Source organism: Chamaea fasciata, unplaced genomic scaffold, assembly GCF_029207755.1.
Source record: "Chamaea fasciata isolate MVZ Bird 193981 ecotype frontalis unplaced genomic scaffold, bChaFas1.0.hap1 SCAF_3, whole genome shotgun sequence".
NCBI lineage: Eukaryota > Metazoa > Chordata > Aves > Passeriformes > Sylviidae > Chamaea > Chamaea fasciata.
In genome coordinates, this window is record NW_027094088.1 from 35,814,258 (window position 1) to 35,958,436 (window position 144,179).

Sequence of the window (144,179 nt, forward strand, 5' to 3'; positions counted from 1 at the left end):
ACTCAAACTTTGCCACAGGAGTCTCTTGAATACAGTGCTTTCATTAATTAAATTTGACAAAGCTCCCTGATACTCATGCAGAGGCTGCCTTCTCAGGCAAGGTTGCCATTCAAGGTTGGACATGAGTATTGAAACTACTGACTATCAAATAGGCACCATGGACCAATATAATTTGTATTTAGTTCTCTGCACTACTATTACTCCATCATGTTGGTGTCCAGCCTTCTCTGCAGCATACCCAAATCACTCGGGATACTAAGCTTGTTTCCCGTGTTTGCAGCCTGCTTGAAGCCTTCCTCTCTAACTTGGATCAATCTGAAAATAATGACTTAATTTAAATAATCTATCATTTCTCTTGATTGGAATAACTTTAAAGAAAATGTTATGCTGCCTAAGTCAGTGGGATCATTTAGAAAATATTGAGTTTATCAAGATTTTTCAAAACAGGCTGCCAGGCAAAAATGTTTAATATAAGATTAGCATGACTGGAATGACCACTTTTTCCATGGGCAGTATATAAACAGTGATGCTGCAACCAGTCCTTAGTCACACATACTGAACTATTTGTACCTCCCTTCTCCCTTTCCCTCCTGGCCTATGCACTCTTTTGGGAGCGACTTCCCACTTAACCTCCACAGCAGTAAGTGCCATGCAGGCAGAGCTCTGCCCACTTTGGAAACTGCAGCAGATTGTTACTGCCACCCTATTTTGCCCATGTATTGTTTCAGACTTGGCACCCATTTCTGTGATCCCGATACAGCTGAAGATGACAGTAACTGACTGGTTTGTCCTCCTAACCTGATGTCAGATTTCCTATCTGGGAACTTAGGATTTCCTGAAGACAGAAGATATGACTCTTGCTCCAGCAGCCACAGCTTTGCAACCTGATCAAATGCAAATGCTGAGTATTAGATAGATATCCTGAACTAATCTCAATCATTCTTTCATCTACTTTTTATCTTCAGTAGGACTTCCTCTTGTATATACAAGTCAAATGTAGACCTGCTGCTTCTTTACTTCTTCATACCTGCCTCCTCACACTTCTCTTTCAATAACATAACCCAGGATTACTTTAATGAAGGAAAAGGAAAATATTTTACTATGCTTGTCACATGCTCTTTCACAGCCTGTATGCCGGTGGGCTTTCTTGCCCAGGGGGAAGGGAAAGGTCAAGGCACAGAAATACCCAAGTCTTCTTCAGCTTTTGCTCCAGGATACAGTTTATTATCCAAACATCAACTTCATACAGTAACACAAAGCAAAGCTATTCCCTCATCCAAAGCCAGCTGCAGGGGCTCCCAGGCTTCCCATGCCAGAAAAAGGGCACACGTCTTCATCTAAACCCCTGATGAATCGAGTGACAAGCAGGCAGCCTGTAACCCTTTCCTGACTGTTTAACCCTGTCACAACAGAGTTTGCTGTTGTGAATGCTTTTTTCCAGGGCTAGAGCAGACAATTTCACATTCTTTCAAGTTTCTAAGTGCAAAAAACTCCAAGATTGGTTTGGATTTTTTTTTTTTGGGGGGGGGGGGAGCGTTGTGGGGGTGGATTTGATTTTGGGGGTTTTTTTGTGCATCAGTGCTTACAGCAACATTAGGTAATTTTGCTATACTTATTAATAAACAGGTTGTGGACAGCAGTATATGTTGGGGGTTTTTTTTTAATTTGGTTGGGTTTTGTTTGGGTTTTTTAAATGAAACCCTTTCTTCCTCAGAAGCAGCCTGTAGAGACATTTACATTTTTATAAATATACTGACCACAGAAAGACCAACCATGCATATGAAAGTTCACAGCTTTTTCAAAGTTGTTAGATGTCAAGACAAATGGAGAACAGTTAAACTGCAGATATGCAAAACTTATGTATTTTGGATTCTTAGAACACAAAACCAGTGTAAATGGTAAACTAATAAGGAAAAAAAGTGTTTTTAAAATAACACAAATTCCTCAAAAGGGCAGCTAAGAAGGGTTGCAAGCAAGAAAATAGCAGAGGAGTAGAGGGGAAATCAAATGGATTTCTTTTGAAAGGTGATTTGGACAAATGGTTTTTGCAAGTGGACCGTGGTTGCCTGATGACTGTGGGTTCGTGAAGGGAGAAGGCAGAGTTGCATTGTTTGTCTTAAAAACATGAGTAACAATCAGTCTGTCAATCGTTGTCCTACAAACGTAAAGATCATTTTCCTGGATGCTGGTTGTACAAGGTCTATCTTAAGCTAGGGAACAGTAGAACAGATATAGGGCAGATTCACACAGAATGATCACTCCCATTTTTAGGGGGAACCTGGAGCAAAAAAGATTAAACGTGCTTATGTCCAGAAATGCAAATGTACACAGAGGTCTTGTAAAAATGGGTTCATCTTGTTTTCTGTTATTTTTACAATCATTTTATGATGCCTCATTTGTAGGAGTAGCACTTGACTTTCTGCACCTTTTCCCACTGTTTCTGAGAGAAGTGTGAGTAGAAGGTCTGTCCCTTAAATCCCATAAAGCTTAATTTAACTCATATTGCTTTCAACTCCCTGGAGATAAGAGGTGGAGCTGAGAATGAGTGGGATCCTTTCCCTTTCCTGAACCTCTAAACAAAATGTGTAATTAATTCCTCTGGTGCAGCCTTTAACACTAGGTTAAAACACATACCAGCAATAAAACCACTGAAGTTTAAGACCTCAAAGTTAATTTGCCTGGCAGATAAAGATACTTCCTTTCTGCTTGAAGACTTAGCTAATTTGATGTGAAATCATGGAAAAGAAATTTTTAGCAAACATCACTAGGCTTCCCCTGTGGAGTGAGCAAGTCCGTGTGGGCTGAGCACAGGACCCCACATCTCCTTGCTGTAACTATGTGTCTTCTGCTGTAACTATGTGACCCATGAGGGATGGATATTTTTTATATCTTGCTGAGGGAGTTTAGGTCAAATCCAACCTCTCCAAACTGTGTGGGGGCTGAGTCCCACTCAACAAAATGTGGATCGCCTCTCTATCCAGGGCCCCACACCTCAGTCGAGGTGTACATCCCCATACACTCTGCCCTGACTCTGCTGCCACTATTTATTTCATTTGTAGCTTCCTCCCCCACTTCCAATCGTCTGCCTGCCATGCAAGAGTATGTACAAACAGCAGGTGTAAATAGCCTACCTGCCTTTTTCGCCCAATCTTCATAAAGCATTCATGATCAGTTGCAGGTGCGGCTGTGAACAAACTACAGCCTGGATAATGTGACCATACATTCCTTGCCTGAAGAAAGGGCAAGACTTGGTCTCCACACGAAATTGCAATAGAGGCCTTTATGTAAATGGTGTGTTAATTAGGAACCAAATCAGGTTCTGTCACTTTAAAACTTCCCTCCACCCTCCATCACCTCCATCCATCAGTTGCCTGCAGCATGTGTATTGAGGAATCGCGTGCAAACCTCACCATAACCCAAGGCTTAACATAAACTCTGCTCTCTCAGGTCATTGGCAAATAACAGGTATATCCGGTTGTGCCTTTGTACTTGCCTGCACGCAAATTAAAAGCGCATGTAAAGTTACAATAATCAAAGTCACTCAGGGGGAAGGGGAGGAGAGCAGGGGGATAATAACCGGGGGATCAGGTTATTTATCTTCACAGGGAAGCCACTGAGAGAAGGCTCCTTGCATGCCATTTACACCTCAAAAGAAAGATAGGGGCAAATCTGGCTCTTGGCCAAAGACATACCTTACAGTGCCCTAAGCTGTGCCTAATCCTGTCTTTTCCTTGCAGCTGGTAAAGACCCTGTTACCTCCACTGCTGCTACTTCTTCCCCATAGTGCTGGACAGCATTTTAAACTTCCTCATTGGCTCCAAGACTGAGTGTTTTTGTGGGAGACGGCAACAGCTAGGCACTTTAGGCTCTCTTCACTGGAAGAATTTTCTTCTCATGGTCTCAGCTACCGCTGCCGTCACTACCTCCAGTGCATTGCTGCTTCTGCAGCTGCTTCAACTCTTATTCTCTGACAGAGCCAGACACTCTTCCTGCAGGGTGACCTCACATCTCCCCAGTCACCCCAGGGCAGGCACAGGCTCCCACGCTGCTCTCCCTCCAAGAGGAAGCCACCAAGCTTTTGTGCAGCCACCCTGAGCCTGGGTGTGGGTTGCTTGGGAAAGGGAAGAATTTATGGCAATTTTTTTCTGTCTTTCTCCTTTGGCGTGCCATGAGATTAACAGACACTAGCAAATGCCTCTTCCCGGAGTGCTGTGACAAGATGAAACCTGCCCTGACTGGCACCTGCAGTCTGTTTCCCTCATGGTCTTTGATCTGCCATTGCTGAAGGTTAGAAGACCTGAATGGCTCAGAAACAGACACTTCCTGGGGTTTGCTTCCAAATGCTAGGAGCATGTATGTGTCAAAACCGCTTTTTCTCCCTGAAAAATTTACTGAGGGACAGGGGAAATCTTTATTATTGATGTTGTTGTTGTTGTTATTGTTATTATTATTACTTGTCTTACAGAAGAAGTCAACAATCTTGATCAAGATTGCAGCTCTTACATAGAATACTTTAAAATTCTCCTTAACACAATTTCCCATAACGGACCACAGACACCACAAAGGGAGTTTCCCTTATTCCATTGGTTCGAATATACATTCTCCAAATCTTTGTTCAAATTAAAAAAATGTGCAAACAAATAACTCCCATTTCCCCTACCCCGGGGAAGAGCATAAATAATTCTATAGGCTAGGGTATTACCTGCATACATCCCAGTCCCAGGTATTTGAGACATTTAATTTACCGCTGAAATGCGGTCACCGCTGCAGGCAAATGCACCAAACCCTTGGACAGCAGAGCAGGGGAAGCCAAGAATGCCCTGCTGCAGAGGGGTGTGCAAATGTTTCCTCAGCTGAACTTCATCTGCCAAATCTCAGAAGGTTCTGGTTCAGATTTGTGCATTTTCACCTGACAGGATACTTCAGTGAAGCCAATGTAACATAACCACTGTTTCTGGTGGATGATCTACCCCTCTGCAGCTGTTTCACAAATACTATGCAGCATTTTATTGACCTGCAGTAGTGGAAGGGAGAAGGAGGGGGTGAGCATGTTTCCTGACTCATTTGAGCAGGGCTATCTAAGAGGTGACATTTACAAGCAACTCCTTGACTGACATGAAATTTATTAGGTTCGTAATATGAATCTCCTTTGGGAAATCCCAGCTGAAGGCCTGTCTCTTCATGATTAAAAGCTAGGGAAAGTCCTCATGGTGGACAAATTATTGCGTTCCTCTTTGGCTCAGCTGCCATCTCACCAATCAATTTGTGCCCAGTGCCACCTCCTCCTTCAGAGCACCTGAAAACCTGAAAGCAGCAGTACTAAGGATAACCATGTTTTTAAATGCTGAAAACTTCCCATTATAAAATGCCAATCATGTAGACAAGAAATGACTCCAGGTCCTAATAGTACAAGAAAGTTCAACATATCCATGTGAATGTGTAGGTAAGCAGAGCAGGCTTTTCAAAAGCTAGAGTAGAAGCCCAAAAGAGAATTTTGAAATTCTACTTGGATTGCTCAACAGAGAGGACTAGATTCAAATTGTGTCATCTTTTTTATTATTTTGACCACTCGTTCTTCTGTCAAGCACCAAAAACGGCACATACCAAACAAAAACTGAAGAACCCAAATGACCAATATTTGGATCATGGGAAATGATGATATTTGTGCTGTGGGAAATTATTGGTTGGGAAGTGGTGAGATGGACATTTATAGGCTGGAATAATCAATGGCTAGGACACTTGGAGGACAATATAGGAAAAGCCATATTCTCATCAAAGAACTGCAAGTTTCTTCTTTCCATCTGCAAGTGCTTCACTTGCAATTCACTTCACAATTCTCCCTCTGTGCTGAAGGGCCAGCCTCCTGCAAAGTGTCTACTTGCACAGAGTTCCCTTAGCTGGAAACTCTGGGTTCTCCTTTACTTTTTATTTCACCTCACTTTAATAATCTGGTCTGAAATTTTCTATCTCCCCCCAACCATATTTTACATTGTAATCTTTAGAAATGTTCTGTCCAAAACCAGTTGAATGTATTCATGACAACAAGGAGAATAAGTGTTCATGTCAAAATACAAAGGGGCATTTTCTTCGAAAATTTTGTCTAATGCTCTAATGCAGGGACTTGACAATTGTCTGGGTAATGTCTTTTCCCCGAGATTTGTACCTTGTGCTCTTCCCTTGACAAATCACAAGAATTTGAACAAATGTCCAAATTCTGAATAACTGTATTTTGCATATCCATAGTAAAGGCTTTGTAGAACTTCACAGACAAATCTTTGAAACCTTCACTCCTACAGAATATGCTTCTGCCTGTGAGGGAATTAGACTTTGCTTTTAGCTGTAACCCAGGCCTGTTTGGAGCTAGCATCTGTCAATACTCTGAGCATACAAGTGCACTGGCATTTTCTAAAATGAAAATACTAAAATCTTAGAGTTAATAAAGAAATTGCACTACAAAATTTGTATCACTGGTACTAATACAACACCCAATAAAGTCTGGAAAACAAAGGAGAAATATATTACTGCTTGTTAACAGGATAACTATTGGTCCTAAACAATGCTATAATTTTAAAGCTTTGAAGTGACCTAGCACATCATAAAGGTTATAAGATTTAGATACTTCAGTATAAAGATGGGCATTGGCAACACAGCTCTTGGTTCTGCAAACCTCAGAACAAGTGTGAGGATGCAGAGCCGCCAGATGTCCCTAGGAGCCTCCCCTTGCTGAAGCAGGAGAGTGAGCAGGCACAGCAGTTTGCCCACACATCACATATGAGGACAGATGCAATAAGGCACACCTTGAATAGTGTCTAATCTTTCCTAAATGTTGTTTAATCCATCTACTTCAGACTACTTCTTTCAGAGCACTTTAAAAGAATTTGTACAGTGTCAGTAAAAAGACACACAGAAAATACCACAGATGAGGGCCCAAGAGTGTGTGAATTAGTTTTTGCTCTTTTGCCTCATAGCAGAAGGCAGTTTAAAAAGGCTTCTCAAAAGGTAACAACAAAGGTATCATCTCTGTGTTTTCCTCTCAAGAAAGACTAAGCTGCATGGTTTCATGCAATACTGTCAAGAAAAAGCAGCAAACTTTGGAAAGAAATGCTGTAGGAATCAGGCAAAATTAGAAGTTTCAGAATCAAGTTTTATGCTTGAATTAAGTATAACACCATGTCCTCGTTTCTGTAATCATACCTGTGTGTTGCCTGTGTGGAAGCAGACCACAATGTATGCCTTTAATCTGTAAGTAACATGAAAAATGCAAACAGATGGAGAGGCTACAATTCAGTCTACCACTGAGCCCCAGCAAGTACTGGGAGGTTCCTTGCCTTCCCACAGCAGCTGCGGGAATTTGGCTCAGAATTAGACGCCAAATTTTGGGGTTTCAGTAGTAAGGCAGAATTGAAGACGTGAGCTGGGAAGTCAGTGGGAATGCAGGGAAGAGTGAAAGTCCAAAGAAAGCTTCAAGTTAATGAGGGTTAAGAATGTGATATGCGACCACAAATACATATGCTTTAAAAAAGCGTACCACAAATGCTTTATTTTAGGCCACAGTGAGTGGCCTAAATAAATAATCCTGAATCATGGAGCTGCAGCTGGCTCCTATATGCCTGGCACTCTGGGTAGCACTGAGGATGTGGCTCCTTCTATTTTGCTTACATGTCATGTTTGGCACGACCAGAAAGCTGCTAAACTGAGCCAAACCAGGAGCCTCCATCAGAAATGATCTCACTTCCATCCACACTTGCGGAGCTGCTGTCTCAGGCTGGCTGGAACACTGAGCATTCAGCACAGTGGAGATAAGCCCGAGGAAGCAGAGACATCTCTGGGTGCAGAGTAGCAAGCACAGGTGCTGACCACAGCCATGAGGTGCTACAGTTGCTGGACTGAGCACAGATTTCTGCTCTGGATCTGAAACTGCTTGAAGCATAATGGTAACCCTGCATCACGTGGGATCACCACATAAATGTAGCCTGAGTGAGCTGTTCCAAACACACAGGTTTACATGTTTACAGGTTCTTATTCTGATTGTAGTCCGGTGGCTGAAGTGGTGATTTTCCTGACTTACTGCAGTATTGAGACTAGAGTTGAGCTCTAGGGGTACATAAGTACATATGTACAATTTTAAGCAGCCTAAAACAATAGGATATTGCACTTGGTTACGTTTCCAAGTGATTTGTGTTTTACAGTTATGCTACTTGTTTATTCATCTTATTGTGCAACACTCAGACAATCAGAAACAACATTGCCAAGGATTGTTTAACAAAGAATGGCTTGGATCACTCTACAAACAGTAAACAATTTGTACAAGCTCTATGCTGAAGCAATCCCAGGATAAAACATTGCTCAACTAATCCACCTTGAGATTTTGTAAAATTAAGAGAGAGGAGGGAAAGATCCATAGTCCCAGGTACGGGAAAGAGAGAAATCTAGCGTGGGAGGGCTCTCCATGGAAAGATGCAAAAGGAAGAGGTAAGAAAAGAAAACAGAGCAAGGCCAATTCCATGAGAAATTCCAGCTGATGCTCATGAGGATTTATGAGCAGCTTGCCAGTATTCAAAAGTAAAGGCAAGGGCTGCCATGGTTAAAAGTAAAATTCAGAATTGAGTCTTCAGCACCTGCTTTCGGTAAGTAATTCTTAACACTGGTAAAAATCTCTTACGGGCTAAGGAGTTTTCTTGGAAGAGAGAAGACTGTGGCAGACATAAAAATTCTCTCTCAAAGGGCAAATGGAAACTCTCTAGGTTGTGCAATTCCTCCTCCTTTATCAAATTCTTACCTCCACAATGAGAATGCTTGTCCACATACATAAGCAACTTTCTTCGAAGTCACAGAGGTACTGATAACCCCCACAAGCCCTGCATCTGGCATTCCTATCAAATCAATCAAGATTTTTAAGAGATTAGGCCTGAATTCCTCTCCCTTAATCCCAAACCAACTCACTTGTAGCCCTTCGACTCCTTTTCTTTTCCATATATTATATCAAGTGGGATTTTCTAGACCTCAGAAATAATTCATTTTATGTGGCATACATCTTCAGTGATTCAGTCTTCAGTGCCTAACAAAACTAACCAACTCAGGTATCTGGGGCTGGTTGCAGTAGGACCTGCATCTCAATTAAGTCCACAGAGCTGGGCAAAAAAGAACATGCATTCTCTAAGAGCAATTCTGAACTCCTATGCTTCTACAAAAGCATATTCTTCTCGCAAAAGAGGTGGGAAGAATAAATATAGAGGTGGGTAGGAGGGCAATTTGCAGAATATAACAGAGATCAAGGGATTAACCAATGTCACACAGAATCAGGGCCTAAAAAATTCAGTGGATGTTCAATGTATACAGTCAAAAGAATACTCAGGCTGTAATAAATGCAATAGGGAGTCAAAGCTATATATAGTACAGGGGGACTAGCTGGTACTATCACCACAGAAGAAAGTATCTAAAATAAATTTTCTTTTTTTCCTAACGGTGGCAGAACTCCTGAAGACCAAAGGGAAGTGAAAAAAAGAAATAATTAAAGTTTCCTTACAGCATTAAAAAAAAAAAAAAAAAAAAAAAAAAAAAAAAAAAAGTACCAGGATTTATAACTCCTAGGCTCCTGCCTTAAATTTTGAGTTTGCAAGTCATGATAGTGAAAATGTATTCTTTAATTCCCACAAGCAGCCAGGAGCAATCCAATTTCAATGCAAGTACTTTAGTTGCTGAACCGAAGAAAGGGTTTAGGGACTTACTAACAAGAGCTGGAATGCCTGGAGTTTAGGAAACTTTTTACCACAGTCACCAAGAAAAGGGCAAATTTACCTGCTGGCAACAAGAAATGCCCAGCACTATAACATAAAGCTCAGGTAACTGATCCAAGCTGGTCCTTACCACCCAGATCCAGCGCCTGGAACAGGTCTTCTGTTCAGTGGCAAAAGATTAGTGCCACCCAGATTTTTTCTGGAACTTTGCCAGAAGACATCCATGTCTCTTCTTTAACATGACACAGTTGGAGGAGGGAGTGGTGACAACTTTTCCATAGCTGAGTGGTTATAGCATGTGAAATTTGGGTTCAGTCTTCTGATAGTGATGGAGACACCAGAACACCCTTACCTTAGTCCCATAGGGATGGAGCTCTCTTTGCTCTTTTTTGAAGCTGCGGTATGTGTGCAGGATCCTTCCAGTTCACTCTAGAAGTGGGGCTGGGAAAGGGAAGCTCATTTTTTCTGGCACTGCTCAGAAAAAGTGGTTTTGACACCTCTGTTACTTGGCAGTGACAGGAAGACGCTCCAAGCCAACAGATGATCCAAGGCTGATGCTAGTCTGAGCAAGAGGGAGCATCACCGTCTGGAAGAGCCTGGGACAGTGACAGCAGGCAGGATTACACTTTTTAGCAAAGACAGAAGCAGTAGCAGCCTGGCCAGGACCGGGATCACACCCTGAGCTGGGCTGATTCCCAGCATCTAATTTTGTCTAATCCCTAAATTCTACCAAAACATCGTATTTTCTTCTCATGACGTGACTGTAAAGAATCTGAAATAAACGTTGCACTTTCACATTTTTCTTGTTACTGCAAAAATGACAAGAACAAAGCAAAGGCATTCTGTTTTCTTTGGGGAACGATTTCCTCCCTATCTGGGGGTTTTGCAGTCCCTGCTCCCGCGGGGTGCCGGAAAGCCCGGGGGGGCTTGGGGCGCCGTACCCATACGCCTCTCGCCAGCGCTCCCAGTGCGGGCGGAGGCGCCAGATTTAAGAGGAAAAAGGCGCCGTAAGCGGGAGAGAAGCGAGCGCAGGGCGGAGGCGAGGCCGGAGGGCACCGGAGCCGGCCGGGGTGCGAGCTGCCCGGCGCTTCCCAGCCTCATTCTCCCCGAAGCTGGTGTCAGGTATTGAGAGGAGGGGTAGGGGCCCGGGGAGGAGATGGCTGGAGGCTTTCCAGCCCCGGCTCACGCAATGCTAACTCCGCACGCAACGGGGAGGCGACAGGCGGAGGAGGGGAAGCTCTTCGGCTTCCTCAGCCCCTAAGATGCAGGCGAGACTTCGCCTCCCGACAGCGAGAGCTGCGAGCCCGCCCGCCACCCCGCTCCCCTCCCGGCACCTCCTCCGCTAAAACTTTTGGCCCCGGCCATAAAAGCATCCGCAGCTCAGCCGCTCCGCTTGGCGAGGCCCCAAGGGCAGCTGGCAAATAACCGCGACCCCTCAAGCCAGGGGACGGACCAGGCAGCGGCGATTTGCCAGCGGGGCCGCCCGCGTCCCTCCCGCACCGCGCCGCGCACCGCGGATGCCGGCGGGTTTAAAGCCGGGAGTGGCAATGCCAGGCGCTCAGAAGTGGCGGCTCCGGGTCCGGCTGAACCTGGGAGCAGCGGGCTGTCCCCTCCGCGCCCGCTGAGCCTTTCGCCTTCGCTCCCTGCAGCGGCCGTCCCGTCCCCGCGGCCCTGCGGGCGGGTGGGAGGGAGAGAGGGAAGGGGCGCAGCAGCCGGCTCGCTCCCGCTCCGCGGGGCTGCTCGGGGCAGGTGCTGCCTTGGGGCGAGCTCCGAAGGGTTAAAGAGCTGGAAAAGTGATAACTGCGCTGGGATCGGGCGCAACTGGCATTTGCCTGCACATGACCTGCCAAGCTCCGGGTGACAGGTACCGGGGCTCCTAATGAGTTTCCCAAAGGCTTGGATCTGAACGCCGCCGTCGCCGCTCTCCTCGGAGCCGCAGCCGTCCATTAGAGCTGCCGCCGGCGGCACAGCTCCTCTCCATCCTCCTCAAGGTCTCGGATGGAAGCAGCGCGCAACAGGTCAGTTCTGCTGCAGGAGCCCGCCGCTTATGTCCCCCCTTCATCCCCTCGCTGTTCCTGAAAGGCTGGAGCAAATGGTAGGAGCGGGCGGCCCCCGGGCACGGGGATGGGAAGCGGGACCACTCAGCGCTGCCAGGTACAGTGCTCAGGCATCCCCCGCAGCCCATCCCCGGGCGGCACCGCCAGCCTGCGGTGCCCGACCGGCCCGAAGGGGTGGGAAGCAGGGAGAGGGCTCCGTGGCCGCGTGCGGAGGTTCCTCCGGAGCAGCGGGAAATTCCGACGGTGGGGCGGGTAACCCGTTTCTCGCAGGGGATTTTTCGCCGGGGGCAGGGATGTGCAGCGCCGGAATTAACCTGTCTCCGGCGCACGGCAGTCGCCTGCATCTGCGGAGGCTCGTCAGGAGACAGCATCCTCCTGCTTCTCTCTGTGCCTCTCTCAGCCGTGACCTGTTGGATCTCTCGTTGAGAACTTTCCCTACCGGCGGAGGGGGAGCAGCAGGCCCCCGACAAATACGGCTTCGATCTCTTATTAGGAGCTTGCCACTTGATTATCGATTATCCCTTGTTTTTCGCACAGGATTCATGGGGCTTTAGGCACACGAGGAGCGCACAGCAAGGGCTTGCCCGGACTCGGTGCGCTGGGACGGCTGCCGGCGCTCCCCTCCGCCGCGCCAGCGCGCCCCGTCCGGGCTTCCCCTCGCCCGCGGGACCCGAAGGTGCCCCCAGCCCGCGGGGCCGCTGCCCGCTGACCTTTCCCTTTCCCTTACAGCATGGCCCTCGAGAGGCTCGGGGAAGCGCTGCACGGCATCCCCCCGTTGCAAAGCTCCCTCCTGCTCCTCCTCTGCCTGCTCGTCGCCATCCACCTGGGCAAGCTCCTCCTGCAGCATCAGCAGCGCCGGCGGCAGGGCCAGAGCAGGGCGCCGCCGGGCCCTTTCCCCTGGCCCCTGATCGGCAACGCGGCGCAGCTGGGCAGCGCCCCGCACCTCTCCTTCGCCCGGCTGGCCAGCACCTACGGCGCCGTGTTCCAGCTGCGCCTGGGGCGCTGGCCCGTGGTGGTGCTGAACGGGGAGCGCGCCATCCGCCAGGCCCTCGTCCGCCAGGGGGCCGCCTTCGCCGGCCGCCCGCCCTTCCCGTCCTTCCAGCTGGTGTCGGGCGGGCTCAGCCTGGCCTTCGGCGGCTACTCGGAGCTCTGGAAGCTGCACCGGCGGGCGGCGCACGCCACGGTGCGCGCCTTCTCCACGGGCAGCCCCGCCACCCGCCGCCTGCTGGAGCGGCACCTGGTGGGCGAGGCGCGGGCGCTGGTGGCGCTGCTGGTGCGCGGCAGCGCCGGCGGCGCCTTCCTCGACCCCTCGCGCGTCCTGGTGGTGGCCGTGGCCAACGTGATGAGCGCCCTGTGCTTCGGCCGCCGCTACAGCCACGGCGACGGCGAGTTCCTGCGCATCGTGGGGCGCAACGAGCAGTTCGGGCGGGCGGTGGGCGCCGGCAGCCTGGTAGATGCTCTGCCCTGGCTCCAGCGCTTCCCCAGCCCCGTCCGCGCCGCCTACCGCGCCTTCCGCGACCTCAACCGCGACTTCTACGGCTTCGTCCGCGGCAAGTTCCTGCAGCACCAGCGCAGCCTGCGCCCCGGGGCCGCCCCCCGAGACATGATGGACGCCTTCATCCGCCTGCAGCGGGAGCAGCCGCGGCTGCAGCTCGAGCACGTGCCCGCCACCGTCACCGACATCTTCGGCGCCAGCCAGGACACCCTCTCTACAGCCCTGCAGTGGCTCCTCATCTTCCTCATCAGGTATGTGCCGGCGGAGGCGGTTGCGCACCGGGGCGCGCCCCCGGCCCGGGGTAGGGGGGACGTGCGAGCCCGCTCGGGGTGCGAGCGCCGGGAGCCCCGGGGGAGCCCCGCTTAAACTGCGCCCCACGGGCAAAGGCGCTGCTGGGAGCGCTCCCGCGGCGGGAGCGGCCGGCCCGAGCCGGCGCATGGAGCTCCGGGTCCGGGCACAGCCGGGGCGCGGCCCCGACAGGGACCCGCCGTCGGGTCGCGGGTCTGCGAGACCGGGCAGCGCCAGCCCGTGCAGCGCCGGGTGCCTCGGCGGCCTCCGATTAACTAACACGGAAGCTCTGGGAAACCTGCCAGAAAGAGATAAGAAAGTATAGAAGAAAAGAAATCCCACCCTTCTCAGGCGGTCGGGTTGTGGTGCGTAAGGAGAGGCTGGCAGAAAGACAGCCGAGTAAAACCTGAAAGTAACAGGTCAAGATCAAGATCATAGGAACAGGATAACAACTGCTTAAGCACGATAAAGAGTTCGTGCACCGGTTTACAAACCCGCTATTATGCTGAGCTGCCGTTGTGTGTGCCTTCCTTGCCATTGCGTGACTGGGCAAGGCAGACCCCTTGGGCGGCCGGCCGGAGCTCTGCCCTGGCACCGGCCCGTCTGCCGGGGAAACTCGGACACGGGAGGTGGTTCAAGAGAAGGTGCCATTACACTGACTCCCTTGCCTGTCCTGGCTTTTTCTTTCATCGCCCGTGTAATTTGTAGGCTTGTGCAAACATTATCTACTCAGTTGCTTTTTGAAAAACAAGCAAATATTTAACACTCCGTCTGAGGGTGTGATGCCCATGGTTCACGTAACTTTTGGGTTTCTCCCCAGTTCTCCTGTTTGCCCAGCATTTGACATGTTAGTCTGCTGCAGGAGGAAGAGCAAGGATGCAGAAACCAAACTTGAATACTTAAAACAAATGAAGGCTCCTGGGCAGAATGTGTGCTTTTAGACAAGTAAAAGATGTATTAACATTTTGATCTTGTTTGGTTACTGTGTAGCCTTCCAAACTGGCCAGACTTCAAGACAGTCATGTTTAAATACATTATAGAGAAAACATAATTGGGTATTAATTAGAAAATGTCTTCTCAAACTAAAAGTGGGATGTTCATAAAGCCGTTCTGACAATTTAATAATTGGGATTTTTTTCTAGTTTAGAAACCTGCAGGCTCTCAAAGGTATGAAATAAGTCTAGTGATAACAAACTCCATGCTAACTTTTAAAAGTCACATACAAAGCTGGAAAATCAAATTCTTGTTCCCATGGAAAATCCAATACTTAGAAGAGACAAGCAATTCTAGTTTTAGCATTTACTTTCAAAATTGGATAAGAATATTCAGTTTCAGCACACTTCAGGGTATTGTTATTTTTTTTTATGTTGAGAATCAGTTACGTGGGATATTAAAGTAAAAGCTGAGAAAATCTAAAATTACACCAGTGCATGGGAAGTTTGGTTTTTTTCTCAGTTTTCAACTGAGGTCTACACATTCCTGCAGTACATTTAAACTCTGCTCAAACTGCATCATTTAGGATAGCGGTGAGATTCTGTGAAAAATGTTTACAGCAAGGATTATTTGTAAGAAAAATCCTTTGCAAGTGTTATGTACATACACACACATCTTGCTTTAAATGACAGGTATCCGAAAGTGCAGGCTAAAATGCAAGAAGAAGTGGATAGGATTGTTGGAAGAGACCGTCTGCCATGTGTTGAAGATCAGCCTCACCTGCCCTACATCATGGCTTTCCTCTATGAATCCATGCGCTTCAGCAGCTTTGTGCCTGTGACTATCCCACATGCCACCACAACCAACACCTTCATCATGGGCTACCTCATTCCCAAGGACACTGTCATCTTTGTCAACCAGTGGTCAGTGAATCATGACCCAGCAAAATGGTCCAACCCGGAGGATTTTGATCCAACGAGATTCCTGGATGAGAATGGCTTCATCAATAAAGACCTCACTAGCAGCGTGATGATTTTCTCCCTGGGGAAGCGTCGCTGTATTGGAGAGGAATTATCCAAGGTGCAGCTCTTTCTCTTTACCTCCATACTGGTGCACCAGTGCAATTTTACTGCTAATCCAAACGAGGACCCAAAAATGGACTTTACCTATGGGCTGACCATTAAACCTAAGCCATTCACCTTGAATGTTACACTGAGAGATACGATGGATTTGCTCGATCAGGCTGTCCAAAGACTGCAAGCAGAGAAAGCAGCCAGTGAAAGTCAGCTGGCAGCAAATGCCTAAGCAATAAACCTTGCATCTACAGATAACCCCCCTCTCTCTTTTTAGACTTACATAACTCATAGCTTGTTCTGCTGATAGTTTTGGTACATAGCCAATATCACATGTTATAAAAGCAGGAAGAAAAGTTGCACAAGGTATAGTTCAGTCGTCTTTTTAATTCTAGAAGGAGAGCCAGGGGAACAATATATTAAATGATAAAACATATGCAATTTGAAAGTAAGCCTTTTCTTTTCTAGCTTGTTCACAAAAGTTGTCATTGTAAAGTGCTTTTTATCTACTGACTGGTTGGAGCATCTCCAGGAACTGTCTCCGTAATCCTTTCCATGTCTCCATGAGCTGTGCCTTAACTCTAAGTTTGCCTTCAGTGACTCCACCTTTGGAAGTGAAGTCTCTTATTGAAAAACAAACAAAAGCAGTTGCTCAGAACACTGCAGCCTGCTTCTGAATTTACTCTGCTGGAAGTAAATGCCATAGGCTCATGGCAGCTCTGGCGTTGTGGCTGCTGGGATGTATGTTAATGCCTCAATAAGAAGTGTTCACATGATTTTTGGTAAAATGGCAATGTAACGTCTTGCCTTCAGCATTCCAAAATGTTTACATAAATGTTTAAAAAAATAAAAGTATTGCTTGTAAGCATGTTTGAAACTAAAATGCATGTTTTATATGAAAATCAACAGAATGTCCTAATATAGTAACTTTCTACAAAGTTTTGAAAGATCAGAATTTCTATGTCACTAGATGCCAAGGGTGATACAAATCATATGCCAATCTGTTCATTAGCATGTTCATGAAGAAAGTATTTGAATTAGATTTATAAAGGTCTAGCTGAACTTTATGTTTCTTTAGCAAGGAGTTAATATTGTTGTCCCTAAGCACATAGGTAAGTCCAGTAAAATCCACATTGGCCAAGGTAGCTAGAAGTGAGATTGGGGGAGTTTATATTAAAACATTAATGCCACAAGCCCCTAGTGAAGCATACAGCAAATAATACCCCTACTCACTAGTCATTCTGTTAGGTTGAGTTAAATTTTATGTCTGCAAATCAACTGTGCACTTTTAGTACAATTTGTTTGGAACAAAGTCTCAGAAGGAAAAGTAACATTACACGTCCTAATCACGTACCCATTAACTGAACAAGAAGTACTTTTATAATGTTTGTGAGGCAAAGTTCATAAAGCTTTTTTTAAAAAACACTTACTATTTTAAAGTAAAACACACATGAAACTTTATGGTATTGAACCTCCAGCTAATGTTTGTTTCACAAAGCTGCACATTTCTCTAGAAAGCAAACAGCTCTACATAAATGTCTGATTTGAAAAGTGTTGGGCACTTCTCTGGAGCTGCAGGTCACCTTCAATTACTTATGAAATCCATCAGACAGGAGAATACCTCACATGACTTGCTGTGCTCAGCTGAGTACCAGATAAAGTATTAGCAGAGCCAGAAAAGCAAGGTTACAGTGCTACACAGTGAAGTAGCTCTGCTGAGACCTAAGCAAGTAAGGATTTGCACTGTGACTTCCCATAGATGGCCAGTGTTAGTCACGCTGGCAGCTCTGGGCAGAGCTGGGTTAACAACACAAACCTGATCTTCAGTACAAGCTTTGCTGCTGATTTAAAAACCTGAATGAAGCCTACAAGCCCTGCTCTATAACCCCACACAGTAATAATGTACCTGTTTAAAGTCTCTGACTTCATGTGGCATCTGTCATCTCTTTTTAGAGCTAAAAAAGCTTTCTGCTATATAGATATGGATTAACCTCAGGTGTTTTTCTGAATTATGTACAAGTTTGTGATATCCCAGAACTTAGCCTATACCTGTGAAAAGCTTTATAAGACACTCAGCATTTTCATATGGAGATCTACATTAGATCAAATGCTAGCAAAACAATTTTTCTTGTACCATTTTTAAGTACTGTTATTAAAGGAAATAAAGTATGTAACTTACAGTTGAATATCTATTCTAATGCAAGGATCATCAATTCATATTTTAATAAAAAATGGCTTTTGCAATTTTGTACTCTTCCAAAAGCTTTAACTCTGCATTGGCTACTAATGCAAAATCCATCCACACTGCACACTCATCAGTCAGGGGGTTACACACTATATAGCTGTTGGTCACATAATGCCTCATGTAATCTGTGAAGTTACTCAAATTTAGTAGCATCTATTTAGAATGTAAGCAGTCATTTAGCAAACTAAATGCTATCGTCATTTTGAGATGTATCGTGTTACCAAAATACTAAATAAAATTATTCTTACACTACCATTGCCTAGTTTCTATACAGCTTTCTAACATCAAGATAAAGAAAATTATTAGTTCTGATTTGGAAAGTATTATTATTTTAGATATTTGTTTGTATACTTTGCAGCTTCTTCCCATTCCTGGATTTAAGGTTTTTCTTCCATGCTGCACTTACAGCTCCTCAGGTCTCTCTGCCTTTCATACCTTGCCGTCCGTGTTCAACTTCCTAATGCTCCTTGCTAAGAGCATTCCCTGCTGCTCGCCTCAGCGTTGATCGGAATTCTCCCATGTCTTTTGCTTTTTTCTAATACCTGTTAATCTTTCCTCAGCCAGCACAATCTCCTCTGCTATGTTCTTCCCTCTGGCATTTCATTTTATTTCCACCTCTCCTATTTTCAAGCCCATAGATTTGTTTTCCTTTCTCTTTTTCTCTCCTATATATAGTGCTGGCATCTGTATACTCCTGACACTGGGGATCAATTTGTGCTCTTTTGGCCTGGGTATATAGTCAGGAGTGCCAGGAATGGAAATGTCAGGGCCAAACAGGCCTTGACGTGCCCTTGCAGAGCAACCTCTCACAAAATGAAGGCAATCCTGTGGTGAAGGGTGGCTGTTCCTGGAAATGTAAAACATTTCTTCATGATGAAGCATCACCCCCACCCCTTGGTCTTCTTTTTCCTCAGTCTGCTACACAAGCCTGCTTACTTCAGAGCTGTCTTAGAAATGGCCGCATTTTCCCTAACCCCAAGGGAGTGGAACAAGATCTGGGTGGGACAGGAGGCTGGGCAGACTGATGAGCCCAGTTTCCATCTGATTTGAGATATTTTATATATTCAGCTGGAGTTTCCCCCTATGGGGGCAGGATCTAAGTTCAGGCTGAGTTGGTGAAATCAGGAGCACAGGTTGAAGACAACTTACAAAGTCCTCCTGTGAAGAGCTAAGGGCCTGTGGAGTAGGTGTAGTGTCCAGAGATAGCCCATGCAGTGTGTCCCTCACCAACCTGTGACTGGGTCACCACTAGACAAAGACTTGTTGCTCTTTCTTCATGAAGAAAAGCAGGAGGAATCAGCTGTATTCAAGACAAGAGTTTTCCTTTAAAAGTCTTCTTGCTCAGGTTGTAGTGGTTTCAGTGGTTTGGGAAAGCCAAATGTCATCCCATGCTTGCTTTTTCTGTGTGTGGCACCCATACACTCAGCCCATCTCCCAGAATTTTACTAACATCCTTTATTCAGGTTGAGATAAGGTAATAAAAATCCAAAACAAACACCATAAGAAGCAAAAAAGCCCACAAACCCCCAAACCAGGAAGCCTGGACCTAAGCATGCATTTCTTGGAGAGGCAGTAGCTGTCAGACCACCCCACTGCATAGCAGTGAAGGGGACCAAGTAGGCTGGACTAGCAGAGTTGATACAGGATATGTTTATACCAGTCAAGTGTACCGTTACAGTCCTTATGAAACCAAAGGAAACTTCCTGGCTTCAGCAGGAGTTGGTTCAGAGCTGCTGAAATCCATACCAATAATGTAACAATAAGGAAAAGGACTGACCAACAGCATTGCTGGAAAGGTGTGGGGGCGCTGTCCAGGATCCGTGAAACAGCTGTTGGTACCAGCACAGTCATGGCACAATGCAATTAATAACAATGCCAGTTAGTTTTGCATCAGAACCAGTGGGTTTTTCTGAGTTTCAGGGACTGATGCATAGGTATGTCCGTAGGAAATTGTTTCAGAATATCCAACCAGAGGAATCAGAGACTAGGCAATTGGGAACTCACATTTTACCTGAGAAAAGCTGAGGAATTAGCCTTGGAAAGTAAACAGTTAACATTTGCTGCATCTTTAATTCAAACAATAATGTCAAACATTACTCGGATCTTTCATTTGCCCACATAAAAAATTCAGCTTGGGATAACACTGAAGGTGAATCTGGCTTTCTTCATGAATGAAGAGAATGACTGGATTCTGAATGGTGCTGTTATTTTGGCATACAGTACAACACAGACACAGTGATTTGAGTTTCACAACTTCTTTGCTGTTTACCACCCTGTATTTTTACAGCTGACTTTTTTTCATGTTTCAGTCACTTGTACCAGGCCAACTCACTTAACTGTCAGGTGAAAACAAGCTCAGTGTTAAGCGCAGTCTGGAACATTTAAGACAGCTGTAGCTGATGCTTTGACAGCCTTCCCTTTGGGCTTTTGGCCAACTTTTCATTCAGCTCCACAAACCAAACAATTTGTTGCTCCGTTAGTGTTGCCCTTTCCTTCAATACTTAGTGCAGATCTTGCTCCAGCCTGAAAGCAGAGCTGGGGTTATCCAAATCAGAAAAGAGCCTCTCAAGTCCCTGTGCTCTGGGTCTTTGCTGGATGTCTGGGGACAAGAATCCATCAGTATAGTTAACTCAGCAGATATAGAATGCTCAGGCATTTCAAGTGCACGTGGGCAGAGGCAGGGAAGGGAGTGGATTCACAGGGGACTCATTACAGTGCAGAAATCAGCTGCTGAGCTATATAGGAGTCATTTGCTGGAGTGGCTGGGAGCTGGCAGAGGAGAATATGTGTCTGGACTGCAGCAACATTTCAGCTGGGATGGAAGTGCGCACAGGGTCTCTGGCTTCCAGGAAAAGAGAGGTGGTGATTTTACATTGCTCGTAAATACACATACAGACACAATGTGCTAGGATTAGGGTGATAAGAATCCATATGGTATTAAAGATATTCACATCAGCAGCAGGGAACATCAAACTGAGAGCATGAGGACCAAACCTTACCAGGCTGAAGACAGGATGAGTGATTGTTTTTCTGAAAGCTTTGGAAACAAAGGATGTCCAAAAAGTAAGTCCTGACTGCCTGTTAACTCAAATAATAGATCTGGGAGGCAGCAAACATGGAAGAGGAACTAAACAAGGGATTAGCTGCAGGATTTGAGAACAAAACAAGTCTACAACAGAAGGTCAGGGATAGTTGGTCATTCTCCTCACCTTGACATCCTCAGTACCTGAGAACAACAGCAGGAGGAGACAGCCCAGCTGCAACAGTCTGAACACCTTTTGGGTGAATCTTCCTCTTGACATTCAGACAGAGCAGTAGAAGAAGCTGGCACTACACCAGAGAGAAACATTTCTGCTCTAGAGGGTCTGTTCAGAGCAGTTCAGTGTCATTTATTTGAGCAAGCTGAGCAGGAAGAGTTTGGTATCAGTTAGTTATTCTCACGCTATAATTTTGTCTCCAGCTGTATCTAGGCTTGCTCAATATCCCCCAGGAAAGAATGGCATACATATTGTGGCACGCTCCAGAACTGGGCTTAATCTCTGGTAGTATTGGTATGTTCTCAGTGGTGGCTCAGACTAGGCTTTATTTCCACAATCTGCCTTCCCCCCGCTTGACCCCTGGTAAGAGCATAACTTATCATGCAGAAACAGGCTTCTAAACCTCTCACGATAACAAATGGGATTTCACATAATCACATTTTGTCTGCTAAAAATAACAGATCATTCTCCACTTCTTTAGACTGAAATAGTTCTGCTCATCATAACAGAAGTGGACATGTGGAGTGAGACACCTTGCTCCCAGTGCAAAAGCAAGATTGACCAAGCAAGACAAGGTTTGACTTCACAAAGCAAGTATGGTTTGCAACTGTCGGCAGAAGAGCATGCAACAATACCCCATGCTTCTTTTGTGCTTTGTATTCTGTGAAGTATTTCCAAGCTGCAGTTCAAAAACTTAATTCAACTGTATATCCTACTTTTAATTACACTTTTTCACTCTACAGAGGAAAAGCATAAGTCGTGAGGCTATTAATCTTCTGTGGTTCAGGAAATTTAGATAATTTAAGTTTTAAAAAGTGCCATCAGAAAGTAAACTTAAACTTCACAATAATTACTCTAATGAAAAAACGAGACTCTTAAATGAACCTTTATCTCATTGGAACCAAGCTCATTTTCCTTCCCTTCATTTATGTGCACTGTTGCTGGGACACAGCACTGTGCTTCAACTTGTTCCAAGGCATAACTCTGTTCCTCTCTCCGTTTCTGGCAGAAGAGAGGCAGAGCTGTACCTACACTCCAGAACAACATGCCCTGCAGGGAGGCTTTCTGAGCAACCCTTCCAGGTGGCACAGAAACAACAGAGGTGTTTTCCACCAGTTTTCTCAGGATAAGACTTCTTTCTCTCATGTTCCTATCATTCTGCCCAGCCTGCATCTTTCCAGTACGTGAGGAGCACCAGTGCCACAGCAGATCAGCCAGCCAGGCTTTGGTCAGAAACAACACAAATAGTCTTTAAAAAAAAAAATCAAACAAGGAAGAGCTCCCATAAAGGAGGGAAAGAAAAAACAATCCAGAATAAATAAATATTTAAATTGAGAAGATTTTCCACAGAATGACAAGGCAGATCCTCCAGTGGCATCATACCAGAATGGAAACTTTGTACAAAAGAACCCTCACTCCTGATGGTATTAATACCAAGATAGTTAGCACCTGTGTGTGCAGACTTACAGCACACTGACAACCTTGTTCTCTGCATTTGAAGGTTGAGGTACTAATTTCCTTGAAGTCATCAGCAGAAACAGAATACAAAACATTTGCCTCATAATGTATTCACTATACAATGCTGCTCAAATATCTTCACGCCTTCCTTTAAGCCAGCAAGATGTTTTTCCTTTCCTATCTTCACAAGGGATCTCACCCTAATCCAATACTTTCCTGCTTGAGTAAATAGCTCTAGCCTGTTCCCAGAGTTAAGTGTATGCAGTAGTTTTTATTGGGTATGAAGTCATAAAACTGCTCAGCAGAACAGAAAGGGAAGTTCCTGGAATAAATAGATGCTCCATCAATTGTCTGAATGACTGAAACAGTGACAGCAGAAGAGATGCACGAGGGTTGGATACTGGGGTTAACTTTTGCTCTCAAGAGGACAGATCGCTTTTGCTAGGATTTATGAAGAGTCAGTTAATGAAGTGACTGGACTGGTTTAGCTTTTTTATTGCCTCCAGACTGTGTTACCATCAGCATATAACATTTTCCCTAGCAAAGATCCAGTTAGCACAGCTTCCTGCATCCTCACAGCCAAGGTCTTTATGTAATTAGGAACAACTTCCTCCCTGAGGATTTGTCATCCCTCTCTTTTCTTCTGAAACTTCCCTGAAATACACACATCTCTGGGTGGCAAAAGTCAATTATCTCACTTAACCCAAGCCAAAGATACTAATTTTTATTTTTCTGATAAAGTCACTCTGCCTTCTGGGGAAATCCAGCAAAGCTTGATCATGTGCTTATAGAAGCAGTTGTTCCTCAGGGTCAATAGCAAAGAAGATTCTCTGTGTTCAGGGGAAAAATTATAGGGAAAATTTGGACAGTTGAGAGGCGAGAAGGAGAACACATCAGAGGAGGAGAAGTAACAGGCCAAAGAGAATAGAAAGAAATATTTTATCCTATGGAGGAGGATGAAAGTAAGGAAAGAGAACGAGAGCAGCTGCTAATGGTAATTTGTCCCATCCCCATGTACAACAGCTCCCCAGGGTACCCCAGGGACCACAGCTTGTGACTGATGTGAGTGTGGCACACACAGGCCCCTGCAAAGGGCAATTTAGCCCATCTGCCCTTTGATCTCCACTGGCAAGAGAGCACAGCCAGCCTGCTCATACCAAACACACTCAACTAATTGATGTGCCATGTCCTGCCCTTGCTACTCCCACACCAAATGCCAGAGAACTGTATTTTGTTCTGCCCTGCTCAGAAACAGAAATATTAAGCTACAGAACATCATTGATGGTGCAGTCAGGTTAGGAAAAGACCAATACTCTTATGCTGGTGGGAGGTATTTCCTTAGGGATTGAGGAAATAAACCACACTGTTTTAGCTAGCCCATGTGGCACAGTCTAACCCAACCTCCTGATGTCACAGAATCACAGACTGGTGGAGATGAGAAGGAACCTCTGGAAGTCATCTGACCTGACACCCTGACGAAACAGGGCCTCCTGGAGCTGGTCTAGCTGTTGTACCTTCAAGCTAATAACAACTCTCTACAGTGCTTTATTTTTACAGTAAACACAGAGCAAATATGTTTACCACTGGTTCACTTTTGTTTCTTCTTAAAAGTTGAACCCATATGGGCATCACCCTGGGAAATGCATTGCTGTGCCTAGGAAGTGTTCTTCCACAGCATCCTTCCCCACTTTTGCAGGAAGAGAAAATCCTTTCCTTCACTTTCTTTATGAGGCATCCCCATAGGCAGGGAGAGAGAAAGGCCATATAAGGCAGCACGAGTGCCCATGTCCTGCTGTTTTGAGCTGGATTTTATGTGCATTTGCTCCCTGCTTCAGCACATAATGGAGAGGATCTCTCTGTCCAGAATGAACTGTCAGAGACTCCTCCTGCTGAACTGAGGCAGTAAGTCATTCACGTCTTCCCCAGATGTTTCTGTTTTCTGAACTAACAGGAACCACATGTACTCCTGGCTCTCCCTGAAGCTCTGGGCCAGCACAGAGGAGGGGGAATTCCCCACTTGACTTCAGGAACCAGGCGCCTGCAGCAGCAGCCTTGGACCAGGGTGCTTCCCAAGTGAAGGCTCTAACAAAGGACCACTCCCAAACCACTGGGAAGAGGTGTGAACAACTGTTGAAAATGCCCCTCACTTTCAAAAGATTTGAATCCTTTTAAACGTCTAAATGGCACTTCAGTGTCTTTGATACTGGTAGCATCAATTAAGCACTCCAGGCAGCAAACTTACATATGGCAGTAGCTGAAGCAGCCATGCAATTGAAGACATGGATAATAAACAGTGCCCTGTTTGCTCAGTGAGTTCTAGTGTAGAAGTTTGTGTTTACTGCAATGGTCATCCTGTAATCAAAGAATCTAAGTTTTCCCTTTAGTTTTTAAAAAACAAATACCTTGTACAATACTCTATCTGTTCTCATGTTTCCAAATATCAATACAACTCTAGTCAATGCACAGCATGTCTTCAGTCAAACTTTATGGTCAGGCTTTCAGAGAGAAAAACCTACAGATCAACACATTTGCAAACACCTAAGTCCCTAATTTGCCCATTACCTTTTACTGGCTTTTTTTTTTTTTTTTTTTAAATTTACTGCACACTGAAAGTTAAATTTTAAACAGAGGAAACAAATTACAATTTATGCCAATGCAAATCTGGGCAGGGGAATTCAGGCCACTGAATACACTTCAAGAACAACTAGAAATTAGAACTCTACCTTTTCCTTTCCAGTGTTCGGTTTGTGGGTTGGAATTTTTTCCTTTGCTCTCTCATTCTTGCACAGATATTGGTCAAAATCCAATGCAGAAGATATGCTTTCCCAGGCTCCAAACACATTCTATTCAGTGATCAAAAACAGGTATCAAAACTCTACTTCAAATTTTTAGAGTCTTTCTTTTATCCAACACACAGAAACATCTGTTTACAGATGTTCACCAAACCCAGCATGATAAAACTGCCACAGAAGTGGTCTCCAAAGTTATTAGGAGGTACATCATGTTTTCAGCTTAAATGCATGTGGTTTATTACCTTTTAGTTGTGACTGCTAAATAGCAGCACTATTTGAAAAGACAGGCTTCAGTGACATATGACTCTAGGGTAAATGAATTTCAGTAGCAGCACAAGCTTCCACAGTAAGGCTGGAAAGTAGCCCAGTGTTTTTCTAGAATATTTCTTTTCCTTTGTCTAGCTTTGGCCAGACTATGTCTTTTTTAAAATATTGTTCCTTTTGAGATACTGGCCCTCAACCTGTGCTCAGTAACAGGCTTGGACTCCTGCAGAGGTTCTATGAATTCCTCCATTGAAACTTTAACTCCTAAGTCAGTTTGGGTCTCTCCTTCACAAAGGCACTCAGACATGAGTAAAGAACAAATGAGAGAGAATCACCACATCCCTATGCTGGTTTAAAAGAAAAAAGAAAAAAACAGACCGCCGTTATTGTAATTCTGCACTTGCAGTTTTCAACGTTTGACATACAAGCCCAGGATTCTTTTATACACCCTACCAAAGAACTTAACTGCCAGTAGCCTGCAAGGCATGACAAAGCCACATATTTTGTCCAGGAATACACTAAAACATGGGGTTAAAGTTCATCATTAGCTAAAGCTCCACTCAAAGTCCAGTGATCTTCATGAATATCAGGAAATGTCAAAGAATGTCAGTTTACTTTCTTCTTTCTCCCAGATGAGCAAACCAGTTTCCTAGAGAAAAAAAAAGCTTGATTTCTGCCTTCATGCCCCCAAGAATTATTATTATTTTTAATGAAACACATTGAGGGTCCACATTGCTGTCAGCTGTCTGCAACTTGGTTTATTTTTAGCTGGTAATATAGTTAATAAAAACCAGGTACAAACCTCATCCTGCTTTAGAAGCACATCTTAGAAATTGGACAGCTCTGCTGAAGTCATTAGAAAACAAGATTTTAAGATACATCTAAAAATCCATAAACCAAACTGTTCTTAATATGTCATAAAAGAACTGTTTATCTATGTGCATGCATTGAAACATCTGATGTTGCACTTTTCCATTTATAGGGAAAAGCAACCCTGTCAGAGAGACCACACACCATGTCACATTTAGTACCTGTAAGGAAAATTTCAGCATGATTTTAATTATTTCCAAGCTTGGTAAATCCCCTTCTGCCTCCTTGCTGGAAGGGTTTACATCAATTAAAATGCAGTATCCTCTAAACTGTTTAAATGCCTAGAAAACTTCAATTTGCATCCTGGTTAGCAAGTTCTTCTAATAATCCAGCTCTAGCCTTGGCCACGACAACATCAAATACAGTTTCACAGGTAACATAGTGCCTAGAATGCTACCCAGATGTTCCTGCATTGCTCTCAATACCTGTGATGAATTGTTGCTGCTATCTACAGAGGGATCTTGCACTGACAGAAAAACTGAGAGAGAGCAGATGTGCCCCTGGGCTGCAGGGACACCAGACTCAGCCCCTGCAGCATTTGTATCTAAAGGGTAAACTACTAGAGAAGCTGGGACATGAACCTGCTGTCCTACATCGGTGCCTGGGAATCTGTTGAGAAATTTGCGTATGCAAAAGCAAACACACCCATTGATCTTAGGACACCACCTTCAGGAGGCAAGAGTACCTGGGATCCTGCCCACCCAAAGCCCAGGAGAGAGCTCCAACAAGGAAAGGTACAGACACTACACAGGAGGGAGCAACACCTTTGCTAGAAATGATGTGGCCACATGAGCCAGGAAGAGAGGCCTCACACTTCATCTTTGCCTCCAAGTCTGGTGCACCTGGACACGGAATGATGTATCACACCCTTGATAATCAAGGAGCAAGGCTTAGCCGAAACATCTCCCTCATGTTGGGCTACCCACAGCATTAGGGCCTACAGGCTTTTTTTCACAGAGTAGAAATACAGGCAGGTGCAAAGCAATAACCCTGTAGCCCTGTTGGGGCTTTCAGCTTCAAGAAGCTCAGCACTAGAAGTTTCCACACACAGTTCCCCTTGCAGAGGGAAAACCTGAGTTATGAGCAGCAGAAGATATTCTGCTGTTAAAAGCAAAGCTGGGGTTGGAGTTCACTGCTCTGCCCCTCATATCTTGGTGTGCAAGGCACAGGGGACAGCAAAAGGCAATTACAGGAATATATAAGAAATGGAGCCTCTCGGTCCCTTTCAAAAGAGACCTCAGCATCTCCTAGCAAAGGGCAATTTTCCCCTGCAGACAGATGTGTCCCTGCTCTTCAGTCTGGCCAGCAAGATGAAACCTGAGAGCCTAGTCCATGGTCAATTAAAGAGCCAGTATGTGTTTTAGCTCTTACTAATAACAACATTCCAAGGAGCAGCAGAGTTTGTACATATAGGCTGGCTAGGAGAAAAACCTTAAATATCCTTGTCCTGGTTTGTGTCCCAGTTCACCCCTGGGATGCCCAGCTCTCCTGACAGAACTTGTTCTGGTCACAAAAGCTTTGTTCTAATTTCTCAATGGAAAAACAATAGGAATAATGAGATGACCAGCCTTTTTTATACATTTTTCCCTTTGCACAAATCAAAGCCCAGATTTATGTTTTGTCTCATACTTCACTCCTATTTGGAAAAAGACACACATGTCCTATTAAGCAGCCTGATGCAGTAGTAGGACTGGTGTGAACAGATCACACAGAGATTTTGATATTCCAGAGTTGGGTCATCTGAAGTTTCCTTGGTTCCAGATGTTGCAAGTAAGCCCAAGCTTTCTGGGAGTAGAGGAAGAGTGTTTGTTACCAAGGAAATTCAGCTGGTCCTTACAGTAACAGAAGATGGATTACATTAGCAGGACAAAACTTCTGGTTCTGCCTAACCACAATAAACAGCAGATGCTTCCAATATATTTCCCCTTCACCTCAGGGTGGAGTTCTCAAGCTTTTAAGACAATAGGCCCTATAAGTCCTTTAGACACCTAACTCCCATATAAAAGGAGGACAACAGCCTGCCCATAATCTTTCTGTGAAAGCTTTCAGGCAAGGAGATACAAGTGCCACAGTTGAGTTTCATATTGTTGGAGGAGGAAAACAAAAATTTTACATAGCCCTTGCAATAATTATTCATTGAATAAGGAGTTATCCCAGAAAAATGTTATACTGCCAAACATCTTCCACACAGATGCACATTAGAATTGTTTCTCCCACGCATTTCAGGAATTAGTAAATAATGCTGGGACCAATTCCCAAACACAGGGTGACTTTAGACCACCTTGTTCAGGACCAACCCAGAGTCACCAACAGTTGAACATAATCCCTTGAATTCTACTCCACCGGTAACATCTGACAAAATGCAGGTGTAATACAAACTCAGGGCAGCACTTACACACCAAGGCAAGGGCAGTCCTGGGGTTTAGGGGCAGAAAAGTCTCTTCATTCCCAAAGGGCAGATACATCAGTTTCCCCAGTAAGGGGCTTCACTGCCAGGTTTAGAGCACGGACTGAGAACACATTACAGGATGCAGACACACATGCTGTGTCAAGCCTTTGGACAGGGAAGGCTGCAGGCCCTGAGGGAACACCACCATGCTGCCACTCTGTGAGATGCCTGAATTCTTTCTGTTCCTTGCATGGCCTGGGATCCCAAGCAGGCTCATGAATTTCAGTCCACAACCTAGAAACAGAAGAGTGAATTGTAACACCAGCACATCAGTGCAGCCAAGCCCCTCACAAAGCCTCTCTCTGGGGCTTCCTGTAACACAACACTTATGTGTGCATTTCATGGCAAGGCCAGCCCTTCCCTAGGGAAAGGGACGGGTGTTAAGGAGGAGATCCTAGGGAAGTGCTCTGCTAATCACACTTTCAGCACCAGGAAAGTGCTCATGTCCCCGGGCAATCTTGTCAACAAAACTGCATCTGAATGCCAAAAATTAAGGAAATGAAAAATGAGTAAAGAGCAAATTAAAATTAAAATCCCAATTTAAAATCCCATAGCATTTAATTGTGGAATCAACAAAACTCTGCGTTCCTGGAACAAGCACTGTGCCCCAGGCAACTAAGCAACTGCTGCCCGGCACTGAGAAAGGCTGAGTCTCCTCAGCGTCCCCCTGGCCCAGCCAAATGACAGCTGGGAACACAAGGGACTCAAAGCAAAAGTTCTGGGACATGTCAGGGTTTCTCCTGCCTTTCCTTTGGCATGTTTGCAGCACTGCCTTGAATGTGACTAACGAGAACAACTGAAACAATGGGTGTGGCTTCTGCAGAGCAGCACATTCGCAGAGAGGAAAGCACAGGGCTGGTGTCTCAGTGGCTGCCCAGCATCACTGTTTCCCTCACGTGTGCCCTTGCAGGCTGATCTGCTTCTTAGGCTACAACTACTGGCTGCCCTGTGATCTCTGTTCAGTGGAACTGCAGTCATGGCGCATTTATATAGTTCTTCAAAAATTTTATTGATGGACACACCTCCTTGCTAATCAATTTCAAGAAAATGTTAAAGCTACTTTCATGATGAAAAAAGGGGTTAATTAATAAGAAAAACATAAGTCAAAGTTAACACATTCATTCTGGTAATTATATGATTTTTCTTAAGTTCTTATGTACAATATGATAACATGATAACATAGTGCTGAAAACTGTTTTCTTTCCTACACCAGACAACCTGTTGGCTCCTCCCATCCCTTAAGTTGACAACAGTTTAGAAACTGCAGCTTTTGTGATGTGGAAAATCTAACAGCAAACTCCATCTGTGCTGAAAGACCATGAGTCTCTCGAAGGCTGCAGTATCAAGAATTACTCAGCCCATCTGATTATGAGATACATCCTTCTGAAATCTGTCAATAACAACTGGAAAAATCTATTATGTCATTGGAAAAAAAGGAAAATGTGGACTTGAGCAATTGGATTGCTTTGTACCCAAGTTTCCACATCACCTGTATTTTATTTTAATTATATTGAGCAACTGATTGCAATTTCCCACATATCTGGTGCAAAAAAAACCCCAACAACCCAACAACAAAAAAAAGCCAAAGCAACCTCCCCCCCCAAAAAACCCCACCCAAACAAACAAAACACCAATAACCAAACCCCCACCTTTGGTAGCTTTTATAAGTTTCTGAAAAAAGAGATGCTCCAGTCAAGTTGCAAAAACTGATCCTAGAGATGAGAAGGGACCCTATCTGATAAAAGAGGTAAGTAATTAAAAATATGACCAAGTAACTCAGTAAACACAGCATTACCCCTCCTCAGTTAAACATAATGTTTGCACTAAGCATTAAATATTTTGGAGGCTGTACACAGGAATGAAGATACCAGGGCAGAAATAAAATGCTGGACTAAGAATCCAAATTCCTCTGTTTTTGACTGCCAAGTGTCAGAAAAATCAGAATAAAAATCAAAGCCAGCTCCAGAGATGAGGAGTCACATAAAATCAACATCATAAAACAGAATTTATCAAAACCCATGGAAACTGAAGTCCTGGAGATGTACACAGCTCGGCTGCAGAGTTAATTTTTATGGATGCCTTCCCTTTTGGCCACAGGGCCCCAACTGCCTCAGGTCAAAACTACAGACAAGCCTGTGGTTCCTGCTGAAAGTTCTGCCCATATGCTTGGCAGAAAAAGCACTTCACAGCCCCTGCAATGCTGCCTCTAAAGCTCACTGGTTTAAGGTTACATTTTGACTTCTCCTTACTTGGAATATGACTGAAAATACCACTCATTTTGGCAAGAAAACTGGGAGAGATTCAGTGTAATAGGGGTGAGCAGAGCAGTTATTAGCATTTCAGCAGGAGCCGCTCAGGGATGCGCTTCAGTTTCCACATACTTAAGAGCTAAGACAGCTTCAGCCTTGCCTGAAATTTCTCTCCCCTCCCCACTCCCACAGGATTTACTTCACTTTTTGGTGAACAAGTACTGAGTTCAGAAAAGCAAAGAAAGTCAAACATACCACAGATGGGTATTAAACACTCTTCCCTGAGCATTTCTCTGCAAACCATAATCCTTACTTAGAAAAAAAAAAAACAAAGCACCACCCTCAAAAGACAAAACCCCACCTCAACACATAAAGCTCTCCCCTGATCCTCATCCTCTCCTTCAGCCACAGACTGCCTGGAAGCAGATATGATGTTTTGGGAACCATCATCCAGACAATAGAGAAAGGCTTGAGGGACTATGTGCTGATTCCTACTGACTCAGTAACCCCTTCATGGAGTTCACAAGCTCACAGATGGAGAAGGCAAGGCAAAGGAAGCTAATATATTCATTTACAGCACCTTTTACCTTTTTCTTAACCATCTGCCTGCCCCAAATTGAACACATAAGACACTTCCATTAGGAACTGACAGCTCTGTGTAAAGATGAGCCTGCAGGGTTATCATCGAGCATTTCTTCTCCAGCACACAAAGTATACTGTGCTCTACAGACATTTTTCCTGTCTTTCCTTTCAGAGGGAGGTCCAACTATGTGCTGTGGCAATTCCCTTTCATGTTCTAACTCTGCATTTAGAAATTACGATATAAAAGGATATGCAAGAAGCGTCCTTCTCAAGTTTTCACTTCACACATAGATAGAAATTTCAAAAAGTTCACAGAGTAATCAAGTTGCTTATTGAAACTACAAAACACAGCAAGTTATATCTACTATAACTCCTCTATTAAACTTACAGATACATCTATCCACACAAATATTTTTGTATGTATTTACACCCAGACACAAAAGCTGTGGTCTCCATACAATTTCTGCTCATACAATTACAATTTGCATTCAAAACCAGACAGGATCCATAGCAACCCTGCCAGAGTAAACCCAGCGCAACACAGAAATCAGAAGGTTGCAACGCAGGTGAACCCAGTCAGCCCGTTTGCCCTCAGTCGGTACCGCTGGGGACACACTAAACATTTGCTTCTGTTCTGCTGGCGGTTTGACATAAGAAAAGCTCCTTCATTTAAGTTCCTTCTCTACCTCAGATTAAATAACCTCCCAACCATTTAGGAAAGACACGGCACCCCTTTGGTTTCACTTAAGGCTGCCCGCTACTTCAGCGGCTCTCAGCTAGTGGAACCAGCGTGACCTGCCCCTCCCGCCGCCGGCAGCAGCTGCCGACCGCCTCACGCCCACCACGGGCTGCCCGCAGGGCCGTCGGCGGGATTTCACCGAGTCCTGTAACCGGTTATGGAAGGAACGGGATAAACTGCTGGCAATTAAAATACATCCTAGCCCACAAACCCGAGCTACAGCAATGTTTTCACACTGGTGCTGTGGCTTTATTTGAGTGCGCGTTTACCGGTAACAAGCTCCTACCACAGGAAAACTGCAGCTCACAGGCAATGCATTTGAACTGTCTCTTCTGCCTTGTATTTTCCATATAAATTTAAGTTGATGAACACGAAAAAACACGTCTTTTGAAGCAAGGAGAGTAGAAAATGACCATTTTCGCTCCACTGTCACTGGCCACATGCAGCAGTGCCCCACAGCAAAAGGCAACGACAGAGCCCTGGAGCAACCCCTCAGGTCTCATGGCAGGCCTGAGGGGAGACAAAGCCCCACACAGAAGAAAGCCTTGCACGTAGGAAGTTAAGGCTCAAGACTTAACGTGCCTTCCCACAGGAGTTACCAAATCCTTTGGTTAGCTCACCTAGGGAAAGCTTCCAAATTTTCTCTTTTCATTTAATGCCGGCCGGTGCCACAAGCAGACTGGCAGGCTTGTGAAACACCCGCCATTACAGTACCAACCACACATAGCCCACACACGCTCCTGACACAGACACAGCAGGGTGAAGCTGGATACCCCACGGAGCACGTACTCACCCCTCCTTCACCTGCAGCCCCCACAGGTGCAGCAGCCACCCTGCAGCAGCACAGCTCCGGGGCCACCAGTGCACATCCCCGAAGGCACTCAGCCACTGACCACACGCACCAAATGTGGCGATTCCCCGCTGCCAGGACCCACCTGAACCTCATCAGGGGCCGCTGTCCTCCTTGCTCAGCCGGGGGCGTCGGCTCTCCTGCCTGGCTGCCTGCTGCTCACCAGCTGGGCCACTTGCTCACACACTTCAGTGCCAGAGGTACAGCTGCGTGCCCACAGACAGAGCTGCACAGGCTTTCCACATCCTCCAAACCAGCCTGGAATAAATGCTTCCCAAGGCTTCATCTTCCCTGACAGCATTTGGGGGGCGGCTTGAAAGAGTAAAAGAGGCCTAAAAAGTGAAGGCTATTTTACCACTTATTGCTCTGTGCGTTCTCCGTGTGTTTTTCTTACATGTTTTATTTCAAACCATCCTCAATCCTCGTGGGTGAAAGAAGCTCTGACAGCCCCATTTTTTCAGATTGGCAAATAAGTTGTGGGAAGAAGAAAAAATTCTGTGGCGTGCAATAGGCTGGAGAAGTCACAAAACTCCCCCTCTAGAGAAAATAAACTAATGACCTTTAGAGAAATCATGTATGGTGGACAACTAATTAAAAGTATTGCTCAAATGACTATACAGGTCCAGGTCCAGTAGTTCAGGGTTTTTTTCCCCCCCGATCTGTTGTTCTGAATTTCCCCCATGACAGCTGAAAATACCTGCCTTCTCATTTCCTGAATCAACCTGTTTGGACACGTAGGACTGGCTGTAAAAGGCCATGAAAGCAGAGCACCGCTGGAACAAGCTGGATCGAGTACTAGGATGTACAGACGCAAATGTCACACAAGGTCATGCAGGTACTTTAAAAAATCTCATCCTGGCACAAAGCCTGGGATTCACTGATGTCCACAGGCTGTGTTGCCATGTTCTCAATAGCACCAGAACGTCACAGGACAAGTCATGTGAAACTGCTCTTCAGTGAGAAAAACACTCCTAAAACAAAGATGTCAAATGACTGTGGGATCACACACTCAATTATGGTCTTTTGTGTCAGTGTGCACTGGTAATTCTTGCGCAGGGATTCATGGTGAAGGCACCAGGAACACTCTTGTGCTTGAAACTGCCAATATCCATACACTGGTGGTATCAAAATCAACACACAATCTAGCAGTGCTTTTAGATGAACCCCTCACTGCATTTAAAAGCGTTGCATTAGAGGTATTCTGCTGTTCTAATTTGAAAAACATGTATTTTATTACTGTTTTAAGATTTCATATATGATTTTATAGAGCACTATGTAAGCTGGCCTAACATTCTCCAAAACAGTAATCCTTAACCCAGAGTCAGGAGCTTTACGAACGAATTTTCATTTCTTCATAAATTATTTCTTCCAAGATTAGGAAAACACAAATCACTGAATCCACTTTGCTGATTTGCCACATTTTTCTGAAGGACAAACAAGAACATTTCTCTCTGGAGACTGAAATTTCAACATCCATGTTAGTTACCTTTATCCATGAATCAGAAACCTGAACTTAGTTTGGAAAAAGCACATCCATTTTCATGCCCATATCCTTAACACATGTTTAGGTTACAATATTCCCTGTAAATATTGTGTGGCTCTATTTTTAGCTTATACACGTAGGCAATTCAAACCAGGTCATAATTAATCTTAACAAACAAAACACATGAAGAGTGGACAGACAGTGTTTGCGTGTGTGTAACTTGGGTATGTAGCTAAGTAGCTTAACCCCACAGTCACATCATGGGTCAGCAGCACTACCAAGCACAGAGCTCAGATTGTTCATATTCAAGCTCACACTGGATCCCACAGATACTTCTAGAGTAACTGGTTGTTTATTTAAATGAGTAAAGTATTTCCTAAAAAAAAAAAAAAAAAATTATTAATGTTTCACATTCTTAGTTCCAGTGCTTCATTTCCCAGCATCACACATGCATGGGTTACACAAACATAGACAGGGCCAGAAAAGCTAACTTCTTTTTGTATTGTCAAGACAGTTTGATTTGTTTCTTCTCCAAGGAACTTGGAAGCCAGTAAGAAGGAGAAGTGCTGGAAAAAAAAGAATCTAACCTTATGTGCAGAAGGAAAAATGAGCAAATAATAATGTTGGCCCTTCAGAGTCACTTCTTTTTGAGTTTGCACTGGATGAATGCTACAATACAATTTTGTCACATTCCCACAAGACTTTCTGATTTGGAGTAGGTCTAAAGCACTACTGTGCCCACTGAAAAAACATACCACAAGACCAGCCTCCAGATTGTCCAGGAAAATTCCAGAAAAGCCACCAATCTTGCTGGAATTCATAATGCAACCCTACAGTTCTAGGTACTCCAAGCAGAATGTGATCAGGTAGTAATGGCTGAAGACAACTAGATCCAAATAAGCTGCTGTGTTTGGGTTCAACATGGCTGGATCTCTGGTAGCCATTTCTTCATTGCATTTCTTTTGTTGTTGCTTTGGTTTCAGCATTGTTTTTTGCTTTGGGAAGTCTTTTGCTTGTTTGTTTGTTTTTTAGTTCAGGCTTTTATTACTACAATAACAAAGCTGTAGGCATTGATTTATGTGAGGGGGTTTTTTTAACTGGACATAGGACTTGTCACTTTCTTTTCTAGATCATCAGCTACTCACCACTGGTGGGCAGCTTTCTAACTGATTGCAGATGTCAGTGTATTGCTATTACCACACAGAAATGCCTATCTCACCTTGACTCTGCCAAAGGAAAGACAGTGCTCTAAACAAGGTAGCATGAAAGCACATCTCTGTTACCATTTTCACAATGTGTCTGTGCCATTGCTACAAAAAAATGGATCACCTGCTTTGTGTGTTGCAGAGGGACAATTGCAAAGGGATTAGGATTCGGTGACAGGAACCTTAGCTTCACCACAAGAAATAAAACTTACCTCAATCATCACAGATGGCAGAACTTGTAGTTTTAACTTTAATGAAGCACATAAATGCTGGTTACCAGGTCAAGGCCTCCTGAGCTCACTTTTTTTCCAAGTATGTAAAGAGACAAATTGCCACAGAGGATTTACAGTGTATGTACTGCAGCAGAGACCAAACAAGAGATGCCACAGCAGAAGAACTGAGGGAGGTACCATGGCTTCAGGAAGCCTGCAGCCCCATCTGCTCCATATGGCTTCAAACCCGCAGGGGGTTAATACAGAATCACAGGATCTAGCTCCTCCACAGAGACAAAACTACGGAAGTGACTGTCTGCTTGTGGATATTTTAAACAAAAAAGAAAACATATGGCCCTCTGGAGCTATGCTTGCTTTTTCTCCAGCTGGTATGACACAGAGAACAGATAGCCTAGGCCTACAACTAAATGCAAAAGCTTTATTCCAAGGAGCAATTAGGGAACAATCTAGGGAACATGCTTCAATTTAAAAAGTTCTCAGATTAGAAAACAGAAACAAAAAATTTGAGAATGTTCATGTATCCTAATTAGTAAAAACTTTTAACAGCACAAAATATCTTAGCCCATTCTCACCTGTGTGACTCATATTTCTGCAAACTAGCCCTTTCTTACCTGTGTGACTAATATTTCTGCAAACTACTAAGGACAATTTAGAATGAAATAATTAAGCCCAGCCTTTTCTTTCACAGATGTTAATTTGTAATTCTACACATACACCTGTAATGAGCGAAAATTAAAACAGAACAATGGGCTTAAAATTCAGAAGGCTGAAAAGAAAGACCAGCAATTTTATTTATAAAATCATAAATTTCTTTAAAAATGTAACCATGTGGATTAAAACCACAATTATAATAAATAAATAGTCAACAGCAGTCACGATGCACATCTTTAAATTCAAGTCTTGAAACATGCTGATAAATACTTCAGAGTACAAACTCCTTTGGTAGTCTGGGCCCAAAGGCTGAGCCAGTGTGTGCAGACACAGCCCACCGACTTCTGAACCCCTGCAGGAGTGCCCATGGCTCGTAGGGAGCTGAAGCTGAGCACTCCCCAGGGACAGCAAGGCCAGGGGGGATCTTAAGAAGCAGTCCAGCCTCTGCCAGAGGATGAACTGTGCCTTAAACACTGCCAATGTGTGAAATCTGATTGCACTTTTATACTAAAACTTAAGTAAATGATTTTATAATGTTCTCAGGAAATGTACTGCAGGGCTTTGCAAAGTCACCATCATTATTAGTTTCTCCTAATGCCTAATTTGAAGGTAGGCATTTACCTCTTGTCCTATGAATAGGGAATTTGGAGAAAAAAGGTTTGGTGTTCTTTTTTAATGTCTTCTCTGCAAAAGTTTTTTACAAATGTGAATACTCCTTTAGTCCTTGCTCCTGCAGACTAAACACACCAAATTCCTTCATGTTTTACACGCAAAATAATGTTGTCTAGCACTCTCATCTTTCTTGTCTCTCTCCACACTGGACTCCTTCCAGCTAGCCCCCAGCCTCCCTCAAGTGTGGTGCCTGAAACCAGATACAGTATACCAGCTCAGACCTCATTAGAACTTATTAGGCCTAATTACTGTTAAAGGTTATTTCATGTGAATTTAATGGGGAATGTTTATTTATTCAGTCTAGTATGAAATTTGCTTTTTCATAAAAACATAACATTATTGACCCATGATTAACTTGCCACTCACTGGAATCTGCATGTCCTTTTCCACAGAATCACAACTAGTCTGGTCTCCTCCAATCTCTTTCTGTTAATTACTTCAATTCAAGACTTTACATGACGTAATTAGGATTTACTTCATTAAGGGCAAATATAATTTCAGTAATTAATGTAAGAAACTTCTTGTTCTAATCTATTCCTCCAATACATTTTCAGCTTTTATCACCAATAATTACTTGTAAATGAATTATCTATTGCATAATCCAATTTATTTTATAAAGGATATCAATGAGCATAAAATTGTTTTCAGTAAAGACCTCCTTATTACATCCTCCTATGTGACAGTGAACTGTTAACAACAACCCTAACTACAAATCACTCTTGTAGATCCTTTTAAACTACGCTTCCTGCATTGGCTATGAAAATATCAAAAGCAGACTTTACCAACAGCCCCTTACCAAAATCACCTTTCCAGCTTCCCCATTCACAAGTCAATTACTCTGTGTGAATCACAACCGTCTGTCACAGAAGGAACTGTTAGGATTAATCTCTCATGGCATTTTCCCTTTTCTCTGAAATTATGTATTAAAAAAATAAAAAGAGCTCTCAAATTGAGAAAGACACACAGAAACTATTTTTCCACAGGATGAACATCAGAAAAAACTAAAATGCGTATTTCAATTTGTGAAATTTCAATTTGCCCTAAAGTGGCCCACATTATCTTACACATCGCATAGATCAAGGGAACAGATAGGTGTCCTTACTCAATTCTTATATGTTCTTTAACAGAAACGCCTACTTCTTCCAGATACACTCCCTGCACCTAGATTAAGATCCTGAATCACAACCACACAACTGGCCAATCACAACTGGCCTCTAGTCTTTTACAGACTCTGGTGTATTCTCAGGATCACTCCAGTGGTGAATGGAAATTCTTTTCCCTTCTGCTACATTTTAGTGAAAACACTGCTGTACAACACAGGCAGAAGTAGTAGGTCTTTAGTAGTCTATTTTTATGTACAGGTTATGTTATATAGATGATATAAAAGGTTAGTGATGGACACATGCTGGACTAGATTCTTCAAAGACACTCTTGATGAAATCACATTAGGTAACTCTTCAAAGACAGAGAGCCACGCTTCACAGACTTGATGGAGGTCCTGATTCAAATCCATTAAAAATCACAGCTATAATAGATTAATCTAAACCACTTCATTTAATTGGTTTGATCTTTAATATTGTACTTGATGTTACAAATAAATTATAATATTTAATTTATAAAATTTTCACATTTCTTTGTAAAACCAACAATAGGTTTAAAGTAAAAAGAGCTTTGTTGCGGCAACAGCTTTGTTTAACTTCAACAAGATTGTAAGATTTTTTTAAGAGTAGAGAAATGTGTAAACATAAATATTCATGATTTTCTTCTGTACACATCTGTGTAAATTAGTTGATATAAATATAATTTACTATAGAAACATTTTTTGTTTGTTTATGGTACACACAGTTCTATACTGGCATCACATACTAGTTGATTAATCCTTCAAAGAGCTGGATTTATTCCTTTTGCATTCTAACCCCCAGTATGTCCATTGCCAGCAGTGGACTTCATGTTCAGAGAATCAGAATTACAGCGTCAGAAATCTAAAATTAAACTTCAGTACAAGATTATAAATAATCAAAAATGAATGTATTATTTTAATACCATAATTGTCAGACATTTAAAGGCCATGATCCAAGCCAACCAAAACCAATGACTGTTTTTTCATTGACTTAGCTGAAATTTACCCGCAGTTCCCAGTCACTGTAGATTCTCATTTTAGTTTTGCAATTTTGTTACAGCATGAAGAGTTAAAAGTACATAGTATCAGAGCTTCAGTGTAAGAAGTAAAGCCTCCAAGTCTTTCTGGGCCTCTTTATCCTGAAAGAAACAGACAACCATGCATCAACTTAGAAAGGATAAATCCCTTCACTTGCCTAATACGTGCCTATCCACATTTCTTTACTAACAACAGACATAACACACAACTGCAACAGCCACAAAATGTAAAGACTGCATAGTAAGTTAATTTATCAGTGAATACAAAAATAAAGTTTGAAGTGAAAACAAGAGCCAGATGGAGGCCCTCCCTTTACAGCTCTGTTAAAGCACTTAAAATGTTAGCCCACAAATAGCCTTCTCAGTAGACTAGTAAGCCCTTCAGCTTGGGATATAACTTTCATTGGTGTACTTTGCATAAAATATTGCCTTGCCCTATACCTGACGTAATCTTGCATCCTGACCACATGCAGTTTTACCTAAAGATGTTCTCTGATGTTTGCTAATGATTTACTATGCAACTAAGAAGAAAACATTGGGAAATGTAATTAATGACATAGGTCAGATTGTGCATACAGCCGTACCTACCTGCAATAGCCACCATGGGCTGACTGCACCCTCAGGATCTTCCAGACCGGGCTCTGCCTAGGCTATCAGGCTCACGGCAGAGTGGGGAAAGTTAACCTGCTGTGCTCAGAGCCAACACTACATTGTACTCCTAGGGCAGCAGGAAAAGGCTCCTTCTAGGCCAATGTTTTAAGTGCACAGTCTGCATGGGTTGTTAAACCTAAGCCAGGCCTAAGACTGTCACAGGTACCCAGTGACATATGTTTTGGCTATTCCATGTATAATCTACTTGGAAAGGGGCACATGCATATAAGCATGTAACCACGGTACAAAAACTCCATTATTCTACTTATTTTTAAATGTCCCCTGGATATAATCTGCTTCCTTTAGCTGCTGCTGCAAAACTTCTAGCTTGCAAAATGCACCCCGCTTTAAAATCACATTTCTAAAATGTCAGCATCTCATGCCTGCAGGCTTGTAAGGGTTCAAACAACCAACACATGCACCCATGGATATTTAACAGTGCAAGTGCAAAGTGCCTGCACATGACAGATTTTGTGTAAGTATTTCTAAAGACAGGGACCAGTAATGATAATGCCACAGGATATTCTGAAAGAAAATACTGTAGACAGTCAGTGAAGTAATCACTAAATTTCAGGATCACTTCATTACCCAATCAACCAAAGAGCTGGAACAAAATACAGAACATTTTAGAATATATTTTATGGGTGAAGAAATTCCTGCTTCTCTTTATTTTGGTTAGTTGTCTATAATGTCATGAAGGAACAGAGAAGAATATTGAGATGATAGAAACCATATGCCAGACATGTCAAACTACATCATATTATTGGTCTGCATTAAGGCATTAATACATTAGCTGGACACTTCTCTTGGAGTTACTGCCTTACTCCTACTGGCAACAATAGGCTAAACTATCTGCCTAATCATTTATCAGAGGCCTTAAAAGGCACACACCGCAAAGCCAGTAAACTCTTGCCAAAATAGTCTAACAGAAGGAAATGTCATATGGCATTAAGCACCCCTTAAACTCCACGTCACTACAGGCTGTCCGGAGCACCATGTCGTTACTTTCAACAAAAATTGAAAAAATCAAAATTTTCCCTTAATTCAGGGAAGATACACCCTTTTCTGTACTGACTGTGGTCAACTTGTGAAAATGACTCTGAACTCCATTAAATAAAAAAAGTCAAAAGCCAGACATTGTCCCATGCCAATAAGAAATGGGAAAGTTTCACTGTATCTGGTTGCACTCTTATGACACTTTCCTAAGATGAAAATTATAAAGGTGCAGGTTTTCTCATATCTGAATAGTGCTCAACATTTCATGAGTTGATGGGATTCTTTACTCACTTCGCAGGGTACAGCATTTCAAAAACATATCTCTGAACAACTTTGGATAATTGTCTCTCTCTTTAGAAGTAAAGGATTATATTGGGCAATGAGTTTTACAAGTTGCAAAGGTCCAGAAAACATTGGGCAATCTTCCCTGAATCTTCCTCTGGGCTTAGGAAAAAGAACGGAACAAACCCACGATTGTTCTAAGAACTGTCTGGAGAAGAAATTGCAAACGTGCAAAGCGTTCTACCTCTGGTTTGCCAGTTCTAAACAGGACTACATCAGTCAAAGCAGGAATTATTGTTGCAAACTGCTCAACGGGTTGCACGAATTGAGCCAGCAGCTTCCAGTCAATAAGAACTCGTATGGCAAAAGCATTGAAAAAATCAGTAATGGCATTAAAAATAAAGCTGAGAATGGTCAATGAAGGGAACTATTATGTCACCTTTGGAGAGAGTCCTTCCAGAACAAGAGGTGTGTCATGCTAAAAGGAGAGAGAAGCCACAACTCTGTTCAATGTACTAGTTTCTGGTTTTAAGGGTGAAAACTTCATTATTGTCCAAAGTTTGACTGCTAATGGAAAGAAAAAGCCGTAAATTCTGTCTTGGGCCAGCTCTCTTCCTTGTTGATTTCTGGGTCTGTGGCTTTCTGAAAATGAACAATAAGGTCAGGGGGTTTTTTGGTTTTTTTTTTTCCTCCAGACAGCAGGCTCTCTCTTTAGAGGGTGGCAAGCAGGAGAAGAGGTGCAAGTTGTAGGAAGAATGCAAAATACTTGCGTCAGTCCCATTTGTTCACCCTGAGGCTTCATTCAGCACTGACTGAATACACAGCCATTTTCTAGCTTGTCCTTCTACTGTCAAGACTTACATTTATTAAACACTCCTTGTATCATTTTCAGAGTTGAATATGAGTTCAAAATATTCTACAAAGTGGTACACAAAAGGTATTCAAATTACAGGGTCAGGGACTGTATTTTGCCTTATTCCTATTTTGCTGCTTTATTTTTATGTTTCATAATTCACAGGAGACATGCACAGGAAAAAAAGACCTGGGAGGCCAGGGACTGAACAAGGGGTGAGAAGCAGTTGAAAACAAGAGCTATAAGGAAGAGAAAGCTGGTGGGAAAAAGGGAATGTTGGCTTAACTGAATGTAGTCACAATTTGACAGCTCATTTTTGCTGAAAAAAAAATTACTGATACATACACATGGAGAGTTACATATATAAATGTGCATGTAAAAATTAAATGGTAATTAAAGCCAAGACAGAAAGATAATGATTTTACCTTCCATCTCTGCTAATTATTTCCTTATGTGCTAACAAACTCAACACAGGCACTGCACATGTGTGCACTTGTTGACAAAGTCCCAACTGTCAACAGAGAACGATACACCCCCATGGCCACAACCAAAATGGTTACACCAGCCAACGAAAACATAATTGTGTGCAACCACTGCCAAATCCCAAGCTGACAAGCATCCTGTAGGGTTTCACTGAAGTCAGCAGGGCAGCATGGTATATTAAATAAGCTGGGCTGCAAGGGTGGTCCAAAGCTGTACTCTGATACGCAGTAACAGCAATGAGGTGCTGAGAGACACTCCTGCTTTTGGGTACAGCTGTATCATTCCCTCACAGCTCCAGAAGAAATCCTGGACTGCAGTAGAAGAGACTCACAAACATGCACAAGGGTTTTAGAGTGCAATAGCTCTTGGGGACAGTATAAATCATACAAAGCTAAATGCTATCCTATCCCTTCTCAGTTTCCTGACAGACTCTCACAGATGGTGTGACTGTAGTGTGCACTAACAGTTGTATTATACCATTAGTCTTCTCCTTCGATATTGCAATACACCAATGCAGACATCCACGTGCTGCCCTCTACATGACTGCTGTATGTCACAAGCCAGGGCATTCTATGTTCTTTCATATTATCACTATCTTCTCTGGGGATTAACCATAACTTCTCAAGGCTTTTAGGATCAAGGCAAGCACAGCTTTAAAATATGCAGCTGTCAATAATTACAGATTTTTGGATATTACTTCAAGTAGCAGGAAAAATACCCTTTCACACCCAGAAGAATATGAGTAAACAGTTCAGCTTGTTCAAGGACTACTGTTGAAAAATTACAAAACCACAGAATACAATTCAGAATAGTTAGTAGTCATGTAAATTTTTAATTGGCTAGTTCTTTCCTGACTTGAAAGACTAAATTTCACCTCTGATCTGGTTTTCTTTTACTATCATATACAATGTGGAACTTCTGGTGTTGAAGACATTCTACTCTTTCTGTCCAGCTGCTGCCTCTTCCATGATGGGACCTGCAGCTTTTCTTTCTGCACAGTCATTGCTGAAACAGCCTGAACACACTCACACCCAGTTACAGCCCCTTCAAAAAGGTGCCTGCCAAAGCTTTCCTTCACCCTGTTTATTGCCTCCAAGACAATATATTTCAAAATCCCAGGAGTCTGACTTGGCCCAGGTACTCTACAAAAATTTAAAATGGGTTCTTGCCAATCTGTTTTGTAATCCTGGAGTGGACCACCACCTCTGTGAATACTTCTTCCACTCTGCCCCTGCATCATCAGAATGCCAGTGGAGGAGACACACTCCATACTTTGGGAAACTGGCTGCTGACCAGTCTTGCTGGACTAAAGAACTATGCTAAAGCTGTGTTAGCATTGATAGGATGTTGAAATTAATACTGTGTGATAGTCAGTTTAATCATAAATACAATAGGCTTGGTATTTATCAGGATAAATTTCATGCTTATGTATGAAACTGTGACATCACCAAAAAATATCTTCATCACTTTTCAGAATCATTCTCAGAGGGGGAGAAGAAATAAGTACACAGTGCAAACAAACCTTTTTTCAAGGACTTCAAAAACATGCAGATAGAAAATTGTTCTGATCACTAAGATAGAGAAAATAGACTATTCTTTAAAGTGCAAAATAATCTAAAATTATTATCTCAAATTATTTTAGCAACTCTTTAACAAATGTCTCATTTTCCTCTCAAATTTTACTTTGAAATTTGCTTTCTTTATAGTAAGTTTTAAAAAAGTGCATTCCCTGAGCTTGAAGCAGTCACATTTGTTGTATACGAAACCATAATTAAGGAACAGATTTTTAAGCATACTTAGGAATATTTTAGCTTTGAGTTGGTGGTAGCTATTAGGAAATTCTTGTTTAACTCCAAAAACAATATTAGCAGGAAAACAATAGCCTAGAATTCAAAATGAACACTTCCATTATTTTTCAACTGAAACACCATTGACTTTTTCTGGCCACTTGGAGGACAAATGTGCAAAAAATCTAAAGCAACAAATATTCTCTGAAAAGAATGACGTATTTGAGCTGAAGATGTGAAAAGAAAATACTCTGGTTGATGAGAAAACAAAAACGCTTTTATAAGGTTAGCCAAATTCCTCAGTTTCAACTGGTAGTTTTTTTTCAAAAACAAGTCATAATTTGTAACCTTCATTTTAAAAGCAAGAATAAATTACTTTTTTCTCCTCAAAATCTTACTTAGAAGGACAGATTACAATAGCAGCTTCCAAGAAGATCTGTTGGAAATATCACAACTCATATGTCTACTCGTATGACCAATCCATGGTGGCTGGAGTGGGTATTTCTCGGAAAATCTTGAAAATCCAGATTCACAAATGGTCTGTTGGAACAGAACAGCTGATGTGTGCTGAAATTTATACTCTGACTTCTCTTCCATCCCTCTGTAACTCCCACTTTTTTTCCTTACAGACAATATTAAAAATGAAATTAATAGCCAGGGAGATCAATTATGGTGTTGTAAAAAAAAGTGTAAGAAAATTTTATGAGCACGATTTTTCCTCAGCAACTGCATTCTTGTGTAAACATTCAGCCATTGTTGCTGCCTATTATTACATTTATCACCTCCTCCACATGAGTTTCAGATGTCACTGAGGTTGAAGGCAGTCTTTAGCAAGTCTCTGCTTCCTGCCATTCTACACCTGTAAGAAGTAAATGCCATAATCATGAATTTCTGTAACATTTAAATCTCTCTCGCTTGTTATTTTCAACTCTGAATTGCCATCATTTCTAATTACTGGGAAGGATGGAGTGCACAAAATCACCAGTGATTCTGTAAAACACTTCCTTAGCTTTAGGGAAGTTCTACATTTTAAGTAAGACTTTCAGTAACTCAGTGCAAATAGATTTCCTTTCATTCTTCCTGCTTTCCTGTCTTCATTTCTTCCAAGACTACACTTTTTGTAATGCAACTGCTGCTTTTCAGATTTTTTTTTTTTTTTGTAATAGACTAGAACCTTGAAATTTTTATCTCTTTCTCTGCTAGGCTGTTAACACACAGAGAGCTTACTAGTCCTACAAGCACCAAGTTCATTCTCATGCTCATGCTTGTCTCCAGACACAAGAAAAAATAATTCTGTGACTATTTTACTTTATAATCCTACATTGAGACTTGAAATTCTATGAGTTCCAGCCTTGAAAACTTCCAATAATCTTTATTGTAAACAAGAAATTAGGGTCTTATTCCCCTTACAAGCAAAGGACCACATGTTTAACCATACACACACACACAAACACACACCCACACCTGTTCTGTCTTTCTGTATGCAAGACAGACACTCATGATTTCAAAATTAAATTACACTTTTGCCTTCAAATTTAAAAAAGTAGTTTTGTTCCATCACAATAGTCCCACCACATCTGGTTTCAACAGCCCTACATGTAGTCACACTCAGCAAGGCTTTTAGCACACTACAAAGTAATAAGTCTCAGTAAGGGTAATGCAACATCCACTAGATGAACAGAGCAGCTGTTAAGCACTTAACAATAACTCACAGCAGCCCTGAACATTGGGACCTCTTTTACTGAAGGGGCAAATGTTTCCCAGGACCCTGAGGTTATCCACCTGGAAAGCAAACAGAAAAACTGGACAGTTTAATGTCCCATGCACCTCCAGCAGTGAAGTACCATTCTACACTCTTTGTGGCCAACTGTGCGATTCATTGGAGGTTTTTATTTAGAGAGGAGAGAGAAAGGTCTTTAAAATTGCACTGTAATATCAGCTTTGTTTTTCCAGATGCAATGTGAACCAAAGCTCACATATTTCCTTTTAAAGTACAAAAAACCCCCCAAAAAACCAAAAACAAACCACCCCAAACCCCCCAAAAACAAACAAAAAAACCAAAACAAAAACCCCAAACAAAAACAAACAAACAAACAAAAAACCATCAAAAACCCAAACAAAACCAAAAAAACCCATAGACTGGTAAGTTAAAAATGTACCAAACTATTTTTAAAATCTGTCCTATTTTTAAAAATCCTCCTGTAATTTAATTTACAGGACTCACTCAATCAGAACTCGTTTCTTTTTTCCTAATTTCTGTGTATCCTTTCTAAGATTAGAATAGGTTTGAAACAGGCCATCTGATTTTTTTTTTCTTTAACAAGAATTAGCTATGTTTGGAAGCCCCTTTACCCCTTGAATGAAAACAAATCCTGTAAATGGTAGAACAGATGTACAGAAGGGATATTTGGATGTGACATAACATTCAAGACAAAAATAATATCACTTAACTAGAAATGTTACATGAAATGAATCCTAGAAAAAGTGTCAAAGAAGTGTCCTGAGTTACAGCAGCTGAGAATTCGACCTGAGGATTAAAATGAGCTATGGGCTACTTTACTGAGTCCAAGCACCTCTGATTCCCGGAAGTCACTGGAAACTGTGGATGCTCAGAAGCAATAAAAAGTAAACCATTGTCGATGATTATTTTTCTGCAGGATGATTTGTATCATGAAATACTATACGTTTCCTCAATGTGGCATCTTTCCAGCAACTTTGTCTCTCAATCTGCTCCTGATTTTATGCCTTTACACAAATACATGTTTCTCAGTAGAAGCCAACATTTAAAAACAATAAAGGAATTCCCCTGCTTGAAGAAAGAGAAAACTCATATGAGAAACTCTGATTACACTTGGGAATGATGGGTTTCACATGACTGTGACAAAATACCACACTGCTGACAACCTTGAGATCCTGAGCTGTGGCAAACAGAAAGAAATCCTCAGACTGTTGCTGACCTGTGTGCTTTTTTCAGACCATGAACCCCATCTTCTACAGGGCTGCAGTCAATTCAGGCACTTTATTAGCATCTGTTTATTACTCTCTCCCCAATGCCTCTTCAGTCTTATTACAATCTCTTTCCCCTCTTAAACTAATCTCACTAAATGTTATTCCTACATACAGCTCCAAGCCCTGAACCACTTCACTTCCAACACTGATTTTCCCAAAAATCAGTAACAGTCTTTCTGTAACACAATAACCAAAACAACATGTAATATTCAAATTCAGATGGGATTTGAGGTAACAGACAGCAACAGCAGAGTTCACGTTCCAGATCTCCATTTCACAGTAATTTCTTTCAGTGTGCACTTGGGTTTTTTTACCCTGTGCTGAGTGCTTGGTTGGTTCTTATGAAATTGAATTACATATTACTGCCCTAATGCCATATTCTTCTAGACTCTTTTTTTTTTTCTATATTTAACTCAAAACACAACGCAAGTAAACAAGACAAAGGGGACATATCTGTGATATCTATAGAACTAGTCAAAACAGGAGATGTCAAATCATCTTATCCTCGTCAGATGGGCAAGAAGATTTTTGGGGCCCATTTGACACTTGCTCTTCTGTTCACAAATCAGTGTCATTCTTATCACCACCCTGCTTGCCAGAATACATACACCTATCCCTCAGACTCCTCTTAAATTCCTGCTCTCACCTCAGGGCTCCTTCTCCTTCTGAGGTCTGCTGATACTTCAGAAATGTGATGGGATATTAAACAGATAATTTATAGCAGCCTTTCCTATGTTCTGAAATAGGCAAGCTGAAGGTATATTTTAACAATAAGTAAACAATAAAGAGAATTAAATCATTGTTAACGCCGTATCAGTATCAATACATATTTAAAGAAACACTGAACTTAAGCAAAGATTACTTAACTTATGACTGGTACATACTATAACTGAGGCCAAAAATTAGGCCACCCAGGAGCAGCGGCCAGTGAGGCATGCAGGGGTCTTTCTTCCCAGCAGGAACACTTGACATAAACATGTTAGTGCTCCACACACAGCATTTATTGTCAATCAAGTCATAAGAGTTGTTTAATGGTCTTTTTCCTTAACTTCAAAGAATTAAATGGGAGGGGGCCAATTCCTCTCAGGAATCACCTCTGTTTCTCCATACAACATCTGTTGTGCTCAGAAGGGGATCCCTTAGGCTGAAAAAGCTCAGGTTTGAACTTGTTGTACTCTAGGATGGTAAGATGTTTCCAGTCACAGGTCAGTCATGGAACTTGCTTCTACACGAGATCAGACAGAGTGAACCTTCTTGCCATGACTTGGTTTACATTTGAGAAATTAAACAACTTAAAATCTCTCAAATATTTGTAGAAATTTTGTGTCCACATACCAAAAATACTCTAATGGGCCTAAAATACTCTAATGGGCCTCAAGAGGAATCTAATAATCTCTTAAAACAAACTATATGCCAGCAGATGTGACTTGAAGAACTGTGCCTCCTTAACTGCCCTGTGGTTGATGAAAAAGCCAATCTTGAATAATCCATCTGCTGTAGTTAACACACTGCCCTTGACAAGAATCACAAACCAGAGGCTTTCGGAAGCAGAGACAGAGACTGTAGGACAAAAATCCAGAGTGCTTTCAACAGAAAAAAACATAGGTCTGGGGCAAAATTTCAGCACTGCTAGAGTGACACACTCAACTGCTTATGCTCAAGATGACCTAATGAAGTGGGTTGAATTACAGAGAGTACAATTCAATTTCTGATACAGACAAGTCCCTGACAGTTTCCCAAACAAAGATTTTTTTAAAGCTGTTGATACAGACAACTGTAATGAGCCAACCTAGACTGGAGGAAAAAGGAATGTTCTGTGTTCAGAGGAGAAACTGAAACATTATGTTGTTACCGGCAGTGCAGTAATGGATGCCAAAGACAAGAGAGCAGTCACAAGGGAACAAGTTATCACTCTCAATACCCACCTCATTAGTAACTGAGAGAATTGACAGTGCAGAATCACAGTACTTCAGTGCATTGTTTTTCTGGCCAAGATCTTTATAGCACTGAGAAGAAAAAACATTTTGTTTCGAATCAGACCACTGTAAGAACACCAGAGTCTACAAATCATTATTTTTAAAAGAACTTGGTTACCTTCGCCAAATACACATAATTGCATTTGGAATATCCTGGATGCATTTCTTCTGCCTAAATAATAAAAAATAAAAAAAACAGGAAAGAAAAGTGACATAAAACTTGCATGATGAGATTGATGTGGTCTGCATAACATTTTTAGTAATGCACTACATTTCCTCAAACATCAGATGGAATCATCCCGACTCTGTGTAATGCAATCTGTTTCATAGCACTTCAAAAACAAAATTAAGAAAACAAGAAAATACAAAACTCAAGCCCCAAACCAGGCACATGAGATGCTGATAATGAACACATAAAAATGTTCTGTACTGCTTGCTCTCCTCTCTCCCTATGTGCTCTGTAAAGATCAAGGGTCATTCTGTACAAGATCTATTGGATTCATTCACTTACAGGGTAGGTTTAAAGATAATACTGTCTCTAGATTATTAATATTTATTTCCTCATCAAAGAACTAAGAAAGTAACCAACCATTCACACTTTGTGTAATGAATAAAGAACAGTGTTCATCAATTTTACAATTATTTCTCTTCCACAGACTCTTTTCTTCTAGCTCTGGGTTCACCTTTCTTTTCAAATATTAATCTTCTGAAAAGTTCAGGTAATTAAAAAAGTTCAATAACATCTTCTTTTTTAAAACAAATCAAGGATATAGAAGCTGGCAAGATGATTAAACCCCTTACTAATTATTTACTAATGAAGAAGCATATTTTAATCAAAAAACAGCTTTTGGGAGGGAAAAATTACATCAGTGAAATTTATAGTAGCTGTAATCCTTGGACCAAAACAATGCTGCTTTCACCACAGTTGTGTATAATCAAACAACTGAAAAAGAAACCCAAACTGTTGTCTTTTAGACAGTAATTTGATTTTTGTTGCTGAAGATGACTTAAAACCACAGTCACACTGCAGCTAACCACAAAATGCCTTGAAGCTAAAGCAAATGTTTCAAATTATTTCTACCACTTTTGGAATTTGACCTCCAAGATAAAATCTCTTAAACTGGGAAGATGGTAATGTATTGTACTGTCCAAAATTCAAGAGATCATTCAATTTTTAAACAGACTAAGAACACAGAAAAGAAGCACTTTCGATAGTGAGAAAAATATGCCTGTCCAATTTATTTGAAAAACTTTCTGAAAGTAATTGAAATGATGGAAGTTTATGGTTTGAATCCAGTCATATGAAAAGCTTGTATGCTTCTGAGCTCCAGAAGCAGAAATGATTCATATGGAAAACACAAAAAGATAGATTTGTTTTGTTCATGTGGTGTTTTCTTGTAACTGTGCTCAAATAGAATGTCCAGGAACATGACAGAGCTTTCTTTACTTCACTACAAAAGCCACTTCATCTCCACAAGTAGGAAAGGCTTCTACTGAAATCCAACGGAAAAAAGTTTCAGATGACAAAAAAAAGAGAAGTATCACAATGTCAAAGTTTTCCTTGCCTATATCAACCCTCTCACAGAAACATGCAAATCAGCAACTATCACTATGGTTCATTTGTTTCCAACAGCATATGTAACAAATCTATATCCATATCACATTTAATTCAACTACTATTAACCATGGCAATTAATTGGAGAATTTCCCGAAACTAAATAAAGAAAAGAAAGGTGCTAACCACTCATGTCCAAACTAACTTTAAAACTGAAAAGAAAAAAATATTTTAATAGAAAATTCAGTGGTGTTTAGAAGAGCCCTGAATTTATAGCTATTGAACATAGTCTTTCGAACAGACATCTTGACACTACTGATATGTAAGGGCTGGTAAACAGCAACACAGGAAAACCCTTGGCTAGGACTTACCTTAAGGAAATTCTGCAATGCTTCTTCTACTGTTGAAGTTGGTGGAGTCCCAAAGAAAGAAGCAGCTACTTTCTTTTCAAGCCAAGACAACTGAGCAACCTAGAATTAAAAAAAAAAAAAAAAAAAGAAATCAGATTTCTTCGGAGTCGCTTCCCAGTTTTGCAGTAAATGCTATCTTTCATGTTGTACTATCTACACAATGAATTTTGGAAAAGCACCTGTAAAGAAATGCTTTATAGTGTCAATTTGGCCAGCTCAAAGCAGACTTTTGAATTTCAGAGTCATATGACCAAACACCAATATCCTCAATATAAGATTACTCCCATGTTAAAAGCTCAAAGTACATTTTAGGTTTCATAGCGTCTTGCCTTTTCTAAAAGCCTAAGGCTAGAAAGAGTGCTTGAAACATTTTAAGGTTTTCATGAGATAGACAGCTTTGCATGATTATCTATGTGCTTGACTACTTTCCTACATTACGAAAAGCTGTTGCTGAAGTAAAAATGTGAGGTTTCTTGGAGCTTGTATAATAAGTTCATTTATTACAGAGAAGTTGGTGACAACCACTGCTAAGAAATAGGCTCCATTTTTAGCTCTTCCAGTCTGACAAATAACACTTGCCAATGACCTCTTCTCATTTCAGGAAGATGAGCTGCTATAAAAGGACTTTAGGGAACTGTCATGTTGCCACACAAAGCACATGATTTCTTCCCTTACATACACCGACACCTGACAGAAACTGCTTTGGTTGCTTCCATAAGGTATTTGGCTCCATCATCGAACCCTCACAACTCTAACAAAGGATGGACTTGCTAAGAAATACAATGTGAAAGAAGAGCCTGTTTAAGTGGAGGAGCGAAGCCACTTTCCTTTGGACATTTCTACCACATCTGTGAAGAAAAGTCAGGACTTTTTTCCTTCACATCAGTCTTTGAACCACAGCACTGATGGCTCCTGTCACAGAGTAGATGAGTCAAAAAATGGTAAAAAACAAGGTTCTGTATTTTCTGGCCTGATCTATGCAGAGGCAACACAGAGAAGAGGAATACACAGGCAAAGAAAGAGAGCCTCTCACCAGAGACTTGGAGATGAAATATGAATCACATAGGGGCATCTATTTTTTCTGAAGGAGCTGCAATTCAAATAACAGAGTTCAGCCTTGAAGTCAAGTCTCTCCTACTGCTATAAAATTTTAAATGGTTTTGCTTGGTTTTAGATTAGCCGTCCCTCATTTCCCTGCTTCTCAGTATCTGCAGGGCTGTTGCTGCTTCCCCTAGCAGCTCCACCTATATCCAGCAATTATCCAGTAGATGTCAGTTAATAATTGTAAAATACAAGAATCCACTGTCCATAACTATCCACAGCTACCAACCAGAATGCTTCTCCTTTGAGCAGACATCAAGTTCTATCTACTTCTTGTTGCAAACTGCTCTAAAAATACCATTGCAAAGACCAGAAATACAGGTGAGCATGCAACAGGAAAACACACAGGATCATGTTTTCTCATCTGGCCCAATGTCTCTAGCTACATAAGAGCAGCATTGTTTGGAGACAGAAGGCATCCTGGCCAAGTCTTGCTAGCTCCTCAGCAGCATCCCAACACCTTATTTGTTACATGTTGTCAGTGTCTCACACAAAAGCAAAAATTGTAACCCAGAAAGAAACAATATGACAAAAATAAAGCTGTTGTTTTCATTCTCTTTCACATATCTTGCTCTTGAAGCTTCTTCTAAGAACATAAAATGCTTTTTACAAAACCTCTCCAGCAATTGTGGAGTTCTTACTCATTGAAGCAACAAGATGTTGCCCTGCAGTGCTTTCCCACTGTGCTACAAACTGCAGCATGCTGCTTAAAACTTCTAATTGTAGGTATGCATACAATTTCCTCCCCATTTCATTTCTCTCACTCTTGTATAGTTTATGAGACATATTCTGCAAGAGTTATTAAAAAGAATTTTTGCCAAAGTGCTGTTTTCTTCATGTCAATCTACTGTTGCCTTGTTCTCTCTTCTTTTGGAAGAGGAAGGGGGTTTCTATATTTCAAGGTCCATCACATCAAGAGGGAGTAAATAAAAAAAAAAGGAATGTATTACAGTGTTCTCTGCAAGAACACACAATTCCCTGGAGATACACACTGCACAGATACAATTACCACACGCATGTCTGCTGTTATGCAATAGTGAGGAAACAACATTGCAGTTTTTCCATGAGGAGTTACAATTAACTATTGAAAACACAAGTTCTTCCTGGCAGTTACTTTATTTTCTTATGAGATTTAATCAGAACTGATTTACGGAGGTTTTAGTCTTTATTTTGTCTGGCTTGGGTGCTGCTTTGCACTACTCAAACTTTTAAAAAGCCCAAACATATACGCAGTTGGCCATTTTTATTTCACAAATCCCATCAAGCTAAAACAATGTTTAAAAGTGAAATGCATGTAAGCACATTCACACAAAAACACCCACGCTGAAAGGATGTTGTTGGAGGTTGTTTAATTTCTCTTCTCCCAGGTAACAAGTGATGGGACCAGAGGAAATGACAACAAGGGGAGATTTGGACTGGATCTTAGGAAAATGTCCTTTACTGAAAGGGTGGTCAAGCACTGAAACTGGCTGCCCAGGGAAGTGATATTATCACCTCCCTGAAAGTATTCAAAGACTTGTGTGTGTGGCACTTGGGCACATGGGTTAGTGGTGAACAGGACAGTGCTGGGTTAACAGTTGGACTTGATCTTCAGAGGTCTTTTCCAATAGTGAGTCTTTTTCAATGTGCACTCTAACCAGCATTTTACTTTTTGACTATTCCAGAAACAATCTGAGAATTCTATGAGAGTTCTGAAAGTTTTAGCAGTCAGACTTACATGCCACTGGCTTGATGAATTTGTTGCAGCTACTCTAGCCCTCCATATATGAAATGCCTAGTTCACACAAGTTATCCAGGTTCCTTGCATGGTCAATACAGAGAGGCACTTCAATTAGGCAATTCCTCTTCACCTACATTAGCCTGGTAAGAACACTCCTACCTTTCTTTTTTTCTCTCTTTCCTTCAACTACAAAAGGAGCACAGACCCTGGGGATAGCTAAAGGCAGCTGAGGTGAATCCCATCACAACAGCTTAACTGTGCCCCACCTGAGTCTGTCTGCACCCCTCTACTACAACTGAAGAGGGACAAATGCAAAAGACCTGTCATATGCAATACACAAAATTGTGTCCCAGAGCAATAATGACCAGGAAATCATACCCCTCCCCCAAATTCACACAAGCAAAGTCTTTAATCTGAAATAACTTTATTTGACTAACTCTTACACCATGTCAGTGAAACGGAAACCTCATTTCTACTGTACCAAGTTATTCATCAGTCTCTGTCTGTAAGCAAGCACAGGGAACGGAATCCCAAACATATCATGCTCCAGTGTAATGCAGAATTGACTGCTACAGTCAAGGTTACTCCAATAGTGCAAAGTGTACCTGGGGGTCCACACAAAATCAAGTATAAAGAGAGGGTAACCGTCATCAACTACAGCAGAACCATGATTTGACTTCCAAGAGTGGCAGAGTGTAGCAGGTAACAAGGCAAAAAGCTACTGTTGCAAGTAATAGCTACAACAACAAAATTAAGGAATGAAGATTGGTATTGCCCTACAGATGATTTCCAAATGTTAAGTGGGTTTTGCTTTTTTAGGTCTCCTAAACCCTGATGTCAGTACTGCCAAAAGTCTGAAAATTCAGAGAAGCACTGCAAGGAACACTGTTTCCACAGAATATCAGGTTTTAATGTACTGGGTCACTCAATGAACATCACTCCCCAGCTGCCTACATAAGGAGAGCTAGTCCCACCCACTCAAGAGAAACAAACCTGAGGAACCATCAGCCAGCTCCAGGTCTCCCTTAAAGCCGAAGTGTAGTGGGGTCACCCTGACAGCCTGGCCTTTGCCAAGGAGAGGAGGCCACTCTGCAGTATCCCAGAGCAAATAGAGACGCTTGTCTCAACCAACCTCTGCTACAGATCTGTCAACAAGCTGTCATCCATTTATTCTACCAAAAATCTCTATTATATCCAAGGATGGAAGGAAGGCCCTCCTAGAATTAAACTGCAGCTAAACTTTAAATTCACACTCGGCACTCCCCCATCAGGCATCCCATATCTCTGAGGGCCAAGGCAAAAAATGTGATTCTCCCCTAAATACTGGGGAAATGAATCTCAAAATATCCCTTTCTCTTCCTTAGCCTAGGATTGTCGCCCCAACTTTGCTTGCTTTTCAGAGTTTGCATTTTGTTCTCATGCAGCTTCAAGAAAACAATGTATATTTTTAGAATTTATCTTTTTTTTCCATATTTCTCCTCTGGGAGGAGAAAGGTGACTGATGGTGGTCTTCACCAACGAGGTCAAAGAGGTGGCAACCTATGTAGCCAATCTTGTGCCTTCTGAAAGAATTGTATATAAGATGGAGTCATAAAATTAAAGATAGAACTTTCCTGCAGACCTTCTTGCTGCCTGCCTCATTCTTTCGTGTCCCAAAGTGTGACACAGGATCAGCAAAAATCATATATACACACTAAAACACTAGCTGGATTTTTGTCTTCTGTTTGTTTTCTATGAGAAGCAAACCCTGCCCACTGACAGCTCCTTTCAAATTCCAGGATGTTGGTATGAAGGAAACTAACCCACCTGAATTGCAAAACCATCCAGAGATGACTTTCAGCCCTAAAGGACATCCCCTTCCAATGCTTCTTTGCTAATAGCTCACTGAAGACATATCACACAACTGTCTTCCATAAAGGCAAATCACACCATTGATCCAGCTTCAGTAAAATATTAATGGCACCTAATTAAATATCCCCAGAGAGTTTCTTTCTCTTTTTCATTACAATGTATTAATGCAACATTTTATTAAATCATTTTGCAGTGTTTTGACTTCTGGAAGAGATTAAGTAACTGGACACCAATTTTGAAATACTAGCTTCCAACAAAAATATTCTCTTTCTTGCCAGCTGAGGAACCCAGACAATCTGCACAGGCATTTAGGTATTTATCCAACTTGAATTGGGCTTTTCACTTTCCAGTAAGAGAAGCCCACTTAGCACACAAAGGAACTGGATCTGTCTGGTGTATCCGTTTAGGATACACCAGAGACAAATCCAAAACATGGCATGTAACCTGCAGAAAGAAAATCCCAGGAGATCTAATTTTTAACACACTACTAGCATTTACCAGGGACTCTCATCCAGTTTCACAAGTACTGGATACTAGCTGTTCTGTGCCCTGTCCTGTAATGGCAAGCAGACTTAAGTCTTAACTAGATAGTTTTATAAGCTATTCAAAACATTTAAACACTTAACCTCCCACCTCCCCCCCGCAAACATACAATTACAAAGAATTATCAGATAACTGTGCCCCATACTTTAAGGAAATAGTTCTTATATACCATGCACCATAGATCCATTCACTCACTGTATACACAGCAGGTCGCACAGGCAAAATTGTGCCCACCATGACATCTATGAAATGACTGGTGAAAGTCTTGCCTTCCTGATTGTGATACCAGAAGTAATTTTCTGACAGAGCTGATAGGATTCTATGATCCTCCTCTTTTGTACACTTCTACTGACTTTATAATGGTAAGAGAAATAAGAAACAGCAAAAACTGATTTTTAGACAAGGTAGTGCACAGCTGTCAGTGGCTCTGCATCACAGACAAACCCCAGTTGCTGTGAGGCAGTGAAAACCCAGCTCATCCTTTCTGTTGGAAGGTGCTATGACACCTTGCATCAGCTTCATTTCTAGCCCAGCAAGAATAACTGCTGAGTAAGAAACTTGGCAGCGCTGTACCACTGCTCCTTGCAAAGGACTGCACTACACTGAGGAAGGTGGGAAATGGCAGTCAGGCCAGATGAAACTGCACAAATTAAATAGCTTTTACTAGTACAGCACGCAGTCTTTGCATATAGATTTCAGCTTTCAATAAATCGGCATTTGCCTCCACTGGTTTAGGGGTGACAGGATTGACAGTTGGACATGATGATCTTGAAGGTCTCTTCTAACATTGATAGTCCTATGACTCTACACTTTTTACCCCCAAGTCTTTTCAATAGATTTTAATTTGTGAAAATGAACTGTAACCTCGAGTTACACTTGAAACATCCCCATTTACAGAGTCTTATGCAATTCGTGTTTGTCATCCAAACAAAGCATATGCTAGACAATAGTAATAAGATCCCCTAACATAAAATCCGGAGTGAATGGGAAATATCTGACTGTACTAGGAAGACTAAAATATATCAGATTTCACAAAACTGCTATCAAAGCCTGAAAAATATAAAATATTTGTTATCAGATTTCACAAAACTGCTATCAAAGCCTAAAAAATATAAAAGAATTTTTTATCATTTTAAACTACACTGCTTCAGTAAAAGAATACGTGACAAAATTAGACAAAAAAACCCTTGGACACAATACCTATGAAAGAACAAATATTGTGGACAATCCTAACTTGATCCCAAAGTCAGCTAGGCTAAATGTAAAAAACTAACCTTCTTGCCTGAATCATCCCTTTTCTGCTTTAATTCCCTCACACTGGGCAACACCTTCCCAGCCTCAACAACAGTGAGACTGAACAATAACAACAGAATATCTAAGAGGAACATTATCACTCCACCAACAGGTACTGGCATGGACGAGTGAGAAAGGAATTTTTCAACACTCCATCATAATCTCTACCCTGACAAAGTGTTTGGAAACAATGCTATAGCCAACAGTCTTCTTTTGGGATAATTACCACAGCATGAAACTTCACAGTCTGTAGAACAGGAACAAGGAATTTGGCATATTTTCACAAGCTCCAATGACTACCTATATCACATGCACGGCCAAAACCTGGGTTAGTGGATCAGCACAGAAACCAACTCAGTCTGCTAAAACTAGTGAGGACATTACCAATCTCACTGGGCTAGGGTTAAAAACAATGCCCCAAAACTAATGTTTCCAAATGACCTCATCTTGCTACTGAAAGTGTGCAAAGACAGTAAGTTTTTAAGAGCTGACAGCCCCAGAAGTTGAACAAGATGTTATTCAGTCCTATACTTGCATTTATTTAGAGTATGAAAATCTGTTCTGTGTGTCTCAGGTTACTATTTTGTCATGGCAGTCACAGAAGGCAAGAATTAAAAAAAAAGAACAACAACAGAAATCTGAAATCAATCCTTACATATTTCAGTGGCTACATCTGTTTAGGTAGATTGTTTCACTTAAATAAATGCAGGTCAGGTCATAACCTAAAGCAAATGCTAATCTGTGGTTTCAATGTTTAGTAAGGAAGCCCTGCATAGATGTTGCAAGTGTGGGATATGAATTTGTAATGATACAGTACAACAAACCACATGTATTATTACTCAGTCAGGAAGTGGTGACTATCATGAAAATAAAACAAGAGAAAAAAAAAAAAAAAGTGCAATAAGAACAAAGTGAGGTATACTGAGATTGTGTGTTTCCAAAAAGCAGCAGCTCACATAAGAAGTAAGCCATGAAAAACATCTGGGAGTATCTGGCATAAGTGGAAGCTGCAGTTAACTGTTGGGCACAGCACAGTACAAAAGTGCTTAAGGAATCATTGGTGGGAGAGATGCTTCTCAGAGGCAGGACAGCAGGCATACCACAGGACTATCAGCAACTTATTTTTGCATAGCTAATGCTGATATTCAAGAGTACACTGTGACAAAAACCAAAAAGCCAAGTTCCTTGAAAAAAGTGGTGTCATTCCTTATTCAAATCAACAGAGAAAAAACATGGTTGTTGAAAGCTCTTTGAAAGTTAAATATATGAACTGAAAAACTGCTGAAAGCTTACTGTGCATTAAGCCTTGTTGCAGATAAAGACAAAGTCTGCAATGTGTCACAGTAAATGCTTCTTTCCAGTTTGCAGGCACTTTGTAGTGACTTGCATTGGAAGTATCCGAAATAAAAAAGCTTGGCTGGAATTCACTGTGCATTAGCAGTCATTATTCTGAGAAGACTCACAATGATCTTTTACAGCACAGACAATGCAACAATGTTTTCTTCCAACAAGATTCCTCAAAGCACTAGAGATGAACCAGTATGGACAGCCAGCTGAGCCCTCAAAGATGTGGACGACCAAAAAGACAACTCTCTTATTAAAGCACAATTATTAACAGTTAATTTTGTAAACCAATTATTTTATCTTTCCATAGATGAGTACTTATCACTGCAGAACCTACTACAATCTAATATGATCTTTACAAAATATAAATAAAAATACATAATTAAAACAATCTTTAAAAGCACCTGCTGTACTGGTATGACACAAATTGCATCGCTTGCAAAACTCACTGGTCAATTACAGATTTTTATGCATGAGTATTTTTTGGACATTCCCTTGGAATTTACCAAGCCAGTATGGTAGCCTTGCTGCCACAGACATAATCCCACAGCATGCAAGTGCCTTTAACGTAAGTTATGGATGGGAAATAAAGTTACCACAAGGCTATGTTACCAGCCCAATTTGACTCAGAAAGTTTAAGGCAGAACAAAGAAGTGACCTCAAGAGGTCATCCTTCCTCCTTTCCAAATATCAGTTACTTTTCATTCATTCATTCATTCAGATAAAAAACCTGAACACAACAATGAGGGTCATACAAGCACAGCTTACCTAATTACATTGCAAGTATGGTCAGCTGTAAGCATCATGCATCTGGTAGTGAACTCAGGAAGGGTAAATTTCTGCTTCATTTAGCTCATAACATCTACTTAAATAAACACCTACTTTGTCTTAAGTCCCACAATTTAATTATCACTTTTTAGTATACTCGATTCATATGTTAGATAAATAAAACACAACTTACTGAATAGCACCATCTTCCATTCAAGTAATATAAAAAGGGATCTTGAGGCTTAAGTTCAATTGCCTTGTCTAGGTGCTCCTATTGGAAAGAAAAATAGTACCACTTTAGATGTTTGTTTGGCAAGTGTGTTTACATTCTAAGTAGTTTGCTGCAAGTCAGAAACAAACTCAGAAATTCTCTTCTGCTGCAATTGTCTGCTAACAACCTAAAAATATTTCAAGTAGCAAATCCCTTCCTCACAGAGAGAAACCACAAAATTATTTAGCAACGTTGCACACAATGCAAGAAGGCATGCTGTATTTAGAACATGACTAAATAACTCTAAAGTTCAGTCAAATAATTCTAGAACTTTTGTCTTAAAAAGGCAGTAACTTCAATTAAATTAATTTAATTTACAGTTAGTATTAGGAAACTGTCACAGATCAGATCAGTGAGGAAGCAACTACTCTTGAATAGATCTTACATGCCAGCACCCATTACTGAAACATAGTTCCTTCCACCTTGGAATGTGACTGCCCTAATGAAATGGTACCTGACATAACCAAATGTTTTTATAATGTGAAAGTCAGAAAATAAAATGGTTCTGTTTATAGTGAAACTACAAAACCTATAAAGTATCTAATGAGGTCCTTCTTCCAAAACCATTTTCATTTCAGGTCACGAATACTTTTATTTCTCTCTTTAATTTACAAAGAAAGCTCTTGCTCAACCTGAGTTGGAAGAAAAAATAAATATTTCAGCCCTACCCTTTGCCTCTCAAAATAAATTTCATTCAAACATTTCTTCTCCCCCCACCCCCCCCACATATCTGTCTTTCTAATTAAGTCAGTCACAAAAGTATTTGACTTACACATATATAAGAGGCTATAATATTATCATATCCACAGACTATTCAGACAGGAGCCGTGTTTTCATACTACCATTTTCCCAAATCAATAGATTTCAGGATTTACTTACGAGGAGGAAAACCTCCCTGAAACAGCTACTGCTCACACCGTGGACTCTTTTAAAACCCCATCCTTGAACAGCTGCAGCACTTGTGTTATTTGTCATTTTCCCTTCATTCCCAGCTTGCCCCAGTGCTTCGGGCTTAGCTCGCTTGGCACGGCTCAGATGTAATTAATGCTCTCACATCGGAAAGCTCCGGCACACTCCAAGTCCTAACACGGACATGATGTGAAAGGAGCCCATCCCAGGCATTCCCCAGGGACTGGAACATGTCTGTTGCCTGTCACTGTCACCCAGAAAGGGGGGACGCCAGCTTGGAGGGCAAGGGATGGATGGAGAAGTGTCTAAGCAATGCTGAGACAAGGAGGGGGAGAGTAGCACATGTAACACAAACAGCTAACTCTAAAAAACACAATTACCTTTGCAAGGACAGTGTTAAAACAAACACTACTTAAGGGCAACATGAAGGATGACTGCAGAACTGTGTTAGTTCATCACTTACTATTTCATATGATTTGATTTTCTAAACAGAATCGTTATTGCCTTTCCTCTCCCCTTCGACTACAATGGAAATGAGAAATCTTAATGCTGTTCCAGAGTCCTACCCCAATTCTTACATTTTGCAAGCATACAATTTATTTGCATACACAATAATAAACTTTTTGATTTAACTTCAGCACCAAAATGGACCTGTGAGGCTGAATTACTGTGTTGGAAAAACCTGTCTTTGACACTACATAAGGAAATAACTTAAAAGAATAGCTTAAAAAAAACAACCCCAAATCCTACAAAAACATACCTTAAAGAGATAACCATTCCTGATTTTGTTTTGTACACTTTCAAACTGAGACATATAGCCACACATAATTGCAAACCTGAGAGGGGAAAAGAAAAACACACACACATACTTTTTGTGATTTAAATAAACCTTTGAATCAAATTACAAAATATTTCAATACCTAATGCACACATTTACACCTTGTTTCGTTTCCATCTGGATGGCTGGATGGAAGTTTGGCATGAGCTATACATATTCAGGAACAGACAAAAACACAAACCAAAACAAAACAATGGAAACAAGGAGAAGTTTAAATGACACTATTTGGGTTGTCAGTTAAGTGAAAAACCAGATTTCTCCTCCCAAATTTCAGTCCTTTAGTTCAGAGCGTGACACTTCCTGACTGGCTCTACCATTGACAGCAGTTTACCTTGACACCTTGTGCTCTGCACTTCACTGGGAAGGTGAGCACCACCAGCTGCAGAACCTCACCCACGAAGGCAAATGCTCGGGATGTGCCCAGCAGGAAGCTGTACACACCTCAGAAAAATTGACAGTTGCCTTCTACCCTTCTGAAGTACCCCAGTGCCTTCCTGCACTTCTGACATCCTTCTAGTAGCTTTAAAATTTGAAAACATACACACACATTCTGCTCTAACAGGATCACCACTGCTATTGCTAGATGTCTATTGCTAAGATCATTATTATTTCTATTATTATTATTACTATGATTATCATAAATTGGGGACACTGAGTGGTAAAGGAAATGTGAGATATTTTCTATAAAATATTTGTATTGTTAAGCAGGTATAATTGAAAATATTTTCAGCAGTAAACCTATAAAGATTCAAATCTCCTAAGCAGCACTAGGATCTTATTGACACTCTACCTAAACTTCTATAGCTTTCTTCTTATTTCTCCAACAGTTATAGAACCTCTATGCATAAGGAATCTCTTGCACAGATATCAACTGTAGTTTCCTTGGACCCATTTCCATTGGTATTAAAACAATTTTGCACCTCCATATAAAACTAACAGAACCATCAAAGAAATAGCTGAGCAGCAAAACCTCATGTAGACTATTTTTCAGAATTTTGCTTTTTTAATCAAATGTTTTACAATGCAACACCAAATGAAAATAAAAAAATAATCCTAAAAGAGGGAAATGAAGTTGAAGAGCAAAAAATGAGTTATGCAAGCTTACTGAATTATGGTAACACAAACACAATCTGTACAGCACACACAGTTTTTAAGCACTATTGAACATCAGCTTTCTTAAATTTCTTTATTTAATGTAATTATTCAAGCTCCAGTGAATCCTCATTAAAATGTCATTGCTAACACAACTCAAGAAACTATTTTATTTCTTACAGTTATACCTAATGGTTTTAAGTTAGAAATGCTCATGCTACAGGCTGTTGCATTTTTTTGGTCAGTACGTGTTCCCAGGTAAGGCACGGAGTCAGCAGAACAGCAGGTGGGTTTGCAAGAGCTCCAGCCAGACTGTCAAACACTGTTGAGCAGGGTGTTTGTTGTGACCAATGTGCACTGGACAAAATCCAGCTAATGGCAGCACTACTGCGGAGAGAGCTGCAGCCGGAGTGCATTTTCTACGGGAATGAGCTGCAGTTGAGGGAAAAGGCAAGGGGTGGGGGTCAGGAAAGTTCAGGTATTTAGAAAGAGGGGGAGGTAGTGAAAACTTTATTAGGGTTAAGTAACTTAGGCAACATTGCCCCTATTCCCTTCACTCATTAAGTGCTAATCAGATAAACTCAGCATACCATAGCTAAACGGATTGCTGCCACAAAAGAAAACAATGAAAAGCGAACAAGCTAATCCAGCATCTTGCAGTATTTCCCTGTCTGTGCGTGACAAGAAAGAGGGCCTTAGTTTAAACTAGTTCAAAGAAAAACTTCTACTTACAGCTAAAATCTCTTGGGAGGGAAATCCCAATGAAATTTTCACTGAATTAAAAGCAAGCTAACCTACTAAGTTTAAATACCCATTATTTTTCCAGGGACAAAATAAAAGTGTCTTTCATGTCTTTATTGGGGCTTTTTCTTGGTTTGTTTGTTCGTTTTGTTTCTTTTTAAAAAATTTGTTTGGTTTGGTTTTTTAAAATTTTCTACTTTTGAAATGAGCTAGACAGCCAATTGATAAAAATTAACCATTTCATTTTTGAAATTCTATGGCATTTTGGGTATTAATTTAATTTCTAAAAAATACCCCAAAGAAAACAGAAAAGGTGTCCTTTCTCTCCTGAAAAGAATTTTTACACATTTTAAATAATTTTCAAAGAGTTTAAAACACAAGGAAGATTTTTTTTTTTAAATGGTGCAGAGGGTAATGTCAATCATCGAATGGTCTATGTTGGAAGGGACCTTAAAGATGGTGTTTCAACTCCCCTGCCATGGGCAGGGACACCTTCCACCAGACCAGGTTGCTCAAAGTCCCATCCAGCCTGGTCTTGAACACCTCCAAGGATGCCCATTCCCTGGGCAATCTGCTCCAGTGCCTCACCACTCTCATGGTGAAGAAAATGACCCAAGAAAACTAGGCAGGGAGTAACTAGAAACGCTTTCATCCGGTTCGTGTCATTCTTTTCACGGCCCCGGCGCTCCCTGGTCACCTGCCCCATCTCGTGGTGACAGGGGGAATACTAAAAAGATGATCACACAACAACATGCAACTATCTAATGAAATGGGTAAAAAGCACATGCCTGTTAGAAGCGCAAGCGATACTGGCTCCCTGCACAGCCATTATGCCCCTCACACCCATTGAATATCAGAGCTTTCACAGAGAAAAATAAAGAGGAAATCGCATCGGCAAAGAGCTGCCAGGAATGGCCTACATGCTGAGCTGATGTTACTCCTGGGTAGTGTAAAAAAACCAGCCCCAGACTCATTCATCTAGATAAACACAACGATAATTACCTCATTAAGACAGACACGGTACTTGGGTTGGTATAAAAAAAGTTACTCCCAGATGGAAGAAAAATTACTGAACACAGTGTAGAAGCATATGATTAATCACCACAATTAACAAACCTTTATTATGCATAAACACAATCAAACTCAATATAACAGGTCAGCACCATGTTCCTCTCTTACAAATGCTGTCCTGAAACCCAGACTTGCAAGAAACTCTAGCTGACAGAGCTGGATACCAAGTACCTATGTAGCCCTCACACAGAAAGTCCTGATCAAAGCAAATTAACATTTTCCCTTCTGGTGCTATAGAATTTCTATTCTGTATTTAGGTCGGGCAAAACTGAAAGGGGCATATCTTACCTATTGAAAAAAAAAAAAAAGCAGATTGATCAAATAATTTTATCAAGTCAATTTGAATTTTATTATCAAAAATGATACCAACACTTCAGACTCTGTCATCCACAGCTTATTCTACATGAGACAGATTTACAGAAAAGATTTTGAAGTCTCAAATTAAGCCACACTAGGGCATTTAAATACAACGTTTATCTTTTCCCTAATAAATTTCACATGGCCAAAATCAGAAATAACATGAACCTTCCCAGACTTGTTCCTTCCTCTTCTGTATACCCTTTTATAGATCCCAAATTTAAAAAAAACCTTTTAAGTCACATAGACTTTGGAAATATGTGGGTACAGGGCTTACATTTAGAAATCTAGATCTCCATTTTGGCATCCCAGTATCTATAGGAAAGAAAACCATCAATTTTTCTTAATTGTATTTGACAAGACTTTGCAAATGGGAGGAGAGTTTGTGATATTTACCACCACCAAAGTTTAATTCATGTGTTTCATAACTGGTTTTCACTCCCTCCTCCTTATCTGAGAAATACTTAATGTGTAAAGTAGTGTGAGCAAAGGCTAACGCGTGGGCAGCACACAAGAGGCCCAGTGAAAAGAAAGTTCATTTCCATTCCAGTACTAAATGTGTTCTTGCATCTCCCCATCTCTGCATGGCTCAGTTCTGTGCATGCCATCTAATTTTTTAGCCCCCAACTCCCTCACTCACGAGTTTCACCCACACATATTCCAACAGTCTCTGCAATGCAGTGAGACCCACAGGACTTCTTTTTGACATGATTTCAATGAGATACCAACTTCTATGTAGGGAGACCTTGAAACTTAAATCACTGATTATGATCCCTGTTGCACTGCCCTTCCTGAGATCCCAGTTTTGCATACTTCATATTGTATCACTTTGGTACCAAGATATTTAATTTACAAAAATGCATCTGACACAAAGTTGCCATGGAAAGGTAAAATATTGGTTTGATATGATCATCCTCATGGGGATATGTAAGCAGTGGCTGAGAACGTCTAAGGCTGCCAACACACCAAGTGTCATGTGCAAAGTAAAGTGTTTAGGTGATTTTTTTGCTTGCAGAGAATTTTTTTGTTATGGGGATTTCGTTTCCCTTTACTTCTTCTTGGAATATAACTGAGTCTACACTGTAGAAACTGGCTGAAATACACTTTTAGTATTAAAAATTCACCAGAGCATTGCAGCTGAGCTCCAGGGAAACATCAGAACACTCATTTGGTAACACTTGCAAAAACATGAGAAACAAACCCCTACCTTGGTTTAAAAAACCTCAAAGGTAAGGACATTAAGAATTCTGGCTTAATTTATTGCAACACATGCAGTATACCAAATCAAGGGAAAATGCTGCTGTTAATGTGCATTCACAGAAGTTCACTAGTAGAACATGTGGATGCCATGCTCTGCATTCCTTAGGGTGTGAAACCCACAACTGTGTTAAATTCCTATCTCCAGAAATTCAACTTTTATTTTTATAACAGACAGTTGTTACAGATGGAAATACAACCTTGAAGAAATTAGCAGGGTAGTCTTCACAAGTGTAGAAACAGAGCGAAACAATAGCTTTCAGAGACAGTAACACAACAGTTCTCCTTGACAGAAATGTAATAGGGATCATTAAGTTGTCAGAATTAATTCCTTGTGACCATTCTGGCAAAAAGCTTGCAGTAAACAGATCTTTTCACATGTCAAACCTTCCTCCTTTTGCTCTTGCATGAGTATGTTGCAGTGTTTCCCTGATCCACTTACTTCAGGATAACTTACAGCTTTTGAGAAATGCCTCCTGAATTTGAAATGTTAAATTATTTTTAAAAAACCAATCATGTAACTCAAAGATTACTGACTAAGATTATGCATAATTAAGAACAAAGATTGCTGTAAAATTTCTTTGGTCTTTCCAGGAATCAAATACAGGGCAAACAACTACTAGCTGGAAACCTTGTATTTTTGCACAAACTATCAATTCCTGAAAAATCCAACTGCATGATAGATTCTTGTCGCTTTCAAGTTATCTGCCTTATCTAAGTTTAAATAAGGGATAATTAAGGGCAGTAGGTAGCAAGCATTTAGTTAGAAACAGGTGAGGATTTAATTTCAAAAGTTCTTGGTAGTATGACCATGCCATACAACATATTCCAAAATTTTGAAGAGTTTTGTTTCACTGGAGAAATAATTTTTTGCCGTTACACGTTACGAACCTGACAAATTATCTGTTAGAATTCTATTACTGAGATGGAATGTTCACTTTTTTTGTCGGAAGTATGTGTAAAATCACCAAAATACCCAAATGACAATGATTATTCGTGTCCTCAATGGAACCAACCTATACTACTCTCCTGTAGTGTTGCCTGCCAGTGAAAGACTGTCCCTAAGCTCTGGAATTCCCTTCCATGGAAAATCCAGGGCTTGTGAAAATATCTGTACTTCTGATTATCACTCACACACATAACCGAGAAAACTCTTGGTGTGTTCACCAGAGATGCTGTGTTCAGGAGGTGTCTTCCCTTAAAGCTACTGGGTTTCCACTTGCTAACTTCACTTGCATCCAAATGAGATGTCTGTATGACTCCCACCAACAGGTGAGTTCTAGAGAGTAACACAAACTTAACAGCAGCACCAAGTTTGTTCGTGGCAAACAAACCAAGGCTCCATGCAAAGAATGACCTTTTTAAGTAAATGCCCTGAAAATTTGCCATAACAGTAACATTTTGTTCTTTGCAAAGCCTGTAACAAGTTCTCATCAACAAAAAAGGAAGTGTGGGGATCTGCACAACAGCACAGAAAACTTCCAGATCTCTTCCCCAAACTCTTAAAGAAAAACCAGCAACAAACCTCGCATAAATATAAAAATTCACTGGTTTTGCAAAAGAATTTAAAAGTGATTGTTTAGTTTTAAATAAAAGCACTGTTCATTATGCATCTACATTTTGTTTTCTGTAACAATAAAGTTGTAAAGCAGCACAACTATATAAAGCAACTGTAGCACCAAATTGTTCACACAGCACTTCTAATTAAAATCTGGGTGACAAAGATACTCCATGATCCAAGATGAGCTGTGAGGATTCACAGCTGTCCCTTAGGAATTACTGACCCACAAAACGAATTTGTTTGAGGCCTGGAAAAAACAAGAGAACCTGCAATGGCTGATGATAACTTTTGCATGCAAGCTCCTCCAGAACTTGAAAAATTGACACTTTGTTCACTGTGGCTGAACAAAGCCACAAATCGCCTAGAATATTTACTGTGCCTTTCTTTAGGGCGTTCATACAAATAATAAAGCCATGTTTTTCCTTTCCAGTGTTGCCATTTACTTCAGTTATTTAGAGGCCAGCATTCAAAAAGTCTGAAGGTTTTTGATCTCATTGGCAACTACGAGATTAAGTATGATCACATGTTTTCAAAAATCTGGATTGAGATATGAAAATTATTTGCAGCTGGAAATCATTACCAAAACCAACTGACTAGTTCAAGATATTTTGCTTTCTTTGTTCTGCATATGTTTCCTCAAATTTAATTTGAGGCTGAATACTGGTTACTTGTTAGTATTCTAGTCAGTAAGTTGAACAATTGGAGTGTTGATCTATTTTATCATACAATTTTACAGAAAAATATAGATGATACACTAAGAAGATACACGGCATCTTTTTGTTCTTAAATGAAGATATTTTATTCTAAAACATCAAAAGTAAGGCAAGACAGCTGAACTGTAAGCCTATATTAGCAAGTTTGCTCATGGAAACATTCCACTAAATTCCATTGGTGGACACAAAAAACATGTTCTGTCTCACAGACACCTTATAGCAGTTCCACAAAAAAGAGAAATACCTGCTCTGGAAAAGGGATGTCTTGGCTTGTATAACTCTGTCTACACTAGGACAATTATGTGGGCCAAAGTGTCACAAGAACTGGTTTATTTGGTAAATAGAGCTTTCAAGCAAGCAGGGATAAGCTTCCCAAAGAAAATTCCAAATGGGTCCATAGACCTAGCCACTGCATGACAGGCACAGAGTACGTTTTTAATGGAAAAAATGAAGTTGTTAAGAAACGCCATGTTAGAGAAAGTTCTATAGAAGTTTTAGTAAGAGACAATATTCAACAGCAAAGCTGCTAATGACCCTTTAGTCATAGCAGGGAATATTTTTAAAGATCAATTCAGCTCCAGTAAAGAATTCTCAATTAACTTAAAACCCAAAAGAAACTGACTCTAAAAATGAAAAAGAAGTACACATCTAAGCTAGGGATATTGGTAAGACAGTAAGAAGAGGTTCTATAAATACAGCAGAAGGAAAAAAAAGGAGATGACATTGTAGAACGATTGGCAATGAGGAAATAACTGCAAAAGATTAATCCAACGAGGTTGAATTCAATTTCTTCCCCACATATGTCCCCCCTGCTCCAGAAGGGTTAACTGTAAGTAGAGAGCAAGGTACAGGACCAGGAAAAGAATAGGCTATCATTTAATCCTCACTCATTTAGTAAACCATAATATATTAAACAGTTTAAAAGAACACTAGAAATAATGCATGAATGGACAACATAGATAGCAGCTATACCAAACATGAGTGAAAACCTCAGTTGTGCTGTTTGGAAATATCAAAACTCCGCAGAAATTAGTAAGAAATCAACAAAGACTTTCTTCAGTCAAGGTCAGAAAAACAGCTTGGTCATCAATAGCTGATACAGACTGACATAGCCTTAACATGCAACAAACAGATGGGCTCATCTTACAGAGGCTAAGATTATTTACCTTGTACAGCTTTAGAAAATTTTCTGTTGGCAGTGAGATGAAAAGGAAGGATTTTGGTCTGAGACAGCATTGCTTTCACACCGAGCTTGCATTCATGCTGAGCTTCTCATTTGTGTATCTTATCTCCTATTACAGCCAGCAGAGACTCTATTCAATTCACAGGATCCCTGCCTGGACACAGATGCCTACTGCCACTGGAGATGCCCTAGGCTTTCTCATCACTTGTGGATGATGGCCTGGAAGTGTAGACACTCCAAAGGGCCTGTGTGATATCTGTCATGCCCTACAAATATCCTGGCACATCAAATGGCACATGCTGCCTTTCAACTCTCCATCCCCCATAAGTGCAGGATCAGGCCCTGCTTACATGCAGGCACAGATGACAAAGACAACATCCAAGTGTCCATCTGGAGCTGGGTACTGCGCTTCAGCTCCGATCTTGACCACCCACTAGTGATCCTAGCATCTTTTTGTATAAATATCTGCTCTCTTTTTTTCTTTTCAGTTGTTTTCTCTCTTATAAATATTTTATTAACTATGGATTTCATATTACTTTCACATTCTATTTATTCATTACTTAATTTTATTGCACTGTTACCTGTATAAACACAGTCTTTTCATAACCTCAGGTAAAATTTGCTTTGTGTACAACTTTGAGAGTCCAGTTTTTACAGGGAAGATTTCCTGAAGTCTAATTTCCTGTTCACGGGGATTAACATACAAAATAATGTTTAGATAAACCAGAAAAAATTGCATTAGCCCAGACTCAAACTATATAGATCTGACACACAGCTGACCACAGAAGTCTCGTGGGTAATGCAGAAAGCCCCAACAGCAAGCAAAAAGGCAAACATGGCTGCTATCAGGGAGAAGGAGAAGAAGAGGAAGGGTTACAGGCAAACCAGCCTAACCTGAAGAATAAGCATACAAAGCAGTCAACACAAGATTTTTGTGAACAAACAGGATAAAAAATAATTCTGGCAAGATAAAAAAGCCTGGACTATAAGAGGAATGCAGCAAATGAGATATACTTGTTTATGTGGCCTTTGCCTTTGTCCTACCTGATGTTCCTCAAAAAACCAACCAAGGAAATATTGTTTAGATTAAATCACTTGTAGAGATGGTTGCAGAACCAGGTTCATGTGAACCTGAGCATCACTATAGGTGTCACCCAAAGTTTAGTGCTGGGTCCATTATCTTCCAGTAATTTTATTAATAAGGTCAATGATTTTAAAAAACCCAAACAACAAAAAACCACTTTTGAAATAAAATGTTAATCCTTGAGGGAATGCATTAACAAACCTAAATGGCCTCCAACCTCAGAAATGGCTGGAAATAAACATGTATGCAATTAAATGTGTATAAAATACTTTATAAAGAATAAAATAGAATAAAACAAGTTAAAAAAAAGTTACAAAACAAGTCCAACTGGTTAAGTAGCACCACAGCAGAAAAAATATCTATTGGGACGTTAGATTGAACAACTATTTTTATGTTAAACAAAAATATACCAATGTCCCTCTGGAGCATGGAAGTCCATTCTGCCCAGTATTTAAAGCCTCAGTTAGATTGGCACAACCATTACACTTACATCACACTTTAAAAATCATGCAGCAAGTCAGAAAAGAAAGACAAGCGGACAATATACTCAGGATTAAAAAAAAGAGATAGCTAACTATTTTAATCTATAGTGTCCATCCATACCTCTAGAAAGACATCAGTTGAACAATAACTGATAAAAACCTCATGTTCACTTGCAACCCAGATACTTGAAGGATAAAAACTGCAAACCATACAGAAATCCATTGCCTGTTACAAGAAGCAGTAGCTTAAAAAATGTAAGATTTTCCTCTCAATTCAGCTTTCTGAGCTAACCTCTGGAACACATCTCCTTACACTCATAATTCTTCCCCTGCCAGATGTGCCTGCCAGGACAGGATCTCACATGTGAAGTCCAGCAGACCACCTACATCTCCCTGAACAATATGTAAGGGTCTATCAGCACAGTTTCTGCCAGTGAAGCTGTATTTATACTAGGATATTTCGTCAGTCTTGTGGGCTGAGGAGGAAGGGAGGTGCAGGATTCATACATGAATGTGATTTTGTGGTTGTTTATACACAGAGTTCTGGCTGAGAGGGGTACACCAGCATTACCCTGAGGAAGTGGCCATGACTGTTGTCAAGCAAAGAACAGAAATGGCTGTAAATTGCTTTCAGAAAGAGAGAAAGCAAGACACAGCATTACCTAATTAAATGACAATGTCTGTGTCTAATCAAGTATCTAAACCTGAGATAGCTGACATGTACTCTCCCATTGTAGGCAATGGAGATGTTGCCAACTGAGCCTCAGGAGAAATTCATCTCACCCTCATGCAAGAGTAAATGGGCAAAATTGACTCCGGTGATCTGCACTCCAGAAGTGGTTGCTCCTTTTTAGATTGTGAAAGGAGCCTGGGAGAAAAGTATTTGTTTTAGCTGTGCAGAAGTTTAGTGAAATCTCACCCCACAAGTGCAAAGAAAAAAATTAATGAAGACTGTAGAAACCAAAATAGAAAGGAAAAGCTAGTAATATTAGAAAAGAAATCAGGAGCTCAGTAAAATTGACTAATAAAATACTACAATGAGGAACTACCAGCTAGAAGTCAACAGAATTACCTTTTACCTGATAATGTTGATTTGATAAAAAAATATTTACATTTGCAGAGTTTGTTAGTTCTGGCAAGGTCTACGAAACTAAACTAAGTGTCATGCTTGGAGAAAAACTACATGATAAAACAAAAATTGAGAAGTTAATTCAAATTTCCATAGTCCTCTATGTCTATTTTTAATTATTACAATTTAGGCTCTTACAAGAAAAGGAAAGGACAAAATTCAAGGTCAAATGACATTATTTTGTCAATTCTTGAAAGAGAAGGTAAATGGCTTCTCTGAGCAATAAAATAGTGGCTTAAGCAAATACTCTTATCTAGATTTCTTGGTACTTACTGAAGTATGGTTATTCAGTTGTTTCACATGCTATAATAAATGCTTCACAGAATATTTCAATGTAATTTTAGCAGCAACTGGTGATAATTGAGTTTCATAAAACTATGAAAAATTTTAATGACTAATTCATGAAACTGATGTCAGACTGGGGATTTTTTTCTTGAACTCAATAAAATGCACACGAGTTTGCAGAAACTTTCTCAAACTTACCACTGGTGACTCTCAGCACTCTCAGCATCCAGCTGAACAGCCTTTTCAGCTTTAATCTTTCCTGTAAATGGAATACAATATATTTATTGTACTCTTCCATGTTGCAGGTGACTCCAAAGAACAAAACAATCTAATTTACTGCAGCAGCAAAGAAATTGCTTCCTGTTCTAAGAAACATTTAGATGAACAATGTAACATCCTGGCTTTATTTCATTTACATAGTCATACGCTTACATATAAGTATATATAAACTATATATGCAATTTCAGTATTTTCCTTTAAAATCCAATTCAGATGGAGTTAAACCAGGGAAGGATTAGACTGGACTGCCAAAGGAAGCTGTCATGTCTGTAAGAATGAAGAGCCTTAAAAGCAGGTCAGACAAGCACCTGTCAGAAGAACCAGCAAAGCTGTTTCCTGCCTTGGGTACAGGAATAAACTAGTTGAAGTTTCTTTCTAGCACAAAGCCTTCCCTTAAGTTCCACTTTTAACTGAATAAAGATGACAGTAGGTGATTTGATCAAACCCACGCTCCCAGTAAGAAGTTCAGATGAGATGCTTGCTGTTTGCAGTCTCAGCTGCAACCAATCAAGCTGCACTGACATTTCTGTATTGCAGGTTAACTTCACAAAAACAAAGAACAGCATACACAGTCCTCCAACCCAGTGGAATGAAAAATAACCATGAAACTACCGCCAGCTCTCCTGCAGTCTCAGGCCCTCAGCAGCACTTCCAAAAACTGAGATGAAAAAGGCTGCCACCACCCCCACTTCATGAGAATGAGCCAAACTAGGCTGGTTACTCAACACCTAAGACCCACTTTCATTCCATCATGCTTTATCTCTCCCTGTCTTTTGCTATGCTATTATCGTTCATCAGCAGAGGTTACATTCAGTTACAGAATCACAGAATATGTTGAGCTGGAAAGAACCCACAAGGATCATTGAACCCAACTCCTGGCCTGCACAGGACCATGCCAAAGAGTCACACCATGTGCCTGACAGCATTGTCCAAATGCTTCCTGAACTCTCTCAGGCTGGTGCTGTGACAACTTCCCTGGGGAGCCAAGTGCCTAACCATACTCCAGTGAAGAACCTTCTCCCAATATCCAACCTAAACCTCCCCTGACACAACTTCAGTCCATTCCCTTGGGTCCTGTCACTGGGCACCACAAAGATCAGTGTCTGCTCCTCCTCTTCCCCTCATGAGGAAGTTGTAACTGCAGTGAGGTTTCTCCTCAGTCTCCTCTTCTCCAGGCTGAACAGACCAAGTGACCTCAGCTGCTCCTCATACGGCTTCCCCCCAAGGCCCTTCACCATCCTCGTGACCCCCCTTTGGAAGGCTCCCCAATAGCTTAACATTAGTCTTTTTTACATTGTGTTACCCAAAACTGCCCCCAGCACTCGAGGTGAGGCTGCCCCCGAGCAGAGCAGAGCAGGACAATCCCCTCCCATGCCTGCTGGCAATGCTGTGCCTGATGCACCCCAGGACAGGGTTGGCCCTCCTGGCTGGCTCATGTTCAGCTTGCCAGTGAGCAGGATCCATGGTGCTGCTCTCCAGCATCTCATTCCCCAGTCTGTCCGTACATCCAGGGATAGCTATCCCAGGTGCAGAATCTGGTACCTTGTTCAGCCTTGTTGAACTTCATACAGTTGGCGATTGCCCAGCTCTCTGATTTGTCAAGGTTTCTCAGCAGGTCCTCCCTGCCCTCAAGAAACTCAGCAGCTCCTCCCAGTTTTGTATCCCCTGTGAACTGGCTCTGTTTCCCTTCCAGTCCTGTGTCCAAGTCATTTATGAAGATGTTGAAGAGCACAGGGCCGAGAATGGAGCCTTGTGGAACCACACCAGTGACAGGTCCCCAGACTGATGTCACCCCATTCACTGTAACCCTTTGTGCCTGACCCGTGAGCCAGCTGCTCACCCATCCCATGACGTGTTTATCCAGCTGTGTGCTGGATATTTTGCCCAGAAAGATCCTGTGAGAGACAGTACCCAAAACTTAACAGATATCAAAAAATATTACATCAACTGATTTCCCTTGATCAGCTGGGTGGGGTACTTTGTCATAAAAGGAAATCAGGTTTGATAAGCAGGACTTTCCTCTCATGAAGGAAACTGGCTGTCACCAATGACTGCATTGTCCTCTAGATGTTTTTCTACACCTCCCAGAATAATCTCCATAACTTCAGCAGACACTGCAGTTAGACTGACAGACCTGTAGTTGCCAGGGTCCTCCTTCTAGACCTTTTTGAAAATCAGGACAATGTCAGCCAGCTTCCAGTCAGCTGGACCTCTCCAGATTCCCAAGACTGCTCAAAAATCATCAGGAAAGGTTTTCAGAGGACACCAACTAGTTCTTTGAGGACTGTTGGATGAATCCCAACAGATTTTAGGAATCCAGCTGGAGCAGCAGATCCTACACAATTCCCAGGTTGACTGGGAATTGATCATTCTTGCAGCCATGGTCCTCCAGCTCAGGGGACTGATAACCCCCTTGATCCATCATCCATATTGAAGACAGAGGCAAAGAATAGATCAAACCTCTCTGCCTTGTCCATGTCCCCATTTGTGAGGCGACCACACTCATCCTGTAATGAGCTCATGTTATTTTTACACTGCCTATTGCCATTGATACATTTGAAGAAACTCTTTTTATTGTCCCCCACAGTCTTGGCTAGCTTCAAGTCCAGTCACTGGTAAAAGAAAAGGATCCAACAACAGAATCTGCTGTTTTCATTTATTTTGTGTCACAATCCTCACTGCACTGTAGGACTTATGTACAAAGCCAAGTTGCTACTAAAGCAAAGACAGTAACAATTAAGTTGCTAAGACAGCGAAATTTTTCAGGACTATTTAGATGACAAAAGGATTGGAAAAAGGGAGGACCTTAAACAACCTGAGGTTGTCTGTGGAATAAGTTACAACAGCATGAAGGCATGACACTGCCTTTAAGGATGACAAAGGACAGCTGAAACTGCTTTGTCAGGGACATTGTCACTGCCAACAGAACAAAAAGTCAATCAGAGGTGTCACGAAAGACAAAATTACCCAAACTTGGGTTACACTTACAAAAACCTGATTTGCTGCAGCAAAAAAGGAAGGGGTAATGGAGAAATAAAAGAAAGAGAGAAGCGCTCCAGGATAAAGGCAAAAAGGATTCAGAACAGTGCCTTGACTGGAGGAGAGTGACACTGTGTAGAGAAGATGTAGGTTTTAATGTAATAAAAAGAAGACCCAAAATAAAACTAGCCAGTATCCATCCAGACAGTGAAAGAAAGGGCGATGCTTTTAAAAGAAACGAAAAAAAGTGCTATGATGAAGAAAATAAAAATCTTGTGGAGATTAAATTGTCAAACAGGACACATGGGGAGAGATGTCTGGAAGCAACATCAACTGTCACATACAACTTCTGTTTCTGGTCAACAGTTCCTCCAGACTGACAAAGTTTCATCCCCACCATCACCACAAAAGAGGCTGCTGATATGCAGGAGTGTTCCCTGACCACAGGAAAGCAGAAAAACAAACCTTGACCCAGCCTCAGCATTTATTTATTCCTCTTGCTCTCCCAAAGCTGCAATTAAGAAACTGTGCTGACAGCATCTGGGAGTTTTCACATTCTGTATCCATCTGTTTCTCAACAAAATACAGGATTTTAAGGCAATCTGCAGAGACAACAGCCTTCAATTAGGACCCATAATACTTCTCTGCCACTGATTTTGGATCTCTCATTGAGGGAAGAATGAACTGAAGTTGTAAACTGTGGTGGTTTACTGCACAAAACATTATCATTACAGTACAAATGCTCCATTTATTGGATTGCAAATTCCTTATATTAGAAAACTTAACCAAAGTTTAAAGCATGTTTCACTATTCATATGGCATTATTCATAAACATTTTTCCTCTTACCATCAGTTACATATTTCCTCTTCTCCTCAGCATCAGCAGTCATCTCAAACAGATCTCCATAAGCACGTGCAAGCCTCCAAAGGAAGTCCACACAGTTTTCGTACTGAAAGTAGAGGACAGCGACGTAATTAAATGGATCAGAATGTGATTTAAACAGTTTACTTCCACAATGCTTACAATTAATAACATGCTTAAAGCAAATAATCAGGAGATGGGATAATTTTTTGTTAATTTTCCATCCTTCTGCATACTACTTTTTGTTCATGTGAGAACCAATTGACCAGTTTTCCATGAACAATTTTCAGAAACACCCTGGACTGTCTAAAGAGGTTTTATTTTATAAACCAGTTTTAATGTCTTTTAGTATAAACATTTACAAGGCAATCCAGTAAAGCACAACAAATCTCTGAACAAAGTGATGTGTACTTTCTTTAGGGAAGCCATAAGCACCACACTCACTCACATTATCTCATTTACCTTCCTTGGTGTTTCTTGGTGTAAAAATACAATCAGAACTAATGCTTGCCAAATCAGAATAAAATGGTACCACACTGAATTGAGCACTGCACATCAAACCACTTTTAAATTTTATCTGAAGTTACATATGGGCCAGTAAAGTCAAAGGAAAAATTCACATGAAGGATATTAGAAAGGTATGAGCAGACTAGATGCTCATAATCCGAGAACAGGAGGTCTGGTTACTACTTAATTCTACAGGATTTTCTCACACAGACTATTCCAAAACCAGCAGAAGTAAGTATAATTTACATCAAAAAAAGCCCATGATTTTTCTTTGTTTTATGCAAGAATTCTTATGTCAAACAAAGCCTCAAACTTATTGAATTAGAATGGGATATAAAATAGTAGAACTCCTATGCCCACGCAACGTGAATATTGACACCACTTTGAAATACTGCTTTTTGACTGTATTTTAAAAACATGCTTGAAATTTCATCATCCAGTTCTATGTGCATTTTAAAGCTTATATTTACTTCTCAAAAGCAGTGTAAAGCATAAGTTAATATCAACATAATATTAAGTTTACCCATAATACCTTGTCATCTTTCTCAAGCAGCAGTCTGAAGCCCTCCTTTTTATCATCCTCTGAACCCTTGTGCAAACTGTCCACCTGCTGTAAAAAATTAAATAACTCTTCATCTTCTTCTGATTTCACCATGGCATCAGGTGATTTGATACATCTCTTTTCTTCCTCGGAGTCTCCTTCAGAATCAGTCTGAGCAGTAAGGTAACTAAAACCACAGAAAATAATAACCATTTTTTTCTTTTAAAAAAAGGGCACTGTTAAATTAAAAAGCAAAAAGATTCAGAGCACAATTTAGCCCAGTTGTCCAAGTTTAAAGAACTTTTTATTAATGATATAAAGCTTATTGTTATTATTACAGCACCTTTATCTTCAAAGGGACAGCACAGTCATATTCCAAACATAACAGGTAAGTAATTATACTGTCCTGCTGCCTAATACTCCATTAAAAAACACAGATACACATTAGAAACACATGTAGCCTTGTGTTTCAAATGCAGAACACTTGAAAACATTAATGTGTTTAAAGACATGCTCTGTAACCCTGAATAGGCCTCTTCAACTCTTCACCTCAATTTCCCTATTTTTTGAAAAAGGAATGAGCTTACTAACCAAAATATAAGTGCTATGACAATCACTTATACAATATTTTCTTAAACACTTTCAAGATCTAAATACAGCCAATAAAAATAACACCATTGCTATAAATTCCTTATTTCTTCGGAGCATTCTGAAGTTCAGAGTATCTGAAACTGGAAAAGAGCTTATGTTAATTCACGATGCTTAGTGCACAAGTACTCAGCACAAGGCAGTCAAGGGCAAAGAAATATTTGCAAAAGCATAAATATCACACAGAGATAAGCAGGTGGCCTTACTGTCCACAGTGATGAGAATACATCAGGGTACTCCAATTTCAAAGAGGAGCAGCTGATGGCATTGTTTTTAAAAAGTAGCTTTTTGCTTACGTACTAAAAATTGACAGATGAGCCTCATCTTCTGCACTTCCACTTTTGAAAATACTGTTCTGGGGAGAAATAATAATGTAAACCTATCAGCTGCCAGGTTCAGAGATTTTCTAAATGGTTACTTTGAGTACAAAAAGCATGGAATGTACTATACACATTAAGTAACTGAATAATCAAAGTGGGCCATGACAGTCAGAATATATAAAATCTATTTCTTTTTTCAGAAATATAACCAGAACAGAATGCTAGCAGTCAAAATGAAGTTTATTAATCATGGCTTTCAAATACTCTGTTTTCAATATGTTGCTTTCAGAACAGATCAGTGTCTCAGAGCAGATACACTTACAGCCTCTAAACAAACAAGTACAACTCCTTATGAAGATACAGAAGTGCTAGATGTGGCATGACAGTTTTGTTGCAAAATTAACCCAGTGACACAGGAAAGAGGAGTCAAAAATACATCTGGATGAAACAATATATACACAGACCATGTGTATATGTTCAAACTGAAAAAATATCATGGAGCAGAACAGAGATGGGAAACTTTGAGTGTTTCTACAGAGTTGTTTCACATAATCTTGATGATGCTGAAGTTGATGACACATCCTATGCTGCAACTTGCAGAGACTATATTCAGTCACTGAACACTTATTTTCATTTTCTGAAGCATGTTTAAAAACACAGCATATTGTTCTTTCATAGTTATTTTGAAGTGGACACAAATATTTCATGGCTGCATTTGTAAGAGCCCAACTTAATCAAATGTGTAAGGGAGTCACTGGGGAGTGGGACAATCATCTAGCTCCAACACAAAACTCTATGATGTAAAGTATGTTTGGAAAGTATCTTTCCTCATATGGTTTAGATGCTCCATTCTCCCTAATTAAAAGATAAATGCACTGAGGATTTGGGTAATTCCCAACCTAAAACAAGGGCACTAGATAATATAAAAGAGCAACAACTAAGCAGTAAAGACAATATTTTCAGTTACAAGAATTTGGGCACTGCATCAAATGCTACCTAATCAGGTAGATATGAAAGAGAGGATTCAGCGTTGGTGTTGTACTCTTTACCTTTGCCGCATAAACATCTGCTAAAATTTCTATGAGCACTACTGTTCCAGTGTTAGACAACAGATAAAAATGATTATTAGAAAATGCTATTCTCTCAGCAAAAATATAATGGCTGGATGACAAATACAAGGTTGGGTTGACACCCAAGTCCATTGGGCTGTCAGTCCAAACAAGCCCAGCAGAGAGTTCCAGCAGCACTATATTAAATGTCATGACAAAACATCAAATTGAGGCCAAACATTGAATTCACATGACATCAGGTAAGTCATATATTTATTGGGAGACTCATAGAAAAAGTGTGAAGTAGGCCACTATCTAACAGATCATGTGAACCCATAAGGAGCTAATTACAAAACAGCAGAGACAGCAGGGTCATTTCTCACCCACACCCTCATGTCCACTGTCCTGGCAAATTCTCTCCTACCTCCTCTACTTACCTGCTGCATGAACCCTCAAAGAATTGAAATGTGGAACAGACCCTCTTAAACATTGATTAGAATGTCATAAGTTTCAATTTCCTTGTTGACCAAGATCTGCCTTCAACAAAGCAGCTAACAGTCTTATACATCCACACTTTCTAAAGCACTAAAATCAGGACTGACACAAACAGAAGTGGACATTCTTCTTAATGCAGTTTAAAAACTCCAGGACTTGAAGGACTGATAACACTACTCCAAAAAAGAAATAAAGAGAAAACAAGGAATAGTCATTATGGTTCGTTTTACAAATATTTTCAAACGACTTAAAAATGTCTGCAGTCAGCACCAACTTGTTTTCACCTTCATTACCAATAGATTTCAAATAAAAGAAAAAAAATAGTGATAAGAATGTGAGGAGCAACGATCAACCAACAGGACTCAGCTGTATCACATTTGACTGTTCAAAGTTCAAAGAACAAATGGAAACTGGGCTGGAGACTCACCCCACCGTGGCTAAGCAGTTCAGTAAATTCCAGCACCTAGTGCTGGGTTAAAACAAACCCTGAGCTACATGGTATAAAACACCCCTGTGGTATAAACACACTTGGGTGGTTCAAAAACTGTATTGGGCTGTCTGTAAATTGCCAGACACTGGGCCTAACCAGGTATCATTTGTTCACAACACTTCAGCTTTTAGACAGATCAAATATCATCTCCCTGCCAACTTAGAAAAAAAACACAAGCTGACATAAACGCCCTCTCATCTGCTCTGGCTAATTCCACAGAAAGGTGATTATATGTCACAGATGGATCTGGATCAAATCTGCACTGTATGATCCAGCAAAGTACATATCCATCAGTAATGATAAGCGGCTTTCAAGGAAAAGTTTGGCAAACTGGATTCTTAAGCCAATTGAAGGATGCATTTAAAAGAAATGAACAGCAAAATAAATTAGAAAATGCTAAGCAAAGTGATACTCAGAAGCAGGCAAGAGAATTTTTTTTCCTGTTGACAAAACTATTTCAAGGAAAAGTTATAAATAGAACATCTGTCAGAAAAGAATTTACTGCAGTGAATCTTTCTGGTGCTTGATGTCAAATGCAATTTGAAGACCTTGGATGCTGGGCCAGCTGAAGATGAGGGCCAAACATGACACTGATGTCCAGGGTTCATCACTGCCATATCAAGGAGGAAACAGCTTAAGAATCACAAAGAGGAGCATTTGGTGACATGCTCCATTCCAGGTGATCATCTAGACACAGTTTATTGTATTTGTAAATGAATGAGTGCTTGTTACACATTCTCAAGTGTTAAACATTGATGTTTTCACTAGGACATTACTGGAACTGAAACAAACAAACAAACAAAAAAACCAGAAAAGCACAGAATAGAAACCACAGACTCTTTACCATTTAATGCCTCATCCATTCAGTGCACCTTCCATTCAGACTGTCATTATGTAACAATATAGCTCATATATTAAAACACATGTGATATTTCTCCACTTACAGAAATACATATTTTGTGAAAGGCAAAACAAAAAGCTTCTCTTCCCAGGGTGTTGAATACCAACAGTGACACTGAGAATATGCCCAGAGCAGATCAAAGCAGTGAGGGCCTTATCAGAGACTGTCAGCTTCCAATATTTAATGAAAAAACTGGGTAGTATTAAAAGCTTTCCTGGAAGAAGTTTACAAACCTGGAAGCAATGTAGTCATCTAGCACAAATCCATAAAACTCTTCAGATTAGTTTATCTGTCAATTCCCAGCATCTACCCATTTGCAATTAAACCCAGAAGTGCTTAACTCAAGCAAAATCCTATCTTCTAGGTCAAGAAATTACTGCTGAGGCAGTGAAACAAATTGCATGCACTTTAGATGGGAGTACAGAAAGGTGAAAAAATGTTTTATCAGTAACAAAGGGCAATTTTTTTTCTCTCTAGTGCACAAAGAAGCACCTGAATGCACCATTGTGTGTGGAATTCACCACAGAAGAGTACAAAACAATGCACATGGTGTAATGCCTACAGCATATGAAGTGGTGATGCACAGTAACTGGAAAAAACCCAAGTGTTGCTACTGACCCTCCTGGCCATGCACCACAGTCATTAAAGTTACAGAAGACCTCGGAAAAAGCAACACATATTGCAACTGTACACATTAGGATTTTTTTAATCATTTATTTACTTAAATGAAATCAAATGATTTATTAAAAAAGTCAAATATCAAATATAGAGAAGATATGAAAAACAAGCACATCAAATACAAGGTGTTAATAGGAAAAAAGCCCACCTCTTTTCAAAAGGGATTGAAAAACAGCATCGGGAAAGAACACAGCCAAATGACTAATGCTAACTATAACCTTGAATTATCTTCCTTGCTTCTGACTGTACACAAATACTTCTCAGAGAAGGCCTCTCTTAAGGACACATTCAATGCTCTTGCACACTATAATCACTTGTATTGGATCACCACATCAGCTTCCTCGTCACACAGAAGAACCTGAACACACACGTTTCCTTGGCTTGTTCTCAAAGAGCAACACATCACTCCTGATCAAAAAACAGAATTTCTCAAATGCTCCGTGTGGAATAACCCCTGCATTGCATCTGTGGACCTGGTCAGTTGTAAACTGATCCCTTTGCCTTATCTGCATCTCTGAATATTTTATTCATAACGTGAAGGCCTCTGCAAACCACGCAATGGATGAAATAATCTAAGAAACTAAGAGAACCAAGATGCTCCTACACCAGCTGAAGGAGGAATGTCATTGAATACTTATGCCAATCCTGAATACTTAAAATAAAGAACTAGCTCATAATAGAACTGACAGGTCTTAAAATATGGCATGAAAATATAAGACTTGTGAACCATGTGGGCTGGGATGTAACACAAAAAGAAATTCTGCGCAGAGGAACTGAAAATGAATGCGGAGAAACCCTTAAATATAGAATTCCATTAATATGCAGCACGTTAGCTGTCATCAGAATATTACAGTTAGTTAAAATATTTTTAAAGAGAAAAGCTGACATAAGATAGGCAATTTACAGACATAATGCTGCCTACACAGACCTGTAAGACACACTGACAAGTGGCTCAAAAAACTCAGTTGCTATAAACATAGTATTAGTAAATTGCATGTAAGTATCTAATCTGATTATACCAAAACAAAGTTGTAATTACAGGAGATTAACGTCAAGACAAAAATACAGTGCCTCTCCTGGATTCCTGGTACACATCATCCCCAGGCGTGTTCCTCAATTCATGAGAATAAAAGATCCCATTAACCACAACTTGACTGCAAGATGTGGTCAAAACTAGGAACTTTCCACTTTACTGAGTCAATACCCTAAATTCCTCATGGTCACTTTTTGAGCCACCAGAAAGTGTATACAACAGCACATCTACATAAACATTGCCACTTGTAAGGAGGTTCTGCTCAGACATAGCTTCCACAGTATGCAATGCCTCTAGGCAGAACACTAATGTCTCACCTGTGAGGCTGATAAAAAACAATTATCAGGAAAAGCACATTAACATTCGTACAGTTTGAACAAACTCTGTCAAAGACACTTTGCACTAGAAGCACTTTCAAAATCACACCATTATTCTGAACTTTGCCTCTCATTGCATAGCTATGTAGCAATACTGCATCAGTGTTACCAAACACTCTCTTAAAAAAAAAATCTGTATTATGTTAGGCATTAAGCCAACTTCAGCCATAGTGCAGATTCAGAGATGGTCACTAAGAGTCTTCTCTGATCTAAAAACTGCTAATCTGAACGTTTGTATTTTTTTTTCCAGAAGTATAAAATCTATATAAAACTTTTAAAGGGCTCCTGTTTACAGTTTCATATAGGTAATGATGCAACTTGCACTGCATGTGTACAGTAGAATATACAAATTATTATTAACTCACCCTCCTTCACTTTCTGCCTCCTCAGAGCTGGTAGTCTCTCTTGCACCAGAAGCTGTGTCTGCTTTTCTCCGCCTGGTTGCTCTGTGTGACGGGCTAACTCTCTGAACATCACCCTTTCCTTGAAGCTCATTTCGAACAAGCTCTTCAAGTTTTGGAATTGCTTCTTTCAGAAATTCCACCTCTCTCTTCAGCTCGTCCACGCTTAGTAGCAGGCCATTCAATTTTTCCAGGATCTGCAGCTGCCTTCCATGTAAAACCATTACTGCTCCTTGCTCATTAGGAGCCTCATTTTGCAAGCCCGCAGAATTAATTTTGTTACCTATATCCTGGAACGCGCATATACGCACAGCTGTGCCGGGCTTTCGGATCTTGCGGTACCAAACCAGCACCAGGCTTAATCCAGCAGTCCCTGCCATTATGCCCAGTATCAGTCCTTTATTTTCGAAGGGAGACATTTCTGCACGCTCCTAGAATTGTGAGACAACAATAACTGAGTTTAAGATGTTTTCCCTTGCTCTACGCAAGCGACTTGCTCTGTTCTGAAATCACGAGAGTGTAAGGCAGGAAGAACTGCGGGCACAAAGTTACACTTTTTGCAGGCTCTGCAATACAAGGCAGCAAAAACGAGACAAAAGTGGGTTTGGGAGTGTAAGGGGCGCTGGCACGTGGGCAGGACCGCAGCCTTCACTCTTAACCGTCCCGGCATCCTGGGATTTGTTTGTTTTAATGCGAGAAACTCATATAATCGGATTTTCCGCCACTGCAGAGAGGCAGAACCCCAGCTGTCAGGCCGGAGCGCCGCCCGGAGGGGCGTCACGCCGGTCCCCCAGCCCCACCGCGCCCAGGGGCTCCGGAGCCCCGCGCCCACCGCCCGCCCGCCCCGCAGCCCCGGCAGCGCCGGCCCCGAGCCCAGCGCCGCCCCCGGTACGTACGTACGGCCGGGCCGGGCCGAGCCGAGCCGGGAGCAGCGGCGCGTCCGGCCCAGGAGCCCGCAGCTCTCCCGCCGCGGCACAGGGGGCGGCGATACCCGGATCGAGGGGGCCGGGCCTCGGCCGCACCGCCGGCCTGACCGCCCCGGTGACGCGCGCTGCCCGCTGGAGGAGGGATTCCCGTAGCGCTGGGAATCCCGGCGGGCCCGCGCGCTGCTGGACGCCGGCTGCACCTGCCACGGACATGGCTCGAAACGCCCCGTTCTAGAGCAAGTGTACCTGTTCCAGTGTCTGTCCTCAGTCTGGTGGCCGCTCGATTTCACCGGTTTAACCTTTTGCTAGTTCTAGGCCATAGAGAAATTGTGTTTCCACTGCGTTGGTGGGGACCTGAAGCTGCAAAATCACGGCGAAACCCCGCCCATTTGCCAGGAGGACGGGCAGTCCCGGCACAAAAGCTTCATTGCAATTTAAGCCATGTAAGGGCCCAAAGCTGATTCCACCAAAGTCCATTATAGATTGCCCAAAGTCCGGAGGAACTTAGCATAGAATCATAGAATGGTTTGGGGTGGAAAGGAGCCCTAAAGGCCATCTAGTTCCAGTGCCCCTGCCGTGGGCAGGGACACCTTCCCCTAGAACAGGTTGCTCAAAGCCCCATACAACTTGGCCATAAACACTTCCAGGGTCGGGGCATCCACAGCCTCCCTGGGCATCTGTCCCAGTGCCTCATCACCCTCGCAGTAAAGAATTTTTTCACTAGTGTCTAATCTAAACCTATTCTCTTTCAACCTGAACCCGTTTCCCCTTGACCTGTCACTCCATGCTCTCATAAATGGTATTGCCCCATCTTTCCTCTAAGTTCCCTTCAGGCACGGGAAGGCCACAATTAGGTCACAACAAAGCCTTCTCTTTTCTAGGCTGAACAATCCCAGTTCTCTCAGCATTTTTCACAGCAGAGGTGCTCCATCTCTCTGATTAACTTGGTGTTCCTTATCTGGACTCATTCCAGCAGTTCAATGTCCTGTGTTGGGGAGCCCAGAGCTGGATGCAGCACTGCAGGTGGAGTCTCACCAGGGCAGAGTAGAGGAGCAGAACTTGGAATTATCAGAGTGTGGGATGTATTGCTCCTTTGCCCCATCTATCACTTTTATTGGTGACTCTCACAAGACTCTCCTTTGCCCTTTATGACAAAAGGATCTGGCTCCTGTTTCTGCCCTTGAATGGAAGAAAGATCATTACAGACAACCTGCTCTGACCATTTGTCTTCCTGAAGGCTTGGAGAGCCTGTGCACAACATCCTGCCAGCATTTACAAACATAAAACTTGTGGTTTTCTGTGTGAGGGCTTAATGAAACCATCATGGAAACCACTGTGTCTGTGCAATGGAAGAAGCTCTTCAACAGCTGAAATTGTCCTCAGCCATATCAATCAGAAACAAAGGAACACAATTCTTTAAAAACATACTAATTGCCTTTAAAAAGTCAACAGAGTGCTGTTCAAAACAAAAAAGTACCTAAAACAGGTACCAAGAACTCAAGAATTTTCAGTCTTAGTACAAATAAGCAATTGTAAATCAGTCTAATGTCTATCTCCAAAGAATTTAGTTTAAAACAATTGCAGTGCTAAACTAATTCTTCATTAAGAACCTGAGGATGAAATTACTCTTATGAGACCAAACTACAGACTGAGACAATGGTAGAAATTTGTTAGAATGAAAAAATGAAAACCAGTATTTTACTGGTTTCCTAGTTACAATACAACAATAACAAAATGTATAATCTGTTCTTATGTTTGTAGTTTGAAATTTTTAAACCAAGGATGGAAATCTCCTCAATTTTATGGAAACTTCACGAAACTCAAATTATTTTAGCAAATTTCACTATAAGTAGTGGTTTTGAGATGCACAATCCCTCCGTGTGTTTTAAAATGGAACAATAGAAATCTCCATATGCTGATAGTGTTCAAGTGTTCAGGAATGGTAATATAAATGTGTTGGAAAACCTTTAATTTTTGTTTTCTTTTTTTTTCAGTATAGTCTGCCAAAATCTTTTTATAAGCAAATTAAAACAGGAAAGGATTTTTAAATGATAATTAATTGGAGGGCAAACATCCCACAGAATTGAAACAAAATACTATGGGTGAAAAAAGCTAAGTGAGTGTGTTCAAATATTTTCCAAAGCAACTGTCTCAGGCTGCAGGCCTTAGACAAGGAGAACTGTTTTCAAAAATAATGGCCCAGGAGAACAACCATCTACAGCTGCCTGGATATGTAGCAACTATGAAAATCAGGTCACCTGTCTGTTGCCAAACTCCTTGTTTGCTTTTTACCTGTGGCTGTTTTACCCAGGCAGAGCAGCATGGAATCATAGAAGTTACTGCATATATGTAGAAACTTGCTGGAACACAGCAGCTTTCCAGACTGGGGAAATAAACATTCATTTACCTAGATCTGACATAATTCAATTGGCCTAAATATGACATATATTCTAAAAAACTGAAATAAATGTTTTTAGAATAGTACTACTCTTCTGCATATGATTTTTCCTAGTTCAAGAGAAACTTTGTACCTGAAGTCCTAAAAAACAAGTCCAGACAACCATCTGTTAAAAAATGGTTAGCCCCAAATACTTTTAGCATATTTTCAGCCTTACTTCCTAAGAACACAAAGTTTATGCCCCTAAGTTGTCCATGTGTTGTCCTTCTGACAAGCCATACCATGACACTTTCTCCAGCCAGTATGTCCTGAGCATGGAGCTTAATTCCAGCCAATTGTGACAGAAGAAATATGTCAAGATCATAGAATTGTAGAATCATGGAGTGCTTTGGGTTGGAAGGCATCAAATTCCATGATCATGATCATCATATTCCAACTGTCCTGTGATGGGCACGTGGACACCCTTCACTAGAACAGGTCATTCAGGCTGCATCCAACATGGCCTTGAACAGTTCCAGGGATGGGGCATCCACAGCTTCTCTGGGCACCCTGTTCCAGTGCCTCACCACCCTCTGAGTAAAGAACTGCTTCCTAACCTCTGATGTAAATCTCATCTCTTTTAATCTAAACCTACTTGTCCTATCATTATTTGATCAAGTAAAAAGCCACTTTCCCTCTTTTTTGTGGACTCTTTGAAGTATTGAAAGGCCACTCCAGGTAGTTTCAAGAAGGCCAGCAGCTTTGGAGTGGCAAGACCTTGTGAACATCCTGCCTCCCTCCACCCCTAGCCCCAGGGAGACACACAGGAATGAGCATAGCACACCAGTGCTGCAACACTGACACACCTGCACAGGGCACCAGCCTTCTTACAACACTATTTCTGTAGAACCAGGACAGGCGGTTTACTGGTCTTTTGGGAAATTTTGAACTTGGACAGCATTTTTGTGTCATATTAGAAAAGTTAGCACATTTTTGAGTGATTGTGTTCAATGGATCAGAGAGCCACTACATAGTGAGTAATGGATGCATGCTGTTTCCAGGCAAGGTGTAGCATAATCTACTGGTGGTTTCATTTCTGGATGGAAAGCATTTTTATATTGTACAATTTTCATAATTTTCTTTAGCTGTAATTCTTCTGTCCATTTTCTTTTGTGATATGCTGTTCTTTCTGAAATGCCCCTTCCTCCCCCGCCCCCGAGAGATTAATCTGCTGCTTGTAACAGATACAGAAATGGAAACCCTTAATGAGCGAGTAGCAATTCATACTACTTCAGCAGTTGGCTTGTAGGCGTAAAGTCAAATATTGTTAATATGTCACCAAGCATTGTGAAAGCTTAAATACCTTTGACTAGCCTTGCAACCAGCCTGCCAGAAATCCTGCCTGGATGTCAGAACAGTCAAAAATCACTGTTCTGTCGAGTTTGGTTGAATTCTTCTGATTTTTTTGCTATAAAAAATAAAGAAAATTATATCTTACCTCAAAGGGAAGCTCTCACTGTCAGACTTGTCAGTATTCTCTGCTGCTTTTGGCCTGAACAGTTGTCCAGTGGCCCTAATGAAAAATTAATCAATTGAAATTAAAAGGAGATAGGTAATAGCACACTGATCTTTTCTGTTTTCTTGAAACAAAGATATACTGCTCAGCACAGTTCCCTGGGGAGATGAGGCTGCCCCTGCCTTTATGTCTCTGTGTATGCAAATGTAACTATCCCTCTCCCTCCTCCCCAGTATTTTTGAATCTTTGGCCAATCTCAGTCAAATTTAACAGAGAAATTCAAACAAATTTCCTTGAGTTCGCTGATCATTTAAAGAAGAAATCCCTGAATTAGAGTCACTGCTATGAGGAAGATTGCTTATCCCCTGGTGCGCAACTGAGAATCCACACAGGAGAAAAGCATTTTGCAAGAACAGGAAAAGCCAAAGCAGAGCTCACATTTTATCAGATGTGAACAAACAGAACTACAAGTTATAACCTGATAGGAAACCTGGCTTCATTAGTTCAACTGCACTCACAACCATCTGTTTATTTATTTATTGCGTTGATAGGATCCAGTGCTGCAATTTCAGCTAAGTACAAATGGTCACTGATGGCATTTCAAACAACAAAAGAAGAAAAAAAAAAGAAAAAGAAAAAGTACACACTGTTCCTGCTTCTTTGTGTCTTCAGGCACCTCAATGACATTATCAAAATACATTTATACAAACTGTGTTAATTTTTTAGGCCAAGGCACATGATTCAGTTTCCTTGATGTAAGAGATGATAATTGGCAGCCCAAAAGAGTTTGTATATGTTGTGTTGACAACAGTAGGAAAACAGAAGCAAGGCTACATCCGATGTAATTCCACAGAACTGCCTGATTTCTTCACAAAGAGAAATTGTTCTTGGAGTGCCTGGGTAAAAAGAGGAAAAATATATGAACAGTCACAAAAAGAAAAAGAATATGTGTGTATAAATGTATATTTTACATGTGTATGTACATGTTCCTTGGGAGTCAAAACTCAAAAATAATCAAACTCTTTATAAAGATGTGTGTGTACACACTGTATTCCACATCACCCTCTGTATTTTCTTTTACTGAACGAAAAGTGTCCTTTTTTTCAGCTTCTCTAGAAATATGCTATTTCAGGGCACACTGAAATAGCATATTTATAATGTTTAAATATAATAATATTTCTATTTAAACATTATAAATTTATAATATTTTTATTTAAACATTATATTTATTATAAATTTATTATAAATATAATGTTTATAAGTTTATAATAAAACTAATAAATATAATAATTGAAAATATAATCTTTAAAATACTGAAGTATTTTGAAGAGCTTTACTCTTTCCACCTGCAAATGGCAGCATGCCCCTTCATGACCTCCAGTAAATATTGCCTAATGGCCCTAGGATGTCTGCAATTTCACATTAAAAAAAACCATCTTCCAGGCGATGTGGTCTGTTCTCCCAGCATTTCTGTCCCTCTTCTCTGCTACCACTTGTAAACTTGTAAAAAAAATTCCTTTCTGATTTCCAGTTCCCATCTAGGCCACTAAGGCTTTGTGTACATTAGCAAGCAGTGGGCACTGACAGGACTGGGTGTCTGGGCCAAACAGCCGGTGCTGATGCCATGGTATCCATTCTGGCCCCGGGTTAACTTTTGCCAACTCCGGCCTGATCACAGAGGCTGTGTGCCTATTTGTGGCTGCAGTACCTTGGCCGTGCCTCTGCAATGGATATTCCCAAAGTGTAACCAGGTGTTCCATGCCTGGCACATGGTGAAGCAAAGCTTGCCAAGCTGGGACAATTGGGAGATTTGCCCCCGAGGTGCACACCTGACCCGACCCAAATCATTACTGTATACATACATATTTACACTAGGAGAGTTTGATGTGGGTTACACAATCATTGAGGACAGGGAGAATACAGGGGAGAGTTCATCTCCCCTTGGCAATTGCTGAGTGCTGGCAAAGGGGTTCCTCCTCCATCGTGGGATCACTTTTGAACAATAACAGTCAATAAGTGCAGCTGAAAGCACGAGGAAAAGTGGTGAAACCAGGTGAGTTAAGGGGAAGCATAAACAAACACCTAACCACTTAAAAGAGTTTTGCTGCACACAGTAACAAGACGATTACTGTATGCAATGCACCCACACATATACACTCACACAAATTTATTTATGTACACAGCATTTTAGTTTTGCAGATGGTTTCAAGACACCTGATGTGGTTTTTCATAAGGAGATTAAGTCTGTTAAAGTAAAATGTAAATGTAGATTCTTTTATTCTTTTAATTGGTGTTTGCACCCCATCCTGGTGTTTAAGAAACTTTCCCTGTGATTCTAAGCTGCAGATTCCTAAAGAGTAAATAAACCAAGTGGCCTTTCTGAATTTTGGTGAGATGGGCTCACAAGCCCTTTGCTCATTCATAGTTACAGTGCTGCTACCTTGTGGGAAAAAAGGCACAGCAACTGCAACACTTGCAAAAGTTGATATTGAGTCGTTGTCAAGAATTGTAATGATGGCCTTTTAAATGTTTGCATGTTTCTTTCTAATTTAGAAAAACTGTGTTAGTGTGATTAATCCATTAGGTTACATGGGAAACCATTATTCAATGTGGGCCAGAATGCAGTTTGGGTTCTCTCCAATGGTGCAGAGCTTTGTACTGCATTTTAGCAGAAGTAACAAAGCCTCTCCTAGGACATTCTGGAGTATAAGCAGTGCTGCTGTCCCTGAAAGCAGTGAAACTGTTTCTTCTATTGCCACTTCTTCGAGACACTATTTAAAGCTACTGCATGGCTGTGCAATATGCAATTTCAAAAATCCATATCTAATGAAAAGATAGAAAACATCTCGGGCAACACCACAGTATTTCTATGAAACAGGCAGATTTTTGGCCAGAGTGGTTGTTTTAGAAGCATTTTCATTGGCACTTGCTTTGATAGTCAAACTGAAATACCAGGGTTTGTTTTTTTTTTTTTTTCTGAGAACAACAGAGTAAGATTCCAGAGCTAGGAAGAAATTGTATGAACAACTGAAAGATGTTTTTACTGGGTTTGTTTGTTCGTTTTCCAGTTTTCAAAAGCACATGGAAATACAGATTTATATGTCACCAGGCACATAAAATATTTGACAGACTTCTATTACCTACTGTTATAATCCACTTAACCAAGTTACTAAGCAGCTTTTCAAGTTCATCTCTTTTCATAAAATAAATATTTTATATTTTACTCAATTGTCTTGGATTGTGAAAGAAGGACTAAAGCAACCAAAACACCTAGAAGAGTCAAATACAGGCCTGCCCTTCCAAAGGGTCAGAAAAAAAATCCCAAAATATTGTGATATATTTGATATATACTAAAATATGATTTCTCTTACAGTTGTGAAACAAACCTTTTCTCACATTTCTATTTTTTAAAAAAGATTTTTTAAATTTAAAGCACTTTTATTGGAGCCTATAAATCTGTATTGCTCACACAACTACAAGTCCTGCTGAGCAAGAAGTTTGAAATATACATAAAATTTAGCACTACACCCTGAACAAGTCTGATACTCATCAAGAGTTACTCTGAAGAGCCAACAGCATGTGAGGCATCAAATGATGTGGATAAGGTGTCCATTGCACTATTTTGTATCGCAACCTGATTCCAAAATACAGAAAGAATGCTTTAAAAAGTGTTTGTTTTTAAACTTACTGTGGCATTATCCCAAGTGAGGATGAAAACAGAATTTGTAAACGTGCGGAATATGAAATCTGTTTCGTCTCCGGGTACTGTCTACTCATTTGTGTTGGGCTGCAAACTAATGTTAAGCAATAACATTTAAAAAGTCTTTGATATTTTCACTAAAAACAATATCATGCCAGTGTCATGAGGCAATTACGCCTCTGGGCCATGATGCACGAACTGCTTTTGCGGGCTTGCAAGTGGGAGTTTGGAGGGCAAGCTGGGGCTCTGCACATCGAACAACACCAGGTTAGGAAGGTCAGGGCACAAGCCAGGTACTGGCTGCCTCCAAGGCAACGCATGGACCAAGCGGCTCCCTCCAACCAGCCTGGCTCCCTCCCAACAGCAGAGCCTTTGCAGGGCTGGTTTGAGGCACGCGTGGTGCACAGCATTTTCCCGAGGCCACACACCGTCCTGGGGACAACACTTACCTCGGGGCCGCCCCGCCATTGGCACCATCTCCTCGCCGCAAAGCGGCCACAGCCACCTCCTGCCGGGGGGTGCTGCCGCCGGAGCTGCGGCGGGGCCGCCGGGGTCCCAGGCGGCGGGGGGAGGCGGGGAGAAGGGGTACCCGTGCCAAGGCACACACCTGGCACCAAAGCACATCGGTCCGTGCCAGCCACGGGCAGGCACAGCCGGCAGACTCGAGCTGTCAGAGGAGCCGGGTTACTCAACAGCCTGGCAGCGGAGCGTGAGAAGGGGCGGCGCTGCCCGCTTTGCCCTGAGGGGACGGGCCCCGCCCGGGACAGCAGGGGACAGGAGCCACACCGTGCACTGCGCCACATATGGCGTGCGTGCTTCTGGGGCAGGAGGGGCGCGGAGCCCACCACGACCCGAGTCTCTCCGCACACACCACAGGCTCTCGGAGACGCCCAGCAGCCGCACGGCTCAGTGTCCCGGAGGGATTGCCCTCTCCCGGGCGCCCGCAGACGCGGCCGCGCCCAGCGGCACCACTGGGTGGCGCCCGAGCGCCGCGGCCGCCGGGGCCGGGTCGCTCTCTCGCCATCGCTCCCTGTCTTCTCTCCCAGAGCTCGGCGGCGCCTCTGGATACGAGGAAACGTTTCCCGGAGGAAACGTCCTGAAGCACGCCCATCCCCGGTGTTCCTCACTCGTCCGAGTGCATTTGGAGAGATCAGATGGCAGCGGCGTGCTACGGGCTCCTGCTGCCGTCCAAAGCAGTACTTTTACATCCTTCCTTGAGCTGAATTCAGTGTTCATGAGAGAGCTGGGCTCACGGCCTTGGCTGAGAAAACCGCGGGTTTGTTGTCACTGTTCTGCCAGGTTGCTGGATTGAATCAGCTCGAGACAAAGCCCTTTGTGAGAAAAAATGGCAGGAGCGCGTGGACAGGAGCTGAAGGAGAAAAGTGACTGATTTGACTCATGGAAGTGCATCCCTGGGTGCAATTGTTGTAGGAGAAAGGGTACAAGAGATACAAATTGAGAAAGGAAAGACAACACCTTGTATCCTGTACCTGTGCCATAGGCAGACTATCAAATATCTCAGGACTAGTCAAGAGAGCAGTGTATATTTGCAGTACATGCTCTTGTTTCTAGTGTAGATCCGAATGACAATGCATTATCATGGTGTGGCTATGTGTAAGCTGTCCCTTTATAAGAAAAAATTCAGCTCGGAGTGTTGTGTCCTTCAAATCTTAAAAAGCAAACGAACAAACAAAAACCCAGCACCACCCCCCCACCCCCCCAACAAAAAAAAACCCAAAGAGAAATGGAAGCAGTAGAACAGATGCTCAGAAGTAGAATAACCACAAATGTGAAGTAAATGTAGAAGCAAAGAAGGTGGACAAAGTCTCTGGAAAATTTTAAATGCCAAGAGAGCTTGTCTCTGCAACAAAGGTGGTCATGACCTGGATTCCTACCTCCTGAATTTACATGTGTCACCAGGGTACATAGGTATAGGTTTTCTGTAACTTCTCTGGGGAGAAAGGCCCCTTGAAAACAGCTCTTCAAGTTCAGTGTCAGTAGTCGTCCAAGTGCTTCAGGCTGTAGACTTCAGTCTTGCTCTTTATGTGCCTAGGGTACATTGACCTCTGCCATTTGCAAGACATCCTTGTCATGGAAATTATTTGAGTCATGTATTAGATTGCATTATTTGGGAGGCCAGCCCATGCGATCCTCGTTATCTCTTTGGTAGTAAAAAGGGTGACTTTATTTACAACCTTTGGCAAAATGTCCTGCAATCTATTTTGAACTGAAACAGGAGGATAAGCAGAATATCACAAAGCTGTGGTGACTTCCCTGCTTATCTTGGCTGCCTTCTCCTCAAGAGTTGTACTGAACAGCAGTTTGGTGCAGCAAACAAGCTTGGCCAGTATTTATAAACAAACAAACATGGGTTTCTCAATGCATTTTCTCTTATCTGCATCTTTCCTTTTTTTTTTTTTTTTTAATACTTTAATTGCTCCGAGGCAATGGCCATCTTTATCTGTAATTGTTCTAAAACCACAATCACTGTTCAACAGCAATGCATAATAAAAATTAGTTCAAACTGAGCTAGAAAACAGCATCATTACAGGCACTTTAGTTAACCAGTCAAGTTACTACTTAGGTCCTACTTCATTTACTTTGTAATACCTACTTCTAAATACCATGAGAAGGTAAAAAACTTAGTGCACTAAGCAGATATTTTCATCACATTTCATCATAATTTTCATCATGTTTCACTTTCTAATCTATGGAAAAGGGTAGTACATGGAGAGTTAGTATTTAAGAAAATAACATGATAATTGATTTGTTTTGTAAGCTGAGCCAGCCAGTCATAGTAACACTTTTACAATATTACTCATTAGGACCACTGTCCCAATTCATTTGAAGAACCCAGCTTCAGTGGTAATAGTTTTGGACCCAGTAATTTTGGTAGTTCTGTATACTTCAGATAGACACCATTGTCCAACTTGGCTATTTCAGACAGGCAGGGTAAAAAATGCAAGTTATTAAACAGTTTAAATTTTTTAAAAAGCATTTCCTTCTTTATGCCAAAAAAAACCCCCCAAAATCAGAAGAATTCACTTTCCTATTAAAATCAAAGAATATTGACAAGGACTAGGACTCTAATAAGAAGCAGAACTTTTTATCAGGGGACTAGAGTGTTGTACAAAAGCCTTTGAAGTCCCTGGCAAGGCACACACACTGTTTTGGCGGTCACGCTAGAGTGAACATGCATACGTAATTCTGGAGGGAACATCTGGCATTTCGGAAGTGCATTCGTGGTTGGGTTGTGGCAGCCAGGACTGCAGACCCGCTGTCACGCCAGGGCTCCCAAGGCCCTGCACCTTCCCTGTGTGAGGCTCTCTGGGCCATTTTGGCTTTCTCAATTGGAGCAGCAGTAGCAGCACAGAGCAGAGCTGGCTGGAAATTTCTGACAGCAAATTTCTCCGCTGGGAAAAAAAAAATAACCCAAACTGTAATTGACAGATTTCTGAGTAGCACATTGGCTGTGAGAGAAGCCAGGCAGGATCCCAAGTTGCCTGCTTCCCCTGCAAGCTTACTTGGCTTTCTCTATCAGCATTTCACATGCTTTCTGGGCTTCTTGACAGCTCAATAGGGAAAGTGAGGGAACCTGTGAACCTGAGATGCAGGAGCATGTTCAAGGTCACATTTCCACTTTGGATGGCTAGTCTTTTCTAGAAATGTGAGAGACAAATTCTGATCCTCCAGGGCTCTTCACTCCAATGAAGCGAAGAGCAGTTTGTCTTCTATTCCAGAGCACCTCTGGCAATGCCAACAGCTGAAAGAGCATCCCTCCTTCTCCAGCCCAGAAGAAGCAGCAGGGATAAGGTGCTATAAGGAAAAAGAGGCATCCTCTCTTCCTTTTCTGAGATGCACTGGCAGAAACCACCCATCCACTTTTTATCATTCCATCGGCTACATGGGACTACTGCTGCTGTGCTTTTCCACTCCTGGCACAACATTTTCCATGGGAACACAGTTAACAGGCATTTCACCTCCACCAGGGACTGAGGGGAAGAAACACAGAGAGTGATTCATAGTTCCAAATTACTGTTCTCAGGCTGAGAAAGGCATTAGTGCGTTCTGGCTGCTAGCTCAGCGATGCTGCATCCTGTTTGAGACTCTTCTTTAACACTGCTAGGCATCTACAGGTTATTTCAGCAAGCAGTGAAAGAGAGCATGTATATTTCCTTCACCATAAATGCAATGCAACAGGTTAGCCAGACAACACAGGGTGATTCTGCTTCTCTTCAGCATAGCTTAGAAACTGCTCTACAGGGAATTTAACTTAAGCACAGGAACACCCAGTCTCTCATAGCCTTCAGAACAGCTCAGACCCCAAAGTCTTTATTCAGGCCCTGATTAAACAAACTGAACAGGCATAAATCAAACTAATATCATGGCTTTGCTGAATTCATATTCCAAGTCTTGCTCAAGTAAACTATTCAGGGAAGTTAAAACTGGGCTTCAACTTTTGATTTGCTGTTTCAAATTAGATTCCTTACACCTGTGAATGAGGCACATGACCATTTTTTCTTCTCATAACTTTCAAGTTGTCTTCATTTTTTCACAGCCATCTGTAATTTATTTTCCTAGTTAGAGGTATTTGTAGGAGAAAATAGAACAGTACAGCCTTGTAAGACATCTGATCAAGAAGTGGAATTAAACTTGTCACAACTAAGTGATTTGACATAAAATAGTGAAAACCACATTAATCTTTCACTGGTTCCATTTTATTTTGTGAGAAGAGAGGTGAATATTTTTTAAGTATGTCTCCTGTACACAGCAACAAAAGCTTGTTCTCATATTTTCTTCTTTATATGCAAGTCCAAGCTTCTGGCTAAAGTCCAGCAGACATTTTTCTTTGTCCATTAAGGCAATCTCCTACACAGTTTACCAGGGGAGGATGAAATTCCTCAAGCTATGTTATAAACATTCATCAATGAAATCATGCTCCTAGTAACAAGAACAGCAGACAAAATTTAAGACAGTGCTAAACTGAGTGTGCTTTACGGATGGAGACTGTAGAATCAGGAGTGAACCAACAAAGGCAAAGACCAAGTAAGCCACTGTGAAAAGATTAAACAGGACAATTTTCCATCACAGAGAGTTTTGAGGTTCAGTGAAAGTAGGAAAACCTGGTTCTATCACTCCAAATATAAGACAAAGGAATATTTAGATGCCAAAGGAAGTAGTCTGAGAAAGGATCTTTTTTGCTCTTTTGAAAAGCCTTGATCCTTCCCTGCAGCAATACTTTGCAGAGACAACCTACAAGTAATTTAAAGCTGCACAGCCTGTATTTTCTTCTGCATGAACTTTTGGAAAATTCTATGGAATGTCCCTATTGTTCCTCTGTCTTTATATTGGTCAAGTGCATTCCTACTGAGTAAAGTGTCTGGGGATGACAGCTGAAACAAGGGTCCTGTTGAGGCTATGGCACGCAATCAGCAGCATTGATTTTAACTTGGTAGCTCAGCATGGGACAGAAAACAGGCAGTGTTGACAGCCGTGCCTGCAAGCTGCTGGTCAGGGAGACTTTTTATCAGTTCACCTTCCTGTCTTCCTTTTCAGCTGCAATTTACCCCCACCTCTGCCAGTCTTCCTAATTAGTGCAGAGGATTTGTTTGTGTATAGCCCTAATAAATCGTAATCACCTTCAATATAGCGCTGCCCCAGGCTCTGACCTTTCACTCTCTGACCGTGTCCATGCCAAGTACTGGGTGGGAGGACTGGGCAAGGATTTCCTATATACTGCCATCACCAGCAACAGGGAACCCAGACTTCCCTTCCTCATTTGGACCTGTGCTAAAGGCTACCACCATTAATGAATTATTTCCTTTATGAAAGCATTTCATGAAACTAGATAAGGTTAAAGAAAGGGACCTAAACAAATTACTGCAGGACTTCTAAAGCATTTTAAAAGAAAATGGAAACTTCTCAGGGTCTTGTATTTTGTGACAAAAGTTATCCAACTTCATGTAAGGCATATTCTTCAAAAAAAACCCCCAATTTATTGGAGACTCTGGAAAGTTTTCTTAAATTGATGATGGCAAGAGGCTGATGAGGAGGGATTTTCTGGACTTGCTGTGAGAATATCAATATCGGCCTCTCTACTGCTGCAGACTGCTTCTGGTTTTCAAAGAGTTACATTTTTTGCAGCATTGCTCGCAGGTTTCTGGTGTGTGACTCTAGTGAATCTGGGAGCCCCATCGGGCTGTAACTTATGCAGAAGGCTGCACTGAGTCCTGGCAAGCACAGGCCTCTGGAATTTAGCAGTGCAAGAGAAGGAAACATGCCAAACCATCTACCTGAACTGCTATTCCCTCAACACATTCCTCTGTGGTGTTTCTTGGCTGGCTGCTTAATCCCTCAGCTCTAGAACTGAAAAAACCCTGGTGCTTGAAGTTATATTTCTCACAGTCCTTTACATAGCATATGTAGCAAAAATACCCTAGAATACTATGTAAGTTCCATTTTCCAACACACACAAAAAAAAAAAACCCTGAGAAATAATTGTCTTTTCATAATATCATTATTTATTTTTAATTAATAGTCAAGAGTAGCAGATGGGTGCTCATGAATTAGGATTCAAATATGTGAAAATCAGAATCACATCTTTAGATATTTAGGTTCCCAATTTTGTTTTAAGATGTTGCAAAATGAAAACTCTGAATAGGGTGACTTTTAAAACAGTCATAATTAGAGAAAGGTTTTTAGACTAATACTACAAATCTAAACCCAGAAATTCATCCTGTTCTGTCATAACCATACACAATTCTTTCTTCATTGGGGATGATTTGGTCAAAATCCCGTCAACTGCATCCCATCCCCTCCTGTCCTCCCCAGAGGATGTCTATTTATATGGTTGTCTAAAGCAGATACACAACTGGTGTGAAATTGTGATCCTACAGAAACAGAGAAGCTTTGCACAGGAAAAGGTCCAACATACAACTAGCCAAGTATTGTAGAGCTTACTTAATTTGTGTTTCCATAGTTTACATATGTAGTTGACTGCAATCTTTGCTACAGAGAGTAGAGAGGTTTCTGTGTTTGTCACTAGAAAACTGTGGGTTAGGTGGAAATGAAGTCATGTGTTAGCCAATGGGAAAAAGCAGGGCAGATTTCCTTGAAATGATGGAACTAATAGTTTTCTAAGTTGTGGAGTATTTCAGATTCAAAGTGTATGGAATTGTTGCACATTTGTAATTCTTTTGGTGACTGTCACAAATATGGAAGGTTCTTTCCAACAGGACTAATGTTTAGCATGAATATTTCTTGGCTGTATGGTAGCTATATAGTGAACAACACTCTTCAACAGGATGGCAGTCTCAGCACTGTGGTTGTGTGCACAACACGGTGCTGTACCTATTCCACACACCATACAAGCATCCCTCAGCAAGGAGAGACAGGAATTTGGCAGTACTTTTGCCTCATGTATTTGTGGGCTCTTTCTGTTTGTGTTGATGAGACAAACTAAAGCAAGGGTTCCTATTACTGTCGTTCAAGCAACGACTGCCACTGGTAACTTCTGCTACACCACAGATCTATGTCAAGATAGTCTCATGTATATAAAATTGAAGTTCTTTTTTGTTATTTTCCAAAAAGTAGACAGTCCTTTGGACACAGACATTGTGTTGAAATGACCATAATATGTCATAACATTTGAGCCACAGTTCCCTATATTTCATGGTGCTCTTGGATGTAGCAGAATCCTTAGATTCATGTCCAACTGAAAAGGGTCCTTTCAGTGCGTTCAGCAAGCCTTGGATCTGACCTCGGCTTGCTTAGCACATTTTTTTGGGAAGTCATTTACTCTCCTAGACTTCACCCTCTCTTTATTCTGGAAAGGTGATTAATTTATAGGTCTTTAGGATCTCAACTATTGTCTTAGTTAGATTTTGGAGTGTTTTGTTTGTTTGTTTTAGATCTTGGCGTTGGAATATGAGTTGTTCATAGACTAAGATGACCCTCATTTTTATAGGCCTCTGGAGAAAATGGAATCACAAGTCTTCAATAAAATCTAATCAGCATTTTAAATAACTCACAGATATGAGAGTTTAACTAAACACAGAACATACCCTGGTGTTCCACCCCACAGGGTCTTATCGTGGTCAGCTTGGCTTCTGTACTACAAAAACATCCTCAGTTCTTCAAACATGCCAACAAACTTCCCCTGAGAGGCAGACTTCAGCAAATAAAGCCCTCCCCTCATCCTACATAACCAACATGTGCTTGATAGACTTCAGATGAAAGAGTCAAAAATTTCTCCACTGACCTAGCAAGCTGCCAGGGGAGCTTAAACTGTTATAAGTATGAGAGAGCAGAGCAGTTTAAACCAGAAAGATAGGATTTGGGACAAGGTGATGTCACAGCCCAGCATCCAACAGGGAAACATCAACTCTGGAATCCTTCTAGCAGCCAAGCAGTTCTGCACTAAATGGATATCACAGGGGAGTTTTTTAATAGACTTGCTGTACTGAGCCAAACAGAGGTCTTCAGAGAGTTAAGGGAGAAGTGGAATATGCACATCTGGGAACCAAACCACACCAGCTCTGATATTTTAATTGCACAAGGCTTTCACTTGCTATCACCTATAAAGGAGCTTGTACAGTGTTTTTAATTATTTTTAAAAGTCCACATTGATTCTCCTGACAATTGAATTACACATGGATAGATACAGGAAAAAAGGCTTCATTGATGGATATCAGATGATAACATCAATATCCAGAAAAAAAAAATTGGTCTCTATAGTAGCATATTATTTTTCTTTGAATAAAAGTAAGCTAGAGAAAGCAGTATGTTACTAGCCCCTCTTTCTGAGTTGGTAAAAAGAGTATTGAATACATCCAGAGCATAATGATGTTCAGATGGGATACTGGGAAACAGAATTGGTCAGGAATGAGCAATTAGTTTGAAGGAAGGACACATAAAAATGAAGTTAGAAACATAGAGAACATTTTTTAAACTGCATTTGTTTTCCCTTAAAAAATAATCTTGCAAAAAAGATATTTTCTTTTTAAAGGCAATTTATTTGGAATTGCCTAATAAAGCAATAGTTCAGTCTAAGAACAACAGAGGTGAAATTTCCAACAAAGGTGTAATAGCAAAGGCATAACTGCCATTAGATGCTCAAAATATAAATACTTCACAATAACAGCAAACTAATTAATGCTTTAGGGGAAGGAGAGCTCTGGGGACCCTCTCAAGACTCAGAGAACTTCTGAGGGAGAACTGTGCTGTGCCCAGCAATCTGTTCTTTCTCCTCATATGCTGGCCATGACACAAGTGCCATTCTGCCATCATTTCTTGTCCATAAATCATCAAAAATTTATTTGAAAATAGCATCAATTCCTCCTTTGATTTAAACTGCAGAAATGTTTAGAACTGCAGATATGTGTGCTACTTATCTCCAGAGAAGATGATTTGAGGAATTAGGGAGCATATGGCCTATGGCATTTGGCTTTCAAATGTGAGTCTTTTTACTCAGTCTTTGAATGTCCTAATCAACCTAAGTCTTTATCTAATTCTATGAAAATTTCTAATTCTAAATGAAATCCAAGGGATGTCTGTACAACTTATCAGTGGTCATTGCCTTTACAAAGATGTTGAATTATATAATGTAGGAACACCTCAGGATTTGTGTTATTCTGCATTTGTTAGCAGGGCCTGTACTCTGTATCCCTGGACTTGCTGAATCTGTGTGTACCCAAACCAAAGCACCACACCATTGTGTGGTCTCCTGCTTCAGCCTGGGGCTGACTTAGTACTCAGGTCTGGACCACAGCCCAGGCAGGCAGCACTTGCCTGGAAGCCGCCAGGCAACTCTGGGTCCCTCATACATTGTGCAAAATGCTCAGTTAGCAGAATTGAGCGGTAGCTTATTTAGGTGGCAACTTTTAGCAGAAGTCTTTCTAACTTGCTACTTTGCAGGACGGGTCTGGTATTGTCAGATGGAAAATCATCCAACAAATTCAGAACAAGAAAGCATAATGCACGGTTTCTTCTGGTGCTAGCTTTTACAAACCAGGGCCAAAGACTGCCACAGTGGTGAGAAATACGGGTCAGGAAAATACATCTAAAGTTGAATGTTTGAGGGCTAGCTGGAGTCTGAATGTGTTCCATGTTACTGTAAGCTGTGGGGGAGTTCACACTCAATGGAGGGCAGTGGCAGAGCTCCATAAATCTGTCTCTAAAGGTTGTGCTGGGATACAGCTGCCTGGACTTGTGGCAAGGTCTTCCTTGCAGAAATCACAAGGACTTGTAGCAGTGTGGGTTTTTTTACTAACAGCACAATTTCTCTTTCAGTCATGCAGAAAAATTTCAGCTTCCTACTCTATATTTAGCAAACCGTGGGAGGATCAAGCTCCAGAGGGGCTGAGGCACCCACCTGCCACTTCAGCTACCTGAATTCAGCCCTCAAATCTCCAAGCGGCTTTTCCAACACACCTGCCTGGGGAGGCAATGGAGCTGTCTGCCTGCCTAAATTACTGCCTCTCAGCATGTCATGACTACTGAAGTGTGGATATGTCTATGCTGTTACCTGTTTAAGCCCTTCTTAAACAAGCTATTAGCAGATCTACATTGCCTGCAGGTGTGCTTCTGTAGGCATTTTCTGTTCATGCTGTCACAGGGTCTGACACACAGTGTTCCTGGCAAAGGTATTTCTTCATGAGTCATCTAACAAGTGAAACCTGTGGAAAACATGAGAATCTGCCCCTCACCATTCCCAAAAGGTACTTTCAATATATCTAGAAGAAATAATAACACTACTTCTCATGAAAATGGTCTGACTTGGTTTTAGGACCTCTGTAGAGGAACAGGCACATGCTGATGAATATTGAGAGGTAAATGCATGCAGCCAGCAGAGTTAGGTCTCATCTGCCCCAGGGTCTTGCTCTGTCTCCCAGCACATTCCACTGGCTTCACAATCAGCATTTCAGCTTCCAGAAGACCCAGGGACTCCACACACAGTGTCTGAAAAGGTATCCAGGTACTTACTAAATGGGAGTAGTGGATCCCCTCTGCTGTTAGTGCGGGACATAAGAGAAAATGTGGCCAGGGAGAGTTGGGGGCACACAAAGCGCCCCTGACAGCCTGAGTTAGAAATCTGAAATGCATGCTTTCCAAGAGACTGGTTTCCTTCCTGAAACATTGGAATAAAGACCTCCTTAGCAAAGGATTGTGTTTAATGTAGGCATGTTGCTAAGGCTGTAGTGCATACACCATAATAAGGTAACACAGCCTTTTGTGTGTACATATGTGTGACAATTCCCTCAGTGCACAGTGGCAGAGCCTTAGAAAAGGCCTGTAGCAATTCCTTTAGCCCAGGTGAAGTTATAAAAGTGTTAATAGAAAATTTCCCTGCAGTTTTCTTTCCCAGGCAGCAACAGACAGAGGTAGCATATGAAAAATTTTCTATCTTGAAAGAAAATATTCCTTCTTTTCCAAATCAAAATCAGGAATTTCTTCCCTCCTCCTTTATCTTCTTTAGGGCTCATACAAGGAAGTTTGTAAGGTACTTGGATTTTGGAGGCTGGTTCAGGCCCATTATGAGGCATCCTGAGAGTAGTTTCTCTTAAGCATCTCATAAAAATCTTGTCAAGTTTTTGGTATATGGGTGAGTTTCCTGTCTCAGCTGAGTTCCCCTCTTTCCTCTTCTCCATTCTGGGTTTCTGTCATATTACCTAAAAAGATGCTGTTTTCTTTACTTTTTAATGTTCGGCATCATGTGTGACATAAGTGTGTACAGCACTCAGGACAAAACTGCACATTAGGTGACCTCAGGTACTTGTTTGTGCAAATACTGAGGGCATTCACACCTGCAGAATATTTTTTCACACCGAAGACAGACACATGTTTTTGGAAAGATTGGCCATTCATCTTTTCCAAACTACTGATAATACTTTAACCTATGTTTACTGAGCCACTGTCCCACAAACTACTTGTAGGTTAGTAAATGCACTGTCCATACAATCTTAGGGCTCTCTGGATGGAAGAAACCATGGCCTTGCCCATGGGTGTTATATGACGAAGTGTTTGTGATGTTGGATTAACCTTTGAAGAAACTGAACTGAAATCTTGGAACTGTTTTCATTACAGCCTTCACCTGGACTGACATCAGAGTCACACGTAATAAACAAGAGCCTTGTCCACTAAACCCTTTCAGGCTTTATGTTTTAATGAAGTTTTGAGTTTATGCACTAGTTTCGGTGAAAATCTACTTTGAAAAAATTACACCGTAAGTGCCTTTAGGTTTGTGGGTTTCCCCTTCCCTTGATCGTATTTTATTTTGTTCTGTTTTCTTTACTAATTTTGCCAAAACTAACTTACACGGACTTTAGGTTGCTTTGCTCCCAGGTTTTTACTTCTAACACGTGATTTTTAAAGGTTTTAAAATTTGGACTCAAGAATAAATGTCTCAAGTTTTCAGAGCAGAGTAATTTGCTTAAGTGAGATGGTGTATTGCACCTGTAACAGCTTAGTGGCACAAAACATCTGTCAGGAATTTTTCATTAGAGCTTTTAAATTTTATTTTCATTCAGACAGCAGAATGAAAGCCTAGCCAAGAATTTAAAAGACCAATTAAGCTTTAAATAGTTTTACTAATAATACTGAGAAGAAATGGACTGCATAAAGGATTTGCTTGCTGTGCACTTGGCCGGTGTGAGTGCTCAACCATTATTACCAAAATCCTTCATACCTGTGATCAAGAAAAAAAATGGAGTGTCAGAAGTTTTATCCGAATCAGGCATGGGTTCAAACTATGACCTGAAGAAAAATATGGCACTTTATTAAGGCTGTAGATCTGGCTCATGTGTCTGAGAATCATAATTTACCAGCATTTAAAATCACAGACATATTTGGTGGTACGTGCTGATATCCTTACATGCCCTGACCTTGTGCGATGTTTTGGGTGCTCAGAGTCAGAGATGTCCTGTTCGCCACACCTAGTATTTCTGTTCATGACCTAGCACAGTTTCGTGTAGGCAAAACTTGTGGTTTCTCCTGTTGCTGCGATTTTAACAGGGCTGAGTCCCTTTAATACACAAATTAAGTGAAATCAGCCTAATTACATTTTATTTGCCTGATCTGACTGAGCCCTTTGCCTAATGAAATGGTTTGATGTGTAGGCAGGGCTGTCCATTCTGAACCTCTTATTTCTCCCCACATGCTGCTCTGCCAAAGCTTTTACTTGTATTGGGAAAGCAACCAGACAACAGAGACTGCAATGGTGAGAGAAACTAATAAAGAGGGTCTGCATTTGTCAGCTTAAATGAGCTGGCAGCAGTGAACACCTGAATTTACCTTCTGATGCCAGTTAAAGGCTTGTCTGTTGACTGAAGCTGGGCATTTGCAGGCAAGATGCAGATATATAAAATGTGCTCACAGCCTGTCAGAGTCAGGCTTCTGGCACAGCAGTGAAGCAATTCCTTCATCCTGACCATGAGCAAAGCGAGCACACGTGTCTCCCTAATGGAGTAGTATAGCAATAGGCACGGCCTGCTGCTAAAGCTGCAAATGCCTTGGTCTCTGATGGGGTGCTATCTCATCCTTTCTTAAAGCTACCACATGGGAAGGTCATGAATGTTGTGTGTGTCAGCCATGGTTAGTCTCTTTTCTCCAGATCTCCAAGGTGCTATTTTCTGGCACAAGGACCCAAAAGAGACCAGGGAAATGGATATGCTTCAACCTATCCTTCTGCCATCCTTATGCTGGGTAGTACTTTCCAAAGAGCTGCCTGAGGAGTATCTAAGTAAGTATGCCATGACTGGTAGGAATTGAATAATCAGCTGAAGGCAATTGGGAGGAAAAGTGAAAGAAGCAGGTGATGACCAGAGCTGAATGAGAATTCACCCATGCCAGACCCATGTGCATTCCCAAGCAGCTTAGCATCCATTTGGGCTGGACACAGCCGCGTATTCATTCAGGAGAGGTAAGAGGACTGACGCACACAGTTGGAGCCAGCCATATCTCCAGACCTACTGTGCCAGCATGCAAACCCTTTCCAAACAGCCTACTGAGACTCCACCTGCACTTCTTTTCTCTCATTCCAAGAACCCATGGTTTGCCTCACCAACTGCCTCCTGGTTCAGCCATCTGTAGTGTCTGGTGGAGGAAATCTCAGATTGCTCCTTCAACTGCTTAGCCCCTTCTTATGTCAGCTGTCCAGTCACCTGTACCTCCAGAACACTGTTCAGCAGCATCTCATTGCTTTTTGGTATCTTCGGAAGTGAGGCAGCCAGAGGTGCTCTGCAAAATATTCCCCTTCTTGTTTTTCACTGTGAATTGACAATCATTTATCTTCAGCCTGCCATTATTGTGGTGGGTTTTTATTTAATTTTATACCATCGCAAAGCAGTTAACACTGGGAGGGACCTCTCCCCCCTGCCCTTGCTCAAAGCAGGGTCAGCTAAATTAAGATTGCTCAGTCATCTTTTGAATACCACCACAGATGGAGACTCCGCAACCACTCTGAAAAACCTGTGCCAATGTATGGTCACCCCTACAGCAATAGTTTTTGCTTATGTTTAAATGGAATTTCTTGTATTTTAGTGTCTGCCCATTGCCTCTTGTCTTTTCAAAGGGTACCACCACAGCACCTGCTTGTGGCCTAAGTACCTTAGGATCCCCATGACCTTTTTTTGAATTTCCTAAATTTCTTATTGTCTCATTTCTTCAGCATGTCAAAGTCTCTCAGAATGACACCAAAACCATCTGGTGCATCTACCACTCCTGCTGGTACTGTACAAACTTGCTGATGGTGCAATCTGCCTCGTTATCTAGATCATTAATGAAGAACAGTCATGTGTTTCAAATGCTGATGGCTTTTATCCACTGGAAGCTCATTTTCTCCACTGCGCATATTATTTATGAATATGCTATTTGCAGAAAGTATACCCAAATGATTCTTCACTATTCACCTCTGTGTTTTAGGCGGGACGTAAAGCCATGGAATTATTAAGTGAATCCTATACCGTTCAAATTTGTAACAGAATATTTCCAAGAAAGTAGTCTTGTTTTCAGGATGAGCCTCATGGAAAAACATCCAGAGGAACACTTGGACTTTTTTTTTTGACTAAATTTTCTCCACAGAAACACTCTGTTTTCTAAAGAGGTTTTTGTGACTAAAACACAGAACAAATATATGAAAAAAGAACAGAGACTACAGTAAAGGATACTCCCTAGTCCTGGAGTAAAACCTAGAAATTCTGGAAATAGGATGTTCCTGCACAAAGAAATGCATGTCTGTGTGTATATATATATGTGGATATATATATATATATATATATGTGTGTGTGTGTGTGTGTATACACCCATACATATATATATATACATATATATACATATATATACATATATATATATATATATATGTATAATGTATGTATAAACAGTGAAAAAAAAAATCATATTTTCACTTTCTATCCAGCACAAACACAGCCTAGCTCTGGTGACTGCTGAGTATTGAACAGGTTTTCATGCTAAATAGCTTCATTCTGTTGATGCATATTTGTGCAAAAGACAAGAAGCAGGTCTGAGGTGAGGTATTTACAGTTTCATATGCAGACACAGACACACTTCTAAAACTTCCAGTGTAAGAGGTAGAACAGCAGCTAGAGTTTGCACCAAGAGCTCCCATCCTCTTTCCTAGCAGGAAACAAGGCCCAAAATGTCTCTGAGAATGTTGGTTTTCATTTCTGTCCTGCCACAAGAGCCTTCTTTTTTGTCCCATGTTTTGTCATACTCGTTACCATTCTCAATCCTGAGTGAGAATTGGACAAAACATAACTCTTGTTTGTTCCTTTTTCGTGTTCCCAGGCTGTGTTCCTGTTTGATTAGTGGTGTTTCCTTTTTCCTGTCCTTTGTTTATTACTATAACACATTTCCTGTTTATTGATTTATAGTAACCAGACAAAAATAATGTTGTTTAGAACTCTGTCTTGGAAGTGCTGGAGGTTCAATGACACATAGCATTTGAGTCTTACACACATTCCCGATATCTCAGCTTCCTCCCCATCTCCATTTCTCCCCACACTTCCCAGTTATGCTCCCTTTGTCATCACACACCCCATCTTTGCTTTTCACTCACCCCATAACCCTTCACTCAACCCATCTTCTTATTTCTTGCAGAAGAAACCTAAGTATTTGGCAAGGAGGGGGGAAAAAACCCACAAAAATGAGCCATGGTGCAGCCAGTGTAAACACAAGCTCACAGTGGCAAACCCTCTTGCTCCAGCAGTACTGGTAAGAGAAGCAAATTTGGACACTGTGTTCCAGCGGCAGAACATGTGGCAGGGAAAGCCAAACAAATTGGTGAAACTGAGACCATTGCTGGGCACCCACCAAAAGTTGGATTAAAAATTCTAGTTCTAAATAAACCAGAAGTATTGCCTTTGCTTCCTCATGGTTTGAGGTCATTTAAGGTATGCAATTTCAAACTTCTTGTTATCATATTGAAGACTTGCTTTTAAATTACTGTTTTCTTTTTTTAACAAAAGCCCACATTTACAGGTATCAACCTAACAGCATTTGGAGCTTTAACAGGACAGGAGCAGAACAACATAGATGTTGCCCCAAATAACAGAAGACCCCACAAGCAGAGTGCCCAGCCTGCCTTTAGCACAGTGGGATACCACTGTTGATTCTGTGCCTGCAATTGCCATAAATTTGCTAAAAGTTTAGAAGCAAGTCTTGGTTTCTTCAAATATCAGGTTCTTCATTTGCCAGTCCCACTAGCACCCCCTCAAATGTACACAGGCAGAGAAACTGAAGATCTTTAGGCCTGCCAGAGACATTTCTTATAGATATTCAGGTCACAGTTGCCTTAATAATTCATGTAAATATACAAATTGCACCACTACAAGTAGCCCTGATTGGATAGTGCATTATAGGAAAATAAACTAATATCTTCAGGCCCAGCATAAAGGTAATTCCATCCATCCATCCATCCATCCATCCATCCATCCATCCATCCATCCATCCACAGACAGTCACACCATGGACTGCAAAGCCAGACACCAGCGAGTTGTGGCCTTCTGTCATTACAAGCCTTTTGGTCACCACAGGCAAGTTGCTGATTGCTACTGCTGTTATGGCCTTGGACACCACAGGCAGCTTCCCACTGCTGCAGAGTCCTGGAGGGCTACCTCCACTATACCCTGCTGCTCCTCTTTCACTCCAGGCTTCAACCTGACAGCAGAGTCCTGTCTAGTCTGGAGATTGTAAGGGAGGATTTTGCAGCCTGAAGGTTAGAACTGGAGAGTAGCATAACGTCTAGCAATGAACCTGACATTTCATTGCAAGAAATGAGACCTCATTACCTGAAGGTTTAGTTTGTAAAGTGATGTCAGGAGCATGATTTTCATTTTTAATGGCTGTAAAAATAGCTTTACTTCTTGCCAACTCCTTACAGTCTGTATAAACAAACCTATTAGCAGTTTAGAGCACATAGAAAGAATTATGTCTGTCCAAGAGGTGAAGAAGATGCCCGAAAGACAGAGTTTAGATCAGATGAGACATGGAAGGACCGTACCAAGGAAAAGATTAACCCTTCTGTGAGAGATTTTGTTATTCGAACATTCAAGGAAACACTTCAATGGGCTTGGGGAAGGTAACTGCTTGCAACCAAAGCATGCTGCAGGTCCTTTTGGGGGGTAAGTGACATCAGAGTGGCAAAAAATATTTCTTAATTAATAATCTGACTCCAGCATATGGAGTTTTACAGTGACAAAAACCAGCTGCACCATGCAATGCCATGTAACAATTCCTCCCACTAAAGTAACTGAAGGTGCTGGAAGGCTCTTGACACCATTGTCAAACTTTTGTACTTGCAAGTCACCTAAATTAGCAACTTCAGTTAACTTTTTAAAAGAAGTTTTCTGTTCATGTGCTTATTCACTAAGATAATGATGTTAACTATTTAGGTGCCTCATAACAAATAAAGTGTCTAACCTGAGGTATAAAATATTGTACTAAGTTCCTTGACAGAGTTTACAGTCAAGCACCGAAAGAAGGGTGACTGCAATCCAGAGCAATGCATTCCTATCACTTGACGGGATATTTGAGAATACAATAAAAAAATAAAATGGTAGGGTAATAAATTCTTGCCTTGAGTGTTTTCATTTTCATAAGCATTCTTGTCTTGAGTGTTTTCACAGGCATTGATTTCCCTCAGGTAAAAATATATGCACCAGTCACATTTACATTTTTGTTGAAGTGTTGCCACCCTCTGTTTTCCAATAAGTTTTTATGCCTTTGTTTAATGATATGTAATTTGTAGCAAGTTTTATGCTTCAAAGGAAACACATAAAATTCTGTTTATTATCCCATTCCTTATTTGTCACTGAGTTCAGTTTGTCCCGCCATGGCACTGAATAGCCATTTGCTAACAGCTCAGAAGATAATCACCAGTTTCATCTCCAAGATTTAAAATAGTTCAGGGTGGTGCTTGTGAGTTTTTGCATGCACATGCATACCCTTCCTCTGCCCCCAAACAAGCCACAGTTAACCACAGACAAATCTCCACATATCTAAATACTATTTGTCGTTGCACAACAGTGGGAATATGTCCTGAGTCACCCCAGCATGGTCTTTTTCTTTTTTCCTGGAACCATACAATTAGCATCTGTTTTTAGTACTTAGAGTTTGGACTGAAGGGGACACAGAGAAGTCCCTGTTGTCAGCTGTTGCTATGCACTAGTTGGTAGTAGTGTGTAAAATTGCAGAACTACAGGGCTCACTCTTCCAAATACATCCCCACATTTTTAACGTATTAGGCCCTTTTCCCCTGGGCAGAAATAAAGCCTTTTGGAGACAGAGTTAGGAGCCCCAGAAGGAGGCCAAGCAGAGCTCTGTCTATAAGCCATGGATGAAGGGAGAACAGAGAAGGGGTAGGAAGACACAATGTTTGTATGTTTTATCCCTCACAGTTAGATAGTATAAACTCAGGGCATGGATCCACCAAAGGAGAAAGGAACCCATCGCCTCCACCCCCAAACAGAGGGAACACATTTCACAGAAATATTTGGGTTTATTTCTTAGAAGTTTCCTTTCCGTTCCCACTTGTAATGCACCTGAGCATCACTGCAGGCAGGGTGCCACAAGCACTCTGAGCTGATAATGTTTTGCTATAGTTTACAGGCTGCACAAAAGACATGAAGGAGGATGAGGAGAAAAGTATCATCTTAAGAAATGGACACATATCAATGCATTTTATGGTCAATAATTTGATGTTATCTGCAAGGCTCTCAAAAGTAAGATACAGCTCTGGCATTGCATCTAATTATCACCTAAAACTCAAGTCTGTTCACGTTAGTTATGATGCAAAATCCAGATTGAAGAACTCCTACCACCATTTGCTGGTTTCCAGCTAGGTTCTTGAACAAGCGTGGCTCAGGTGGTTGAGGTATTTGTGCACCTCATTTCTTTACCAAATCAAGCATGTTATATAAATGTTTCAGTGTGGGGACACAGTCACAAACATTCTGCAATCCAGTGAGCCCCAGCTCAATGAGAGGTTCTTCCTGAGAGAGGTGGGCAGTGAGTCATGCCCAGAAGTAATGTGTGCATAGAGTGTGGCTGTGAAAGGGAGGAAACAGTAGGCGAGTGGGGTGCATGGAGCCAGACACTCTGTTTGATGTGGTTCCTTGGTGCTGCAAGCAGTCACACGGACATTAGCATTTCTGCCTTGGAACTGACAGGTCCTGGAGAACAAGCTGGATTTATAAATCGGTGAAGACCTGGCTGAAATCTGCAGGCCAGTTTTGTATACTTATAACGGGACATAATCTTATGATTCTGCAGTGTGTGCTAAGGAACAGGAAGGATTATTCTTAACAGTACCACATTTTTTCACTTCAAGACATCCAATGCAATACTTTTCAACTATGCAACCACTATGACCTTAACTATGAAGCAGTGGCAGATGGGTTTACATTTTTTCTACTCTTGCAGTCAGATATAGGAGGAAGTGTTTGTGTATTTGACTACATATCCTTTTTGAGAGGATGAGCTATTTGCTGTCAAACTACATTAGCAGTTAGATAAGATGGCATGTCCATGATTCTCTGAACATTTGACCACGGAAATTGTGAAAGATTAATTCTTAAGTCTGTGACCTTGGACCAAGTGGGCATGTCTCAAACATATGCACAAATTCACAAGGACTAGGCTACTGCATGTCTTGTGACAGGAGAGACATAATCACAGATCCTGAACTTCTCATCCCTATTGCTGTGTGAAAATAGGAGAAATCAAGGTCATTTTCCATTCCCTCAGTAGGCTCCTTCCATACATGTTGCTATGACTTTCATTGAAAAGATGTTGTATGATTATACCATGTCAACGCGAAAGATGTTGCCTGTAAATTTTATGACCCATAATTAAATTGCAGGTGTAACTTGTTCCAGTTTGCTGCTGAATTCCAAAGTGGAATCAGAAACTGCGTGCTGGAGACTAGTCAGACCCCAACCTGCAATATACTGTGTGTCCAGGATTTTACACTTGCCATGTGGTTTGCGGCTAGGCTTTAGGATTTGACTGTTCTGGATTTGATCCCAGGCCCAGGGTCTGATACTGCACTCTGTCGTGGGGTCCTATCACGTGGGCATTAGGAGGACTGCAGTTTAGCCAATGCATTCAATGAAAACTTTTCCAGCCAGTAGTACAAAATGGAAATGCAGCTTAACAGGAGTGTTTCAGCAATCTTAGAGTCTGTAATGTGGTGGCTTTTACGTTGCAGATGGAACATGGAACAGCAGGTAGATATTCATGTCAAGCAGCGATTGCAATCTCAATAGCAATTACATGCAATTTCACTATGATTGGAACTCATTTCATACAAGATTTCAAAGGATTCAGGGTTACTGATAAAATGTATCCTTTATCTACTACTGCAAATGTGACCTAACTTCAAAAGTGTTTATACTAAGGTAATTTTGTTATCCCATTCATCTGAAAAAAATCCTTCCCAGAAGCTTAGCATAGCAAAACTACAAGCAACTATCTATTATTTGGGCGGTTCAGAAGATCATTGTTACCAAGAAAAGGCTTAGTGTTGACCCTGCTAATTAATAGCCATCTTTCTAAAGATCAAAGAATGGAACCTGATCAGGAACAGCTGCTGTTATGTATGGTTATTTACATTTTCCTGTCGGATGTCCTAACATGCTTTTAATGATTTATCTTCCTTTTGCAGAGGGTAATGCCATTACTTTATGAAAGAAAATCAGTGTCTATTCCTGACAGATGACTGCATACCTAAGATCATGCGGCCATTGATCTGTACATGGAATTTTCCCCAGTGTGAATAGGAATTTCTTACAAAGTTGTATGACCACAATCCAAGAAAGGAAAAATCCTGCTGTCCTGAGGGATCTGTTCCTGGGAGTAATGGGACACCAGTGGTATTCCACTGGGCAAAAGGGCTAAAGGACTCAGACATAAAGACTGGAGAGCACTTGTAAGAGGTTTCCATGTTTCCGCTCCTGCAAGGGTTAAGTTGGAGACATTTGTGTTGCATGTCCCTACTCTCCACATTTGTGTGTCTGCAGAAACATCTGATATTCTAGGTGCTTCAGGACAGTAGGTGCTGTTGGTAAGTCAGACTGGATGAATGACATGCCCAAGCAGTAAGAATCCCTTATCACTCTGTTTATGCCAGTAATCCAAGTTCAGACATGCAGCTCCATTAAGGAAAAGTAAACGGTACTTAAATGGAAACTGGACAAAAAATCTGTGTTGGTGAGATCGAAGCTCAGTTTCCATTTAGGAAAACTGAAAATAATGTCTGCAAACTTAGTTTAAAAAAATACAGTAGTTGATACAGCTCAACGACAAGACAGAAAGATGACAGAAATTATGGCAAGGGAGTAGGTGGAAGAGAGCAGATGGGGAGAGGAAAACTCTCTTACTCTAAGCTAGATTTTTTTTGTGCATACATATCCTGCATATAGGCCACCCACCCATGACACATGGATTTTGGAAGGGTGTTATTCTACCCCTTATACATAGAACTGGCTTTCCCTGTAACTAGAAAAACATTTATTTTAAAAATTGAATCAACCCTGAGTAAAACATGGGTTTCAGTTACAGGAAGAATAGGTTCATGAACTCTAGTTAGATTTCTGAACCCTGCCATCTTAAAAAAAAAAAAAAATCGCCTGTCTGCTAAACTCTTAGGCTCCAGGAAACTTACCTCTCTCTGGATCACCATGCAAGCTAACCCAGTAAGATGTTTCAGACTGCACATGAGGCAAAATAGTTACCAATACTAACTACTAACCAATACAAAATAAATAAATTTTAAAAAAGTAAAATGGTAATGTGACAGACCCAGGTAATAGAGTTACAACATTCTTCTACACTAAGGCAGAGGTAGTTCTAAGCATGGCATCCACAAATGTATGGTATTCCAGAGAACTATCAATGCTAACTTGGGACATGTTCAAGTCTTGCAAAGAGGAATTAAGAAAGCTCTTCCGTTCTCTTTGTTCCTTTGAAATCCCTTATAGTCAAGGTTTGTAGTCCCAATGTAGTTACCTCTTCCTCATTCCCCAAAAATAAAAGGTTATGCCAACCAATGGAACCTGTTGGCCGCTGCTGAACCTCTGCAGCAGGTGAAGCATGGTGTGAACTCATGGGATGCTTGGGAAAGACTTCAGCATCTTTAAGAGGGATTGGTGGTCCTGCCCTGGCAGGGCAAACAGTGTTAACAAAATAATCTCCCGATAAGCAAGTGGGAAAGATGTCTTCCTTGTGGGCATTTGACCTTTGCAGTATTCCTTTCCTTTCCATTCTGTTGTTTGCAGGTGCAGCTTGTGTTTTCCCTATTGAATGAGGCTATTTCTGTGACATGCTCTTGCTCCTGTATGTCTGCATGGCAGTTCTCAGACTGGGGTAGTCACTGAGTCATAAGGTAACTAAAAATTCACAGATGTATTTTACGTCTGCTGAAGGTTTTGCAGTTTCTGAAGACCTATGTGTACATTCCCAACAGCTATTCAATATTGTATGGGTTAAGTTTCTATATAAATCAAAAATAAACATAATTTTAATCTCCAATGAGTTTTAAATTATTGCAGCGTCACAAATTCAAAGCCTTGAGTGATTTGAACTCTTGCTTAAAGTCTATATAGAGTTAATAACTCTTATTTTTATTCAATTAATTTGAATTGCACCTGAGAATAAGAAGTCTTGCCCACTGAACTCTGCTGCTACACAATGCAACACGCTTCATATGCAACTTTCATTTATTGTAAAGGGTTGTCTTGGTTTAGGAAGACAGGTATCTGCTAGGTAAAATTACAATCAGAGGCTCTTTGGCAAAGATTTGGGAAATAGGAATAGCAGTTCTTTACTAGTATGTAATACAAAGCAAACAAACACAAAAAAAACTCCCCCCCACCAAACAACTACAGCATTAATGACAAACGACAACAGTACCAAGAACCTTGAGGGCTTTGTTTCACAAAACCCAGGGCAGTTTGGTTTCGGTGTCCCTGCAGGATCCTCAGAGCACCAAGCTGGAACAGTGGAAAAGTCCCGGGCTGGTCGCTGGGATGGCAGGGTGTCCCGGCAGGCAGGGGCAGGATGTCCCGGCAGCGCAGGGGGTGCAGGGTCACAGTGTAGCAAGAGGAGCAGCGCTGAAGAAGCTCGAAGGCGAGGCAGAAAGCGCCCAGCTTCTCCTCGGCGTGCTTTGCGGCGGCTGAGATCCTCGAGGAGCGGCCGACACGCGTCTCCCGAACGCCGGAAGCAGAAAAGCACGCAGCTGCCTCAAGCTGTGTCTTTTACCTGCGTTATCTCCCCCTTCCACCTTTTGTCCATCTCTTTGTTTCAGCCAAGCACTCTCAAGTATCCAACACCCGGTCCCCTTGGCAACCCGTGGGGAAAAAATTCCCCAGAGAAAGAAGGAACAAACCCAACCCCCAACAAGGGTGTTTTTCTTTAGCTTACCCCCAAACCGTGAGATACAATTTTCATCAAGTTCACTTCTTCTACCTCTTATCTGCCCAGACATTCAGGGCACACATGGCTCAACAATACATTACTTTGACTTGGGCATGAGCAAGCAATTGTTCAGCTGGTCATATCCAAGAATGTCCAGCACTTTCAGTATAATTTGTCCCTATGAATTCAAACTGCAGCTGCGAATTCAGCAGCTGTGGCTTCCCTGCATAGTGAGAGCCATCTCCTATGTATACAGAGGGACCTCAGGAGGTCTGCCACGTTCAAGAGCAAGGCTGCTGTTCTGTTTGTTGTGGATGTTTACGTGACTAGATATACTCTGCTGAAATGTACTTGAAAAATATCCATGGCATGTGCTTCATCCCAACCACTCATTCCCTTTCCTTGACCTGCCCTTTGTGGAGAGCATGGAATGTTAAACATTTTTTGTTGGTCTGCCCAGCCTCTGCTTTATTTACACTTACTCTCCCATTCCCTTATGCTGGGGCACCTTTTAGGATATTTTTTTTCCTGCTCACTGTAATGGAGTGCCAGTAGGGACAGATTCTTCAGCAGAAAGGAAGTGGATCTTGGCCATTAAGGCTAGAGCCTGAAGCTGAAGCTTCTGAAACCCACTGAAGTTGCGTGCAGAGCCAGAAGTAAGAAATAGTAAAGAAAATTGAGGACTAAATCATGCTTTGTGGCTTGCTGAGCAACACATCCCTTTTCCTGCTGCTCTGAGAAGAAGTATTTTTAAAACAGTAGGTAAAAATAATTTCTGCTAAAACATTTCTTCTCAATGTAAACAAATTTTGAAACTGTCTCTGAAACCCACTACTTCAGTAGTTGCAGAGCCATGTCTGCTGCATTTTGCAGAGATTACATAGTAAAGAACAATCCTTACAGCAGAACAGCCAAGATCCTACACTTTCAGTCAAACTAGTTTACAGATTTTATTTTTAACTATTACAGCTAATCTAAACTATCTGGAGACTTTGATAAAAGTCAGCCAGTTTTTTTTCCAGTTTCAGCAAGACCATTCAGAAGCTACCTTAAAATAAAATAAAGCAAAATAAAACTCTAGGCCACTTTTTCTTATCAAATTTCTCTGTAGATGATCTTGCAGACATGTGAGGCAGGTAAAGAATCAGGTGGAAGCTTTTGGACAGGAAACAGGACAATGTCCACCACTGAGAAATTCCCTGTTAAATGAGAATTTGAGTCTTCCACAGACTTCAGCTATTGCCTCAGAATTCAGCCACTTTCAAAGCTGTGTCACCTTATGTCACCTCTTGGAGAGGCAACACTCATACTTGTCATTCATATTTGTAATGCCGGAGCTTATAATATGTTGTTTATCTCCAGATTCAAATGCTATGGATTTTAAAGCAGATACCATCTTTCCTCCTTCTGAGTTATCCTTTGTATTAAGAGGAAAGGAAAGAGGAAAGCTGTTTTCAGTAATGAGGTTCCAATAGAACAGCAACTTTAAAGAGGGGTCCATAGGAAAGTGTGGAGCTTACAAAACTTTTTAAAAGTTCTTTTCTCAATGGCAGTCATGCTAGATGTGAGCTCCAGTAAGCCCATTATGATGGTCTCTCGTATAGAATGCACAAGGTGAAAAATGAGAAATGAAAAATGGTGTTGTATGGATTGTAGTCATACCTGAACTGCATTTGAAAATTCATACTCAACCCTAGAATGCTGTTATTAGACTGCTGGTAGTGGATTAGGCTGTTATCCTTACTAATTTTTAAGACAACTTGCACATCAAAGCCCTCCTGTTGGAAGTAAACACTCAACTGACATCAGAGCAGGGGTAGAAATGGCCCTCATTTTGTCTCTGCTGTGTTGAAAGTACTTTATATATTAAGAAGTCTCCGGCCTAGCCCTTTCTCTGTATGAAATGTTCTGTGTGCCACTGACCTTACAGCAGATCAAAAATTACTTTTTCAAAGTAATATCATGGCCCTAAATCTGAAAAGTGTGTAGCAACTACAAATGCCTCTGAACAACCTAATTTACAGAACTTGTTGAAAATACTAACATCCAACCTTCCAGCCACAACCAGGAGACTAATTCAGCACTTCTGCAAGTGTAGGGTTTGGCTGTGGAATTCAAGATCCAGCTCAAGATCTAAGACTTGCAATTGTATTTACTAGCTTGGTAAAATGGATCAAGAAGAGGCACACATGCCAGTGTCACAGTTTAGTATGTTCAGGTCTGAAATATTGCCTGTCTGCCTTGAGTGGTCATGAGGTTTAGATCCAGCTGGCAACAGCCTGCTGAGCTCTGACCTGAGACTGAACACAGCAAGACTGTACCTAAAATCCTATCCAAGCCTTGGTGTGTTCCTTGGTGATAACAGGGACATTTGCCTGCAGTGAGAAATGCAAAGCAGATCCATAGATTCCTCATCCTTTCATCTACAAAGCAGGATAAGAAGGATCTTGGCAATGGCAAAGGGCTGCACAGTTAATTCATTCATGTGTGCCAGAGGAAAGTCTGAAGGGAAGGAAAAAATGTTGGAAAGATCTGGCCAAAAAATATGTGCCATCATATTTTTTATTGCTGCTGAACGGGCAATTACCAACATTTCTCACTAATAAAACTATCAGTCAAGATCTCAGCAATCGGATGAGAATATTTTTTGGGGAATATTTGTCTGAAAATAACTTTGATTCCAAGTGTTTATCGGGAGAGATGGTAGGAATTCCATGCAAAGCCTATGCTCAAAGTGCTTCAGATTCCTTGTGGTTTCTCATCTTCCTGGAGGTAGGCTCATAAGTGAAAAAATGCGTGCCAACTTTTCTGTTGTTGCGCAAGCCTACTGTAAGATGATCAGAGATGTTTATTGCTAAATGCTGAGAAGTTTATTTAAGGTAAGGTTCTGCCCTGCACAGGGGTACATGAGGCAATGGTGAGGTTGCAGGGCACAGCACCCATGACGTGAGTAAGGCACAGGAGCAGCCCCAGCACCGCTTCCTTTCCGGTGCTAATATGAACACAGAAGAGGAGAAATAACCTAGTTTATGGAAGCAACCTAAGATATGGGAACTAGGGGCTTACGCCCCCACTGTGCTTCCATGGTGACCTGGGATAAATTGTTCAGCCATTTTGGTTCCAAACTGACCCCAAGTGCACATCGTTTACTGTGTGTGTCCAAACCTCGGGAGAATTGTGATTTCTGCATGAGTGCTGTGCACTCATCAAGGCTAGTGCTGGAAGTCAAGATAATTCCACCTCTATGCTCAAAAGAGTGTGCAAATGAGTTAGGAGTGCAAAGGCAGACCCAATGGGGGGAGCAGGAGAACAGAGTTGAATGGCAACACAGAAAGCAATGTTGAGTGGAAAAAAGGCAAGTCATTCACTGTCCACCTCAGGAATGAGGAGGTGTCCCTCATGTGGCAGGGTGACTCCAGTCACTGTCCTCAGACAAAGGCTGGGGCCTTTTTTGGAGCAGGTTTATGCAGCAAGACAGTGTCTTTTGAACAAACAGCCAAGAGGGAAAGAGCAACTTCAAGACGGATATGGTAATGATGCAGGATAGAGATTTAATTGTCATTATCATGTGTTATGACTCTCACACCTCCTGTTGTCCATGCTGAGAGTCTGGAAGAAGACTGTTTTCAATTGCACAGCTGATGAAAGAAACTAAAATAAGAACTGGAGGGTGAAGGAGAAAAATCCAGACAGACCCAATTCTCCTCACTCCTGTATAAATCAGGAAACAGATGTAGGCTTGTATGAAAGAGGGAACCCTGCTGTTTATATCATGGTGTCTCTCTTTTTATTATCTGCAGACTGAGGTTTTTAGAAGTCAGTGATTAGGAAGCCTCCGTGACAAGAATGAAGCAGTCACCTTAGCTGGAAGCAAATACAGCTTTTGCAGCTGATTTAATAAGAAGCCTTGGAAAAGGACTCTGAATGACAAATATGAATGACAAAGTATCCATATAATCGACATGAAAGTCACATTATAAATACAGCATTAAACAAAAAAATTGAAAGAAATAAAGGAAAACAAACCTATAGCTCTGGTTTTATATTTGTTTGATAAACAGTTCTTGAAGTGCAACCTGTCTCTTCCTTACTAACAGAGTTTGTACTTTAATTGAAAGGCCACATCTGGAGCAGTCATTGTGAAATCTGAGATACGCCACTTTGTTTACAGAATGATACAATTCCGATAAGCCACTTCCATGTCACCACATGCCTTTGAGCTAATAGTTGTTCAGTATTTTTCTTAATAACTACCTTCAGAAATGGATTTGATCAGTACTGTGTACTGTTATTATTCTTTTTCTCCCAATAGCAACAAAGTGTTTGAACACAGCAATTTCTAGTTCAACACTTACTTCTTAGAGCCCACAAATTGTTCTCCAGACCTTTTATGGCTAAGTTTATCTGCTGGTGTAGGCTTCTGAGATATTTCCTTTCACTTTGTTTACTTGTACTGCTGCATTTGCACAAGCAGCCTGTCATTCTGCATTATATAAACTTAAGCTTCACAGCAAAAACAGCAATACCTGTTCTTTGTCTTTGCAGATCTGGCAATTTCCCCTAGAACATTTGCAAAGACATTAATCCAAATTTCAATGTACAAAGGAGGAGGTAAGGAGAGAACACATAAATTGAGTCCTTCCTTTAGGACTGATAGGGGATTGGCCTCAAGACAAAAGCTTATCTGGGCTACAACTATCCATGCCAGGGAAGAATCAAACTGATTTATTTTTGACTGGTTTTGCTTAAAAACTCCTATTGATTTGCAGCTAAAATAAAGCAGCTCTTATAGTTCGCTTCAAAACAAGAAAATTTGCAAGCCATTCACAACTAAGAACGATATCAAAACTGCTCTAATTAAATGGAGTGTAAATCAAGCCACTGTGGAGTGATAATAGAAACAGTCTTGCCATTGTCATTTTGAGGTGAACTAGAGCAAGGAATGTAAAATTCTCACCACTTTGGAACATTTGGAATTCAAAGACCAGTGACTGCTCTACAGCTGTTTCACAGGAATTCATTTCATTTTGTGATTAGTCATTTCACAGTTTCTTGTATGTGTTTTAAAATAATCAGACACCAGATAGATGTGAACAGTCTAGTGAGGTAATTCTTTCACAGTTCTATTCACGGAATGAACAGAGTCATATGCATCTCGCTGAGCTTACTGAAATTAAAATACAAAAGGAAACAAGGATTTTTTTTCAAATAAAAATTTTGAAAGGAAAGATGAAGTGATTAGACTTCTAGTTTTAGAGTTTCTCTAATCTTGTGCATCAGTCACATTGGTAGGCATGCACTCCAGGAAAGTGTGTTCTAAAACTGTGGAAATATACTGCAAATCATTCATAGAAAAATCAAGTGATTTAATCTGATTCAGGGTGCACAGTTCAATGCGCTTTTTTTCAGAGCTGATGGCTTCTTAATTGCTCTCAACAGTTTAAAATCACATCAGTAAGACAGAGCAAATATTCCCCTTTTGCCCCTCAGGCCTTCACTTTTTTCATTTGCAAAGTATGTAACTTTGTAAAATTTTAAAATATAAAATCTTGATAGCAGCACATTGAATGACAGACTTTTTGTTCAGGGAATGATGTCCCATCAAAAGGTGAAACAAGAGCTGTCTCTGAAGAAGGGTATTTGTTATTGAACACATTTGAACCTAATTTCCAACATTAACAGCCTTTTCCCTGCATAAACAGAATCAAGAGTTAATCAAAGAATTTCCAAGTTAAATTCTCAGTTTTCCACATCAATAAAAGAGATTCTTCCAAACCCACAATCTCCGTATTTTCACTTCGTGCTGAAAGAGTGAAACTGGTAGCCAAACCTCAATATGCTACATATTCAACAGAATAGCATCCGTTACATGGGTAATAAATTGCCTCTGGAGGAAGAATTTTCCAGCTCAAATGAGCTTCCAACAGCAAAGCACAGGTGTTCCAAAAACACTCCTTGGTTTAGATGTGGTGAGACAATTTTACACATGATAAATCTTAATTATTACTTTAGAACAACTGCCTAGTTTTTACTTCTGAATTACCCATTTGCATTACACCTCCTCACCTCTGTGTGCTCGTTCTGAAATGCTGCTTTCAATTGCCAACCTCGCCGGCCACCCAGGTGACAGAGCGTGCTCTGAGGGTGAGAGTGATACCAGGAAAGAGCGTGGGAGGGCACAGCTGCCCGCCGCCACCACGAGCACCCGTGAGTCATTCTCCAGAGCACGGCAGCAGGTTCAGATACCATCAGAATGAAATGCAAATCAATTTCCCTCTTTAGATATCTGAATCTACAGATCTCAATATTCTCGCTGTGATACTAGCATCACAGCAAAATGAGGGAAGGTGTTTGCATCTGCATCAGCATCAGCAGGCAAGACAGAAGACAGCCAAGAAGAATTGGTGGCCTGGCCTTTGGGACATGCTAAAAAGCAAACTAACATGGCCAGGAATCTTGGAAAGTTATTAGTGTAGTTACTGGCATGTGCTAATATGTTGGAGTTTTGAGTCTTGATTATTATTGTCACACATGCTACTGGATTTTGCTGGCAAGGTAGACCTACCCATATAACAACAATACTTTTCTATTCCTGCACAGACATACAAGGAACTGTCATCACCAGAGCTAGAAGTAGAATTCAGGATCTTACTTTGAACATCTCAATCACATTCTTTAACTTTTGTGAGGTTTCCTGGCATTAACAGATGCCACAATGTTTGGAAAGAAATTTTTGTGGCACCTTGTTGCTGAGTCGGCATTTCAGGCCAGGTTATACTCTTAATTTTTTTTTTTTTTCTGCAAGAAAATGGGCCTCTATCTGTACTTCTACCACCTTGGATTCCACATGTCTTGTCAAATTACCTTCAAATTCACACACTGGATCCATTCAGGTCTCAAAGGTGTAATAATAGCTCAGTCAAAAGCAAAAATTTGTTCAGATGACTGCCCTTTGAGTTCCCAGATCAGAAACAAAAATAGTTAAAATCAGCACTTTTTTAATGTACACAAATATATATTTAGTTTAAAGAGAAAATAAGTTCACGCTGCATGAAGTGTTTCAACATGCAAGTTTGAAATGAACTTTTCCTCTTCTCCAGCACATCTGCAGTTCCCCACATGCAGATACACAACGTACATTTTTGTTGAAACAGAAGAATGCCGTGAAGGAATATGACAGAAATCAGAGCCACAAATAGCTTCTGTGGAGTCAGCCGAGCTCTTTGAAAACAGCCCTTCACTGTATTTTCTTCTGGGCAAGTTCTGTTATCTCCCACAAAGATGGCGGCCAAATACCCCACAGGCAAAAAGCCGCCCTCATCAGAAAGCCAAGCTCCTGTTTGATGTACCAGCCCTTCTCTGGGTAATCATAATTTGGTTTGACATGTTTGTTGATGAACATTTCACAGATAATTTTTTTGGTTTGCTGTTCCCTGGTTTATACCTCTTTCAAGACCTTGTGTGACTCCAAGCCACCACTGGATATAACTCATCTTTTAACTCCTCTGGATACTTGTGCATCAGCCCAGGGTCAGCCAAGCACCACACTCTTTCCATGACTGCTGTGCAAGGGAGAGGGAGGGGCTCACAAAATTTGCTAATCTAGCTAAAGACCTGATCAGCAGGAGGAGCAGCATTCATTGTTAAGCAAGATTACACTCCAATCCTCTACCTTGCATATTTGAAACCATCAGTGGCTACATTGCACAGGACAACCTGGTACCCTTGCTTTTCTTCTCACAGTTCTTCTCTACTGCTCCTTCAATGAGTCTAACCAATCCCAGCCTCTGAATAGAGGAGAGACTTTGCTGAAAGCCCTCGTCTCCCACAGCATCTCATTCTCCCAGTCTTCCCCTCTTCTTTAGTAGAAACCCATTTTCTCCAGTTACTGCTGTGTGCACCACTGCATAATCCCTGCTGTGACAGAGAAATGCCAAGCCCCTCTTCCTAACTGCTGTCACCAGGTGCACCATGCTGCTCAGGAAGCAACAGAAAGCCCTTTAAAGAAGTGAATTGCAATTTTGCCTGTAAGAGTCTTTGCCCTAAAACGCTTTCCAAAAGCAAAACTTTGAAAGAAAAGAGAGAGAGTCAGGGCATCTGCTTAGGATGCAGTGGGTGACTGCTGCAGCAATGACGTGCCAGGTGACAATGCCTTTAGGTAAAGAGCTGCTATCGCAGCTGGAAATCTTGCCTGTACCCTTCTGGTTTGCAGTTTATGTCCAACCCTCATAGTTTATATAAGTCTACCTCACCAGTGATATTCCTAGCAAAACTGCAACTGTTCAGGTTTCTTTGTTTCCTCTGCCAGCCTTTTAACTGGCTTTCAGCTCTCCAGTCTGCATTTGAAATGCTTGGACTATATCAGAAGGGGTTTTTTTCAGATAAAACTAAGATATACATAGAAGCAGACAAAGGCTGACTGATTATCTTCTCTTCACAGTTTAAAAATAGTGTCTTTCTGACTAAATTTTTCAACCATTACCATTTTTGTTACAAGGACTCCAAGGAGACTCTTGGCCATATAGGTTACCTTGGCTAATAGACAGTCAAGAGCATATTCTTGGCTAATAACCAGTCAAGAGCATTTTTTATCCACGTATTCCATAAGTTTTTAATTAAATGACCTCAGTATGACCACTCTTTGAAGTTGAATCTATCCAACATCATTAAAACTTGCTCACATGCTCTTACTTTGTTATTAAATTCTACTGAATACCGACGAAAGTCTTTCATTCTTTACCCTTAGTAAGAATTGTAATTACCTTGCTATAACAAGCAGAATAATTAACAACTTAGTCTGCCAAAATTTGTTTACTTACCCATCCCAGCAGGGTAGCTTCCAGTATTAAGCATGTTTTCCCAGTTATCTAGAAATACAAAAGAAAAAAGGAAAATGGTATTCTTGAAAATGCTCAGTAGAACCATGTAATTAACAAGAATTTATTTTTTTTCCTTCTTACAATTTAGAGAGCACTTTTTTGAATAAGTGCTTTTGGATTTTCCAGTGAAGTTGTCAAATGCTGCATACTACTTTTATTGTTTTTTTTTTTCCTAGGATAGTAATTTAACTTGATTCTAATGCTGCACTGTTGCCCCTTTGAGACTTAAAGTTCTGTTTCATAGCTAGTGAAGCATAGTCAAAAGCAAGGCAAAAAGCCAGTTTTAACAGGTAGCTAGGAAATAAAAGCAAATCAAAGCGTTCTCTACATTCAGAATTCTTTGAAATTACTTTGACCACTTGTTATGATACACTAGTGCCAGTGAGCTCTAGCTGTACAGTGGATGGTGTGCTCGAATGCTTAAGCAAAATTTCAGATGAGTTGCTGTTTTTAAGCATAGGTTTGAATGCTTCATCTAGGCCCACAGGCTCGGTTTACATAAGTCTCCAATAACTCCCAGATATCATCAGACTGAAACAGGCTCAAATATCCATACTAGGAGTTAAAAGTAGCATTTAAGTGTAATAATCTGTACTCTTCATTGCCACAAATGGATGATGCCTTTTGAATGTCTCCTCTGTTCCCACAAATATTGTCCTAAAAAGGTGAAATGATTGCAGGTAAGACAAAATTTCCATTAAGTAAATTATTTTATATTTCTATTGTACATGCCATGCACAGGAGAGATATCATTGTGTGTTCTGACTAAATTATCTATTACAGCGCAGTTGCAATGACTGTAAGAAACTCAATTTTCTTTGTGACTGTGAACAGTTCTCTGGAGTAAAATGATCAGTTCATTAAAATGTTAACAGTCAATGCTATTGAATATTCTTCAACTTCCTAAAATCCCACTTGATATCAGTGAGATATTGACTGAAGTGGGCATTATGTACACTTTTTGTTGACTCCCTGCTCCCTGCAGAATCCCAGACAGTATTCCTGTGAGTTCCTTTGCCTTGGAGTGGGAGCGCACAGGAGCCTGTTGAAAGGTGAGATGCAGATCTTTGGACTAACAAAAGGATATTCTGCTGTGTTGAACAACAAAATTTCCAGTTAAAAGTCAATGAATACTAGTTTATTAAATTCCATCAAACGAAGATTATAGAATACTCTACAAGTAGTCCAGCCCTAACCCTTTACTCAAAAGAGAAAATTCCAACTTTTCTTTCTTCCAAAAGCCAGTGTTCTTCATGCTGTCCCAACAGAATCTTCTCAGCCATTCTGTGAATAATGCTGTGTACAAGAAAACTGTTTCAGGTGCTCTTATACCCTGACTATCTACAACAACATGGAGCTGTCACTAGGACATAGCTGTAATTACCCTGCCTCATTAAAGAGTGTTCAATTCAACTACGCTGTTCAAAACAGTCTGCAAACAAGAGACTGGATGCTTGGTTCATTTTCTTTTCTCTGGGGAGTCATCTACTATTTTACATTTAAATTAAAGGGGAAGCAATACAGAATACAGCTACCAGAATATTTACCTCCCTGCTACAATAATGTGATTTGCTTACTGAGCTTACTGAGGGGTAGGACCCTACCCCTCCATAGAGTCTTCTTTCAGGGTTCCCCATCTGTCTATCCAGTGACCACTTAAACAGTGAAAGTGACTTTCACTAGAGCTGGGGAAGGTCACCACTAGCAGTGCATGAATTCCTCTGAAGGGGTGCATGAAGCAGATTGTAGACCAGGGTCTGAGACTGCAACCTGCTTATGAACCGCAGCTATTTCCTTATGGGTGCATGTTGGGGCAGGAGGGTCAACACCTCCATGCAGGCGTTACTGCAGGGCAGGTGGGGAGACTTGCTGAACCCGTGGCATGGAGTGAGGGCTGGCAAGAAGTCCTTCCCCTCCTGCCTATACATCCTCCGGGTGCACAGATATCCCCATGATAACCAAAGGTAGGCGTGTCAGCACTGGATTATTTATAAATACTCCTTGCCACGACTTTTTTGCTTTATTAACAGGAAGCTACATTCCTTTCATTGTAATTCTTGGATGAGTTTGTTGATACGCATGGAAAAATCCCATCCTTCATGTGTGCGTGTGCGAGGCATGTTTTACCCTTCCTTAATCTTACTCTGGGTTCTGCTCCTTGCATATAGGACACATTATGCTAGTACCAGCAAAAGATACGTATGACGTGTGTAAAACACTGAATGGGAAGGGAATAGGAGCTAAAATCTATTACTACCACAGGCCATCTGTTCAGGTATTAACTCTTAGAATCTTTAGATCTCTTTGATTATGCTCAGACCAAGGAATAGCACCTTCCTTTAATGTCATGTTCTGACTTGTCCCTGGAGGATGGAAGACGTGGTGGTTTGAAATAGCACTTTGAACTCCATTTGAAGACCAAATTGTAACACTGCCTGACACACTGAGTTGCAGCCCTTAAAAGAAGATGTGATTATCATTACATCTGCAAGTCCTGGCCAAACTCCAGCTTTAGCACTCCAGCTGTGGGGTTTCTTTGTTTTATGTTTTCACACAGAGTTCTAGGATTTGTTCTGCCTCAGATTTGGATGCTACTAGAAAATTCTTTGGTGCACATTTCACTCTCTGTCATCCAAGACAAACACTTATCAATGCTTTCATTTCTTATAAACGGGAACAAGTAGTTTGTCTTTTACCAGAAATGTGTTGCTATCAACGTATTACAAAATCTACAGGCAATTCACTTGCCCATATGTTCACCAAACACTTTTCAGCTCTATCCGGGCATCCCAGATCTGTCTTAAAGCCATCTGGAATAATATGTTGCCAACTTCTGATCTTCAGTTCAGTACAGTAGCAACTTTTTGAGCTTGTAGTTGCTAAAATGACTAAATTTGGAAACATGGTAAAACTGCGCTGCAACAGAGGAGCCTGTTGAATGTTTTAGAACCTCAAAAGCATACTCCAGTGTTTTCTTTTAGTCTTTTCAAAGAAGTTCATAAATAGCAAACAGCTTCAGCTGTATCAATCCCAGAAGAACTTCCGAGGAAAATTTTTCCATAATTTTAACTTTTTCTAAATCTGCCTTTGCCCATTCTTTATGAGCTGCCTTTTAAAGAATGTTACTGGCTCTTTTAATTTCAATCCTTCATCTGCCTAATCTCACTTCTCATGCAGTCTTGCTTCCCCAGTGGTCTGTTCATCCACTGACATCTGTATTAAACTGTTGGCCACACATACGGTCATTTCTATCAATCAGAGCTATAGTCATTAACTTTGGAACATGTCTCAAGAACTTTTATTTCCTTTGGAAAAAAACACCTTCTGAAAAAATTTACAAAGCTCACAAGCCTGTACACATCACAAGGAAGTACATCTTCCTGGATTCCCCATCAACAACAGAAAAATGAGTTACCTTGTCTTTAGCAACTGGAGGCATTTGTGTTTGCCACAACAGCATAAGCAAGCACTGGTGCTAAATGATATTTTGCCTTAATTTTGCTCTCATAAGACTAAGCTGAAAGCTTTGAAATACCTTTCAAAAGGCTTTACCATCAAAAAGAAACACTGCAAGCTTATGCTGCAAAATATTCATTTTGTCAACATTTTGCTGATGCCGCAATAAGGATAATGCTATTTAGAAAGTTTTTAAGCAGCAACTTCTTTGAGTAGGAAGTGGTGTATAGAAGCTTTTTACCGATGGATTTTTATTGGAATAGATTTCTTTGATATCAAGTTCTATGGTGAAGAGACTACACCATTCTGTACTACTTCTGTGAAGATAGTGCTGTAGATAGACAAATAAACAAACTTCAACAAGATCAACAAGTATTTATCTAAATATGTCAGTAGCACATTACATTATATAATTTTTCCCTATTCTTTTTTCATATTCCGAAACACCAGGAAAACCTCATTCCTGACTGGCACACTACCTCTTGTCAATTAAATGAATGCTGAAAATTTGCAACAAAAATTATTCAGCTTACTGAATATATTTCAGGGCTCACTCAGTGGCTGTGCTTGAATTTGGGTTTTCTCCACTGGCAGAAAAAGCATTAAACAGAGTGGAATGTTCCTCCACTGTAGTAAATCAGGAAGTGCTTTTAATGTCAGTGAGTTGCACTATCTTACAGTGTCTGAAAGTTGTGCTCCAAATTTTGTTTTCCTTTTTGTTTTCATGTCAGAGTTTGTGAGGACAATAGAGATTCAATAAACCCAGTCCCAGATCTGTCTCATTGGAGGAGTACTGCTCTAGTCAGAGGGGTCCAAGCTTATTTATCTAAAGTCTTTTCAAAAACAGTCACACCTCCCTCTTAATCAGTTTTGTATCATAAAAAGAGTATTGCAAAATTAGAGAATAACAGTCCAAGCCTGTTCAGGAATGCAATTTTTAAGGCACAGATCTCAGGAAATACATCCTGTCTCAGCTTCCAAAAGCTCTTTTCTACGTTAATATCTTCTTACATTTCCTGTACCTTTTTTCCCTGCCCAGATAACCTCATCTTATGTTTCCATTACCTCATGAGTTCTGTTTTACTCTGACCTGTTTTACTCTGTCCCTGGCCTTCATTATGTTTTTATTAGGGGACACATATGACCATAAGCTCAATTACACAGCTTCTAAATGGATGATTTTTCCTGTTTCTTATTAGAATCAAAATCTACTTAAGCACCAATTCAGCCAGGCTAGTCTTTAGGTTTACTATGTATGGGCAGCCTCTTGGAGGATTTTAGTCGTTTTCTTTCTTCCTGATTCTCTCAAGGACTGAAGGTAATGTAGTGCCCAAGTGGTGGATAGGGCATGTACCAGTAGATGGTGCTGAAGAGCACGCAGCATGTTCCCGAGCTTTGGATGTTGCCTCCAGCAAGTGACTGCTGATGGTATACACAGCTGAAGAAAAAAAGCAGTCTGGATTTTCATCTTGTTAGAACAGATTAAAAATCATGCTATTTTCTTGCAATGTTGAGTGAAGAACTTTCAGCATAAAACAAAAAGAGAAAAACTTTGTCATCAAAGACAGGCTGTTTCTTCCACTGCAGACATTACATTAGGACCTTCACCACACTCTTCTTCCATTAAAAAACTACACATATTCATATCCTGGTATGTTTTTTCTTACTCAAGCACTGCTGCTTCCTTTTTAATTGCTTTCCATCTCATTCCAGGATATGAGACTTCTAAGCAAGGGGTAGCCACTGTGCACAAAACATATTTTTGAGAGATTCACATATGCCAAGCGATCCAGAAATGCAAGTCTACCTCGGTCAGATTCCCATCCCCTTCCCTTTAAGTAAACAAACACTGAAACTCTTACCCTTGTAGGACTTTCATTTTGTGGCCTAGTCAAGGCTAGGGACACACTCTTAAGTTTCCGCCCTATACTGAGTTGGAGATCTTCACTTTGATAAACAACGGATAACATAGCTTTTCTTTATTCAAAACCTAGAAGTCTTGAGGCAGAAGTGTAGGTTTCGCATGGGGGTGAATGGAAAAATCAGGAAGAAGCACAATTGAAATAATTTAGATTGCTGATGGTTAAATAGATAAAAGTTGTGAATGTGATTGAGGAAGTTTAAATGACTGACTCTTGCCTTGCCTTTTGTTGTATTAAACTTCATGAAGAAGAGATTCAGGGGGCCACTTCACCTGCATCTGTTTTTATCCCGATTCAAATCATTCTAGAATGAAGGAAGTCAGAAATGCTGCCAATGAAATATTTAGTTCCATGAGACCTTCGTGTTGTTTCTTGGGGGGCATGGTGTCATTTGGCAAATTTAGATCAGGTAATTCCAGAAAATTCCTCTGTTCCTGTCTGACAGAGCTGCCCCCCCACACACCTCTGCACCCCGCTAGGGAGACAGCACAAGGAAAAGTGTGTCATTAAGTCCCCAACAACTCACATTGCTCAACAGCACAACTCCCCTTTCCCAGCTTTAACACATTACCCAGGTTTACGACATATTGCAGCTGAGACCAAGGCACATGTTTATTTCTGCTCCAGGGGTGACAATCTCTGGAAGATTCCCCAAAAATTGTCTTTGTAGTATAAAGATCTTAAAGGGCTGACAGTTTCTAGACAGTTTTCTGAATTGCCTTCATTTCAGAAGACATGCTCAGCTGTAGGAGTGAGGATTAAGGGGACAGATGCACAGCCAAGGAAACCTCTTATGTCCTACATATGAGAAGAACCATCTCCACCAGCTCCTGCCCACTGGGCACAGGGCCAGGCACAGCTGCTCTCCAGTTCCCCCACCTGTGCTGGGCATGCCATGAAGTACAGAGAGGTCTTAGCTGAGCTTCAGACACTCATCTGCACTGCTCTGCTACAGCATTCCTGGGTGCCAGGGCACCAAGGGTACCTAATACTGAAAAGCTGTACCTCAGTATTTAGGTCTTGGCATATCTCAGGAGTGTTTGGGGGATGTAGCAGTGTTGCACATGGCTTCTAGTGCTGTTGGGAATGGCATATTTCCCATCCCAGAGCCTGCAGCACTCCTGGAAAAGTTCCTCTAACACTTGACAGTTATTTGTCAGCACCACCTACATCTGGCAACCCTTCTGTGTAGTTCTGCATGTGCAGTGTTTGCACCATTGTCCTTCATCTTAGAGCCAAAAGGAGGGGAGGATTCATTCAGGCCTAAGACCAGACCTGAAGATTAACAGTCTTCCACATTCCTCACAGTTTTGCAACTGCTCCTGGGATTTTTTGAAATACTTAATTTATGCTCTGAAATACTTAATTTATGCTCTGGAGGGAATAAATAGGTATTTCACCTTTTGTCCATGAAAGACTTAACTTACTTTGTCAAAAATAGTCCTCTGGATGTGGGAAAGCTTCTGTTCCTGTCTGGTTTACAGCATATTGTTTGTAAGGAAATCTTGCAGTGGCAAAAAGCATGGTCTTGTCCAGAAGCTCAGCCCATTAATAACACACAAAGATGCACTGTATTCTGCCAGGCAAAAACACCAGACAAGCTGGAAGCCAGTATGGAAATATTTAACGATATTTTCAGTAGAAGAGCCAGATACTGTATTTCATTAAAAGGGAGTAGCATTTTAAATTAAATAACGCACAGATTTTGTAAAATGTGGGTATTTTAATTTACACTGAAAATAATTTGGGTTTGGGGCACTGAAGCTAAGCTATTATTGAAAAAAGGAACTTTCATATATGATGGCTCAGAAAAACATGTCTGGATTAAGCTCAATATAGCATTTCCCTTAAATTTATATACATGTGCTCTAATCCTGTTCTCATTTTATAATCTAAATAAAAACTCAGGTGAAAACATGGGGAAGTTTGGAAGAAAATGCCAATTTGGTCGAGTTTTTCTTCCTTGAATGGATTTTAGAAGATGTGTTTTACCTACTGACAGCTGTTCTGATCCTTGGCACTAAGAGAAGATACAGAGGAACTGAGCCAATCCTATGACTGAGAGTTATAAAAGTAATCTGAGTTGAATTTTAAACTGTACTGGGGGGGTTATATTGCCATCAAAGAGTTACTGTTCACAATAGCAGAGACTAAATCTGTGGGAATTCCCTGGGTTTATTGGAATCCTGGCTAATCAGTAAGAAGTGATGACCAAATACAACCAAGCCAAAAGAGTCATACTTCATCCCTGCTTTCCACCACCAGAAGTGACCAGACAGTGGAGCACAGCTGATATCAGATTTTCAGAGTGGGATAGGTTTGACTTTTAGAACATTTTGGACGTATTTAGAGATTGTTCTACAAACTCCATCTGCACTTCTGCATGTACATACACAGATACACTTTGAAACATGCTTGTTCAAGCAGTCACATACTGTCATATAAAAGACTTCTCAGCTATACATAGAATGATGATGGCTGCATGATTTGGCTTAAATTATATAGTCAAATGGTGCAACATTAGACTAAAAATAACCAAATAACCTATATACCTTTCTTAATAGAGGCAAGTATCTCTAAAATAGAGGATAATTTTCTTTTAATTAATTTAAGTGTATCATTCCTCCTACAGTGAAAGCTGAGTGTATCTTTTAGTTTTAATGTGTATTCTTCTCTTATGTCTCTGGGTTCAAATTATGAGGGTGATCCCCCTGAAGATGATTTAAGGACCTCTCAACATATTTTGCTCCTTGGGAAAATCACTCCTGAAAACTGTCTAAAAGACAAAATTTATAGTTTCAGGTTAATGTGTGCCAAACTGATTTGTCTACAAAAATGAAATAGGCATACAATGTAATGGAAGAGGATTTCCAAGCAACCAAGTGTCATGATAACAGAGAGCCTTATAGTGTTACACAATCTTAGGGGCACTAATGCACTGCAAGATAAAGTTCCACCCTTCACAACTCCCAGGAAATGCATGTTATATGTGCTTCACAATCTCTGTCTGATTTACTGCTGATATTGTAAAGTGCTCTGTAATCTACATCCAGGCTCCAACTGTACTTTAGGAGTACCATCAAGGAAATTAGCATTAATTAGATAGAGGGAAGATGAAAGACTCTAGGAAGCATTTAGGACCCAGTAATCATGTTTCCTAAAGAGAGAGACAGAGTGTGTTCAAATAAAGCTGCTGAATGATTAGGTCAGAGGCTCCTGCTTTGCAAGGGCCAAATGCAAGAAAAACCTTGCAGCCAGAGCTGAGAGAAGGGCAGCTCTACTATTTCCATCCAAGCGTGCTCCCTCCACCTCCCCGGCCTGTCCTTACCATAGCCATGGCCACAGGCTGCAAATTGGAGGCACCCTCTGGCTGAGTTTGGTGTTCCTCCAAAGAAATGCTTTGGTCACATATAATCTCTCTGAGGTGTCCAAAATCTGGGAAGTAAACAGCAGAAATAAAGGCTTTCCCTGGGGTTGTATTCTAATTGTTTAAAGTGCAGTATTTCCCTGTACTCAGTCTGGCTGCAGCCATGGGCTGTGTGTAGCTGCATGGAATGGTGAACAAACTGAGCAGCAGCTCACCAGAGCTGCTCCTGCAGCAAGAGGGGAAGAAAACATGTACATGAAACAAGACTTTTGTCGACACTTAATTCTGTAGATTGTGCCTGCAGTGGTATACAAGCTCTGCTAACACCACAGAAACTATGAGCAAGCTGGAAGTATCCTGCAGAAACAACTCCAACATTTAGTGGTGGTTAAAGAGATTCAAGTCCTATTGATAACAGAAGAAAGGAGAAAATAATATTTACAGATGTTGGGATGGCTCATGTGAAGTGTGTCCTACTCAGTGTAACTGACCTGAGCTGGGGATTTGTCTGAACAAAGAGAAGAGTTAAGTGTTTGGCTTTCAGTGCTCTGCCTTGGCTTTGGCTCCCGAAGTGTCCCTGCTCCACCTGCAGAGCTATTACATTTCTGGTGTGTGGCATCATCACTGCTGAAGGAGGCAAGTTGGTGCTGTAGAGGTGACAGTGTCTCTTGCTTTCGTATTCTTTGTTTTCCAGCATTTACATTTGGAGCACTGCAATGTATTCTGTCTGCCTAACCATGTGAGGTGCACAATAGCACTACAGCCTGAGATTAGAGTACGAGAGCTCATGTCCAGAGACCCACATTATTTGTGGAATCACTTCCATTTCTCTGGAAGTGCACAATGAATGTAAAATGCTGCACTTCAGGCTTGAAAGCAATCTATCTTCACTTTTCTTAACAGAAACAACCATGAAAACTCTCAAGAAAACCCAGGCTGCAGACTTCCAGGTTAGATAGATCAAATATAATCAGTACTTGATGAATTTAAAAATTATCCTTCATAATACAGGTTAACTACTAAAAATATTTGTTCACATTTACTCAATTACATAAATGTATCAAATTATTAACTGCCAGTGCAAGACAATGTGCTCAGAAGTTTGATGTCTGATCTTCACTGTATCATTGAATCAGAATGTAGTGTCAGGTACATCTGGTCCACCCAAATTACTCCATGCATAAAACGGAAGTCACTTCTATGTCAGAGAGGATAAATAAGTAAATAATTGATAACCAGTAGATAATTAGTAGATAATCAAGTGTACTTTGAGTCAAAAATGCAAAGTATTATTATCAGCATTAAACTCTCCAAGAGGATGTGACTCAGCCTTCAATGTCTAATGGTTCATGTCACTGTATTTGATCTTAACATTTTAATATAATTTTCATTTTTATTTTATTAGACGAAATTAAAAGAGCCCTTTAGCAGCCGTAGTTTAGTCTAACAATAAAAATGTAAGTGACTTTGGCACCAAACTTTAGAAATTAAAAAAATATTCCCATTACAGTTTTAACATAAAGGGACTATAAACACTCGAACACAGTATTAGAAATCCTAGCTGGCTTTGCCTTTTTCCATACTAAGCATGACATTCTAGGAATGAGATATATTCTGGAAATTTAGGATACGTTGGTTTGCTTTTTAATCTTTTTTTTTCAGTCCACTATTCCTTTTTCATTTATATTTCCTCACTATGTTTTTAAGCACATACCAAAATGCAGAATCTACACTTAAAATTACACTTAATTTTTTTTTTTAATTTTTTTTTTTGCAAAGTAGACACCGATTTTGTAGACACTGATTTTGTGACAATTTCTCAAGCACTTTTTACCCATACTGCTCTGTTTTTCCCCCTGCATCACTTAGGATGTCTTTATATATAGCTGGCAGGGTAGGAAAGCATGAACATTTTAAATGATGCTACAAAGGCAATATAGCTGTCAACATAGCCTTTCACTCTACATCTATGAAATTTACTACAATTTATTTAAAAAATGGTGTCTGTAATTCTGTGCCACAAAAAGAATGAACGCATGGTACTATTACATAAGTTATAAAGATAAGTTATAAAAAAAGACACATAAAAAAGTACATTTGTTTGTTTTTTAATACCATGATTTGTAGCCTCACCTCAAGGTTTAATTCAGATTTTGCAAAATGTTGGCATTGGTAAAGCTGAATGAAGAAATACGACACCAACTTCTGCTCAAACAGCATTTAGCATACAAGCTTCATAGTAGTTGTTGCTAACATGTGTTTGTGCACATAGACACCACACTGATGAGAAAACTCATGCTGATAAACCCAATGCACATATGGAAGGATTCTTACAGCTATTCTTGATGTGTATAAAACTGCTCAGGAACTGATGATACGTCAGAGAGACCTGCTGAATGTCCAGGGACATAGGGAACTTTTAAGAAGAATGAAATACAGTATCATGTGTTGTTTTTAGAGCAAGGTATGACACAGACTAGGTAGAAGGTCACACAGAGTGTATCTACCATCCAGGAATAAAAACAGCCTCAACATTTTTATTACTTAGATTCTTATGATTTGGGGAGAAACTATCCTATTATTTTGGGATGCCTGAGTTCTGCAATTACACGAAATAAATTGCACAGCAAAACCAGCTCCTGATAAAATTTTAATTGGTATCATCTGTTTTTCTGACTGCTTTTACAGATCTCAAAGTAGCTTAGTTGGGAAGGGAGCTGGTGTGCTATAAAAGCAGTTATTACTTTAAATAAAACATCTTAGTCAAACAAACTGACTAAATTCCTAAGGATGTGTGATCTTGGCAAAAGATGATTCTCCTTTTTTAATATTTTTATTTCCTCCTCTATAATAGTGTTTCTGGAAAAGAATGGGTAGGGAACCCCTTTTTGACTGAAAATTCAGAGTGAAAGAGTTAATGAAGCACAACCATGTAATAAGCATAAATGCAACCATGATTAAAAGGTAAACATACCTATTTACCTTGCTCACATATATGGAAATGATGCCAACAGCCCTATCTATGTACAAATGTGTCCCATACCTGTGTAAGCAAAGCACATTGCACAATCCAAAATGCAGAGGGTTTTTTGGGTTTTTTTTCCAGCCCTAGCTCACCAAGCACCAGACAAGCACATCCTGAGTCATGAGAAAGCCATGGGGCAGCATGTGCATTTTGCATAGAAGGCTGCATTCCATTCATGCACTGAAATTAAAGCTAAATAAAAACCGGAGTTCCTCCAGGCAAGAACCATAACTTCTAATTACCAAAGGTAAAAGATAAACTGAAAAAAACAAACATTCTTTCAGATACTGCTAAAATTATGATGTGAGTCTTAGAAATATTTATCTTTCCATCCATGAGTGAACATTCTTCTGGTAACTTGGAGTTTTTCTTGGATTCTCGTTGCTGTTTCACAATCATCTAAGGTTTTATTTGTATTCTTAGCGGTGCTTATATAATTACATAAATCTAAAAAAGAAATAGAATGGCTGATTATTCTAAATTCCAGTTAAAATAAGTCAATTGAGAAAGGAACTATACCTCAGTGTTTCAGCTACATTTCAGAGGGTCATATGTTCATATGCTCAGCAGGCCACAGAATGAACGATCTTGTCACAGGAGATCATTGGGGTTTCTGTGAGATCTCAGATATAATTAAATGTGGATTCACAATAAGCCACAAAAGGCAGCAGTGTCTAAATCTCTGGTAGTCCTGAAAAAACCTTGGAGCTGGGTCAAGTGAGAAATGAGACCATCTCCAATGAGAGCCTGTCTTTGAGAAAGCACTCAAGAAAGCCAAGTCTAATTAACTGGAAGTATGGTATCAAAGTTGCCTAAATGTGCAATTGAGGATTGGACCAGATGAACTCTGGCACAGATGCTTTTTAGCATATATATCTTTGGGATTTCCTACAGCTACTGCCTCCCCTCAAAGCCCAGTAATTAAAGCCAATTCTTCCTGTAAGTGTCCAACTGATTGCACAGGTCCAAGGTGGCTGTACAATGCATGGGGGTATATCCCATGCTTGCCAACCCGGCAGGTATTGTCTGAGTGGGGTATAGATCCATACTGTGTGTCCACACATGGTACAGAAGTCTTTGACCTCTGTACAGGAGCCAGGTCCAAAAGTGTCAGCTCACATGTCAGTTCAGGGCATGTGCAAAACACCATCTGACCTTTTACCACGGATCTCTAGGAAGGCTGAAAATCCCAGACAAATATAGAAAGTGATAAGAATTCCCCCAGGCAAGACTTCCAGGTAGAAAGAAAGAGGGCACATGTTGGGAAACAGAAAATGAACGACAAAAAAGGGAATGTGTTGGAATGGCAGTTTTGCGGGATCATTCCCAACTGCATACTGTTGCTGTTGGATATTTAATAAAATTTTCAGAAGTCCTCCTGCAGAAGGATGTCCTCCTACTGGCTACTTGTCACAAATGAGTGCTTTAAGTTTGCATAAGGAATCATATTAACAAATCATGTAATCAAAAGTCTGTATTGTATATTAATGGACAGAGTTGGATCAAACTCAATTCAGATTCATTGCATATTTCTACATGATTACAGTCACCTTCTTCTGGTGATCAGGTCAGAAAGGTCTTAAAGGCATTAAACTGTGTTAAAGGCATACAACTGTAATTTCTTTTGTTTGGGATTAAAGGAAACCTTAGGAGGAACAGCATAAAATTTGCTGAGAAAGTCTCTCAGTAGTTGTTCATAATGAAACCCAAATTCTTACAAGATATGTGACAAAAAGTACAAATCATAGTAAAAATGCATGGTGTTTAAAAGGAGACATAATTTTTAATCTTTTTGGAGTAGTGGTGGTACCAGGAGGGTAAACTGAATTTTGTAGGCAGAATCCTTTACAGAGCACAGCAGATCCCACTCCACTTTTTCAGATTAGAAACCGAGTAACAATAGCTCACATCTTTTGCACATGCTTTCTGCTGTGCTCCACAACAAACTCTTGTAGGTGAGAAGTCCCTGAGCTTTTGGCTGGTTTCCAGTCCCAGGATGTTCACTTTCCCTTTCAGTGTAGGCTTGAGGCAGAAAAAAAAAAAAAAAAAAAGTATAGGAAAACATCCAAGGAATTTCTTGGTACTGGGTCCTGCTCACTAATGCATTATTGTGTTTGGATTGCTAAAAAAAGAAACCAAGGCACAAAGTCAGAGCAGATCAGAAATCACTGTATTTCCATACCATAATATGTACTGTATGCTGCCATGAGTATTTTAGCCACCATGCCCTTCTCTTTTGGAGAAAACATTCTCCATCTAGTAAGATTTTGCTGAATGTTCAATGCCTCCCTATCACTTTTGACTATCTGGGCCAAGAAATGTGCACCTGCAGATCCCAATATGCAGCTGGAGCAACATTCCATCAGGCTCCTGCAATGACTCATCAGCTCTGATCCTGTTCACCTCTCCAATTAATGAAAAAAATAATCGCTTCAAAGTCCAGTTTTAAGCCTTTTATCCAAAACCACTTTGCCATTGCTAAAAAATTAGTTACTTCCTCTGATATACGTGGAGATTCAGCACGTGTTACAGAGAACATTTTAAAAGTATATTAATCTTCATTTAAAAGTTGATTTTCATATCAGTGCCTTAGCTTAGCCTGTTACACTAAGGACTTCTTCTTAAAGTACAATGTTATCTACTTAGCACAGGCTTTTTTATTTCCTTTTTTTATTCATTAGTTTGTGCAATTTTCCAAACATAAGGTAGATGAATATAAGGAAGAAAAAAAAAATATATATGTAAAAGAAAACAGAAACTAAGTGATCACCATCAGTCTGAGACTTTTGGTCTGCACCTTCTTCTTCAAACTAAACTGATGGAGGACAGACATAAACACTGTTTCTTATATATATCTACGATCCTGATATTATAACGATGTTTTTACATTTCAGCTCCCCTGAAGCCTGTGGCGTTTCCTTCTAATTTGCACTATGCTTAATCTAAGTAGAATCAGCCCTTTAAAAGACTGTAATTATATCAGAATTTGGCCTGGCCCCATGCTTACTCCTTTTCTCCTTAACCTAATAGTAACAAAGAGGAGCTCTGGGTAGAGGCCTAAAGCATGAGGTTTTTAATTTGAAGGATGATGGAATGGTAAATTATCTCAGCCTTTCCCTTCCATCAATTAAACAATACAAAATGCCACATTATTTGATTGTGCCATTTTCTTTATGAGACCTGTGCAATGGAAATGAATACTAATAGTCACATTTGGTTGCTGACAAAAAGCAAATTAGTGAAAGACAGTTACTGTTGGAGTCTTGTCCCAGGAAATCATAGGAAATTCTCTTTTCACTCTTTGAAACTTGGGAAAACAAACAGAGAAAACATAAGACATAGATGACTTGATAAAAGTTACACAACTATTGTGTAACCGCAGAGACATTTAAGAGAAAACACAGAAATCTCTGCAGTCAGCCACAGATTTAATCCAGTCCCCGTTTCCCCTCTGAAGTGCCCACAGCAGAGCCCTCGTGGGGCTGATGCCAAACCTACCCCAATCTCTGCAGCAGATCCCTCACTTCACTCCTGGCAGAGCCTTACCACATGGCCAGAGAGATGCCAGCACATGAGGGGGACTCCTGCTCTGCTCCAAACCCCCCAGAGTCGCAAAGCATCAGTGCAAAGAGTCCCTGCGCAGCAATCAGGCAGTGCCCTGTTCCTACCCACCCACAGTCCCCAGTCTACCCCCAGTGACAGGCACCAGCTGCAGAGGGAAAGGCTGGTACTAGAGGGTCATTTCTGCTGGAAGGTCAGGAAGCGTGATAACGATGCTGGAAAGAGCTTGGATGTCTTGAGAGAAATGCAAACAAGGGCGAGGTGTGGCTCATGTTTTGAACATACTGAGGGTGACTCTCCCTGTCAAACCAAGCAGTTGTCATAGAACCAGCCTGAGGCCTGTCTCAGCTGGTGGATCCAGAAGCACTTCCAATCCCCTGGGTCAGGGCAGCCCAGTCACTTCCAGCTGTGTATGGGAGATAAACTCAGACACCTGCTCTTTCCTCCCTGCCCTGGTTTCTGCAGGAGGCAACAGGGAAACTGATCAGAAAGCTGCCATGTGCTCAGGACAAGATGACAGAGCTGTGGGGAGATCAGGATCCTCCCTGGATACCAAAGCAGGCATCTGCCCTCGGCCTGGGCACGGTCTAGATGTGCCAGATCCATTTACCATGGATACTTGTGTTCCACAGGGAATGGGAAAGATCCTTGAAAAACAGTGGGGTGAGGTTGGTTTATAGCTGTTTAGAGCCCAGGGTGACCTAATGGTGCTGCAATTTCACGTACTCACATTCCTCAATTCAAACACACCATGAGCTAATCGATGATCCATTTGACTTCCCATTGGATAGCAAATAATAGGGGTTTAGATGCCAAACAGGAATGCGGCACAACAGGGGAAATTTAAAGCTTCTATTTATTTGGGACTTCCCCTATTGATATCAGCAGTGATAGAAGGGCCAACTGAGCAGGAAGGATATTATGGGCTGTTGCCTGCTTTTTGCAACCAATTCCTTTCAAATCCATGTAGGATGTAGCCTTGTCATCCTGTTTGAAAACATTCTTTGCATGTTGGAGTTTTCAATGCTAAGAGAAAAGGTGGCCAAAGGGTTTCTTACGGCCACAGGGATCAGGAGACACATACATTTGTGAGGATGAGCGTCACAAAATAACTCTTTATGTCATCCTGCTGGCTCACTGCACCTGTGCAGGCATTGTGTTTTTTAGGAAGTGTTTCAGTTTACAACATCCTGTTCTATGCTGCCAAAGCCACAGCTATTTACAGCACATCAAAATACTACAACCATGAGAAGGGCTGGAACGAAGACGTTTCTTGATTCTTCTCTAGTGTTGATTGTCATGTCTGCACCCACAGAAATTACTCTTTAGCTGTAAGGTGATTCAGTTTGGATCAGTGTTTATCTCTCTGGTCAATAATTTCCTTTCAGGTAATTCCTGCTGAGGAGAGTAAAACTCTTATATCTTGCAGAAAAGGAATTCCCACAACAGCAAGGCATGCATAATAATGTCATTGGCACTATGTTTTGGTAAGAGAATTTGATGCCCAGTCAGGACTTTCTGTTTAGGTCCCATTTTGGCACATCTCAGCAGCGAAGTACCAGCACATTACACAGGAGCTAATAATGAACTACAAAGTCACCTGCTTGCATGCTGCATCATTTTAGCAGCTTCGTTTTAAAGGCATTTTCCTTTCTACATTTTTATTTCTAGTTCACTTTGAAGAGACTGCATATTTCAAGATTGATTTCTCTAACTGTTAATACTGTTAATTTGCCAATGTCATGGGAGTTTATTTATTGTAAATAATGGTGTAATTTAAAATCAGTAATAAATAGTTCACTAGTCAATGTGCTCCAAACCTGTAAATCTTATTAGATAAATTACCAGGCAGAGGGCTTCCTGAAATCATCAATTTTCCTGTGAGCTCAAGTGGGATGTTAGATTGCCTCTCTCAGGCAAAATCCCTGGTACTGTTCCACAGAAAGGAGTGCTAGACATGGTGACTGACTTTACAGACATAACCTTTAATTTCAACGTTTGTATTTTAAATATCCAACAGTCTTTCTGATAACTTTAAAAATGACCCCTTATTTCTTGTTGGTCAGTGTGTGTGGAGGAATGGGCTCTCTGAGGCCTGAGAGCACCCCCAAACAATCTGGAAGCCTTGTAAGGGAGTAGACCCATATTGTGCCAGGCTGCACATCACAGCATAGGTCTTCGACAGAATTACGTTAGAAGGATTTGTCAGCACTTGTTCTGTTTCACAGCTTGGAAGTGCAGTTCCATGCAGAGAGGGCATTATTAATCAGCATGCAATTTCTGCAGGATGTCATGAATCACAAGTTGCAGGACATCCTCCTGAAAGGCTCCATAAATTCTGACTCATTTTTAAAACAAACACAAGACAATAGCAAGCAAGACCGAACAAAGGTAAATATGAAAACACTAAAATCCAGAAACAGGATCCATCATGTCTCCTCCCAGCTGATACCTTCCTCCCTTCTCCCAGCCACTGAAGCGCTGAGAGCTCCGCATTCCCTCAGGAGGGATCGTCTCTGCAACTCCATGTGCACATCCAACCAAACTGGAGCCTGAGTAAATCTTTGTTCAGGACTTCAGGAAATGGTTGGCTGTGAGCAAACGCTGAGTAAGACCACTTCCTTT

The 144,179-nt window shown here is 41.0% G+C and overlaps 2 protein-coding genes across 4 annotated transcripts; one reads left to right on the top strand and one right to left on the bottom strand.

Annotated features, from left to right (window-relative positions):
* Positions 1-12,344: 12,344 nt before the first annotated feature.
* On the top strand, positions 12,345-18,070 carry CYP1B1 (cytochrome P450 family 1 subfamily B member 1). Its single transcript, XM_066178587.1, has 2 exons — positions 12,345-13,540; positions 15,203-18,070. The coding sequence occupies exons 1-2, from the start codon at positions 12,525-12,527 to the stop codon at positions 15,813-15,815; spliced, it is 1,629 nt and encodes a 542-aa protein (XP_066034684.1). The 5' UTR covers positions 12,345-12,524; the 3' UTR covers positions 15,816-18,070.
* Positions 18,071-38,873: 20,803 nt separating this feature from the next.
* Positions 38,874-89,754, bottom strand: RMDN2 (regulator of microtubule dynamics 2). 3 transcript variants are annotated; one of them, XM_066178590.1, is made up of 11 exons: positions 89,696-89,754; positions 84,859-85,325; positions 78,494-78,689; positions 77,440-77,542; positions 73,533-73,593; positions 62,302-62,377; positions 60,555-60,632; positions 51,703-51,801; positions 49,895-49,948; positions 49,726-49,806; positions 38,874-39,841 (listed from the first exon to the last, which is right to left on the bottom strand). In XM_066178590.1, exons 2-11 carry the CDS (start codon positions 85,311-85,313, stop codon positions 39,788-39,790), a joined length of 1,257 nt encoding a protein of 418 aa, XP_066034687.1. In that variant the 5' UTR covers positions 85,314-85,325; positions 89,696-89,754; the 3' UTR covers positions 38,874-39,787. The 3 variants fall into 3 exon arrangements, with proteins under 3 accessions (XP_066034687.1, XP_066034686.1, XP_066034685.1); XM_066178589.1 differs by lacking the exon at positions 89,696-89,754 and adding an exon at positions 86,067-86,152; XM_066178588.1 differs by lacking the exon at positions 89,696-89,754 and adding an exon at positions 85,791-85,856.
* Positions 89,755-144,179: the final 54,425 nt, after the last annotated feature.

Bases quoted from the DNA above. Each gene is read 5' to 3' on its own strand.
- RMDN2 (XM_066178590.1), bottom strand. From the start codon at position 85,313: ATGTCTCCCTTCGAAAATAAAGGACTGATACTGGGCATAATGGCAGGG. The intron at 49,949-51,702 runs GTAAGTCCTAGC...TTTATTATTTAG, and splicing joins CATTGCAGAATTTCCTTAAG to GCAGAAGAAATGCATCCAGG. The intron at 49,807-49,894 runs GTAACCAAGTTC...TTTTCTTCTCAG, and splicing joins ATTATGTGTATTTGGCGAAG to TGCTATAAAGATCTTGGCCA.
- CYP1B1 (XM_066178587.1), top strand. From the start codon at position 12,525: ATGGCCCTCGAGAGGCTCGGGGAAGCGCTGCACGGCATCCCCCCGTTG. The intron at 13,541-15,202 runs GTATGTGCCGGC...TTTAAATGACAG, and splicing joins CTCCTCATCTTCCTCATCAG to GTATCCGAAAGTGCAGGCTA.